Source organism: Anoplopoma fimbria, chromosome 3, assembly GCF_027596085.1.
Source record: "Anoplopoma fimbria isolate UVic2021 breed Golden Eagle Sablefish chromosome 3, Afim_UVic_2022, whole genome shotgun sequence".
Lineage (NCBI taxonomy): Eukaryota > Metazoa > Chordata > Actinopteri > Perciformes > Anoplopomatidae > Anoplopoma > Anoplopoma fimbria.
In genome coordinates this window covers 15,835,755-15,979,933 of record NC_072451.1, presented here as the reverse complement: position 1 = coordinate 15,979,933, position 144,179 = coordinate 15,835,755, and the positions used below count along the sequence as shown (strand labels likewise).

General features: G+C 40.1%; 4 protein-coding genes across 4 annotated transcripts; 1 reads left to right on the top strand and 3 right to left on the bottom strand.

Moving 5' to 3' along the window:
• Positions 1-75,608: 75,608 nt before the first annotated feature.
• Positions 75,609-84,473, bottom strand: dsc2l (desmocollin 2 like). Its single transcript, XM_054626799.1, has 16 exons — positions 84,191-84,473; positions 83,951-84,041; positions 83,597-83,805; positions 83,368-83,469; positions 82,630-82,785; positions 82,144-82,288; positions 81,897-82,051; positions 81,628-81,762; positions 81,304-81,489; positions 80,914-81,158; positions 80,567-80,709; positions 79,315-79,536; positions 78,065-78,286; positions 77,642-77,757; positions 77,175-77,495; positions 75,609-76,755 (listed from the first exon to the last, which is right to left on the bottom strand). Exons 1-16 carry the CDS (start codon positions 84,227-84,229, stop codon positions 76,558-76,560), a joined length of 2,685 nt encoding a protein of 894 aa, XP_054482774.1. The 5' UTR covers positions 84,230-84,473; the 3' UTR covers positions 75,609-76,557.
• A 3,864-nt stretch (positions 84,474-88,337) lies between these two features.
• Positions 88,338-97,276, top strand: LOC129113827 (desmoglein-2-like protein). The gene is made up of 14 exons (XM_054626304.1): positions 88,338-88,468; positions 89,358-89,480; positions 90,302-90,454; positions 90,543-90,684; positions 90,784-90,947; positions 91,283-91,438; positions 91,539-91,724; positions 91,852-92,129; positions 92,253-92,395; positions 92,482-92,703; positions 93,299-93,529; positions 93,832-93,959; positions 94,081-94,410; positions 94,524-97,276. Exons 1-14 carry the CDS (start codon positions 88,415-88,417, stop codon positions 95,637-95,639), a joined length of 3,426 nt encoding a protein of 1,141 aa, XP_054482279.1. The 5' UTR covers positions 88,338-88,414; the 3' UTR covers positions 95,640-97,276.
• Positions 97,277-99,993: 2,717 nt separating this feature from the next.
• On the bottom strand, positions 99,994-104,971 carry LOC129112756 (tubulin beta chain-like). Its single transcript, XM_054624979.1, has 5 exons — positions 104,864-104,971; positions 104,355-104,463; positions 104,041-104,049; positions 102,934-103,044; positions 99,994-101,078 (listed from the first exon to the last, which is right to left on the bottom strand). The coding sequence occupies exons 1-5, from the start codon at positions 104,918-104,920 to the stop codon at positions 99,994-99,996; spliced, it is 1,371 nt and encodes a 456-aa protein (XP_054480954.1). The 5' UTR covers positions 104,921-104,971.
• Positions 104,972-115,446: 10,475 nt separating this feature from the next.
• LOC129089013 (solute carrier family 22 member 23-like) lies at positions 115,447-143,608 on the bottom strand. Its single transcript, XM_054596326.1, has 9 exons — positions 143,110-143,608; positions 136,141-136,244; positions 135,873-136,027; positions 122,537-122,705; positions 120,928-121,055; positions 119,067-119,169; positions 118,082-118,317; positions 116,638-116,670; positions 115,447-115,574 (listed from the first exon to the last, which is right to left on the bottom strand). Exons 1-9 carry the CDS (start codon positions 143,545-143,547, stop codon positions 115,447-115,449), a joined length of 1,494 nt encoding a protein of 497 aa, XP_054452301.1. The 5' UTR covers positions 143,548-143,608.
• Between the last annotated feature and the right edge of the window lie 571 nt (positions 143,609-144,179).

The window sequence follows — 144,179 nt, the reverse complement described above, 5'->3', positions numbered from 1 at the left end:
GTAACCTTAGCGGGCTAACCGAGCATTAAGCACTACATTAAGACTGATTGCCCAGCCTTACACATGAAAAGGTTACATCAACCTTCAATTAAAAACCCTCTTCACATTTCACACCTTACCGAGAACAGCAATGTAAATGTTAGTATAATGGTGGCCGGGTCAAGAGCTGAAATGTTAATGATCTATTATTTTCTTTCTCCCATTGAGGATTAGAAATTCATTCTCACAATAGCTACACGTCACCTTGATTGGACGTTTCAGTGGCAAAGTTCCGGCTCCATAGGTCAGTAATGAATGCAGCAGGAATCAATATACAAGTGCATGTGTTGATGTGAATATTATGATTCCATAAGCACCAGCATTATGTGAAAGAAACACACAGTGCTTTCTTTTTTTTTTTCTTTTTCTCGTTTGTATATTTCAAAATAAACATTTTACTCAAGTTCAAACATAAAAATGATGAGGATATTAAGATATTTTGGTAATGATATCACCAGCTGACAGTCAGGCAGTGGGCACTTTTGACTAACTCGACGGTGTTGAACCTAAGGGACGCAGTTGGAGCATCTGTTGGCGAGAATGCCAGGGCTCAGACCCCTTTTTAAAACAAGACTGGAATCGATACTGACAGAGAAGCTCTTATGAATGTCACGGCCTCCTGAGTGCGATGACAAATCGTATTGTGGGCAGAGTTTAGGATTCCGGTGACAAAGTGTCATCTTGCATTAAATCGCTGTAGATTGGCGGATCGGGCCAAAACAAGGTGGCAGTGAGGTAGTCAGCACATGAGACGGCTCCCTCCTGACAGGCCCGCTGAATGTGCCGTTCAAGCGCTGAGAGGAAGAGCCAAGCGTTGCCAAGCGCTTTTCTCAGTCCTCTGGTTTCACACTGCTTACTGGGAACCGCATGCTTTCCCATTTCCCCGGTGCCATTTTTTTCCTTTAATTTTTGGGTAGACTCGCAAAGGAGTGCCATATGCTTTTCAAAATCTAAGAACACCTTTTTTTAAGCCAACTCAGAGTGCCTTTTATATCAATCAGATGAAATCTAAAAGCTCCTGGGCTTATCAAACCTCCCCATCCACAGTATCAACTTGGAACATGTCTAACATTCAGCCTCCCCACGGCATCGTGTTGGAATCACAAAATATGGTGGAGGAAAAGAGGAGGAGCCCAGCTGAGAGCTACCACTTCCCTTTATCTGAATTTGTATTTTTAGCTTTTCTTTGAGCAAATTCTGGAACTTTAAAGCAGATTAAGGTGACTTTCTTATTAATTCCCTCCTATGTGGAACCTGTGGTCTACATTTAATGCCAGCTTTTAGGAAACTTAGAAGAGAACCTCGATAAACTGTAACATCTGTGCTTTTTTTAAAAATCTCTCTTTGCCTCTCGTTCTGTGTTCTTCTTGCAGGCTCTCTCTCACTGTAGCAGTCCCCGACTCGACTGCAATTTAGATTCAGAATTTAATTAACAACAGTTAATAGAATTCTATTTTTAGCTTGTTTTATGCTATTCAGTTGCATATGTTTTAAGTGCTGTAATGCTGTAAATCACCTTGTTACAAACTGAATAATTACTACTTTCCTGATGCTTATTCCCCTAAATATATATATATATATATATATATATATATATTATGATATACTATTGACACTGATGAGATTATGTCTCTTAGTCACACAGGCCAAGAATCAACTTTGTGGCTTCCTGTCATCATCATCCGACTCCCACAAAAGCTTTGAGCTGAAAAGCTTTACATGTTCGTTGTCCTCTCCCAACCTTTGCCGGCAGTTAAAAAATGTGGCTGAACATGCTTTGGAACTCACTTTACTCTTTACCTATTCATCAGTTCTGCTGTGTCTCATCAGACATCTGGGATCCGTTCAGCCCGCTGATTATAAATAACGAATGCCATCAATAGGATGCTGAAAATTGTCCTTGCAATATTATGATGTTAATTCAATTTGTATTCCCACTTTGCAATTTGAAAGGACAATGGGGCATCTCCCTGAATGCAAAGTGTGTGTGTGTGTGTGTGTGTGGGGGGGGGGGGGGGGGGGGGGGGGGACGTGTTATCTTATAATAGCTAATTTGATTTCTTATGTGTACACTGACATGTTAAACAGGCTTCTCCTACCAGTGTCCTTCATGGGACGTACTCATGTTTGTGATTAGACCTATCATTAATCCTGCCAACGAGGTGGAAACATCTTGCTGCCTGTGTCTCACAAGGCTCCGAAATCATTTTTGTGTTAATGTTTTGTTGTTAAACATTTTGGCGGAAGTTATTTCCCAATGAGGACTGATTTACTTATACCACAAAGGTTTTTGCTAAACTAGTCGGACTAAACAGATATATTGATAAATATCCAGCGGTATCAACATCTGCAAATGTTGTTTGGTCAAAAATAAATAAAAGAAAGGCTAATTCTAGCAGTGTATACTTCCTTATTATGGTATTATGTTGGTAAATGCCACATCTTACTTATTTTAAAGTCTGCCTTTAATTGCATAGATGTGTGCAATTAAATCCTGCTTCTGATCTCCATTATCCAGCATTTCATCACAAAAAAAATCTTCCATAGCGACTACAGCCCCACGGCTGAGGACAGCACATATGAGGCAAAATGAGAAATAACTTGTCAGCATTATTGATTTGTCAACATCTCTGGAATAATCGACCCATGCACGCCCAAGTCCGAGCGCCTCCTCTATACATGCAGTATGAAATGAATGTTTTTCAATGCTGCAGTATACAGCAAGATAACAAAGGTTTCCACATTTTTTTGAAAAAGGAATGGATGCATCTTTGTGGCTGCGGTGCCATCAACACCATGCTGATCTGTTGATGATCGTGTCCGATCAGAGCATGCAACGGTCTGCGGTTGTTTACTGTTTCCACTCCTCCCTGCTGCTTTGTTAAATGGGATATCTCAAATGCTGGCACAATAACAAATTACCTGGTGCATTTGCATACTGTTTTATGCAGCTCAGATAATTGCTTCCAATAATCACCCCTGATTTGCTAATGGACCTCCATTATAGCATATCTGCATATTTGGCCAACTATATGTAGTCATCGAGCACAATCAAAAAGATGCACAAGCAATTTGGTTACTATTCATTTGATGAAAATGTGTCTTTCAGTTTTATGTAGCCTTTAATATTACTTTATCGGAACGTGACAAATAGCACAAATGTTTGCTTTTCAATGAGAGTGCTTAATCTCTGCTGGGTGAAACTCACCAGCTGACTTCTTTTAGGTATTTTTTCTGCAGCCTCTCTTGGTAGAACATGCCACAAATAGAGAAATGAGTTGTTCCACGTTTGGCCTCTTTTAGCCTGTAGGACTGCCCTGAGATGGAGCGTTGCAGTTAACTGCACTGCAAACTTTCAGGTGATTATTTCCCAGTTGGGAGAACAATAATAGTTGGACTCAGACTTCACTTTAGGCCTATCGGAAATCAAACAGTCCAACATTGCAACAATATAGCAACATTTTCCATTCACCTTTGTTTAGATGGAAAGTTGAAAAAAACGATTGGAAGCTCTATTGAAAATCCTATAAGTAGAAATACTGTAAGCGCATTCCTTTGGAGCACGTATTTACTTTTCTGTAGTTCTTCTACTCACAAGCTCCAGATGTCAATAGCTGATATCAGTCTCCAGTCCGTGAAATGGTAGAGCTTTTGGGAATATGCAATAAAAACTAAAAGGTCAGAAGTAATCTCAGTCAGATAGGCTGAGTAAATACTTAACACACTGAATAGCTTACCAGTTTTCATTCAAGTTCCGGCTGAAACTGTTCCAGTGATTGTGAGATTTTGCTGAAGTGCTGGCAGTAATTCAGTTTCACCCAGTGATAGCTTGAAAGTCCTTGGCCTAGGAGCTTTTCTTTTTTTTTCTAAAATGCCTTGGACCGGCAGTGACACATCCTGTCTGACCTGGCACTAACTCTGCTAACAGTCACATGTGTTTTAGCTCAGTGTGATGACAGGAGGGGAGGGCAAACAAGATAACTGGCAGTCAAAGTAAGTACAGTAATATGAAACAGAATTCAGTCTTTAGTGGAAAAGGGTGTCTCCTTTATTTTTAACAAGTGATGTTCTTTTGAACAATAATAAACTGAAAGTGACAGTTTATTTGAATAGCTTATACTCAAACAACTGATGAGGCTCAGAGTTTGTGACCCTGCCCCCACAAAAAAATAAAGGAAAATAAAAAAGTCAAACATCTACATAAAAGCACCAATTTAAAGTAAAAATTACTTGATTCAAAACTGTGATGCAGATGTAATCATAACATTATGACACGTATTCATTTCGGCATAAAAATGACAGAGCGGAACTTAAAATTGTGCGGATTTTAATGTTACGTAATTAATGTTACGTAATTTAGCTAGCACGAGCGAAAATTTTGTTAGCTAGCTAGCACAAAAAAAAGTAATTTCGTTGGGAAACCGGAGGAACTGCGGCAGCCGAGGAGTAAGTTGCCAAAGGAAGTGCAACAAGTCATAACTCATTTAAACAAATATTTTACACTGGATGACATTTGTTTTTACCGAATATTGACGTGCTTTACGTCACCTCACGCTGGGAAGCTGCCGCTAGTGGCCTAAAAGAGGACGTAGCTGGAAGATACCTTTACCCGCATGTGCACTAATGACCTGAAGGTACCTGCTGTTGGTACATTTGTGCTTCACATACCGTCGCACCACATCTCTCTGCTTGCTATTATTTTGTAATGTTTTGTCAACATGGTCCCTCTCTCGCTTCCTGTGATTTGTTGCTTTGAGTTTTGCTTTGTTGCCAGTATGGTTGGTTTTGATGGCATTGAAGGCTCCGACTATGTATTGATCACTTCTTTAAACGCTGAATCCTTTTTACAACATTATGTATCCAGTTGATAACACAGCATCAGCGTTGAACTGTTCAAATAAATGACAAAGACAGATCAAAAACACATGAAAAGATGTGCTTTTTACATGTTTAAAGACTCTTTGGATCCCGCTAATATCGTGGCAGCAATAATGAAAGCAATGCTCATAAAATTTCACCAAAGGCAGCTGTTATAAAGACTAAACAGCGGTTATATTTTGAAGCATTCTCCATTTAAGGATTATATGAAAATGCCTCACGTCTGTTCTCACACGGAACAGTATCCCCATTACACTCAAAAGACAACATAGACGTCTACAAGAAGCTAATTAACAAATCTGTAGAGTTTTGCATTTGATCCCTGGTTTTAATTTTTATTCTGCACTGGGAAGCATTCCCTCTCATTGCTCTTAGTGAAGATTATGTTTCAAATGCAGTTTTCACAAAGAGTTGACTAGGGTTAATAAAATGTCACAGTGCTTGAAAATGGATTTGATTTAAAAATGAAAAAGGATGGCCACAGTTGGATACAAGAGATATACTGTAGTGTAAACCTACCATACTTATTGCAGTTAATGGGTATATGTGGCTCATTCAAAGGAGCAGCAAAGCATTTTTGATGCCTAAATTTAGTTGAGCATGATCATCATCAAAGCCATTCTGAAATGGGAAACAAAATCAGGAGGCTTATTGTAGAAAAAGGACCTTTTTTGAATAGGAAAAAACCAAAGCATCTTTTGGTGTCAAACTGTCACAGAACAGCGCTGATTAAGGCTTTACAAAAAAACTGCGTTCTCAGACAAAGATGTGGGTACTGGTGCTGTTGTCACATGCAATGACAGTAGGGATCTAGAGTACGCTATCATGAAAAGAATATTGCTGTTCACCTGACATGGGAAATCTACTCACCTAATAAATGATATGATTAAATTTCCTCGAAGAAGACGCATTGAATAAGGGCTTGGATTTCTAGAAAAATAAAGGTTTCCACCTCTCTAAAACTATAAAGCAGTTTTTTGTCTCATCAAAAAAGATGGAGCAGCATTTTGATGGTATTTAACATTCACTTGACAGGGGATAAAGTTTTTTTTTTCTGGCCTCCTCTATTTTCTGGCAACAGAGTTAATTAATGGATGGCATGCATTTTGGCTTTTTTTATCCTATGAAACAAAAGAGCGGAAATTGTGCTTTGGATGCTATTGTTTTTGTGCTGATTGATTTTAAATAAATGTACCCTGAAATATAACATAATTAGCTCAGAATGTTTTTTTTTTGTGCAAATTCATTGCAGTAGTCAGGGCGTTCCTCTCTGTAGGGAGGCTAGCTCTGCATCATTTACCACTTACTGTACCTGCGTTTTAAGATCACTGTAATCAGATATTATAATGGTACTGCTGTTCAGGAGGCCGAGGATGTTTTTCAGACTGCTGCTGCAGAGTTAAGGAGGTAATTACGGAGACAAATCACCATAGCTTATCCCAACTGTTGGAAAAAGTTGGAAACCAATTTGTGAACATATTAAAGGAGTTTCAGTGAACACTTTGCATGTTGATATACGTATCAGCCAGATGAGATGCTGTTGGAGGATATACTGTTATTTATAGGACTGTTAGGGATGCAATGATCTGACTTTTTCTACCCGAATACCTGGGCTTTGGGTATCAGTTGATTCTGAGTACTGATCCGATACCAGTGTTTAATCAATAAGCTGTATGCCTCGCTGTGTGGAAGAGACTAGTAGCAGTTTTATATGTGTAAGGTATCATCAGAGACGACTTTAACACTGCTTTTCTAACTTTGTAAAACAAGATGTAACAAATGAATACATAGATGTAAATGTACTGGAGTGTTATTCTTTTAAATTAAGGGTATATCAATTCAATTCAGTTTATTTTGTATAGCCCAGAATCACAAATTACAAATTTGCCTCAGAGGGCTTTACAATCTGTGCACATGCGACATCCTCTGTCCTTCCCTATATCAGATCGGCCCATTGTCCCCGATCCAGCAATTTGAGTCTGTATTGTGCTGACATCAGTTAGGGTTGGGCGGTATACCATATTCATCACTGTCACTGGTGTCACGGTTGGCCACGACATGGATTTGAAATACCGTCTTAACCGTGATAAACAAACACACTTTTTGGTTTTAGCATACACACAAAAGAACGAGGTAGATGAGACACCCAATGAACATGCGTTGTCCCCTCAGAGCAAGAGCTCTCAGATTGAAGCAGTACATCATTCCCGTTGGCTCTGTAAACAACCACTCGGCAAGAAATAGATTTTGAACAATACCTTTTTACAATGTTTGGTTAAATCTCGAGCAATTTCATGGTAAATTTGCTGTAAAAAGACAGAAATCAAGGGTTAATCAGAGATGCAGGTTAGTGTAAATCTCAGTGCTCAAGGATACTCACAAGGCTGTACAGGCAAGCATGCCCCTTGAAACAGCGTTAGCCTAAATTATACTACTCAATCATTACTTATGGCTCCCTTGCACTGTGTCAGTTTGTGTATCTGCAGAGACTCTCCATTCTGCCTATATCCTTTCCTTGTTTTTCTCCTCACCAAGGACGTAATGTTTTCAGGCCAATTCCTTTGTCTCTTTGTTTGATTGTTTGCACCGTATCTCTAAAAAAATGTTTAAACAGATTCCATCGAGGTTTGTGAATTTTCTTTTAATAAATCCATTTTGTTCAGAGTTCTGCAGCCTTGAACAAGAAGGCAGTATTTGAGAGCATTTACGGGTAATAATTGCTGTTATTTCTAAAAGTACAGGACATTCAGTAGGAGTGTGAGTCTGCAACACTTGTTATCAATCCCACTGTTTGTGAAAGCATCATTCATTGTAACAGCCAGTCCCAGGAAGTAGTTTCTTTTATCTGTTAGTGTAAGCTTTTAACCTCTCACCTTATCAATTTTGGCTCCAAGCCTGTTTCAGTCAAAGTTAAAGATATGAGACAAGCTGAATAATTAATAGGTATAATAAACCTCAGAAAATATTTTTTTAACTGAAATTTGAAAAAAACATAACAAATCGATACACTGAATACTTAACCTAACATACAGAATGATTGTACAGGTTGTAAAACACATTGCAAAGCAGACAAAAAAATTGTGAAAACATAATCTAAAGGACAATTTCACTAAATATAAATGAGTTTGTGGTATTTTGCATTTCAGTTCACGTTCGGGAGGTGTAGACCTCAAATGCGCCAAAGTACAGAAGTCCAAATATGGTTAGAGCATCTCAAATGTGCCACCACGTTCAAATGAAAGCCACTGACAATTGAATTCTGCATTTTGGAGTGTAATAGTCTGTGTCTGGCAAGAATCTGTTAATGGAAACACCGGTGGCACAGTTTCCATTTGTTAGCAAAATGGTCGGGAGCCAAGGGGTAGATCGGGTATGTCATCAAGTAAGGTACTTACAAACACAACATGGCAGCGACTGTGTTTACCTTGTAGCAGCTGTGAACACAAACTATTTGTTAAGTGCATGCTAACACATGAACACTGCTGGAGAAACGAGCCCTTGAGGGAACATTGGGAAGAGTTGCATCGCTCACCTTTTCCAGCTACCTCACGTCTCATTCACACGTAAGAAAACAGCGAACATTATCATGATGAACGTAAACAACAACGTGGCTATTGTTATTAATCACAGCTGCCTCCTAATAATCATTTCATGCAGGCCTGATGAGATGATTGGACGGGCTTAGTGCAGACCTTTGACAAACACAGATCCAAATTTTTCTTTATTTTGATTTATTGATTGCTGTCGGGATATAAAGAGAATTTCCACAAATATAACAAAATGGCTATTAAAATAAATTCCCTACCCTAGCTTTAAAGGAACAGTGTATAGGATTTCAAGTGATTTATTTGCAGAAATGGACTGTAATATTTTATTTAAACTGTGTTTTCATTAGCTTAGAATGAGCTGTTTCTATCTTCATAGGGAGCGGGTCCTGTCATTTACTGTCTGCTGTGCTTGTTCCTCTCTTCTGGTCTCTGTGTCTCACCTGACTACTTGAATCAACTGATGAAAAAGCAGCCCTGTGCAGTAAGGCCAAGTAGGCCATTGAAGATTCACACCTCTAAATTGTACACTGTTGTATTGCAACTTTTACTTGAGGAAAAGATCTGAATACATCTGTCATCCCTGTAGTTCTGTTCATGGAGGCGTGTGGTCTGGGCACAAAGGGAATCTGGCAATATATTCCAAATAAGAAAAACAAGTATTTCCAAGGTCTTTACTAAATGCATTAAACTGAAACTTGTGAGGAATTTTGGACTTGATGCTCTATGAAGGGACCTCTTCAACAAATAAATAGTCTTGTAAATTTGAAATCAAATACAAAGACAAGAGATCATAGAATCTGTGTGGAAAGCAACTTAATAAGGTTTACTGAAAGGTTGTTATTGCAGTTCACAAAATGAAATACTTCCTCTGACTTTTGCTTAATTGACAGTGTGACAAGTTGGAGAAGGGAGTTAACTAGATGAAACAGCTGCATCTTGTATTATAAAATGCATCCTGGTCCTTGTAGAAATGTGTTGGTATGTTTTTAATATTTCCCACTGTAGTGCTGTAGATCTTGGCTCTTCACTGCACACTTACGGTCCAAGTTGATGATGGAACTTTCATATGCTCTGCCAACATGTCCTCGCTTTTCAAGAACCTCAGTTTATGGCGTGAAGTATGGCGCGCCATTAGTAAATACCTCACTGAAAATTCAAATGTGGTGAAATGCAGTTATCGTTTTTATGGGGATTTAGATGGAGCTGTTTGGAGAGGGGGCTTCCCATTCATTTATTCTGTCGCCATGGAGCCGCTCAGCTGTATTACTGATTTGATGCACTGTGACAGTCTTAAGCAATTTTTATCTTCTTTCTCCATCGTGTTGAGATATTACAGCTGATACACTGTAGAAAAGTCATGGATTTTCCAACCGAACTTGATAAAGCTCATAACACCATCTGAGCCCGGCATATTGAGTTCTGTTCCTCTGTGACCTGTAGATCAAAGTAATGGACTATCGGAGGCTGTACTCTCCAAACTAAAGAGGCTTGAGCTACTGAGTGGTTTAATGGTTTTGGGCAGGTTCTTAATTATCGGACAGTTTCCCCTGAGTGATTCCTCTCTCGTGGAGGAGCGAGGCAATTCTACATTTTCACCCGATCAATACAATGAGGACGTTTTAATAAGAGGTACATGAACAGGCTTCATCAAATCAATTAAGACAAAGTTATTCAGACTGGCAGCAATGCAATACATTAGCCTAATATGAAAGAGAGATAGTTCTAATAGCAGACAGTCTCTAATGAAACTACATCTGCAATGATGTTATTGTTATCACTTTGACAATACAATTGCCTTATATTTCAATATGTATTATCTTTGCAAGCACATTACCACTTGAAGTGACAAACAGTGCAACTTGCAACTTTTTCTTGACTTTTGAGTCTGCGTGCTCCACAAGCTGCTCTTCAAGGTCTGTCCTTGTTCTCCCCGCCGTCGTGAGCAACCTGCACGAATGCTCTGTTAATGGTCCGATGACTTTTTGTTCCAACAAGTTCAGCGGGTCAGACGAGTCATCCATTTTACTTTGGTCCGAGCTGGTATCGATCCCTCCTAAGCGTAGCTTCTTTTTCTCCCTTAGCAGGGATTTCTGTAGCAGCGAGAGAGAAAAAATACTCCTCTCCCCACTTATCTGGGCCACACTCGCCACACGTCTTACATCCAGACAAGCTGTAAACATTGATATGGTACAGCAGCACAGTGTTAAGCTGATGCATTGCAAGTAAATATTTTCCACAGCACGGCACCACTACAGTGAAAAAACATAACATGGACAATATTCGCCTGTGAATTGCTGAAGGGTACTGTGTTGGAATTGAATTGCAATGAGATTTAAATAGGTCAAGCCTTGTATAAATAAGTGGATGGTAAAATAAAAGTTTGATGTTGATAGAATCTTATATGTACTTGGTGGAAATGTACCTCATGGGGAATTAAATGCTTTTGAGGATTATACACACAGCTACATGAGCAATATGTTGAAATTTGATATACTGATATAGAATGTTGAAAGTAACAATTATGTTCAGTACGTGGTTTTGTATTCACTAGTTACATTTTATTTATTCCAAAATTGATTAAAGAAAAATCATTGCTCAATAAAGGAATGTACACAATTGAATTACATACAAAAACATTGCTACCCTAACTAGTCTTCACCGGAAATACTAGTCGGTTAAACTTATTATTATTATTGTAATAATGCACACATTTAGAAAACATATTGACATATGCTGACAGCATTTTTAACCTAAGAGATTAAATTGCTCAATTGCTACATGCTAATGATCAAAAACTTTGACCAATGCTTAGTATCGTAAATAATACAGAGGGAGGTTAAGGCCTGACTATGATGATTTCAATTGGTTTAGGACATTCAAACAACCCACAATGCTCAGTAAATAATAGAGGACTTTCACAGAACCTTTTTATCTGCGGGCATTTCTAAAAAGCAAAAATATCATATCTTTGGAGGATTCTGTAATACTGGTAGTCTGTTGCCATGTTTCAAAGGGATTGAGCATATACTCGAGTGTCACAAGGTTGCCAAGAAAAATGAACGTTTGTTCAGTAAAATTGTTCGGGAGTTCGACAATAAGAGATATACTTTTGTAGTGTAGGGAATCTCCGTGGGCAAAGAATCTCAACAACCAGGCGATTGTTCAGAGATCAGCTGCTACAACTCTTTGAAACTGCACTCTTAGCAAACATTTTCATCCAGAATGCTCGGCTATAATTGGTAATCCTGTACCCGTTCTTTAATCGTTATGGACACCATGTTTTGTGGCCTCTTTTTAAAGCCCAGTCCCGTCTCACACTTAAGACGGACATCTTTTTTTTTTTTCAAAACAGACTGAATAATTTAGTTTTTAAGTGGAGTTGCCCTGAAAGCAAAGAGCGAGCTTGTCTGTAGTGCAGTGAGGTGCCTTCTGTATGGCTATGTTAGAACTGCTTTCTGTCAACTCAGTGTAGTGTGCTTGAAAGTCATTTTGCAAGAGTTTCATCAGTCATGCATAATATTTCTTTGATGCGTATGGCCGGCGACGGTGAGTAATGTTAGCCTGTTTTTTTTTATGTGAGTGACAAGGTTGTCCTTAGCCTGCCGATACCTCAGGTAGATAGCCTTTTAGCATTCATATTGTTTTACACTGTACCTTGTCCTCCAGTTTGTCTTTTTTGAATTTGAACTGATTTCTTTTAATCACATGTGAAAGGGACGATGCAATTAAAAATAGTTGTAAGACAGGGCGTGAAACTGATGAGCTGCACAAGGGGATTAAAGATATTGCAAATTTTAGAGTCTATTTTGGCTTTTACAAGTACAATGTAATTAAAATATACAGCTTGCTATATCATACAACCACAAAACAATGAAAATATGGAAGTTAAATTACCACAATACTCCAAAACATAAGCACCAATGCACCTTGGGAATTAACTGTACAATGTTCTATAAATGTATACAGCTCTGGTTAGCTTTTAGCCATCACTTAACCTTTGGTGGAAAGGAACTTAATACCTGGAATAAATTTGATTTCAGTTGGGAGTGTATTCGAGTTGACAGCCATTTATGGGGAAAGCTGATTGTCCAAATTTAGTTCTACGATGTGGTATTCTACATTTGCCATTTACCACGCTGCTAGTTACTCAATAAATAATTGGATCGTATTTTTGACTGTGAGTAGGGATGAACTGACCCATTTTTTTCAGTCCCGAAAGCGATAACTGGGTTTTGAGTATCTGCCGATTCTGAGTGTTTAATTAATGAGCTGTGTGCCTTACTTTGTGGAGGTGACTGGGATCATCCTTTATGTATAAGGAAACATCAGGCTTGACTCAAACATTGCTTTCCTTGCTTTGTAAAAACAAAATGTAATGAATAAATGCATGGATAAATTAACTGAATTGTTATTTATTAAAATAATGGTATCCAATACCCATTGTCACAAATCCAGTCCAGCTATTTGAGTCCGCATTGTTTCGATATCTGTATCGGTATCTGTACATCTCTAACTTTGAGGTGAGGCATGGATGAGCTTAAAAAGACTCGCCTTTACATGAACATACCAAATTACTTGAAACCGTTTTTGCCCCTTGAATGTTATTGATATGTAAAATTCAAGCATAGCATTATGTTAAGCAGGAACTTCAAGCCATTTCAGAAACGCAAGAATAAAAGCCATGTTGCGGTCACCGTTTTCCAAAGTGAGCTAGTGGAGACAGTCGGCTCACTCGATGACTTTGAGAAGTTTCTACAAGACCTCATCCAGTCACGCTCTGGACTAAGCTGGATGTGAACGATCTGAGGCAGACAGAGATATCATCCATCAGCCACCTCACCTGGGCCTAATGGCTTGCCACAGACGGGCATGCTCGCCTGTGTGTTTGATGTGCGCATACCACATACCCACCTACTCTTTTTCATGGCAGAATATCAGCAGGCAGCACAGTGTCAGGGCTCACAAATGGATTTCCTAATCCACTTGTTTGCTGGAAGTTCTTTCAACCCCCAGTTTTTGAAGCGCAAGCCAAAAATGTACTTAAACACAAGCATTCCCTTAGACTCCTGTCTGTCTCACCCCGCAGCTGTCATTGTGTGTTCAAACATTTCTGTGGCAGAGAGAAGAAGATGCGGGCCAGGAGAGGCGAAGGACATCAGGAAAGCTCAAATAATGAGATGTCAAGCAGGGCAGACCATAATTGTTAATTACATTTATTTCAGTGCTTTTGGAATGCAGCCATGATGCTTTCAGGAATATAAAGTGGTGTCCTCAACATGTTCCAGGTTCAGCCTTTTAAATGGGTCTGAGCGATCAGTCCTGAAATTCAATAAGTGGTGCCCTATTCCAATCTACAGACACGACCATATAAGGAACAAAGACAGAGCGTTTAAAAGCAAGATAGATAAAGTCTCAACAGTGCTGAACTAAATGAAATACCGGCTTTGTTGGAATGTCTGCCGGCCTGCCAATGTTTTATTAGTCCACCCTTACATACACAAATATGTTTCTCCATTAGAGAAGTGTTCGAGTTGCATGGGTCAGCAGGACAGGGCTTAATAGTTTGACATAGTGTTCATCAAACTTCCGTCAACTGGAAATCCCTCCCAGGGCGTTTGCTTTGACTGGGCCGTGTTTGCTTGTTTTTCTCTTTAATTGACAGATTAATGATCTTTTTACCTCCGCTTGAACCGGTACGGGCTGCTTCCTCAGGCAGTGGTGCTCACTTTTTACAACATCTGAAGGCAATTAAAAATGTGCTGGACCAGTAAGGGAAGTCTGACGATGACGAGAGTCCCATCCTTGTCGGCGCTCTAATTCTGTAATGTCTACTCTCTCTTCTCCTATCCACTCCTATCCAAATAATGGAAAAGTATTTCTTGTTAGAGGTGTTCAGCAACCTGCCAACCCATTTGCCTTAATTGAATTCTGAAGGGAAACTGTCACTCATTCTACTTTTCTGTCCCTCCAACTGCATTGTTGCTGCAATATAAACTTAGACTCGGTCGAACTACAAGTAATGCTCTATTTGGTATCAAAATCTCTTGTTTTTACAAACATTCACAAGCAAATCCTTCCGAAATACAAACTCTTTTATTTGCCACCTCCAAACCATCTGCTGTCAGACATCGGTAATTAGTTTTATGGTGTTCTTGGCAGCCAGAGTATGGCTTCACGATAATTACCCTTTTATTGTTTGGTATTCTATTGTTAATGTTGTTGTTGCTTTCGTGGTTTGTCCTAATTAAAAGTTGGGAGCTTTGCGGAATTAACACAGGCTGCCCTTTTTTTTTTTTCTCTCCTAAATTGCTTATCCTGCAAAGCTAACATTAAAGGATATTAAGAATATGAGAGAGGAGAGGAGCAGATATGGTGTGGGACGGGTAAGTCTCTCAGTTATGGAATAGACTAAATCCCTCTGTTACCACAAGCTGTAATGAGAATGAGGTTAAGAGGTTGCTGGCACTTTTCATCACTATCATTGCTATTTTTCTCCAACAGTCCTGTCTTACAACCCAACTTGTGTCTCCCCTCTTCAGGTTTTCCCTCTCTCCGTCTGCTCAGCCATCCCCCTGGGTATAGCACTAGTCAATATTCTCGTTGCATCTCTCACCGTGCTGGTTGTTTTAATGGCTTTTAAGTTGAGCGGCAGTCAGGGCCGGCTTTCTCTGGCCTCAAATGTGTTGTCTGAAAGGTCTCTGGTGCCGATGCCTTTTGTCATCGTCGCAGCCAAATCCACTTTACACACAAACCAATAAGCTCCCCCACTCAACAGCACACATTAACCTGAAGTAAAAGCTCTCTAGATTAAATGGACGACTTGACCAATAGAGGGGAAAAAACTGACTCCAGCGTGTATTGACGGACACAACCCATCTTAATCCTTTCGATCTGTTATCATCTATATTTATATTTTGAGGTATGAAAAGTACATGGTGGTGGTTGTTAATTGTTATGGTGACAACAACCGTCAGTAGGGCTGTAAAGTGTTGTCGCAGGGAAGAGAACAATAGTGTGTTTTAACATTACCAAGAACGATTTTGCATTGTGAATGCAATGCGTCACTGAGAAGAATTTGTCAGCTCTGTATTTTTCTTTGATTATTGAACCATAAACACCAGGGAAATGTTATTCCCATTTAGCTTTCAGGCTCTCTTTTTGGACTTCTGCATGCCATCGGCAGTATGCTGTGAAGCAGGGAGGGGTTTGTGTGATGCAGCCTGACTGATTACTAGATCTCAAACTGCCTGTTTAACCAGAGTTTTGGGAAAGCAATCAAAACTCGCTTATTCTCTTACTATCTCTCTGAAATTATTATTATTACGTCTGTAAGAAAAAAAAGCACCATTCTCTGACGTAAAAATGACAGAGAGACTTATTCCCATGTGGCGCACAGGAAATATTAAAGCTGTATTTTCATTCCACATAACAAGTGGTCATTTAGGTCCATAACCTTTAAAAGTCATTGGTAAATATTTCACTATGAATTGGTTGGCATGCATGTTTTTAAAATACGACTTGGTGATCAAGGCGGTCTTACATCTGAATCTTAAGACTACCTTGGTGAGCCCGTAGTCATGAAACATGTTATCCTCTTAAAAAAGTTGCCTCACCATTTCACTAACATAATAAAAGAAGCACAGCACATTAGAAAAAGCCAGACGTACCTATACCAAGGTATCATTAGTAACCACATACAAACCTCTTTTCGCCTTTATAAATGGCAGTACAGTCGCCAGGAATAAATGTTTGCAATGTATGTTTCTGCAAACCACGGATATGTTGAGCGGGAGTTATTGACAGTTACATTGATTGATAATGAATATTAAGCGATAGAGCCCTCTAAAAACATGTGTGAGGATGTGGAGGAGCATTGGCATATGGGTAAAACAAACCATAATGTATGTTTCTAACATTAATCAAGTAGTTTTGTTGCCTATACCTAACCCATTATTGCACAATGATAACCACGTGGCATTGCGTGTTTCTGCAAACGTGATAGGCTGAGAGGCTGTTTATAAAACATATTTTTGATTAAGAAAAGTCAACAATCAACGTATTCCGTGATTTGCAGAAACATACAATGCCAAGATTTTTTTGACTGGGTTGTGAATTGCCACCAATTATCATCATGAAATGGTACCAAAGTAGGTGACAAATGATGAAAGATGTACAGTAGATATAATTAAATGATAACTGGACCGTTATCTGAGAAATTAAATACTTAGTGTGAATCTTATCTGGCCATGTGCGAATATTATAAAGACGGTGTCGCTAAAGGTCGGTTCTAAATTAGGTTTGGTTTCTTCTCTCTCTATTGAACAGGAAAAACATGAACTTATTTGATCATTTTCATTTAATTTTCCCACATTTGACTTTTTTCTAATAACCCCAGTTTAAGTTTGCTTTAACATTACACCCTATTTGTAAATCCGAAATGTCACATCATTACATATTTACTCTGGCTAATGGCCTGTGCTGACAAGAGTGCCATCTCTTTATTTAACACATGGAGGGTAATGATTTGCACTCAGAGGGGGATCCGGTGAGGGTCGCACATCTCAGCCTGTTTCCTTTAATAGGGCCTGTCTCCAGTGATTAGGGATTGTTGACAGCGGAAGTTGTACTGCCTAGCACCAGACGGAGCGATTCTTTTTCCCATTTATTAACGCCTTTCCAATCCATGCTTACAACGAACTAATAGCCTGCACACACATGCACAAATAAACACAGACACATACTTTTGCTCATTATGTCAAATATCAGATGGTGAAACAAACACTGTCAAGTCTTGGGGGGGGAGAGCTTGCCTGCCGTTCCTCCCACGCATTTTTGAAACTTCTGGGTCTCAGGGCCACACTGGCAGTCGCACTCCAGCGCTCTCATCATTACGCCGCGGTTTAACAGCCCAGCATCAGTACTCCCCATCCTGGACCAGGCCGGGACCAAACAAATTAGCTCTTCTATTCTCTTGTCTTTGAGGCTGCTGGATTTACTGTGATTAAGTTCTTCCATGTCATTTCTAAAATGGTTCAAAGGCTGCAAACTCTTTTCTGTCTAAATTAATCAACAGGGTCCTTTCTTCTTTTTGTAAGAAAAAGAAAAAGCCAGGCCTTGAGCAAATTGTAAAGGAAGGCTCTGCCATTAGACAAAGAGGCCTGATTCTCTTTATTGTATCGCGGCCATGACTGTGACAAATCAGCTCCTCTGTTCCTATCTTCACCCCCTCCTTCTAGAGATCAAACCCAGGTTCACTCAGGTCTTATAAAAATTTGGCGGTTGTAATTGACCCACACCTTTGACCTGTGCTTGTGCACAAACTGTACAATCATAATGTAACAGGCAATGCATAGTGAATAGCTTTTGTCTTCCTCTTGGCGCTGAGGGTTAAATTAATTTGTATGAAAGTCAAGGATAACTAATGGGCAGCCTGCACAAATAATGCAATTACACTCTACAGTATTTGAAAAACACACAAGGCGTATTTAATTATATATTCCTGCCAAACGCACACTCTTCCCCGTATGCAAAAGGCGACCTAATGGCATACTAATGCACAGTGTTAGCCATTATGCATGAACCGTTTCAGCCTAAGCCACCATGAAAGCCAATCAAACCATTAGCCTCCGAAATTCCACAGTGTGCCTTATTTTTCAGAACAGTTTATTCTTCTAAAATCAGCAATTAATTCCATAGAGTTAATTGCAGACTGAACTGCAGATGACCTCTGCTGCTCTGTTGCTGCAGTGTGGATACCCTGATAGTGGAGTGGGAGAGATGTACCAGGAAGAAAGGATGTGCTCTGAGGATTACGCTGGGCTCTCTCGTGGCATGTGAATTATTATTATTTTATTTTTTTTAGTAGATAACACTTGCCCAAAATAAAGAAAACTTTTGCAAAAATTGAAGTTGTTTCCATCAGTGTGGAGGAGAAGTTAAAGCCACAAAGCCTCACTCTTCAAAGGCATTCTAAGCTGTGGAAATTTGACCCACCCTTATCACTATCCATCATACATGGTCATTAACCCGTGACACATGACAACCATCTACCAGTCATCCATCGCCATAAATCACATTGTCCCGAGAAACAATACCATTTCTACACCTTACAATGCGATGCCACGGGGGAGTGAGGAAATCAGAGTAGGCTGCCACATCTCCCCGCTAAAGTAGCAAAGGAGCGTTTGCTCATCATGTGTGAGGTTTTTGCATAGCCAGCTCCAGTGCATGAGCCCATGTTATGCGATATGGATTTGGTGCATGCTAGCTCTGGCCTTAATTGGCTATGATTATAACTAATGGCTATAATGACGTGTATTTTCTCCCCAGCAGGACACTGCAATTAGGATCAAGCAAATCCAGTAACTCCTCGGGCAGTCCACAAACCCTCTGTCTCTGTCTCTCTCTCTCTCTCTCTCTCTCTCGCAGTCTATTAGCAAAGCCGGTGCGTGTGTGCAGATGTACAGTATGTTTGAGTGTGATGGAGATGGAGAGTCTATGCTCCCGTGTATATAGCATAACACGCTTGACGGTTATTTTGGTCAATTTTGACATCAACAGGATTACTTGTAGACTTTGAGAACATCATGCGTTTAGAAATAACTTTTCTTTTTCAATCTGGTCAACTTTGAGAACAAAATAAACAGGATAGATCTATGAAAAACTCTATAATCTCTTTAACCTATAACAAATTAATCATAAACCTGGTGGTTGTGTAGATAGTAATGGGGATGACATGGAAAAAACAGTGGAAAGAAGAATGTGTCAAGGGTTTTAAGAAGGCTCAAGTAATATTATTAAAAGTAATAATAACAATAAAACTCAATATTTTGTACCTAGGCGTCAAGGGGCCAGAGACACAGACCCTCCCAGTTTCCTGCTGGACTCAAATTCACTACATGTCTCAATTACACAGAAATACGCATTATTCAGCCGTCTCCGAACGTCTTCCCTAGGGTGAAGCCTCACTGCGGGTCTTATCTGTGTCGGGTGCAGCCAGAAAACTACCCCAGAAGAAACACTCGTGGGGGTTCTCAGAACACACACCACCGTCTTTGCATCCAAATCTACCAACCACTGTTGACAATAATGACAATAAAGTTTAGAATATTAAAGTCAGTACACATATTTGTACCATGCACATATACATCAGTATATAGAATGCAAAGAAATCAAGTGAAATAGAACATTTTAAAAGAATTGCACCTGTGCATAGCTGCGAAGCCAGTGTAAAAAAAAATGTTCAGGCCTAAATCAGGAAAATCATATGTAGTTAAATGTTAAAGTGAAGAGTTACGTCTTTAGCTTTCTTTTTAAAAAATATTCAGCAAGCTGGTTTCAGCTGGTTTGCATCCCTGATTTACAAATTCTTTCAATTGTTTTGAAGTCAGTGTAATGTCGAAAATTTAAAATCCTTTTACTTTGTTTTAGTTAAAAACGCAATATTCACACATAGTTTTTATTGATACAAAAATCTTGGCATTAGTAGTTTTAATAATGTATTATAAGTTACTCGAGATAGTGTTAGGAAGTTAAACAGGTCATAAATCTATCTCTAATATCTATTTTATATAGCTGAGAAAATATTTAAGTTTCTCACCAAAAAATACATCATATATTTGAACACATCATGATAATAACATTTTCCTCAATACCTCAATGCCAATACTCATTTTACTGAAAGGAGCTTGAACACATAATAATGTTATTGAATGGAACCTCCGTACATTAGCTGGGAGCTCCGGTGCTGCTAACAAGTTTTGTTGTTCACAAAGAAGCAGCCGATAATGATCGGCTGAAAAATGTTGTGTCAATAACGACTGTTAGACTGTGTAATTAAGATTAATTAGAAAATAAAGGACGGAAATGGGCCAGCTAGCATCGGGGAGGGTTCCCACGAGGGGATCCTCCCACACGGAGGGCTCATCATTGACCCGCCGAGCAGAGCAAAAGCCAACAGCTGTAAAGAAAAAGGGTGGGCTGGATTTATATCACAAAAGACAAAAAGACAGCAAAACATAGTGCAGTAAAATAATTTAATACAATAATTATCTTGTTTTTATAATCATTTGAAGCCAAAATCGCAACAGAATTTATTGTTTTAACAAATTGCACTGCCCTTCTCTTAGGTGTGTTAATTGAGCTTTCATTCGTGACAAAAAGGCCATTTGAATGTTTCTGAAAAACTACTTAAAAAGTAATTTGCCTCAACCAACACTAATATCACCTTTTCATCTGGTAACCATCATACAATGCAATATAATAAAACAGCTTAAATCCATCTTTAGTGAAACTGATAATAGTGTAATAAAGTGTTTTACTTTCTCGAGGCTGTAGGCTATTATGGTGCTACATTGGATATTTTTTCCGGTATTTTTCCCTTTGTGTGAAAACAACAATGTGCAACATTTTCGAGACGCTGTGGACCTAGCACTGCATATCAACAGCAGGTATGAGAAACATGTGCCAACATGTGCTGTAAGGATTGCTGCAACTTTGTTGATCACAGATGACTGCATTATTCATCAAACAAGACTCGCCTCTGGTAAAACTCTCCACCCTGCAGCTTTCAAAGTTGTTTTTTGCACTAAAACCCTCTATCATTTAAAATCACATCTGGCTGTGCAGACCCTGTATGTCGCCATGGGCCAGCTACACTGGGTGTCTGATTCATACTGTGTTTAGTTTCTATCAATTACTGTTTTTGGTAAGTAGTTGAACAAACGGCTGTTTTATTTTATAGTCGATATGCTGCCTTTTAATATTAAAGGCATATGGATTTCTACCTTATATGATTCTGGTTGCCGTGGTTACCAGGATCCTAAAGTGTTATAGTATGTGCATTTTAAAAAGAATTGCCGCCTACTTCCAGCTATATCTCTTTCGTAGTTCAAATTACACACACACACACACACACACACACACACACACACACACACACACACACACACACACACACACACACACACACACACACACACACACACACACACACACACATTGTGCTCGTCAAATCAAGCCATGTCTCCATGGAAACTAGAGTCGAATAAAGAGATTGCCTTAATCACTCGATAAGTAGTACAAACTCTGCTCTAGTCTGGCCAAAGACATTCACTTTCCAAGATTATTTCAATTGTGTGTGTGTAAAATACGTGAAGCCATTTCATTCTCTTAGCCAGAGTTTTACACGGTGACATCTGGGACAGCTCTCCGATATGTTGTACTACAGGTTAATTAAAAATGTAATGGTCAAGTCTGTATTTCTAATAGAGCCGAAAGGAGCTCATGATTCATTCAGATTGAGATGACTATGTGGAACAATTGTCACTGGATCAGTTGCTGCGGTTGGTACATGGATCGAAATCTAAATAAGCAACAAGAGCTTGTTGAATCTTTTACTCTTTCTCACTACTAATCATTGGAAAAAGTGACACAGGTACTACTTGAGAATCTACTTGAGAATCTTCATTTATATTTGAAATTATAATTACAAAATGCCCTGGCATTGACCTCATGATAGGATTTTATGAAGCAATTCACATTTGTTTGGATTGTTTGGAATTTAGAGCATTGTAAAAATAAATAAATAAAAAAATAAAATCTGCGGCCTTACTCACAAATATTCTGAGAATACTCTCAGAGCAATTCTGAGCAAGGAAGGGACAGAAACCTGTATCCGTGTGTGGTTTACCTTGTTGATACGTATGACGTATTATTTTTAAGAGGTGAGATGTTTGATCAAAAAGAAAGGTACTCTTAGTTATAATGAGCATAGAACTAAGAGTGAAATCCATATACCTAATCATATAGTTTAGTCTCTATTCAGACATTACTATTTTATCTAATGAACATCTCTGTTGAATAAACTGTAACCCTAGGTCTACTTTAAAAGTAACCAACAAAATGTTTGGAAACACAGGCCTACTTTCACATTAGCATGTTCACATGCTGATAGTTTTTCAATTCATTAAGTACGTTTACCATTACGCTGGTAATTTTAGCACTTAATCTATTTTTTATTTAGAGGGGTAAATGGCTGAGCTTTCATCAGTTTCTGTGATCGCTGGTCAGTCTACATGTTAATCTAAACCAAGGAACACACTGTTGCATTTTCCCAGTTGCAAAATTTCTTTTGTATTGCAATTACTTTCATTTCTGATGTTAGGAAGTCGTTGTGTTGGGTGAGGGAGATCATCTCTAATGAGATCCTCAAGAAACGTTGTCCCTCACTCACTGGAAATATTTCTCCCACCTCTTTTGTCTTTCCAAGGTTGTTTGTGAATAACTTTTAGAATTTTGTAATAACTTAAAGGGGAAATTCTCTGCATTTAGTCGACAAATAATACATTTCCGAATGCATACTATTTGAAGTCACCACTTATGAGACTCTCATGAGAAGGTGACATAAGTATGTGATTTACTGCTTAATACTGGGGCACCAAACACAAGCCATGATTGATTTGCAAGTTTCAGCTTCTCTGTCACTAAAAGAAGCACATAGGCTCTATCTGTGTTTCCCATCTCCGACTCCTGAGGCAGCGCTCTGATGTGGATGAAGGGAAGAATTATCACTGTGGGAGAGATGGGCACCTGCCTACTGTACCTAGATTTTATTGCATTTTTGTTTTATTCTGGTGGTATTTATCTGCATTAGAAGAGGAAAAACAACAGGAATAAAAAAGATAAAATGGAAGACTGAATTCTCCTTCTCAAATAAACCCCTTTTTTCAGAGCCTTGTTACATATGGATAATGAGGTGGATGTGAAACTAACACCAATCTAACAGACGCAAATAAGCTCATGCGTATGTTTTCACACGTTTATTAATTATATCCCCTTTGAAACATATATGCACAATGCAACAGTGCAAATATAGCCTTGCGTTATTATAGATAAATAGAACCAGGTGGCTCTGATGAGTGAATGAATGACTGAAACTTTAGAGGCTAATATTTCTTCTCAAGTAAATGCTAAGATTTATTTTCCTCTAGGCAAAAGAGAAAAGATCATTTGTTGCATGTGAACACTGCTAAACACATTTTCCGCTGTGTCACAATGATTTAGTCAAGGAGGCTGACACACCTGACCAGAGTGATTTCTTCTGGTGCTGAGTCATGACAAGCACATCCACAGTCAAATCTTATTTTGCTAAAAGCTATCATTTCCCTCTGTCAAGCCGTTCTCGCTCATGACGCATCCAATAATGCTGCTCGGTCAGTGCTAGGAGCTGTGCTAATCTCAGTCAACAGGACAAGAAAATGCAATCTCAAATCATAAGTTGCTAATCGGACTGTAAACAGTGAACAACAAACTGAAAAGGAGGTCTTGGTTCAGATACCCACTTGCTACACAGGAACCCAAGAAATATAGCCCCTCGCCCCAGAGGCTCATAGTCGACGAGTTCTGTGATTGTGCCGTGTGTATTATCACCAGAGCAACTGGCGTAGCGTAAAGAGCAAGTGGTCCATCAATGAGGTGGATAGCTCAATCAAACACGGGACTTTTGTCAAGAAGAACGCTGTTTGTCAGCTGTGCGAAACTAAAACTTAATTTGACGTTTTGTCACTTCAGTCATTAGTCATGTCAGCCTTTAGTGTTGTGTCCTGACTCACGTGAGTTGCTAGTCAAATGCCTCGTTTGACACTTGCTAGTCCAGTGAGTCATTTAAAATAACGTAAGTAAGTGGGTTTGTTGCTTAAAACTAAGATAGAAGTTTGTTTTGAAAATACACTATATTGTAACGAGCGTATATTGACTGAAACGTGCAAAACTGACACTATAATGTAACCCAGAGCCTCATAGTTTGAAGCTTAGTGCTCAATGACCAAGATGTGTTATTTGATGCATTTGTGTGAGAATGTGTTGCCTCTATCGAATCCCAGGAAACCAAGACAGAAGGAAAAAAATCACCTGAGATCCCTCGGATGAGCCCTGAGCGATTATTATGCAGATGAGACCTAACTGTAGCACCATGGCCGTTGAACTGGGAGCAGGGAAGCACCTAAAAATCAGGGCATGATTTTTCATAAATACTGGTAGAAGTGGACAAATGTGGTGACAGACCTGGTAATTTCACAGAAATTATAATAAAAGCTGTCATTCAATCAAGAAGTGAAACACATCTGTAGCACTTGAGCTGTAAGTGCTGATGTCTGGAGAAGATGGAGGAGGAAAATTTGCTGTATCCTTTGAATAACAAATTAATATAGGAAATAAATTATGCAAATAAATGAACCCGCCTGTCTTCATTTAGAGTGTGATTGGAACATAGGGGGGGGGGAATTAAGATCTGATTTAAAGCTGGAAAGCTTCAGAGGTGATACTTTTGGTTTGTGCAAAGTCCTAATGTAGTATATAAATGAGCAGGGATTATAGAATATTCTATCTTTTTCAACAATCTGCTCTGTGATGGATTTTTTGCCATAATGCACAACATTTAGCCCGTTTACTTCTCTGCTTTGTGGCCGTTTTTTTTTGTGGAAGTAAGGCATTTATTTGCTGCGTCCAGTGAAGTTAATGAAACATAAAATGCTCTTTTTATCAACATATTGTGAGTTTTAATGCTAAACTCAAGCAGACCAGGTTTATACATATTGATGAAGGAAGGTGAATTTGTGTTTTCTCATTATGTACAACATCTTGCAAATTTCTCCCAACCGTCTCCGACTAAATTGGATTAAACTTTAACAATCCCTGCAGGGAAATTAGGAACATGTTGTATAATGTGGCCTAAATACTTAAAATTTGTAAGGTGAATAACAAAACTGTGTAACAATGTAAGGATGTTTGCCTTTTGTCAGACAAGCAATGACTTTGTTATATAGAGTTTGGCAGGAAAAAGTTGTTATCTTGATTGAATGGATAAAATACATAAGCAACAACAAACATTCACACATATGTAAAGTCATAAATAATAATTTTGCCAGTTGACACAAAATCTTAGTAGACAGATGTCCTTCTGATACCGAGCTTGATTTTGAAGTGCGAATGAATTGAAAATATTTTAGGTGTGACTTAATTGTGTTTTGATCTGACAGAAGCCATTTTATCATCACACCATTAACATTATTACTTATAAAGGTTAATATTGAACCGTCGAGATATAACAACAGTCTGTTATGTAGTTTTTCCCACTTCAACCTGCTATTATTGTCCCTTGAAGGGAAATTTATCTTACAGCAGGCAGCAACAAAACATCAATAACACAAAAAAACACAGCAGTAAAACACATGGACCGACGTGGGGAGAGACCTGCTGCTGGTCACTACAAGAGCAGCACCAAGACGTGAGTCCTTAGATAACAAGTTGAAAAATATACGAGCCAACCAATGGTGTCTTTGAGATAATTTACCTTTTGTTGCTTCTCAGAATTGCCCCTAGAGAGAAAACATGTCTCATGTTACTAAAAATATAATCCACTCCCAGGGGCTTTTTCAAGGTCTGAAAGGCATTCTGAAGATTTTAGGCTGCTTTTTTGGCTATTTTTATACGTTTAAAAATACAGGCAAATGCAGTCAACTGACAAATCTAGCAAAACAGTTTGTGATGTGTAGGTCAGTGAGCCCAACCTTTTTTTAAAAGCACATGTTATATCTCCACATGATGCCCAATATTCTTTATGTCAATCACCAAAGTTTCTGGAATTTCTACTAAATGTTGTTGAAGAGGTGCCCCTGTAAAAGCTATACTATCATAATATAACATAACTTTAATCTAGAGCACACAGTTCTGGCTACTTTTAAACCAACCCATGATAAAGTACTGATACAGTAGTAGCAAAAGACACATAATGTAGGTGGTATTATGTGTCCATGTGGTCAGGTTTTACATTTATCAAATGTGTCATAAATAGAAATGTATGTATCATATGAAAGACATTTTATCTTCTCTTGTCTCTTGCCAGTGTGTGGTAGGCAGAATAATGGTTATGAAACACAATTCGGGGAATATTTTTAAAGAGATGGAAATTATGTAAGCCTCGAGGCACGCACACACGAGGAGCTTCAGTACTCCCCCTCGTTTCTTTTGTTTTCCCGCATATGTTTTCATACCCACCATGTCAAGATAATTACAATAAGTGCATGAAAAATTAAGATATTACACTGCCATTTGTGCAGTTTGCGCTGTATGGTAATGGACAGCAATCCTTGTAATCAAGAGTGTAACACATTCTGCATTAGTGTATAGGTTAGCAGACTCATTAAAGGCTCTCTAATGTGTTAAAAGAAGAAAATATCGTGTTCCTAGATAACTACGTTTCTTACACTATGTTCTGATGCCTTCTGGTTACTTTTATCTTTATAAAAATTTGAAATGCAATGAGGTCCCTTTAACCAATATGCATTCTAAACAAAATCAAATGGCGATGGGTTTGACATGTCCTTGAAATGCATTAAAATTATATATATATATATATATATATATATATATATATATATATATATATATATATATATATATATATATATATATATATATATATATATATATATATATATATATATATATATATATATATATCTATTGGCTTTAATTCCAGTGCATTCCAGATCCCTTAATACATCGCCCTGCACTAACCTTTGCAGAATGCGTGTAGTTCATCAACAAAAGACAAGCTGCTGCCAACAAGGGATGGAAAAAATAAATTTGAACTTTCTTGTCAAATATAAGGATATAAACCTGGCTGCTATTAACCTGCACGCCCTTGCAGCTGTGTCTAAATAGCTTTATTCTGTGGAAATTCTTTAAATTCTGTCTTAGCAGGCCGCTATACCGCCAGGAGACCAAGGTTATCCGTCGACTCAACAATGGATTGTTTTGATTGGTATTTGGGCCAAAAGCGCTGTCAGACTCAGGGATATAAAAGAGAATGAGGAATCATAATCCCACTTTTACAAGATTTTAAGTTGTTGAGAGTCCTGGTGATTCTTTTAACTTCCCTCACATGGAGACACCTCAGTTGATGCGGACTATGCTGGGCCTCTAGAGCGCTCATCACAGGGCTTTAACAGCCTGCGCTTTGATGTGTGGTTAGATGGGTAGACATAGAGAGAGAGAGAGAGAGAGAGAGAGAGAGAGAGAGAGAGAGAGAGAGAGAGAGAGCAAGCAAGGATAAAGTTTAAGGCCTAGTGAGTTTGAATTAACAGTTTCAAGCTCTAGAACAGCCTTTCAAAGTCGAGATCTGTATTAAAGAAAAGTCACTGGAGATCGCATCAGTATTGAGAGAGTCTTATCTCGCCAAAGGTCGTTTTCATGAACCTTTAATTATTGATGTTCAGCAACCAACACTGAACACAATGAAAACAAGAGCAGCCTAACAGTTTTTGCAAATGCAAAGCACACAGGGATGCATCAGACCATAAACCAAATGGTTCTTCTCCGTGCTTTGTTCAGAAGTTTTCTCTGTGATCACAGACAGTTTCATGTGGAAGAGGACTTCAGAAACCTGTGGTGTTTTCTTTTTGGGAATATATTCCATTAAGAAACGTCATGAGCAGGAATAAACTAAAAGTTTCTTTTATCTTCATAAAGCACATCAGTGGTAATAATAAATAAGCAATTTGTAGTTCTAGATATTCACAAATGCTTCCGCCAAAAATACATGGATCCACCTTAAAAAAAAAGCAGCCTGTTAGAAAGATAATAAAAAATGTGTTTTATTACTCTAGAAATATAAAGCACACTCGCTTAATATACATTGATCACAGTAACATTAAGAGATAATGCATAAGAAACATAAACAACAAGCAATGCCTTGCCTCCTCTGCGGGTGAGACATATGTTCCGCTCACTCACATTTGTAGCAATATGTCACCGCTAGCAGTAGGACAGGCCTTGCCAAGCTCCGCTGACAGGAAATATGAGAAGGGTGATTTTATTTAACAGCTCATTTAGCATTCATGTATAGTACCTTTAGCCCGGTTTCCTAATGGCCTGTTTCCCCCAGGATTTGTCAGAAGATGTATGAAAATGCAAATATATTAGCAGGATGTGCACCCAGCTGTCTTGGCATGGAGAGAGATTTAAAAGGATCGCAGTAAAAACTGTGCCTCAGAGTGGGGGGCCTTTAGCTTGTTTTATGCACCGAAATGTCGGGCAACACTTCATTTGAAGGGGCGTGCATACGGCTGCCACAACACTGTCAAATACTGACAAGAACATAAATGAAACTTTCTGAATGTTTAGAAAGTGTCATTTGGTAGTAAGGTCACATACAATGCAACGTTTACTCCTGGTTGTACCTGCTCTGTTATAACAATTCTTAATTAGTTTGGATAATCAGAATCATGGCAGGGTTTACTTACAAAGTGTTATTACACTGTCAAACATTATCATGATTGTGTCAGCAATAATTTCCCTTTATAGACAGATTATGATAGCTTTATGGATGTATAAAAAATGTAATTAGATAGTCAAATGCACTTACAGCGGCAAAACAGTGTAATAACAAAAATATTGTAATAACACTATCGAATGTTGTCACTTGTATAATGATTTGAATTCGGTCGTAATGTAATCCAGAAATACCCGAAATGAGGACTGATCACTGCAAACCTGGAGCCCATTTACTCTTCAGTGTTGCCTTAACTAGGCCAGACCTGCGTGGCACATCCTCAGGCTGCTTTCTGACCTACTGCACTGTAGTCACTCTTGGAAGTAGTAAAAATTACATGTGGGTCATATTTACAGCTTTTAAACATCAGGCTAGAATGTGTCTCGGACCACCTCAAGAGGTGGAATCCAATCCGTATGTAACACTTTTTTGATGGACGTATTAGTATTAATAGAGGATGTATCAACACACAGTGATTATTCAGTAAATGCATTTCTGTTGCTTTTTACAAACATACTTGTGTTACAATTGGCCATTCATGTCATAAAGGGCTGTCAAAATTGGCAGAAAATGGTCTATGTTGTGATGCACGGCATGCACTGTGGTAAGCAGCCAGTGCCCCGCTACTCTTTTTTGCGAGACAGTTAAACTGAACGGAATAATTAGTTTAACAGATGACTGAATTTATTGTGAATATTATTTGGATTTAGTGATTTATGTAGGTTAAAATACGGACTGGATTTGCTTTTCTGGAAGGCGTTTTCTGTGTTCCTGCAGTTGAATTATTAATACACCTTATTGAATTGAGATATATCTGTTGTTGTGTTTTATTGTTTAACTTGCTATACTTTAGATTTTGCCTTTAGTTATGTGTTTACCTGAGGGGGGACCAGAGGGTGGGGGTTATGCTTCTGACAGGAGGCCACTATCAATGATGGAGGATGAAGGATTCAGAAAAATGAATCTCATCCTCCGCCCTGGTTACGCTCCTCCCTGAAGGACCTTTTCCACTGAACTGATGTAAGTTAGGAATGTAAGTACGTAATGGAGAGAGGTGATGGAGGGAAAGTACAAGGAGACATTCCAGGGAGAGAAGAGTGCCGTGAAAGCCACCAACAGCATCATTGTAGCCACCGAAGGCTATCTCGGCATTACATTGGACATGATTGGAACAAGAAGTCAATCTGCCTCACCGCACCCAACGTTGCAGAGTGGTTGGAGGAGGCAGCAGCCAGGTTTGAAATTCCCCCTAGCAGATTTATCGCCATTGTGCATGACAATATTTCGACTGCGGGCAAAAACACTGGAGAAGCATGGGTGGTCCTTTTTTATTTTCCACTGCACTAGCCACACCTTGCAACTGTTGCACAGAGGGTTGAACAGTACCTTGACCTAAAAGCAGACCGGTGGAGTCTGTCTGAAGAGCTTTCCACTGCCCTTAAACCCTTTGAATGTTCCACTGTGGATATGACTGGGGAGAAATACATCACCGCTCGGGAAGTCAACCCAGAGTGCTGCCTTTGAGTCAGCAGCAGTTCAGGCTTTCCAAGTCACTGCTATGAAGCAGATTCAATAGCGATGGAAGAAGGAGGCCACTTTACCTGACACTGCACCGAACACTAGTATCCTCTTCTCTTCTCTGCACCGGTTCAGGAAACTTTGGTTTCTGACACATATAAGCCTTTAATGTGCAAACACAGGCATTCATGGTGAGGATGGAGGTGGATCAGCAGCAGCAGCATGACAGTTTGCATGACCAAACCGGTGCCACCTCCACCATCACCATAGCTCCTCCTGGACCTACTGTAGAATCGTACGTTGCTCCTCCATGTTTTGCATCAACAGAAACCTATTTAATTGCACGTCTCTCTCTCTCCAGAATCTCCCTCCAACTGGCCGTGTATTTGAGGGAGTTTTAGTCCATGGTTGTCCTCTGTCTGTGTAGTGTTGGCTGCACACATACAACTGCACCATCAGCCAATCCCATTAGGAGCGAACTCCTCCAGGGCATTGCCCCCCTGTCGGACAATTACTTACCAATGGCTCCTAATGGGTTTATGTCCATGTATTATCCCCGACTCTAGTTACCCACCCTGACTCTCACCAGTAGAAAAATACAAACCACAGCTGTTTCCTTTGGACAGCAAAAACTGAAGAGGGAAAAACTCCTGGGCATTTATCAGGTGCTGCAAAGGGCCATCAGTAAGTGTTGGTGTGAAATGTGTGGAAGTCCACTGTCAGCTCCGGTCTCTTTTGTCAGCAGATGTCAGCTGGATCACTGCCAGGCAGCCTCCTACTAGTGATTTTCCATTTCACTGCAACGTCACGGTACAGAGCAGCAACGCTGTAGGTGTGCTGCTCATTTTATACAAGAGAAGACTGCTCTTTTGACAGTCCTACAAATGCAATCACATTTGTCTCTGACCAGTTGGGCATATCACCACATTACAGTTGTTTGAATTGGTTTGCATTGCTTTCCAGGGGTTTATTATAGTTAACTTTCAGCATTGAAACAAAGCTGCAAAAATAACAATGGAATGACATTGAGTATTACAAATTTACACAGTAAGGTGCTTTTACACAGTAAGGTGCACTGTTCAAAAAGTCTCATATTTAATGTTTTTTCAAGAGTGGGTTTAAGGTAAGTTAACACAGTAAGAGTGAAAATAAACTAGTAAGAGCCCAGTACTTGACCTAATTGCAGAAGTTCCCACGGTTCTCACTAGCTGTCTTGTAAATGAGAACACACTGTGGGAGGTATATTAATCACTAAGGCTCAGTGTTGCTGTAGCAACACAGGGACACAAAATCCTCCTTTGCTTTTATACTGAGCCCACCTGGCTAGTTTTTTTATAGGACTATGGGTCAGTCTTGAGTAACACAAGGCAAGATTGTTTTTTTTATGGATACAGTGCTCAAAAGGATGAGTGCAGATGTGTGTGTGTGTGTGTGTGTGTGTGTGTGTGTGTGTGTGTGTGTGTGTGTGTGTGTGTGTGTGTGTGTGTGTGTGTGTGTGTGTGTGTGTGTGTGTGTGTGTGTGTGTTGTGCCTCAGGTTTGTGAGCTTAAGCCTTTTTTTTTACCTTTTTGTGCACATTCTGGCAAAATCCTTAGTAAGATAAACACTTTCCTTCCTGACAGATACCACACATTTTGCACCGCACCTGCACTTCTTAAAGGGAGAGATTCCGAGGAGCGATGGGCAGTGCGATAGTGTTTAACAGCTCATTTAGCATTCATAGAAAGGACAGTTCAGTCTGAAGTTCATCCACTCCGGGGACATAACAGCACCACCCATCCCTGGTTAATACTTTTACCTCTGAATACTCTGCTGGAAGTAATGATGTTAAAATGGCAGTTTAACTAATCTGTGTCCTGATCATCTTTCATGATTCCTCATATGGTTAAGAGTTCTCAGATGCTGATCTCAGTACAGTCAAAACAGACAACTTTTTGTTGCGTTATAAACTGTTCACAGCTGTAAAGGCCAATCTAAAAATAACCCCTTCTCTCTTTTTTTTTGCCTCCTCTTGATTTGTCAAGTGGGAGGACATTTTACTTTCTTTTTTTTTTTTCAATGCCCGAGCATGGCCTCTAAGTTGGGAGCTTGCTCAACTTGATCCGCTTTTTTTTATTTTTTATTCCCCCTGCTTGCCAATTTCCCTGACAACTGAAGCAGACTGAGAGAGAGAGAAAGGAGGTTTGGGGCCGGGTCAAAAGCATGACAGTCTGTCTCTGCCCTTTGTAATGGTTGTGCTCACCCTTTAAGAATCCCCCCCCCCCCCCACCCCCTCTTGTACTCCTCCCTCAAGCCTTACCAGAACAGGGTTTATCATCTGTGATAAAGTACCCATGGTCTGGGAGGAATCAGCCCTGGATGTTTATTACATTAGGTCAGCGCGTACTAATGGAGAACTCCTACAGACCATGTCATCGCCCCGGGGCAGCAGGGTAGTGGATACAAAACAGTATAACTCCTTCCTCCTCCCTCTCTCTCTCTCTCCCTCCCTCAGTTCCACTTTTCCTTTCTCACGCAGACAAAAACACACACCCACACAGGCGAGGTCATACTCAATTAGAAAGCTCATTACTGTCTTTAGCATATGTAATTTATTTGACTGTTATTTGAGAAAAAAATAAAATAAACAATTGTATATTTTGCCTCCCGCTCTCATACAGTGCTCTGTCAGATTCCATTTATTTCACAACAACAGGAAATTAGTTTACAAAATGGTTTAAAATGGTAGTCAGTGAATGATGTTTGTGTGTAACATGAGGATATACCTGCATATATTTGCTACCATATGCTTTTGGTGTGACTGATGAGAAGCCAGATTGAGTTTTGGCACACATTTTTCACAGTTTGCAGTCACATTTGTTATTGTAATGCTATAATGCTATTTCTAAGCTCTCGTTGTAAGATTGAAAATGAAACTACTACAGGTGTGACAATGGCAACAGTTTCTGCTTAAAGTCAATACGAACGGTCACATAAGCCATTCATATGATGTAGACTGATATATGTTTCCATCCAAAGCTGGTTTCGGAGTTCTACTCTAGCACTCCGATGATGACTTTACTTCGGCTTGCGTTGTTCAGATGTCTGAGACAGCATCAGTTGCCAACTCACCTGAGGCCCACAATTAGCATCGAGCAGCTGCCAAGCTTTCTGTGCCATAACAATTCACACTCTGTGGACACAGACAGCCAGCCTCACAGGATCAGCCGTCTTTCCTTCCCAGTCTCAGTCTTTCCCACTTTGTCCTGGATTTGTGAATACATGCAAAGAGGCGATACACCTACTCTCACCACTGTACACCAAACGGCCGCTCATCTTTCCGGAAGCAAGCCAGCTATTTTAGTGACTCTCATTTATATTCATCATCAGTGTGCCATTGGAAGGAAGCGGGACTTCATTTTCAACTGCTTGTTGTTCCCCCGCAGTAAACAGGCAGGCGCTGGCCTAAAGGTAACCTAGGCCAGTGCCACGTCAGTAGCCGCAGTGGCACCATTAACACACTAGCTTGCGTGTGATGCGAATCATAGAGGGGGCTGGAGCGTTCCCATGCCGCTCAAGGCACGCTGAGTTTTTAATGATTCTTAGGGAAAGCCAGAAAAAAAAAGCCTGGACAGATGGTTTCTCTTGAGGCATTCCCTGTTAGGAGCAACTGTCACAGGTGAAACCGTTTTACTTTAAATAATCGCCCCAAAAAATCGTCATAATTTTAAAAATGCACAGAATGGCAGATTGGGAGATAAATTCAGCTATAACGTTTATGAAATCTGTCGTTCTTCTGAGAAATGTGAATCCATTTAGAAAGCAGACAGACTGAGTTAATGCATGATCTGTCCAATCCTGTGGCCTCGCTGTCTCCAGGGTCTCTACATCTCTGGGTTAAGGCTTGTCCATATTTTCAGCCAATTATATCCTTCTTAAAGCTAGTCTCTGTAATATTGATATAATTCAATAAATCAATTATTATATATATATTTTAACAGTTTAAAAGCTAATTCATTGTGGTTTGAAATGTTTGTTGAGAAATTTGAATCCGCTTGTTGGGTTGCACTCGAACAGGCTGATAATATAGTCCGCTCAGAACAGCAAGTACAATGAAAGTGACACCTTTCATACCACATTTGTTTTCTCCTGCATCAAAATAAGCTGCATGAGCACAGTAATATCACGCTTTGCTAGCTGGTGCGTTTTTTTTCCTTTTATTTATTTATTATTTACTGATTTTAATAAACAGAAGGCTTCCACACAACCATCAACAACGAGCGAGGCTGAACAATTCAAACACTGTTTTAATCACCTGTCGCCACTGGAGAAGGTGACAGGCATAACACTATGGATTCACGCTTTAACGGATCGTCCTTCTTAAACCAGTGCGTATAGTGCAAAAAAAATATTTTGCAATGACATTCTGTGAACATGAATGAACATTGGGGACAAGCACCAATACAGTCGTACACTCACATGCATGTACAGCATATTCGGTCACAACTTGTAAGTATGTGTGAATATCCCTGAGACACACTCTGAATCACACCCGCACACAACACAAATACACACTGACGCATAACAACATAATAACTTTCGGTGGCAGCGTCTTACCTGCGATCCCTGGGCAGGATTTATATGTGCAGGAGCATTTTGTGCTTGTGCTGTATAATCGTACAGCAGGTGTTACTGTGTGAATCAGTGTTCACATAAATAAAGGTGTGGAAGCGCCTTCAAAGCAGAGCAGATAAAGGAACACCTAATGTGTTATGTACTGTATCTGCTGGTGAAAAATCCTTCATGGAAGCAGCGCGGCTACCCGTCTCGGTGCTTCTCTTCTTCTCCTCCTGTGAAAATGTTGTTTTTCTTTCGAGGGAGCGAAGGTGCATATCTGCACAGAAAGAGAAACATGTTGCTACTGTACCAAAACAAACAGGATACATCTTAGCAGCAGAGGCAGTGGAGCAGAGACAAGACTGACAACAGCCGCAGGGCCCAGCGACTACTGCACTCTGCCTAATCAAGCAGCCTTTTGAAAACGTTGTCACTTTTATCCCGGCAATATGAGGAAGGTGAGAGCGGGGTTTAATGTGGCATCCGAAACAATAGGAAGACAAAAAGAGAGTCAGATTTTTTTTTTTGGGAGGTGCCTCTCTTCAGGTGTTGTGCAATAGGATGGAGCAATGGAACAAAATAGGAATCTGAATCTGTAAAGTAGCCAAACAAGTAGCAACAGTAGTAATAGTGTTTGATACATTTAGTACAATATTTCCCATACAACATAAAATGAAAATCCCCTCATGACAAGTACCTAAAAAATGTACTTAAGTACATAACTTAGCCTAAATATACTTAGTGGCATTCCACCACTGCAAGAACAGAAAGTCCCTTATAGATCTAGCCTTATAGTTTTGCTCTCAAAGTGGCCCAGATTAATGCATTTAACTTTAAAATGTATAAATTTGGCATGAACCAGGTACTATCCACCCAAAGCAGGTGGGTTTTATCCACTGCATTTTCCACTACCATGCAGTGGAAATGCAGCATAAGTGATCCCATGTCAACATAGGCTGTTTTCATTTAATCAGAGCCTTTATTTAGATTTCATTAATGTTTTCTCCTGAATATTGTCATGTGAGCACTGAATAGCAGGTAATCAACCGTGTCTCTGTCTGACTTTGACAAGGAAAACACTCCTGAGTAGCTCAGTTTGGATGGACTTACCATCCGTTAACATACTGTATAAAATCCAAGTAGTGAGAATTCAGAAGCAAGTACTGAGAGTGGATAAAATTCAAAATAATTGTTTCTTATTTTCAAGGCTACATCACAATCCATAACATCTACTGTAACTATTCTCTGCTATTTAGATTAAGTTCTCTAATCAGACCTTCATTCATGCAAAACATTTATTCCAACTGTGTTTTTGATGGCAGTGAGGCAGAGAGAGTGAATGACCTTCTACTCTTATTCTCCCTTTTTTTTTTTAGCTATTCAGTTAAGAGCCCCGTAATTACTGGTCTTAACTGCTGCTGCATTTCAATGACTCTCTTTCAAATCTAAATAATTTCAGGTTCAAGGTTAAGAATTTATTATAAATAATTACATTAAAACCCTTTCCATGAAAAGTGTTCCTCTTGATTATATTAAAACGGAGGAAATTTGTTTAAAGTATTCAAACAGAAATGCTGTCAAAATACATGCTTTACGATATATATTCATTTTATGTTACAATTAAGTGTCCCATACCATAGTTTTTCTGTCCAACATATAAAATAACATCCTAACAAACAACGTCTGTCTTTTCCCACCGGGTTGTGCCAATGTTTCTGTATATGGAAAATATTGAGGGCACTGTACCTCAAACCACATGTTGCTTCATTTCAAAAGAAATCTTTGTAAGTTTTGAATCAAGATGTCATTCCCCTCTTTATAACGTTAGTAACCAAAGTCTCGCATCATAACATAAACCATCAGCTCTGTGAAGCTTTGCAAAATATGAGCAGGCAGCATGCAATCTTTTAGAAGAGAATAACACCAAATTCAAGGGTAATCTACTCCACATTTTATTTATAGGCTCATTGGTCATCGCTAAGTATTTTACTGAAGATATACAGTATTTTAGGCTTTTTTCTATTACTCTTTTCTCTTAGAAAGAAATTGTGATTTAAAGCAGAACATACTCAAGGTTGGGTCCACTTCCTTTTTTCGAATTAAGTCCTTGTGCTAAATGAAAAGAAAATGACTTTAAATAGCTATTAACAGTCATCAGCAATCAGCAAGTGAAGGAAACACCTCTGTTAGAATAACAGGGACTTTGAGAGAAAGTCTGACATGTGTAAATGAGTTCGCCAAAGCTGAGGACTTAATGGAGGATGTTTATAGGCCCCAGCTTCTAGTCTGTGTGGTATCAATGTCTTCATCAGTTCAGGGAGGCTGAAGGAGAAACCTTTTCTGCCTCTACAGCCAAATCCTTCAATCTCAGCAAGCTTTCTAAGGCAAACGAAACAATGTTCAAATTTAGCCTCTCCTCCCTCAAGCAGGAGAAAGTTGACTTTCCTTCTTTCTCATCGGTGCAAAATGTAGAGTAACAAACTGGCTTTAAAAAAATAAATAAAAATAAGGTTCGTGTGAGGAGATGAAAGAAAAACTTTGGAACATCTGGCAAGCAGATGCTGGCAGGTTAAGGTAAACAGAATGTCCTTTTATGGTAGTACTCCTACCCTCCACAGAATCAGAGGTATGATGTGGAACACCTTCAAAGGAGCGGGGGGCCAGCACATCTTGTTTCAATTTATCCTCTCACTGGCAGACATGCTCTTTGGCCACAATATACTCCCACAAAGAGGATACTAGGCATATGCTCGCACAATCGCGTCTTATTAGTGAGCCATGCTTGGAAATGGGCGCATTCTCAGACACAAAAGCTTTTGCTAAAAATATGCATATCATACCAGACTCATACACACACATACTCAGACATTCAGATATTCACAAGCTCACGTATTTTTAGTGTGACCTTCTGTGAAACCAGGGCGGGAGTAGATTAATTAGTTCATGGCCGGCCCTGAAAAGTAGCCGCGTGCCAGACCTGCATGTCAGCCTGTACAACATCTGGCAGCGGGCATCTGGTGCCATACATCAAACTAGCTCCTCCACGTTCCACGCCCCGCACACTGAATGTTGGCCTGATCAAGCTAACTTCTAAAACTAACATTTGCTTTACAGGGGGAAAAAGGGACTCTGAGGTCCACTGGCAGAACAGGTTCTTGTACGTGTTTTTCAAAGGTCGCTGCCAGTCCAAGAAGTGGAAGTGTGCTAGGTGATCAGATCGTATGAAACCTAAGATGGAAGAGGTTTTTTCCTACACCAACATGAAGGGTATTTTAACTAATTTACTATTAGAACTAAAATGTTATGAAAATAATGTGTAGAATCTGCATGCCACTGTGCATTTAGAGATGTTTCTAGTGGAGCGGCATGTCCCCCCATTTAGCCCCGTTAACTGGCGAGTAATTTCAGATCTAGTTTGCTGTCTCTCTTCAATGGATATGACAAAACGAATCTCCGTTTTCTATATGCCCTGCCTAACAAAACTTTGCTCTGTGCTCTAAAAAGCATTGTATCGAATGTAATTTATTTTACATTCGAAGCTTTGATTGAGGTTTTCAAATGAAGTTTCAAATGACTGGGGGAAAGTTTTTGAAAGCCTAAACGCTATCAAACATGAATTGAAGCACAATATTTCGTTAGATTTTGGAAATGGGGAAAAGAGGGTGGACTATTGCACGCTATGTTTGTGACAGTAAATGTTTGGATTGAAGCTTCAGCCATATTGTTATGATTATGATAATTAAGTTGATGATGATGGCCCAATGTAAAACGAACATCATGCTGCGAAATTGTCCCATCAAGCGCAGACACACAGACTTCTAAACTGAGCCGTTATTTGAATAGAAGATCTTTCCGAGACATTGTTTGTTTTTTTATGTTTTAGATATTCCCAAAAAATGTTCAGTCTTTATTAAATGTTTATTCATGAATTTTCACTGTATTTCTTGCAAAAGTCATAAATGTTCTATTATTTCAAAGCTACATCAGATGTTAAACCACTCTTACGCCCCCTGGCGAGTGGATTGCCTCTCTGTGAATCTTGAGGAACAACGATTGGGCAATATAAAAATAGAAACTAGCTCCTAACCCTCATTTTTATTTCAATTTTTATGCTTTTATGGAAGATATAGTAAGAGGGGAAAAGAGTGGGTAGAAATGCTTGTTCATCCATTTTTTTTGTGTGGGTATGCAACCAGTTCCGACCTTAGGCTCACAGCCCTCATACCCCCAGCTGCTCCACGCATCGCCGCATGCCAGAGCCTTTGATGTGACTAGCTGAAATGTCACAAACCTACAAGCACTCGAACCGCTTAGAGAGCTCTAATGAACAGAATAAAAATGCAACCCCCAATTCAATGAGCAGGCAGCAGTCACCCTGTAGCTGTCACACTGATATCAGAGCAGGTCTGCCCTCAATGCTGAAGCTGCAGGAGAAAAAACTGTCTCCCCCTGTGATAATAGGTAGCAGGCTTTAGGCTGTTAAACTGGGTCACTTAGTGGTGCATGTATCTGTGGAGCTCTCTAAATTCTTCCTCCTCTACTCCTACATCCTTTGTCTCTTTTCTTCTCTCTTTCTCACTCCTCATATAGACATTTTTTTTTTTTTTTTTAATCGTTACCCTCCAACAGAGCGCAGACGCCCCCAGTACTCCTCTCTAGAACTACCACCCACTATTCCCATTCCCTGATAACGGTGACTACATTCCTCTCCAGTGATACCACCAAGTATTACTGCTGTTGGTTATGTAGCACATTGTCGGACTGGCATGTTTTCATGGTCATAAAGCAGCATGGCAGGATTTGAACAGAGCTGCCTGTCTTCCTGCTCGTGTGTGGTATTTTTATTATCATGTTTCTTTGACTCCCTGCTCTCTCTCTCTTGTTCCATAATGACAGAAAGAGATTGTTACCTTTAGTACCTCTCCCTCTGTGCTTGGTGCCACACTCAGTGGTGGAGTATAATTGAATGATTTTGTGAGGGATCAATGAGATTAGGGATTGTGTTTATTCCTCTGTCGGTCTGGATTAGTGGTCCTTTTTAAATCTGCCTCGAGGAATAGCGCATACTGTACACACCCTTAACACAAACTAACACCTTAACACAAACTAACACACACACCATGGCTGGTACACAGATAAACATGCTGACAGCATGGCAGGATGGTAAGAATGTAATAGTGGAATGTTGAAGCTCTAAATGCGCTTAACAAACAGCAGGCTGTTCTGTTTTAAAGGGAATTGCTGTGAATTGAGTCATCTTCATGTTTATGTAAAAACATATATATATACATACATATATATATATATATATATATATATATATATATATATATATATATATATATATATATATATCAGTATGGAGCTCACACACCTGCCTTTTATTTATGTATACTTTTGTGATAAAACATGTGTGTTAGCCTTCACTCTGGTTAGCGAAGAAGCCTCAGAGCTTTTTCTCATGGACGGTATTCCAAAAGTGGGGGTAGACTCAGACGCTTGTAATGTAGAGAGAGCCTGCAGGCCTGCCTATCTGCTGGTATGCAGGTAAAACAAGAGTTTGCTATTATTAACCTTGCTATGAATCCCGTCCTTCCACCAATCCACCAGTAATCCTAATAATCCAAGTTTGCACTCCCATCCCTCTATAATAAGTGCCAGATGCTGATAGTACAGATAAACAGCAAACCTGTGTTTTTATCCAAGAAAAATAAAGCAGAGAGGCCCCACTGGAATCCACATGCTGTGATGAAAGAATGTGAAAACAGTGGTGCACATGAGCAGAGAAAATCTCTCAACTAGAGAGACAATGGACCTCATGCAAAAAACCACTCATCCGAACAGATTTGTTTTGGAGTGGCACGCAGAAGTGATTTAAGATAATTTGTGGCAATTTTCTCATACAGTACTTGTAAATTCCATTAAACAAAGAGGAAATTTGTAAGTGGTCCAGACCTGTCGAAGGAGCCATGTGCAGATTGTCTGCCTCTCTCTCAAAATACAAGCAATAAGAACCCATCCATGTTTTTGCCATTTATATATTAGACAAATTACCTACTTGAACAAAGCCAAACTATTTTGAACATATCAAAATGCTTTTGAAGGGAAAGTAAAGGCAACACAAAAAGAAGACAAATAGCCCACATACAGCGATGATACACTGTACATTTCTGACAGTTCAAACGAACTGCCTGTGGGCGGCTGTATAACATGAAGTGTTGAACATCCACACCCAAAGCTCTCTAGGCCTCACAGAGAGCAGTGGGTTATTGTTCAGACCGGTCTCCCCAGGTCTTTTATGGGCTGCATGGATTGCTTCCACCATTCCCTCAGAGGCAGGACAGTGGTGCTGGGAGTCTGAAGAGAAGAGATAATGAGCAGGGGGGTTACACAAAAATGTAAAGGGATTTATCTGTCCATGTAACCCGCCGAGAGCCAGTGAATCATCCCGACACCCACTATTCGATGCACAACTCCCAGAAGATAATGAAAAAGGAGAGGTGGCGCTTGAACACCGAAGCAAAGTAATTATTTCACTTTTGATTGAGGCAATAATGAAAGATAGCAGAGGGTAGTGTAACGTTTTGGCGCTTTTGTAAGGGGCCCGCGGTCAGGTGACGCTATTCAAGTCACCAGGCTAATTCAATCTCAGTCGATCCAGTTAAAGTTAGCGTTAGCAGCCAGTGGGCAGGCAGCACAGTTGTAGGAATGCTTTGTCTTCCATTTTTTTTTCTTTCAGCCGAACAACATACCGCCCTTGACTGATACTCCCTCACATTACCTTGCCTCGAAGGCTTTTTGCATGGTCCTTGGCACCATTCAATGCTGTATTGGTATCCGTGAGACACACCAACAATAAGTATCTGCAGCTTTTATCCTTCACGAATGTGCTTATTTCTTCTTCTTTTTTTTCAGCTGTTGAAAGTATAGCACAATATGGTGTGATCAGCATAAAAAAAATCTATGTTAACCTATGATATTTCAGGATGAGCTGCCGACGACTTTGATGGTAATGATGAAGAGGTTGACAATGACGACAGCACTGATGTGGATGAAGATTAAACGAGGACGCCAGAATAGTGCTGTTCTCATAGCAAATGTATCTTTTACACGCTAAGTGCTAGGCAGCGGCCCTCAGGTAGCGACTTTGTTCACCTTGTCCCAGCCAATCAGCGGCCTTCTTTCGGCGACTGGAAAATTAAGAGCATCAAAACCAAGGAGGAATCGATCACTGTAATGTTTTTTCCCCTGTGGAAAGGGAAGCCAGGGCAGGGGACATACATCCACCCCCCATCATACACAGCACAGCACTCCATCACCTCTGTCAGCCTGGACTGCAGACTCCTCATCCTATCCAATCTAGTGGTCCTTTAGCTTATCTCCCAAACCAATCGCTTTGCTCCCGATCCTGTCCCCTCAACCAATTTAAGTTCTGGAGCCTCACTAACCAGTCAAAGTCCTCTGGCCTTTCATCATCCCAACCGGTCAAATGAATAGCCACTACCTTTTACACGTTACATCAGAGGGATCGGCAAGGCAAGAGGGACCAAGACGTGCCTCCCGCTGCTCTGCTTTGATACCGTTATGCAAACTAGCTACGCCACTTGACTTCCTGTCAGCCGCAGAGTGAAAAATGGAAAAAATTGCATTTTCTCTGTAGACCTAAGCTTCACATTATGTTCATCAAAACTCTTAAGTGCTTACCCATCCCTTTTTTTACACATGCCTGATGCTGCTCACTTGTGCTAACAGGCTGTAATGAACTAAATAAGAATTCATAAGCCGTTGTACAATTAAGTTGAATTTGCTCCTCTCTGTCGAATAAAGAAATTAAAAATAGACTAGATTTTCTTACTTCCTGTCATTGTATTATTTTCTTGATATTTTGGAATCAAGTAACTAAGACAAATCTTAAGGGAATAGGAAAAAAATGTGTTTTCTCATGCACCTTAAACATCCACACTCTTTTAGAGGCACAACACACCCAAAACCCTTACGGTTCACATTTTAACCTTTTTGTCAGTGTCACACTTTTGACTCACACTGAGTCAAAAGTGTTTTTTTTCTCATGAATGAAAATAAAGAAGTGTTGTGTTAGAGGATGACGGTAAGGGTGACTTGTTCAAATGGTATCTCAAAAGCCAACACTGGCTCTTATGTCTCACCCTCCTTTCATGTCAAATAATGGAGGCCCCCATTAGGCAGAGAAGGGTAATTGCATGAGTCAGATGCGCTAAACAGCTTCTTTTTGTCAGCCTGCACGTCACCCTGCTGAATACAGGTCAGGGCAGGCTGCCAGCTCCAACTCCTATGTCCGGATTTTCTTTATCCGGTTCCTGTGTGTGCGTGTGTGTGTGTCACCCTAATTGTGTGTGTATGTGCTCATTTCATGCCCCTTTCTTATTTATTGATTTCTCTGTCTTATTATTTGGCTATTTGTCTTCAGTCCATTACAGCATTATTGCCATGATTGCCCTTTGGAATAAATCGTGCAGAAGGCTGCTCAGCAGTCAACCCACATACTGTACAATAAGGAATATCCCCGATACTTAATGACTAAATTGTGATGGTTTATTAACGCAATAAACATAATTGTTATCGGTAATTGACCAAATAGAAACAACTAAATAGTTTCATATAGCTTCACACAGACTGGAGGCATGCTAAGATTATATCTATGAGCAGCGGTTTTAGTGACAAATGAGCTCATTTGTACTTGAAAGCCTCTCTCCGATATTACAAATTGCTGGAGTAAAAATAGCATTTATTCATACATTTACCCCTCATCGAGAGGCAGTTTACTTTCACAAACCTTTCCCCAACAGCAGAGTGGGTAAGGGGATGAGATGTGCCGCATGCTGTTTTTTCCAATTTAAATGATTTTGCATTTAATTATAATACAAAATGTAATCAGCCACCATATAGTGGAAACAATTAATATGACTATCATTAGCTGTTTGTATATAGTCATATTATGGAATTTTGCATTGCAAATGATATTGTGCGCCATTAAGTTCAGATCTTTGCCATTTGCCGAACATCATTACTTATTTGTCAGTTTTTTTCTCCAAACATAACTCTCAAAAGTTAACCTTCACTTTGTCTAAATTTGAATAGTAATCAATGTCAGCTAAAGATCATTTTTTATTTTTTTCCACCATTATTAATCACAAATGAACTGATCAAGAAGCCTGCCCACCTGCCTGGGGGCTCAGCAGTTCCCTACCAATCCGACACTCAACAAAGCGGGATCAAACATGGTCAACATTAATATTCTCTTTCAAAAAATCTCTTGTAGTCTTCAGTATATCACGTTACGTAATTGTCTGTCTTTACTGTCAGCAGGTTATAAAATGGCCCATGTTTTAGGAACCCAGACAGTCATTGAGAGACAGTGTAATATTGAGGGAAAGCCATTACCCCCTAACACGCCAAATCACTTTCTCCTGTGATGTTCTGTTCTCACCTCCCTCTCCCTCCATTAATATACTGAATGCCACCATTACGCCATAACCCTCCACCAGGCAAACCTCACAGCGAGGACAGGTCTGACAGAAGTCCCATGCAGTTGGGAAACGACTCTGAAAAAAATGACATTTCTCTGTTGTTGCTTATGATTTATTCATGTGACAGCAATCCTCACATTTTTTTTCTTGTTTCTCTTCTTTTTTTGTGGCATAATTAAAATCTCAGGAGCCCTCTGACTGTGCGGGGGATTATTCTCCCATGGCACATCTCCATCTGCAGCCTGGATCATCAGCAACCCCTCTCGGCATCAGCCCCCAGCTGTGCGACTGTCTAACCAGCCCAGGCCCTAGCACGTCATGCAGGGGCACACTTGGGAAAGGACTTGGAGAAGAGAGAGAGAGAGAGAGAGAGAGAGAGAGAGAGAGAGAGAGAGAGAGAGAGAGAGAGAGAGAGAGAGAGATCGTAACGAGAAAGCGACAGGGTGAAGGAGGTGTGTGTGTGTTTGAGGGTGGGGCCGGGGCATTAAGAGCAGCAATAAATCCAGATATTTGAATGGTTTGAGGCTCATTTTCTCAGAAATGGCCTTCTCCTCTGAGATCTGATCTGAGATTGATGCTAATAGCTTCTCCATCGGTTACATTTAGGGAGGGTAAGAGTCTTTTTTATTGGTGCAGACAGTTGTTAGTGCGGCACCAAGTAAGGTTGTAAATTTGTCTCTCGTTCATGTACGTAATGCGACTCTTAAGGGTGGTTTGCCTGAGCGCTTTTGATACACCAGCCCTGTGGCTGTCCAATACTAATGAGATGAGTCATTTTTTAAATCTCAAAAACAGACACAAGATTTTGCTAATTTTGCTGATGTGTGGAACTGTTTGTTCGACAAGTTGCCAAAATACAGTCATTTAAAATATAGCCTATTTTTCATTCTTCTAAATTATGATGCAGTGTAAATTAGTTTTTTGCCGTTATAAGAGTTAGACACACCAAATGTTGTCGTTTGATGACAGTCACAATCATATCAAACAATGACAATGGGCTACATACCCAGTCCTTGAAGTGTAACCTGCAAATAAGCGATGTGATTTGACAGCAGTCAGTCCCAGAGAGCCATGGGTTTATAACTCTCTCGGGCGTTTGGGTTGGAGGCTGTCCCATCAACTAAACAGCCAGGTATTTGGCCGCCTTACAGTCCAGGCGATTTGACGGGGCCCCGGGTTCCAACACGCAAGATATAGTTGATCCAATTTAGGCCATGCTCGATCTACCTAATTCTACAGGGGACACGGAGGCTGGGTACTGCAGTGCGTGCAAGAATGGATTGCTCAACAAAGCAGCTTTTAAAGGTCATGTTTTTGCTGCCTCCATGCCTGCAAGATCCATATAGAGAGCACCGTTTGCAAACAGTGTATGTAAATTCATCACAAACCTCCAACTTAACAGTGATTTATGCTGTGAACCTGAGGGGCCTCAGTACTGGCTCAACATCGGAGTGTGCAGCGTGGCCTCTCTAAGGCCCTGTTTCTGCACTCTTAAGAAGCTGAGAGATCTCTTTACACCGACAGTACAAGTATCAGAAATGTTTTGGAATAATTGAGTACAACCTGCAAACTCTTGTTTCGCTGTTTGCTCTTGCTTCTTTTTAGTTGTAGCTGCGGAGTAATTACTTGCCAACGCTTTAACTTGTCACAAACGTATGCAAGTGTGCACGTCAACAAGGTTTTGCTACTCCCTCTCAATTGCCCCGTCTTTCTCATGGGGAGCACGGTGTCATGCTTTTGCTTCTGCCATACAAGGAGCCAATTATATTATCAGCATGGGACCCCCTCTTGACATAGCATGTCCTAATGGCATAATGAAATAAAAGAGGTTTCACACACGTGCTCCCACTGTGTCCTTGACATGGGAGAATGTCTACTTTGCAATTCCTGTAATTTGGGTGAGAGGTATATTTTCAAAGATACCACGGTGTTGAACGTTCTCCACAGGGGGATAGGCAACAACGTCTTCCATTTCAACGGGTGACTCTTTCAAGGGAAACAGTGTTACAATAGGTTGTTCTACAATGTCAAAGTTGCTTTTGGGTTTACCGAAATAAATGAAATCTCCATTTGGACGTATTTGATTTTGCGTATCGAAAGAATCGCAGCAATGTGAGAGAAATACTAATACTGGTGATCCCACATGTTATGGGTCTTATTTTCTGAGATTTGTTAATCAATCCTATTGTTAATAATAACAATTTACTCCCGCTTAATGAATCTGGAAACATGGCAACATCGCTAAAAAGAATATTTGAAGAATTATTTGAAATTTTTAGAGAATGAAGGTGGAAATCAAAATGATTATCTGATCATAAACATCCATCACTGTTTACAAACCAGCTTCCCTAGTTCAACTTTGACCTATACTCAGCGTATGTTGTGTGCTCACAGCTTTCCCATGCAGTGAAGGATTTTTACCAATTTGAAGAACGCCCACCTTCTGTTGTATTACCAAAAAATGTTTTCTTATAAACTACTTTTCACCTATGTGTTCCCACAAAGCAGCAGTACTGCCATGTTGTTGTAACAAACCAGCGTTGATCTTAAGTAACCTGCAGCTCATTGTTCTGGTTCTGTGCTCTGTATGACGTTACATGTGGCTGACATTGAAGAACCTTCTGCACATTTTTAGTTGTAATTGCTTGACAAAACAAGTTGCAGTTTCTAACATACCACAATGCATTGGCATAGTTGTACTATAGACTGTTTAATGTTTAATGGCAGCTTTATTTGGGAGCTGAAATTATTGGTGGATAATACATTTATTAATTATAATTGATTAATTGTTAGCCATTTGTCAAGCAAAACTGCCAGATTGTTGTTCCAGCTGGTCCAATTTGAGAATTTGGAGAAAATTGATTTTAAAAACTAAACAATAAATCAGCAACAAATTATCCAAAATGAAAATTTGAATAGTTGCATAACAAGTTTGTATCGACGCATAGTTGGATTTCAGCCTCATATGTTTCACACAAAAGAACAAATAAATTGTGTACCATTGTGACCCTTTATGACTGAGTGATACAACATGGAGGAAAGGTCGACATGGAAACTGTCAACCGTAAAGGGCGGCCATGAGGAGAATTTAACTGACTGTTGGAAGCCATCAAGTCTTACATACAAACCTTTACAGCAGTCAGACATGTTTTGTTGTAAATGCTCAACATGCTGCAATAAAATGTGCCAAGCGGTGCTTGATGCTGGGGTTTAAAAGAGGCTTGTTATAATGAGATCTCCCACCAACAAACAGATGTGGTGAACCAGCATTCTGTGAAGTTAACATCTGCAGATAATTGGATGGTGTAGCTATTGTGGAAAACACGTTGTGGGCCCCTGTTTCTCAGTGAGAAGTCATTATCAGTGTTTATGTTAATAGCTTTTGCCATACCAAGGCTGCGTGTGTTTTTGGACTTAAGGGGCTTTGGCAGGCGGTTCCTGCTTTCCACTTCTTGGTCATGAGCATTTCTGCTCTGATTTTCAGAAGTCTTGAATATCTGAACAATCTGTTGTGAATTTCCAAACTTAGTGCTGCAGTTTAAGGAGACCGAGGCGCTTGTCACCCGTGGGTTGAACTCTCATTAATCTTGCCGTGTGCCTGCCTCCAGGTTTAATTTTAAAGAAACTCATTTTGTAATTCTCAATTCTGTAAACCTATGCCAACGACATTAGAACAAAAGGTCTTTGTGCATATTTTTTGTCCAACTTGTACCTTTTTGTTTGCTTGCAAAGAGAGATATTTTAGAAGAACACTCTTCATCTGTCAATATAACTAGGAAACTATTTGTGTTTCAGGGTTTCTTCTGTGGAGAACTGCTTGATGAAACATGGATGATTTGGTGAGATAAGGTGTTCTTTTAACATTGTATACCCACAGATGCCCTGCTCCTATTTAGTATTCTCAGAAAACAGTTGAATAATTGGATACCTACTCTGAATGTGCTCTGTGTGTGTGTGTGTGTGTGTGTGTGTGTGTGTGTGTGTGTGTGTGTGTGTGTGTGTGTGTGTGTGTGTGTGTGTGTGTGTGTGTGGCAAGGTTTTTACTTGATTGCAATATCATCACATTTGTTATTCACATTCAGTCTTGTGACAAATCCAATAGATCATTTATTCATCTCAGAAAATAAGAATATCCAAGGACACAACATGAGATGGTAAATGCCTCATGATGGGCAATTGAAAATATTTGTGTTCACTGGCTTTGGATGGAGTGTAATTTAATGTCTTAAGCAATGAAAATGATTTGAAGTGATGAAGGTTTGCTACCATTTGGTTTTATTCTCCTCTCAACACAAGAGGCTCCCTCCTCCAGTCAGCCAGTTCCTTATGAATAAAGTATAAAGCTCGCAGACAGGTTTGACCAGTGCATTTATTGCTTGACTAAATGTTAAAATAGGCAAGATGTGATCCACTGTAAGTGATACGAACTTGGCATGTTGACTGGCGCCTGATACGCCTCCAGCATCTCAGAAACCCTGTGACCACAAGCGCCCCTGGGATTTTCAGGCCTTATGCTTCTAGGAGTTTACAGAGAAACAATCCAGTCAGCAGCGGCCCTGCTTTGCTGTAAGAGAGGTCAGAAGGAGAACAGCAAGAGTCATTCAAGCTAAATGTAGGCCACCAGTAAAGAGCAGACAGCAACTGAATGCAACAGGGATGTTCAGAGGTCTGAAACCAGGCTATAACCGTCAAGCATCATTTGACAGACCGACCAATCAGCGTCCTGTGAGCAGCTGCTGGCAGCTATGGGCCTGGCTTTGGTGTATTTGAGACGACTCAGAGAAGCAACTGTGCATTCAAAACAACAATGGCGTCTCCCAAAGAGGTTAGCTTATATTCTGCAAAAGTATCAGTAGTAGCCGAACTAGCGGGTATTTCTACATTGAAAGTAGAGCAAAGAACGGCAATGAAGACTTTTCTCCATGGAAAATATGTTTTTGCTCTTCTTCTGACCGCCTTCGGCAAGAGTTTGATTGACAATTGACAGAGAGGGTCTATCCATTGTCACACGGATACCATCTTTGAAAAACTGCTTTGGCATGAAAAAGACGTCATTTAAACACATGCAGGACCGCTGCAGTGACTCCCATGGCCTCCACAGCGCACAATCTCAAGCCAACAGAGAAACTCTAGATGTTTGCAGTATATCTTGTGAAATGAATGCCAGGAAGGATTCAGGCTGTTTTGTACAGTAGACAAAGGCGGGTATTAATAAGTACTAGATAAGAATACCATTTTAAAATGAAGCTCTTACTGATCTACATATTTCAATTTGTGCCAGCCATCAAACCAGCTGGCCAGTTAAATTGAAATTCAGACCTTAAGAGGAGCTACATTGCAGCCTGTGTACATTAGTACACATAATACTCTAGACTCTAGGCGTATGTTCGATTTAATATGGGCTAGTGTTCAACGAGACGCGCCTTTAACCACATCTAGAGGTGCACTAGGAAATATATAGGGCCGATGATGGATTCATGATCAAATAATATGACACCAAAAACACTAAATTCACACCTAGCAGGTTTACAAAGGATATCACTAGAAAGAAGTTGCAAGTAGAAAAAAATGTAACACTTAGGTGCACCTCAATGTCACAAGTGACAAAACTTGATGAAATAAATCTATGAGAGATGTAGCGTTTGCATCACAATTCATTAGTGTGCCGCACATTCAACACGTTCTCCGGCACATCAGCGACAGGCTCATGTTCAGGTGACGAGATGTGATTTGGCCGGGCTTCAAGTAAAATGTTTTACTGCTTTGACATCCTCTTTATTACTTTTTGAGGAGAGGTGATATTGAGTTGGCTCGGCAGGTCCAGACACTCTGCGAGATAACAAATTGATCATGAATTAATAAGGTCACTACTAATCAAAAAGTCTTATGCTCAGGTCTGAATGTATTAGCAGGATCAGACAACATGTGTTCAGCATCAGGAGAGTTAGCGACGGCTCTCGACGCGGAGGAAGGAATACCAGAGAGACAGCGGGTCAGAAGGTCAAAGGTTAAGTAAGAGAAAGACCAGATATGTCTGGTACGTTACAATCATTTATTATTTTTTACTCAAATCAATCTTTAGTTTTGGGTCTCTGAAGCACACATTCTCATCTATATCTGTCTGCATAGATATTCATAGATTTATAAATAGAGAGATTCATATTTACCTATTAATACACTGTTAAATTACATTAAAAATGTTCCTGGTGCCACCAGAAACCCATCAACTAATTAGAAATTAATATTAAGACATACCACTGTGTTTTCATTAAACAGTTTGGAATGAATAGTGTTTCCACCTGCTGTAACACCCATGAAGCTCTCCCTATTTTCTTAATAGGCAAATTATTTATCGATCTTCATATAACTGATATTGATAGAACTACCAGAAGAAGTGTTTTGTGCAGGCAATAGACAGTCATGGCATGTAATTATCTCCTACTGGCTTATGTTTATAAGGAAAACAAATGCAACGTCTTAAATGAGTTAATCCGGGTATTAGACAATAGGAAAGATGCTTGTCTGGGAATGATTTTTCAAATGCTTTCATTCGAGCCCTACAACTGAAACAATTTCTTTGGCTGAAAAAGTTTTGCTCGATTTTCTCTTTGCTTTAATAACAAATGACTTGAAAGTGTTTGTACTGTAAGTGCTCAGTGGCTGAAAATTGTTCAGACTGCAAATGGTAAGTGCGCCCTTTTAAAATATGAACAGGCCTTGGTGATCATTGGAATATCCGTGTAAATCTGGCTGTTAAAGCTATTGTCCAAATGCAAAATGTGATGGTCAAATGGAACTGGAGGCACTAATCCACGGATTTATATTTTTCAAAATAAAGCCTTATCACTGTTAATCATTTTTTACAGTAATTTGAAGAAGCTGAATGAGGCAACACAAAGCGCTTCGCCTAACAAAGAAATAAAACACTGACAAAGCTAAAGTGCAGGAAAGCGCTCACCATGCAGGAACTAAATTCTATTTGCCTGAAAACCACTTAATTCCCTCTCTACGCAGTTCTTCCTATACGTGCACCTGTATTTGACCTGTGGTTGACTATACTTCTGTGAAAAGGTGTATTTTTTTAATGGTTTTCCTGGTCTTGTGATGGTTGACAAAATTTCGACAAACCTTGTATGACTGCCAAGCTAAAATCAGGATGTATTACAATATGTTATTTCTATAAGCTAGGAAAGTTCAACTACTGCTGTGTTCTCAGTTCTGAAACAGAAAATGAACCCAAATACTCCGACCATTCCCCTGGATGCTCTCGGTGTCATCTATAACATATTTTACAATTCATCATTTTGCATTTCATACTTGATGACATCACACATTTTAGCTTTAACACTCTAATTTGTATTCTTCTATGCAAGCGACAGAGGCCTTTTGTTTTCAGGTTGTGCGTCCGTCCATTCGTCCGTATGACCAGTTCATTCTTGTGAACACCATATCTCAAGAAAGCCTTGGGGGAATTTCTTTACATTTGGCACAAATGTCAACCTGGACTCAATGATGAACTGATTCGAATTTTGAGGGTCAAAAGTCACTCTTACCTTAAGTCCGTCCCTTTCTCGTAATATCTTCGGAACACCTCGAGCAAATTTCTTAAAATTTGGCAAAAACATCCACCTGGAAGGTTGAAATGATTTGGTGGTCAAAGGTCACTGTGACCTCACAAACAAATGTTTTTGGGGTTTTTTGCCACAATTTATTTACGTTTTTTATATAATAAAATGAGGAGGTGATGACATTTTTGACAAATGTGGATGTAAAATACCACATCACTTGTTGGAAGAGGCATACAACCACAGGGTGGTACCTCCAGTTGGATTTATGAGAGGGTTGTTCATGCTTACTAATATATTTTTGGACTCTCTTAGACCATAGGAATAACAATTTTGAAAAAGGTCGCAGTTCCCCTTTAAGCTTTGGTTCCATCACAAAGTGACACAGCAAAACTCAAAATTGGTTTTAGAAACTCACTGCAGCTGGTGAGCTAATTGCTAACGTATGCTAGCCACGTACATGGCTAGCATGTCAAAAAAGCTCAATTTTGCCTGTACTGGTCTGTTTACTCGCACTGGCATTTTGCTGTCATGATTGTGTGACATTTACACCCTGCACAAGCAAATACCGGCCTATCTGGTCAGGACTTGACCCACTAACCCAGCAGTGAAGCTTTGACCCCTTGACTCCCTCTGTGCACAGCACCCTGGGCTTCTCTTGAACTTGTTAACAGCCTTCCCATGTCTCCGGGCTGGGCAGCAGTGATTTATTCTCAGTGTCCTCACTACAAGGAGCACCGCAGGGTTGAAAGATGATTGTCCTCCTGAGCAGGGGGAATAAACCGGGGCATGATGGTGTCGGGAACCCCAGCTGGAGCCCAGAGCAAACTCGTATCACAGGCACAAAGGAGTGATGACCTTAAATTAAATCAAAGCCATACATATCACAGCTGTCATATGAACACCTTGTAACTCCAATTCTGGTGATTTTCATTTTGTGCTTTCACTTTTTTTCCCTTTGTTGACAGTTTACAAATGTTGGGGGGCATACCATTTTGTTCTAACATTATAAATGGTAAACAATGGTTAACCTAATGACATACCTACCTCTTCAAGAAACTCTTGCAGTAATTGGGTTGTATTTACTGATGAGGCAAGGTAACTTTATTTGCATAACAACCACAAAAGGTAATGTAAAGTGCTTTACATAAGGCATAAAAAATATTTAATGCATTTCAGGGAAATTAGATAAAGAATAAATATGGACCAAAATAATGCACAAGGAATAAAAGTCACGTTATAGTTTCCCTTTACATGTACAGTCTGACAAATAACAACAAAATAGGATAATTATAACTATAACTAAAGCCCTGCTAGTGACTCCTAGAGGCTGCAATGACCATTACAACTCACATTGTTGTCTACCATGGATTAATATGAGATATCCTGTGTGTACACAGTTATTTTGTCCTGAGGGATTCTGGGAATTCTTACTCTTCTCTTGGTAACAAAAAAGCTGACATTTACACAAAAGAACATCAATATCTCTGTAATAGCAAACACAGGAAACTGAGAAAAAAATATATAAATTTGTGCCATTATCAAGAAGAACAGACAAAGAAGAACGATGGCGCTATAAACCCCTTTTTTTATTTCTTTTTAAAGAATCAAAAAGTCATGAAGAGCTGCAGTGTACTAAATAACAGCATTCCAAATGCAAGAATAAAGACTAGTTGAGGATGGAGAGCTATAATCTTACACTGACTTTAACTAGACCTAAACAGTTTTGTACCACCAACAGTGCCATGGTGTCTCACTACGGTTAGCTTCAGTGTGTATTAAATCATGTCCGCCCACGCGCACTACATCTACTTACCCACGCACACCGCCCACTGACGAATCTGTCACGACCGCTGTCAGCGACAATCCCTTCGCCATGGCAGAGGAGAAGTTGTGTGTGTGTGTGTGTGTGTGTGTGTGTGTGTGTGTGCGTGTGTGTTGGTGTGTGTGTGATAAAGGCAATAAGCTTGTATCTATCTGAGTGTGTGTGTGTGTGTGTGTAAGAGAGGCCGAAAGAGCAATGCATCTGTGTTAGCATGACACAATAAATCCTCTTTGCTATTTTGATTGCCTGAATTGAATGTAATTTTTTAAAATACGGGACATTTGATGAAAGGAAAAGGACTGAATGAAGCATGTGTTTGCCAATAAGGTCCATCACACTTCCATGTACTGTGGATTTAGACCCATTGGGGGGCCACAAACAGCTGTACACTTAGTGAAGATGAGAGGGGTCATTATCATATGAAGTCATTATCTACTGATGTCTCTTTTTAATGCTTCTGTCCTACTGATGTGTGTGCCCCCCCCCTTCCGCTGCCACCACTTCTCTCTACCTCTTCCTTATTTGACTTAATGCTGATAAATTAGCCCGTACTTATCTGTAGCATTCCTCATTCTGAGTGGTCCGCTTGGATTTTCTGGTGCTTACTTCACATTATAGTTCTCCGTTTTGCTTCTTTTGTGGAATTGGTCACGAGGACAAAACGCTTCTGGCAGTGCAATTTTAGTGAAGGTCATTCACCCTGGAACTAACATTTAAGTCTGCAAATCCAATGGTGGTACTTTAAGTTGTGTTTTTACTCACACCCAATAGGAAATTCAGAAATGTTGTGTGTATTTCATATGCTGGTGGTATTTCGTTTCATGTAAACTGTGTGCTGTTTGCAGAAAACCTTCTAAAATGTTCAAAGGAAAAATCCTGGAGGTGTTTATTGCATTTAGTGAGGAACGCTAGAGCTGCTCATTTTTACCTAGGAGACTTAAACTCTTTAGCGCAGTGCCATTGATGTAAATGAACATTATTATACTCCCACTGGTTTTCCCCCAAACATTACTATAATAGCCATAATTATGTATACCCTAATAAACAAAATTTGCTGAACTGGAGCAATATCTCCACTGCCTCACTGTTTAGTGTACTCTTGCACATTTTTCTTCAGACGTCTTTTAGCAAACCTCTCGTACTTGGACCCCTGGAGTTCTTTTCTATGTCTAAATAGAAAAATATATGTATTTTAGAGGGAAAATGGGTAGGAGAAATGGGAAAAGAAAGACTCATGTGCAAGCGTGAGAGAGGTGTCAAGCTTTGCTGATATCGCTGGCTGCTATGTGTGTAACGCTGGGATGCCATATCTGGGTCAGACCTCGCAGCCCGATTCAGACGCCATGTGAGATTCTCCAGGTAGTGCTCTTTAACACCAACATGGGCGAGGAGGAGATGGATTTTGAGAATATCTTGTTCCACGGGGTGTGGTGTGGTAGATAAAACACTTCACGGCAAGACAGCTGAGCAGAGATTCATCAGCAGCACAGTGGGTCTAAAACATTCACATGCCAGCTGGTACAGCTCTTGCAGCTCTGATGCCACAGTATTCCACTTGAGATCTCACCACTTGTCCCTACCTGCTTGTGTATTTTTTAAACCAGCAGTGAAAAGTGATGGCAAAATGCAGCAGTGTACACCCCTTTACCCACTCCATCGAGCCATGCCCTTCTGTTACCCTGGGCCTCTGGGGTGCTGGCCCGTTGATGTAGATAGTTTAATCAAACTGGCAGGTCCTGCTCTGACAGTGTGTGCTGTTTGAGCACATTGCTCTCTGTGGCTGGCCGTCCCACATCTCTGCTCCCCTTAACATGGGAGTCGGTGATCAGCGCTACGGAGAGGGAACGATTGTTTCATGCTATGCTGGTGCATCAATACCAGCTAGCACACCACTCCTGTGCTCCCACAGTCTTGGAGACCACAAAGACCCGGGTGATCTTGAATTAATTGATCATCTGTTCATTACTAGATTATTTCATCTGATTCATCGGTTTGGGTGTGTTGACATTTGCAAGATCGTAGCTGCCAATACCATTTTGTCATACGGATAGAAATATTGAAACTACATAATTCCTGCTGGCGTTACCTTCAGCTTCTCGTGCGTTCCAACGGAAACATTCTCCCGTGTTTGCGGTTGGGCGTCCTTGATGTTGCACTTGGTGCCTGTACAGCGTGGACTGGCGTTAACACCTCTCACGTGTTAACGCCCTCCTGGTGAAGCTCATCGCTGGCATGAGGCGGCCGGCAACACCATGTGTCACGGAGTCAGCTCTGCCTAGGCCAATAGCAGGGACAACTTCTGCAGTGCATAGGAGATTGGACATGCCAAAGTGGGAGAAAAAATCTCAAGAATGCAAAGAATTAAGAAAAAATCTATATTCTTCACCTGCAGTTTCAGTACATCCTGTATTATTTCATGCCTCGTTCACTAATTGCAGATCTCCGTGTTTGACCTTGTCAAACATGAAAGAACCTACAAAATAAAAAAAATATCTCAGAATGTGAGAGAATACAGTGTTTTTGTCCTTTGTAACTGAGGAATGTGTGTGGGAATATTTTCCTTTTAAGTTATGTAGCCTTACTATGTGACTTCACTTTTGAATTCAGCAGTAGTCTGTGTGGTAAACTAGACAGGTAGTAGGATGAGACTTGGCTCAGTGTAACCATGCTGGTTTGTTAGCGGATGTAGATGTACATACATGTTTTGCTCTTCCTTTCAACAATGTCCAGCAAACTGCACAATTAAAGGGACGCTGCTGTCCTTCACAGTAAATGAAAACAAATAATTCAAAATTGGTACTTCAATAATAAGAAATGTAATCAAAATGAATGCTGTTGACATTAGTTTGACCTTTTGAACAATCTTTGGAGAAAAAAACTAATTTAGATTTTGAAAGATGGGCTCTTGGCGTCACTTTCTAATGTTCTGAGTAGCCAAGTGCATGGTCGCAGTAAAAATGAGGTTAATGGTGGTGAAATCAAACAAAAACACTTAATTAGTTTTAGAAAAAAATACATTGTGATTGGGCTTGAAATAAGTATTTCAACTAAATAAAGTGTAAACAACGGAAAAGACATCACAAACTTCATTAACCTAACTTCAAAATAATTCAAAAAACCTCCTGGTTGAAAGTCTTGAGTATTGCTTTCAACATGGCGGCCAGGTCACAACATTTTTCACTTTACAGCAGAACAGAACACTGGAATATATTTCAGAAAACATTTGAGCAGAGAAACAGGCAATGCAGTGACAGAATCTTGATTCATAATGGATCAGCGCTGCCTAGTTTGACAGTTTGATGGGCGTTAACAAGCTCACAAGCAGTGATTGACAGCTGTTAGGGGAGCCTCATCTGCTCTGATTGGTTGTTTTTCTTCGGGCACCTTTGATTCTTTCAAATGCCATAAGGAGCGCTAGGAACCTGATGTTTTCCACAGATTATGTGTCTCATGCACTGCTGTCAGGATTTAGTGACAGTTTGAGCAAATATGACTAAATGTAGCTTAAAGCGAACCGTTAACTGTTGTGCAGTTTGGTGGTCTCTGACAGTTTTCTTTCGCCGGACTTTTAGTTCTGCAATGAGCTTTAAGTGGGATTTAACTTATTTCTTCCTGTTTAGATCATGAGTCACAAGGACGGATCAATGAAACCTCATACGGGGTGGAACACAATCATTCCAATCAGAGTCAGAGGCTGGTGAGTTGAGTACAAAGAAAGGAAATCACAGCGCCACCACCCACCATGGTCTCCCTGCCTAGATATCCTCTGGACGCTGCTAAATGGGCATGAGCGTGGTCATCCACATCGTGAGCCAGTCCAATAAGCTTTGTAAGTGAGTAGGCAGGAGTCAGGTCGTCTCAGCAGGATCTCACTTCTTTGGCTCTACAATCCGGCACCTTTTATCCATGTGTCTTTGTGGGGACACTGAAAGAACAGTGCCATCTGAAGGTTTCGTTAGTGCAAACTGTGAGAGATTATTTCTGGCTAACAATAAAGGCAGGTGAGAGGTGTATATCATGAACTTAAAAAAGACAGGAAAACATTTATTGGTTTTTTTGCATTGTTTTGCTCATCTGGTCAGCTAAATCAGCTTTGAATAAAAAAGGGTAAATCAATCGTCAAGAGACTTTGTCTTGAGTTGTCCAATATTTTCAAGATGATACACGGGAATCAATACAAAACATAATCACTCCATAGCAAGTGCCTCCTTATTGCAATCTTCCCCTGCTCTTTTCTCTCTCTGCTTCTCTCCCTAACTTATTCTGCCTGCCAACATGTAGAGAAATGCACACATGCATGCTTGCTTGCTCATCCCTGTTCTCCAGGACTAATTACTTTAAGCGAAAAAAAAGCTCTCCTTTGGGGCACCTATTTCACCCGGTGTCTGTTGAGGAGAAATTACATGTCTAATGGAATGGAATAGTTGTGCAAATTGAAGAAATGAAACACACTAAATTTTTCTTTCTTTTTTTTTTTTTTTCCTTGGTGCTACCTTAAATGAGATTTTAATTTGGATCACACCCACACATAATGGAGTGCAGTAAGCCTTCTCTGGCACCTCTCCTAATTGCCTGTGGCTTTCTTATTTCTGCAGGTCGCCTGCTGTATTCATTATCAACTCCACTGACCACCATTTTAAGTGAGATTGCTTGTGAGGCAGGAACGTGATGTCAAGACAGCTACAGTAGTTGTCAAAGCGGAACCACTTTTTCAGCCCAATTTTTTTTATAGAACTTCAACTAGAACTGTAAAAGAATCAGCCTTCGTGCCCTGTTGCTCTGCCTCTGGAAGAATGACCTGCTGACAGGACAAGGTTGCCTTGCATGGCATAAATATTCCCTACCTTTGGAAAAACAGCGTGCCAACCAGGCAGAATCCCCCATCATGGTAGAAATATGGACCTTCTTCTGGTTTACCAATCTGCCTACCAGGTAGCATTGCCCTGCATGTCAAGAATATAGCCCTGTCTCTTTGTAAAGTGATCTGCCAACCAGGGCAATGCGGCCCTGCCACTGGCTAAACCATTTGGCAAACCGATCTTTTCTCTATTGTTCTTCCCAAGTAGGCATTTCTGGGTGGTGTGAAATTTCAGCCATGCAGGGTGATTCAGACCTGTTCAATAGGTTGCTCTGATGGTTTCTTCTGCCAGACTGGGCTTTTGACCTGGACAGCATGGTTAATACTCTGGATTGCACGACAATTTTTGCCATTCGTAAATTTGACTCAGGCAGTTTCCCACTTTATTTTAGTGTTACAACTTGATAACAATGATGGAGACACATTGTGACATGTGGCAACACTTCCCTTGAATGAGTCACAGTGCGACCATGAGGTCATTAAAAAGGCTTTTGTTATTTAGTAACTTCATGCAAACCACACCATATGACAAACAATGACATTACAAAACAAACAACGCTGTTGAATTACATACAAATAAGATGAACTCCTAGCAGCTCATGTGTGTCAGAAAGAATTAGCTTTTTTTTTTTTTTTTTTTTAATATACTCTCCATACCCAGACTGTATACTATAGGGGAATATGTTGGTGTAAGTGTAGGTTTGTAGTCATTATTTCATCTATTGTTTCACTAATTGTTTGCTTTATAGTTTAACTTTTAAGTATGTTCATCTTCCGGTGTGATGAAGTAAAACCTAGGTGGCAACCAACAGGTGAAGCCACTATGCAAGTGCCTTAAACATTGTAAACATGACTTTATTGTCTCAATCGCTCGTTTCAAGAATTCTTCAATACAGCATGATGTTCTTTTAATAAATTATGGTCCGATTTACATTAAAATGGACAATAAAGAAGGGTATATTTTAGGGTTACCATGTAATTGTCTGGTTGCTATCACGGCGTTGTCCAGTATGGATGTTGTGTTGTGATGTTTTCAACTTTAACCCTTTCACAGTGAGTTATCAGTTCAAGATAATTGTAACCTTTTTTGGTTGCCTTGAAATGTCTTACTGAAAATGCATGTTCAGTTGTACTTAGATCAACCTTCTCCTGTCACTTCTGGTTGCGAAAAAACCAAGATGGAGATGGCCAAAAACCAAGACGGCGAAAGCCAAATGCCGAACTCGAGGCTTCAAAATGCCAGTTTATAAACCAATGGGTGGCATCAACGTGACTACATCCACTTCTTAAATACAGTATATGGTGAAACCATGACTCCACACCATGCATAATAGTTTTTCTACAGTCCACAGAACTATTGGTCATTTTTGTAACTCATAAGTCTCTAGATAAGCCGCAGACAACTCCCCTACTGTGTAGAAATAATTGGTAGTCACATAAGACACAATGCTTTTATTGTAAATAACAACCTGCACCTCCACCACCAGTACACAAACACAAGGCCTTTTACAGCATTTTTTTTCTTTGCTCTTTCGGAGGAGGAGTGCATTACGCTGAGGAATGTTTGCTTTGCCTCCTCCATCAGAGCCCATCTGAACACAGGCCCAAGTTTGAAAAAAAAAAAAGCAAAGGAAAAGACAAGATGCAGCTGCTTGAGTTAAAAATAAACAGAAACTGCACTTAGAGGAAGAGAGTTTGTGAGAGTTTAAGAGACAGCTTCGAGAGGCCGACCTCATGGCCCGGAGGTGACAGTACTGTGTGTCAGAGAGGAAGAGAAAGATACACATAGGGAGAGTTGATTTGGAAAGTCTCCCCGAAAATTGTGCAAGTCCTGAACAAACTTTTTTAATACAAAAGACAACTGAAGATATAAGAGAATGAAAAAGACGATGTAATATAATTAAATTTGGCCCAAAATGTGCTGACTTAGTCAAAAATAAACACTCTCCACCATTAACCAAATTACATTAATCCAATTTACATGAAATTGTATGTGTTTCTGATAAATGGTGAAAGCAGAGATTAGGCTTCTTAAAAAAAAGAGCAGCATTCATTCATTCTTACATTTATTCATTCTCATCCCCATTCAGGATTGTAAGGGTCCAGTCCCAGCATACCAACTAAGATTCAATGATAAAGGAAATGTCTTTATCGAGTCTTATTAAGATTGTGCTGAAGCCCACTACAAGCTGATGTAAAAGAAAAAAAAAAAAAAAAAAAAAAAAGCTTTCATATCATACATGAGGGACTTCTGGCAGCTGTCAAGATACTCCTCTGGTAATGTAAGCCAGGGAGACAAAGCAGATATGTTGAAAGAATTGCAGTAAGAACAGTCACTTCAGCCAAGGCTTTCACAGCACACAGCTCAGGCTATGTCCAGGCGTCCCTTTGCTCCGTACCTCTTCCAGGTTAAGAAACCTGAATTTATCCGGTATCCAGTTTTATATTCTTGTAAACTGTAATAATTCAAGTTTCCCTAGGAAAACTACATTTCAATAGATTGCATTTGAACACATCCTGATAGCTTTTGTTTATAATTTGCCTTCGACAAATACTTGAATTGTATAGGGCTTGAACACAACATGTAACTCAATGCAACCTCTCTATGTTAGCCGTTAGCTCCGTTATTTATCCAAGCAGGACTGTTCTGCCCAGCAGCTGTTAACAGCTAAAGTTAGCTAGCTCTCCTCTTTACAGTAGGGATTTGTTGTTCACATTGTAGCATTATCTGTAAGAAAATATGGTGCACGAGATTGTTTAACCACAGGTGTGCAGTACTAGTTTGCACATGTGCACCACTGATTGCGCATGAGGTACATCCGGTCGCGAGTGACTCGTTTTTTTTTTGTTGTTCCTGCGTATGTAAAATGAGCTGGTAAATTATGTGATAACGTGATATCATATCGAGGCATAAAAATGTCTTCATGATTTTTTTCACCTCATCTTTATCTCCTTTCAAATCCGATGTGTGTAGTATAGAACCAACCAGATAAAAACAGTTTTAATATTGATGGACAGCTCTATACATGTGAAGTGAATAAAGAGGAAAAACTGAATAAAAGCAGCCTGCTCTTTCTAGGTACCAATGGTAGCTTAACCGCTGAAAAAATGACATAAAATTGTTGATGTTAGACTCATGAGTGGCAGCTCAACTGGAGCAAAGGTTAACTCTTTTCTATTACGTCCTATAGACCTCTATTCTTCATTCATATTTCCCAGTAAATGACAGAACTGTCTGAGTCCAATATTACCTCTTCACCCCACAACAAACTACTTTGTGCGTGATAATATTCAAAGCTTAACCCTCAAAATAATTCACCATCACAGACGAATTTCTCCTGTAATAAGGGATTATACCGCAGCTTACTCTACAGGATTTTTAAAGCCATAAACTGAAATGGCACAAAGTTCCCTGAGAAGAAGAATTACGATGCTGTAATGAAAACATTGATAGATAGATATTTTACTACTCCACTACCAGCAATGATTTAAATGTGGTACGGGCTTAGACGAGCAAAGAGGGGCACTGAAATATTGCTTTGTTTCAGTTTTACATAAGTACTCCCAACAGAGTTTTGACAGTAAAACTGGTTCTTTAAAAAAACTTTGACTTCAGCTGCTGAAGATTATTTCTATGTGGGCTTTAACCAGAGACTTTTATTTCTCAATTTGCCAACGGTACCTGTTAGGCCAATTAACCCGTACCCCCTCTGCACAATTTCCTCAGCACATTGAGAAACCGCTGGCATTTTTAGAGACACAATGTTTGCAGAATGAATACCGATGCTACTCTAAACTAGGCGGTCAAGGGACAAAAGAGGAAATGCATTACATTTACCGATATAGCGTGGAGTGTGTTGCATGGAGAATTACCTGCAATAAATGAAAGCAAGCAGGAGAGGGAGAGATAAAGTGAGCGGGTAAAAATAGAGGAATGTGCCCACTGTTTGCAGATTTGTTGTGTGAAATAGCCGGCCATTATCTGGGCAGCCAGGAAGGTTTAGCACAGTGTGAGGAATGCTAAGGTGTGTCCTGGTGTGTAATTAACAGATAAAACTGTTGGTTCATTAAATGCATTTGCAGTGTCATGCATTCACTATGCTAGTATTGATCGTCCGGACATCTCCACGCACCTCCCTGCTCACCAGACTTCTGACACACTACATCCATCACGCCACCTACCTCCACCGTATTTATAGAATTTTAATTAGCTCTGAGCTCAAGCCAACATCATTAGCTTTTTCTCTCTCTTTTTTTTCAGCAAACAGCCATGCATGGTAATAATGGTGTTCTCAGACAGAAGCAGTGGGTACTTATATCAAGGACACAGCAAGAGAGAGAGAAAGACAGAGAGTGCAGGACAAAAGGTTGACAGTTTAAAATGACAATGAAAAATGGAAGCAGTGGAAGAAAAAAACAGCATAACATGTGGAATGCAGACAGTAATGTCACCTTGGAATAATTTCAGTATGATTAAATGAGTAGCGCCAGCCATTCTTCTGTGATGACAGTATCTGAAAAGTGTCAATACAACTGAATTCCAAGTAGGTGGGTGTGAAGTTTTAGTCCCTCCAACATGCAAGACAAGTCTATAAAGTTTAGCCCTCAGACATGGCCAGACTTGTGTAAACATTGTGTTGGAAACCAGAACCATCAGAATAAATTTCAATCAGGAGAGACAAGTGAATGAAGAAAAAGAGCATTGTTTATCATAATCGCAATCACAGATATGTGAATGCGATTAGCCTCCAAGTGGAGATTTGAAATCAAGGGGTGTGTTACCGCCTGGCTCAAGGCTGGTAACAAAAAGGGTGGCAACGCAAAGATGTTTCCGTCAAAAGGTAATTTATTAAACTTCAATTAGCTAACATCATCTAACTGGTGGGTTAGGAAGTAAGAGAGTCATCAGTCACGTTAGAAGCGTGTTGATGAGTGAAAATATGGAGTTGCAAACCAAACCGAGGAAGAACACTGAGGTGGATGCAGTAGGCCCGACTTAGAGAGAGAGTGAGACTAACATGAAGGACAGTCCTTTATGCCTTTTTAGAAGCCCAGCCCAGATAAGCAGGTACGAGCAGACGACCCTCCAAGCTCCACCTATCAGACACTCCCTGTATCTGCAAAAGCTGCAGCGAACAGGCAGGCTGCCAGGCAGGCATCCTGGGACGGGCCGTAACAGTCGACTGCCCTGAGCAGCAGCAAGATAAATCGCTTGTAGTGGTGGTGGCTGTTGATTCTTCTTAGACTGGTAGGCTGATGGCAAACACGCAATGACCACACCCACTTACAGGGGGAGACAGGAAGTGTATGTAATTTCGAACCATTGCCGGAGGTGGTAATGCGTCATCGTTATTTAGCATCTTTGACTAGAGGTAGAGAGACAACCATATTTTTTATAAAAAATAGACAGCCACAAGATAATAGGTTTACAATGTGGGGTGACGCTGTGCTATTGGTCAGTTGTGACCAGCTGCGAAAAAAGCTAATAGCAGGATTGACAGTCCCAAACAATGACAACAAGGATATTTGAGTGAGCATGTGTGAGAGGAGTGAATAGGGACAAGGTGTCATTTTCTGAAAAACACGCCATTGGAGGGGAAAACGATCGACACCACAATACGCAACCAAGGACTAAAACACTAACAAAATGCCTGTAACAAGCTAAAAGCGTAAAATTTGGGTATGTAAACGGGTTATTTTAGCAACCTATGTCAACCAGGGTTGCAGTTGATAACTAAATTAATGATTGGATGGGACAAGTTAGCTGTTAGCAAGCTCATGTTAGCTAACAGTTATTGTAGTTAGCAAAGGCACTTGCTAACATAATAATGCTTAGCTTACTGATTTTTCTGGATTCCATTTAAACACAAGTTGCAGACTTTCAAAATGCTTTAACTTAACTTACAGATATGAAGTTAGCCTAAAACTGACATTTGAACAACATGCTTGCTCCACATGTAACTTTACGCATACTGAGCTTCAATTCCCGCTGTTATTCCATTTGTCCTGCTTATGCCTCACTTTTTTCCTATTAAATGCTTTGTTTTTTGGTCGGCAGCTTACAAAAATGTAGTTTTGGATTCTTCAGAGTTATATTCTATTAGAAGTGCATCCCACCACACAGCAGCTTTTAGGCATTTTTCTGTTGTTCACTAGCAGACGAAAGTGACAAGAGACACTTTCACGCAATACAAAGTCAATGGAGATTGACTGTTTGGGAGGGCAGGATACATGAGAAAAACCAATAAACTAAGCATGTAAAAGTACTTCCTCACTGAACTTACTCTAGAGCTTTATTTTGGCACACCTGCAAGAAGTCGTTGCCATAGATGCAGAAGACTGTTTACAGAAACCTGGATAAGCACTTGCAGAAACTAGTGAGCTGGACTATTATAAAAGAAACCACGATACTCTAGCTGGTAAACTTTTATTCAGGTATCTGATCGCCGTCTGTTATCTGAACGAGTTTCTTCTTTACTGGAGTCACAGAGGAGTTTGTCAGAAAAACAAACAGTATGACGCTAAGCTCTAATCTTCCATTCCTAGCGATAAGATGGAAAAAGTCAAATCCAAAACTCTGCATTGTGATGAATGCAGCAGCGGCTCGGCAGCCGTAAACTAGAGTGGCTTCATGCTCTGCTGTTGAGATAATGTTATAACAAGGCCTATGGAAGTAACCGAGACTGACTGTCAACTACACTCCTGCGCCAACAACAAACAATCAAAAACCTGCATTATCATGAATACGGGCCTATAAATAACCTCTATGTTCCATGTAAACATCAAATCCCAAAAACTGTATTTAACTCATTACCAGGAGTGCGCATAAAAACACACTTATAGCACAAGTATGTTTTACCAAAAGCTCTTAACTGAGTCAAGAGCACTTTTCAGAGGCCAACTGTATGCGGACGTGAACCCCCTGGTTTGTTTGGAGACAGCATTCACACACACACAATGACTCTCGGGCGAACACACACGCACGCTATCACACAATACTCACTTAAGGGTGACCTAATTAAGCCTGAGGGTAGGTGTAATTACATGCAACCTTCATCTGCCCTATTCGCTATTGTTATGGCTACTTGCTGCCTATGGACTGAGTCACTGTGTGCCTATGCTGCTGTCGCCCAGGGACTTTTCAATCCATTAGCTGGATAATTCCACAGAGGCACAAACATAATTCATAAAGTTCTAAAGAGATACATGTGCAGGCTGGCATGCTGCCTTCATTTTTCCTTTTATTACTATTTCATGGAATTGTGTATAAGCTCACATTAAGGCCTCTTCACTTGGCTTGATAATGGCAAGTTATAAAATAATTATTCAGATGAATTATTAAGGTTGTCTTGTGTTTTTTAGATGAGCAACATTTCCGAGTCTGGCTATCCAGAGAATGAGGTTGTGCATTATGTGTTCTTCAAATTAAATACACTAGAATGTTGTATTCAGGTATATAATGTAGGTTTGATCTTTAAAACATGCATGCTATGTGAGGGCTGAAAGCATGGGAGCTATGGGAGCTTTATCTGTTTTTCTGCTGGCTACAGCCGTGGCCATTAGTCTCCACGTTATTAATGGAAAATGTTTTACCTCATAAATATACTGTCCACAGCTGGGAATACTTTGTTGTGTTTTTCACCATATAACCCTCAAGCCGTATTAATAGAAGCAGCTCCATTGTAATGTTGGTGATAAGCAAGCTTTACCTCTTTGGTTTGTCAGCCTGTGATTGACATGACGACTTTACAAAAGGATTTTCTGGATGCTTTAAGATGCTCATTTGTATAGATTTTTAACCATTGGATTACACATATATATAAAGCCATGTTTAGTTTCAATTATGTTGGAAATAACAGTTCAAATTAGATGGAAAATGATTCGGATTTGTATATAGATTTTTGTGATCATGATTTGTTGTCTGCATTATCTCACCCTCTTCATCTCAACGGAACTGCCTCTGGCTCTGTTATTCTCAATTCATGTTGTGTGGACAAACTTTGCTCAAACCTGCAGAACAGCATTTTAAATTCTAGTGTGCAGAGATACTCCATATGAACATTTGAGACTGTCCTCCCCAGAATACAACCGTAGAGTTAAATATGGTTTGAAATTACCCATGTTTGTAATCCAAAGTAGTAGTAGTGTTGAGTTTAGGATGGATGGATGAGCGGATAAAGCATTTTACTTCAAAACTTTTTCTTTCAACTTGAGGCAAATTTTTCCATAAACTTCTTTTAGTTGCCTAACCTTTACCTGAACATAACATTATTTTGTCAGGGCCACAATCTTTTCCTAATCTCAAACAAGTGGGCCTACTAATATTTGCCAAAACACCATAATTTAGGGCAGCACATAAGTAAAAACCCTTAATGGTTGTTTTATAATGCAGAAAGAATTGTCCTTTTTGCCGTTTAAGTATAAGGACATGAGATATCTTCCATTTGATTTAATGATGCACAAAAGCATCTTGGGTTTTCCCATAATATTTGATCTTTGAAGCAATTTTAAGTGAAATATAGAATCAACACTCAAATTATATCCTTTATATTTGTATCTATCCTCTACCTTTACCTGTTTAATATGCACTCAAAATAAAGGTTGCAATTCTTCCCATGGATTCAATCATTTAGCAGCAATGGCTCCATCAATGCCTCCCTTGAAAAAAAGGTCTAAATCAGGGCTGTGTGATCTGTATGAGTTATGGAAGGGGTGATGGAGGTGGCTGATAAGAAATGTTATCACACAAGCTGTCATCTGTGGCGGCAATTTGCTGTGGGCCCTGTTAGTAATTAATCACAGGCGGCTGGTAATGCATTCATTTGATCTTGGAGGGATTCATCGCACCGGACAGTGACCCCTGAAAGGTCAAACCCCCCTAGTGTTGGTCATTCCGGTATCTGCAGGAGGCTGCAAATAGAAGGCTCTTCCAGTCAATACCAGTCCATCACTATGCACATAATAAATGAGTCAGTGTCAAGCTTTAATTTAAATCTTGTCCCTTAACAATATATGTAAGTAAATAGCAATTAATAAGATAACACTATATGTCAAATATAAATTTCAATGTTTTAATGAGACATTACAGCAATACAGATACAATTGCAAGAAGATTGTCATTATTGGATAACTGGAAATGCAGGAAGACCTCCTCAAGAAAGGAACGTCTGTTTTTATTTGTATTCTTAAAAAAGGCCACATACAGAGATCCTGTATATTGTCTAGACACATTTCACTCTATTGAGTGGATTTTTTTATTTTTTTCCCAAATCATGCAACAATTCATTCCACATCGTTGGAATGGCTGATGAAGGGGCTTTGATTTGACCTCTTGGTGGAGAGGATGAAAGGTTAGAGAAAAGGAATGACTGCCAAATGTACTTGCATCGATTTATCTTCCTATGTCATTCCTTTTCCTGTCACTCACAATAGATGGAGTGATTTCTGGAATGTCGGGGTGGCAATCAAAGAGAGAAGAAGAAGAGGATGTTTTGGTGGGTGGAAGAGGGGAAAAGAAAGGTACCCTTCTCTTGTTTAAAGGGACAGATGATCCTACATGTAGAGCAAATAGCCCGGGTCAAGGTTGCCTGTTTGCTGAACGAGATGTGTGTTGTGAGCAGGTGGTAAAAATGGGCAGTGTTCCGACTGATAATAGCACTGCGACAAACACACAGCACTTCAGTCCATTTCAATGACAACCAATGATGAGTTTGATTCCACCCTTGCCCCACAATGCAACATTTTGTGACAATGCACTGCATCGACCAATCAAGTAATTACAAGAGCACTTATCTGGTAGATTACTTTGTAACATGAGCCGTCTTGATGTCAAAATCATTAAAACTAAGGATGAGATGACTAACCTGGTCTTCCTGGGTAGTATTTTATCTTTTTACCAGTACCTATAAATACAAGCACACAACAATGCATTACCCAATTTTTTGGGGGGTATTTTTTCACAATTTTGGGTATACCCTTATTCCCTTAGAGTTAGATGAGAAGATTGATACCACTCTCATATCTGTCGGATAACAAAGGGTACAGCAAGTAGCAAGTTAGCTTAACTTAGCACAAAAACGGGGGCCAACAGCTAGTCTGCTCAGTCAAACAGTTACAAAACCTGCCTAAAAGCTAAAGACCTTATATCTTTGTGTTTGTTTAATCATTTTAATTATAATTAGTTATCTTTCGTTTTACAGAAGGTCAAGTAACGATATATCTCCTTTAACTATTTCTTGACTCCAGGAAGTTACTGCTCCTAGCCAAGAAATAGTCACAGTACGTGTGCTGGGCTATTTCAATTTTGGGGCACTGGCTGTAGCTTCATATTTAGCATACAGACATTAGAGTGTTATCAATCTTCTCATTTACCTCTCCGCAAAGAAACTAAATAAGCATATTTCCCAAAGTGCGGAACGATATTTGTAATGTCAATTTTGGCTGCCTGCTAAGATTTTCTAAATCTGCAGCGTTACCAAATGGACAAATCTGTAAAAGTACAGTGTTCTGCTGGAATTCATTATTTTTGTATTGATTATTTGATTTACTAACTCTAAAATGATATCTATCACCCGGCTGCCAATTGTCTGGGAATACAAGCAAACTCACCAGAGCACAGCAGAATTGTGTGATGCCATTTCTTTTGAGCCGGCTGCATGAGATATGGGGTCAACCCTGTGTTTTCCCTGGTCCACATCATCATTTGCTGGTCTATTTGTGCTCAGCTCGCCGTCCACCGGCTGTGTTGTTATGTACCGAGCCTCCTGATAGGACCGTGTTGATCCAAGTCTGACGGCAAATCAATAAATTGTATTCCCTCAGCATCAGTGTTGGTGGATATAAAACATGTCTTATGAGCTCAGTCTAAGAACACGAAAGGGATCGACATGAGAGGAGTGTCAGTGTGGTTTAACTTCTCCAGACTTTGGTATAAATAAACAATAAAGTGGTCACAGGGCTTAGTAGGAGATTTTCTCCTGTGCAGTATTGGATTTTTGTTGCTACCACCGTGTTTACATTTATTCAAAGATAATGAAGTCGTATTCTTATGTGCCCTCTTATACATGCAGTGTGTGCATGTTTCATGTGTTTTCTCTCACTTGCTGACGCAGATCCTCTGTGACTGATATACAGCTCTGCTTTGCCATATCACATGCAGAAAAATATGCAATGAGCACATATTTGCTCCAAAAATACAGCAGAAAAAAGTACTCTCCCAAAAATGATGATCTTTACGTTAAATCCAATAATCCCTGTTTTTTTATTTTGAATTTGAATGTTTACTCGTGGCTTAAAAACTTTGCAAGTATCCTCATCAATATGCAAATATGTTGTTATGGCCATTGAGCTCAGAGGACTGAGGGGGCAGAGATTTGGTTGCACGCTTTATATCTGCAGCTTCAACCTTTAGCTCATGTTGTTTTGACACCTACAGTGTCAAAACACTCCCTGAAGTCAAATGTGCAGCGGGCCAATTAAATTCCTCGCTAAGACCGTGTGGTTATCAGGGCATAACCCCTGTGTGAGACTGCGTTTTGTAGTCTGCTGAAGTCTCTCCCTGCGCCATGCCGCGAGACTGGCAGTGAGGAGAGAGCAGCAGCTCCCACAGAAGGTGATCAGCCCTATAGATCTTCACCACAGGGGTGATACACTAAGAGCCGGAGTGAGCCTCCTGTCTTAATGCTCAATCAGTCCCCCAAAATCAACTCACAAACACCCACCTGAAAGTTGTCTCATCTCTTTATGTGTGCATGTCAGCCACTCTGCCTCTCTTCTTTATGCTCTTAATCTACCTGTTTACCACCCCCCCCCCCCTCCTCCTCCTCCTCCTGTCTAACCCCGTCTATCTCTTTCTTTCTACTCAGGCAACTCTCACTCTGCTGATCCTTGCGTGTTCAGCTGTTAAACTCTAGCAGTTTGTGAAACATGACAGTAAGATTCTTTCAGAGGGCTCACTTTGATTACGACTCCTACAGAGGAAAACACTTTGTCAGGTCTCCTTTTTTTTTTTTTTTTTTTTTTTGGTTTCCGTCAGATGAATGTAACAAGGCCCCTGTGCTAATATGTTACGCCTCTGACGAGCAGCAACGTCACACTGAGGCTCTTAGTCAGACAGAAACTCTCGTAACAAATGTTCCTCTGAAGGTTTTCTGGCACCAGCGCCGCCCTTTTGAGATTGCAGATATTGTCTGTAATCATTTTTTGTTTGCGGCTGTTCTTTTATTCCTCTGTTTTATAAGAGTGTATTCATTAAACAGATTATGCTGTGCGGCGCTTGACATACAGTAGTTGCAGACGCCATTTCAACCTCACACCAGCAGCCATCCGAGACGAGCTGTGAATGTGTCTTAGAACATTATTTCAAAGCCTAACCACCTCACCCAGAGTGCCATCTATATTGTAAGCCTCAGCTGGATGAACAGTAATGAACGGGGGCCGTCCTTTAGAATTTTTTTGCATGTACTGTGTCTGCTGCTGCACCCTGGCCTCCAGTTCATTGCACTTCAATACTTCCGTTCAATAGAGACAGACACAAGCAGATATCTCGAACACACAACTAAACAGTCTTTTGATGTGGTTCAGAGGTGTGACTGTAGAGATGAATGGACTCAATAGTGGTCAACCTCAGCCATTCATTCGATCCAGTAATGAGTCTGAGGTCTGTAACTGTGGTGTACACGTGAAACACAAGTTTGATGAATGCATCAGCCTGGTCCTCCTCCAATTTTACATTCTCAATAGGAGAAATAAGATGAAAGATAAGTTAAGCTTTTATCTTGCAATGTTTGTTACTTTACTGCCATTAACTGAAGGAAAATGGGTCAAATAAAAAAATTGTTTTTTTCGTTTATACTCTCATTTCACCGTCTAAGCTTTTACCGTGTGCGTCACTCACGTCCTTGTGTTCATTGATTACTACTCTGAAAATATCTCTTTTCGGTAATATCCACATGGGCACATCATTTAAATCAAGGGAGAATAATGAAATATTTAGCAGACAGCATTTAAAAGGGTCAGACCACTCATTAGCCTTTTGAAGATGCAATTATATCTCTGATCAATGAGATAGCGATCAGATGTCCATGTTAGAAAAAAACACCACAAAATCATGATTTTAGAAAGCAGTTAATAAAATAAAAGCTGTATCTGCATCTCACAAAACGAATGGAAGAGAAATTGGAAATGAATGGCAAATTCATATTTAGACTGTATGAAGGTATCATGGATGAGTTAATTTAGCATTTATACACATATTCTTTAGGCTGTTTATCACTTGAATCCTTTTGACTAATTAAGAACCAGATGTATCACTGAGGCTTTCCGCTGCCAAACAGATTTATCTAATTAATATGTGAGCTGCACATTTCAATTGAGTGTGATAGATACGGAGAGCAACCCTCGGGAGAAGCACAATACCTCAGACAAACGATGTAACAAGTCTTTTAAGCTCTTGCATAGTTAATGTAAAGCACATCCTGCCAAATGGTATGTTAAGAGTAGGTGTTAGGATGAAAGTACATTAAGAATGAGTAAAATCAGTCTCTTTATTACATTCTATCTTTTGTAAGAATTGATATGGTTAGCAGAAATACCTTTTATAATAATAATAATAAAAATAATAACTTCATTTAAGAGCACTTTTCTTACAAGGAGCTCAAGGTGCTAAAAAATAAAATAAAATGCAACACCTTCAAACAATGGCAAATAGACTATACAATTAGACAAGAAAAGACCGTGAATGCTAAGACATATAAGTGAAATTGAAAAATTTGAAATAAAATTTTACTCTTGTTTACTGTAAATAAATCACTATGCGATTTAAATGACAAAAGCATAACAAAATCCTCCTCCATAGACGGGTAAATATTTAAATTTACTGTAAATAATACACTATGCGATTTAAATGACAAAAGCATAACAAAATCCTCCTCCATAGACGGGTAAATATTTAAATCATTAAAAGTGTGACTTTTAAATGAACTATCGCCACTTTTTTTCAGTTTCTGCCCCATAAATCAGCACCTTATCTTTGAGAGGTGGTGGCAGGCTCCAATCTTACTTCACTTCTAATGAGCAAGGAGGTGCAATGAGAAGCCTTGTTAGATAAGTGACACCAAATATCAGTGAAGGTGACTAAGAGCACATGATAACTGCAAAGTCTGGCATATGCCACGACGGAGCACGGGAAGGCACCCGCCACAAATTGTCTCATCACTTCACTTTAACTGGGCTGCCGTGACTTCACTGCTTAATTGAGGTGATATCAGGTGTTTGGTTACACATGAGACAGACCGAAGAAGTGTTTTGACAGGAATCAGCCACCTTCTAGGAGAAATATTACCCCAGAGCCATCTCCACAGCCTGTGTTAAAACTCAGATAAGATGTAAGTGTGACACCTAGTGGCACTGACAGTCATAACGTTTGTATTCATAAATGCAAATGAATCGTAAGCGATCAGTGACACTTAAATCATTTTAAACAATACATCCGTCGCTGCCATGAATACATCACAATAATCCTAATTTGAATAAGGCCTGTTGCATGCAGGAATACACTCATTCAGTGTCTTAATTAATCTCAAACTAACCTAAATTCCATATATACATGACCTGGTTTGTGCTTTCCCAAGGCACATAGTGAAGAAATTACTTTGTCATGTGCATTCATAGCAATATCTTGCACATGTCATTTAAAGCCATAAATCCTGAGGCCAAATTCAGCAGGGGGTTAAGAAGTTGCTGTGCTCCGCGTTCTTGGCAGCTGAAGGCTCCACTCCATATTGAACTCAGATGGAGCCAAGTGTCCTCAGACTCTCTGGTGGAGGGTGAAAACACCCTATCTGGAGAGATTGTTTTCACAGTATGCCGAAAACTAATTACAAGCAATAAATTAATTTCACGCTACTGCTTTAGAATTAATTGCATCTTTAAAGAAGTGACTGAAAGTGATGGCTCAAGCAGCTCTGATAACGGTGGACACACACAAAGTTGTCTATTGAATTACGTGGCTTATCAGTGCCATTGCTTAACATAAGGGTGCACTTGATAACGCTGAAATAAAACGATCTTAAGCTCTCGTTGGTTGTTGCTTTAATTGCTGCAAAGATATTTTTGTCATACAGCTCCCATGGCGCACGCACCACCATATGTTAGGACAGCTGAGCATGTTGTTTCGAGCAGTTTACGGGAATGTTTCTTTTGTGCTAACTATGTCATGTGTGAAAATGAAGGCCGTGTACAGCAGTGAAAGTGTGAGGTGAGGCAGCTTATCGTGTAAGATCTGCTACCAGCATGTCAAACTCTTTCCTTCCTCGTTCTCAGTTTGGACTTCCACGATACATTTCACACCAGTTCAATGGTATTCGTCTATTAAAAAAGTGTCAATGATTTTTGCTGTCCCAAGTAACTCTGAGGTCCTAATGCTGTGTCATCACTGTGCCCAGTTTGTTAGTAACAAACCCAACAGAGAGTATGAACTCAGGGTAACCATGCTGAATACATTGCGTGGATCTCTTCAGAAATGTGTCTCCAAAAATTCCTAGGAATTTGAATCACCGCAGCAGATTCATAGCAGATTTCTGGAATACCAGTTCTACACAAAAGCTTTTTATTTCTGCAGACGATGGTAATTAAAAAGAAATAAAGACTGTTTATTGGTAAAATAGGGGTAATAGAGCTGCCGTCTGTGCTTGGAGTGCCTTCTTTAGATATTTGGGTTAACTGCTTATTTCCATTATTTTTGAGTTAAGTGACTTTTCAAGATTCTCCTAATTGGCCCCTGTGGGATTTTGAGCAAAAACCCCTTGATGTTCCCATCTCGTTCACATCCTCCCATAACTTTGACAGTGTTATTGTAATCTGTGCAGATAATATTGTTGTATTATTAAACGAGATTCCAGTGTTTGATCTTAGCGAGAGACCAGTTTCGTTACAAGATTTAATTTCCCTTATTTCTTTTTTTTCCTGCTCTCTGCTGTCATCTTTGATAACTCATCACCACAATCACATGACAGATGGTCCTTTCTGGACCCTCTAATTATATTTCCAGCTTGTAATTCATCACACTGATCCATGATCTGCATGTCATCGAAACAACAGTTTGTGAGTTGTTTACGAGAACCGATGCTTTAAAAATATATATATATATATTATATGTACATTAATAATCTGTAATCGGCAAAAGCGCGATAACATCAAGAACTAATGGGGGATTTCAATTTGGGTTCCAATACATTTGCTATACTGTATTATTTATTCATGGATCTCTGTGCATAATGTAGCTAAGCTTGTTATCCACAGAATGTCGCCCTTTTTTAACAAGTTATCAATAATGGATTAAAAGCAACATTGATTGGACCCTACAGTGAATTTGAAACTGGAAAATCTTTCTCAAAGATGACGGTATTTTTCTGTTTATAAAGTAGATCATTTGTGGTGCAGCTAAACTTTTGGGCAATCGGTACAGCACCGTTAGCGTGGAGGAAACTACAGAAAAGGCACAACGATACTGTTTAAATGCACCAACTTTATCTGCAGAAGACTAGAGGTTTTAATATTAGCCAGGAGGTCAGGAGCTTGGCAGTAACACCGGGCCCTTCATATTGTGCAAGCTCGGAGTGCCACACCCAGTAAATCATTCACCACAGTACACAAAGAGACTGGGCACAATGTACAACCGTCTTTGCTCTCACATTCTGTTCTATCGTTCTTCCAAAGTACACAGTTACAGTACAAGGGAGGCGTTGTATTTTTGTAAGTTGATGTTATTAGAATCATACTGTAACATGGGATCCAAGATGTGGGCAAAAATGGCGGTGTTTATAGAGTTTCAGTTAACTTTAAAATACTTCTAACCTGTCCAATAATAATAATAACCTTTTTTTCATAAATCTTATTCCATTACATTTAAGTAAGACACAAAAACTCTTATATGACACGCTGGCGCAAGTTCACCAAGAGAAACAATCTTTAATGACCATGCAAAAATTACAACAACAAAAAAAAAAACCTCAATATACACAAATAGGAATGACACGGTTCCCTTTAATTAGCAGGTTCAAGGACACTTTTTTAGCCTTTCTTAAGTCTGGTCAGTCTGGTATTCAAACATTTGCAGGCAGTGTCAGTAACACCTCACTCGTCACATTCACGCCCTTGCGATGACTTTCACAGGGCTACTGTCAGTATGTCACAACGACCTCAATGGCACAAAGGGGCTGAAACAACGCCCATTCAACAGTCAGGAGCTGCGGAGGAATGTGTTAGCACAGATAATTACTGCATGATTTAGAAAACCAGTGGAAGACAATCAACAAATCCATAAATAATTCCAAACTAGTTATTTGAAATGAAGTATGTTCCTGTGAAATAGTAAAGAAGGCAGTTGTATTGTCTTATTTCATTTAGGTATTTCTTTTTCTTTAAAAAATATATCAAAACTATAAAATTCAGCAAGCAATTTAAACTCAGCAACACAAATGCAAAATTCTATCTTTTACTTTGAACACTGATTATTAACAATAACCAAAATACCCCTAATCGTCACTAATACAGTAGACAGAAAAGTCCCGCAACCCTTCACCGGATATATCGTTCTACATAGAGAAGCAGGTGTAGCTAAAGGATGGATGACTCTAAAGGCAAACAACACGTAAAACAAGACACAAAGTATGTACAACTGACTGCATATAGATAGTTTTCAGTGCAAAAGACTTTTGCTAAAAATAACTAATGACTAATAAGCAACAGCAGAGTGGTGCAAACACACTGACGCCCCCTGCTTGTTCTTTTTCTCATTCATGTTCAAGGGCACACCAAACATTTAGATCCCAGGCCCACTCTCTACATCCAGCACAGTGAGGATTAAACACTGTTATTTTTTTAGCTCCGTCGTTCATGTCTTTCTGCAGACGGATCCCAGAGTTTTGAACTTTGGTCCGAGCGTGTTTAGGAAGTCAAGGTTATCGTTGTCGCCAATGTTGCTGCAGCATCCCACGGAGCCAGCAGCAGAGCCCTTCCCCTCAAACCCGTAGGCGTGGACCACGTCGTCCGCGTACCGCCCGTCCTCCTCCGTTCCGAAGTAGGCCAGCTTCTGCAAGACGAAGCGGAAGGGGAGAGGAAGAGGGTTATTATGCGGTGTGGACCAAGCGTGAGCGATAGGAGTGGAGATGCTACACCATGTGATAACACGAGGCTGCTCAGGATATGACTGGCAGTCAGATATTACACAGAGAAATAATATCTCTCACCAAGAAGTTGAGAAATAATAACGTTTACAGGGAATACTATCACGGCTTAGAGAACACGATTATATTACACAGGAGAGTTACCTAAGCCCTAACCGATAACAGAAGTTATTAAACCTCAGAGAATGAGAGGTGTACACATCTGGACACATTTAATTCAGCCACTTTTTGTGCTTCCTCCCACTCTCGGCCCCCCTTTTTTTTGTTATACTATAAATACATATATTAAAGATCTTAACTTTTTGTTACTACAAAAGTAAATTACCTTGTTTATATAGCGGCCATTTGTTTGCCAGTTGTGAAGAAGAGTTGAGTCCTGGACGAGGAATCTGTTGTCAAAGCCTTCAACGCTACCCACATGATTAGCTGCGAACTGTGGAGCACCATACTGGTTATACTGGTCAGAATAGTACTGTTCTATATCGGATGTGACAACATCTGAATTATAGATCCCATTCTCGTGGATGCCTTTGGCGCCCAGTGTGCCATTGTTTGCCATCCATCCTGCACCCGACATAGAACCCTTAACTGAGCCTTTCATTGCTGATTCAACAAATGTAGCGGGAACTTTGATGAGACTTGAATCCTGCGGAGAAAAAAAAAAGAACAGGCAATCAAGAAACAATTAAATAAATAAAACAAATGCAAGAGAGAGAAAAAAAGGGAAGATAAAAATAAGGTTTCTTTACAAGGGTGTGGGCCCAGGCAATGCTTTCATTATCATGTCCTTACCACTTCTTCCCCCGGGGACTCTGTGTTTGATTTGAGCAGGATTCCACCACTGTTTCCCATATCGTCAATTTGTTTCGTCTCTCTCTTTGTCGCGCAGAAAAATGCAAGCAGTAGCCCTGAAATAACAAGGCAAATATGTTAGCAATGAATGCACAAACAGTGCATTTTGGAACAGTGTTCCATGCACAAGTGGAAGGCATCACAAGAGTGCACATTATGGCATCATACACTGTGTAATGATCCTACCACATATCATTGCTCTGTGCCTAATATACAGTGCATAATTCAGTGACAGAACTTCAAACTTTTGTATCACTCCTCTTGCGCTTTTACACAAGCGTGAGCACAAAATTCCTGTTTCATTATCTGCACACTGTGTAGCCTCACAATTCTACTGGCAAGAGTATAGCAGCGGGGACTCACCGAGCAGTAGGAGGAGGAGCAGAGGCAACAGCAAAGTCAGTATACCCATTGGCCCTAATGACGTAGAGGTTGGCTTGGTAAGGCAGACTCCATTCTTGCAGTTGCAGATCCTCACTGTTGCTGTCTGTGTTTGACCAGAGCCCTGCAGATCTTTAATGTCCAAGGAAACATGGTATATCCCTGTAGGAAGATCTTTGAGCTGCTGCAACGTAGCTACTGTGTCTGAGGAGGGAACACGTGTATAAAAAAATTAATAAAAAAAAGGTTACTTGAAGAAATAGCACACCACTGTGCAGAACACTTTAAAGTTAGAAAAAGTTAATTTTTCAGGACAGATTCAAGCAGATGTTTGTTGTGATTTTTAAATACTTCCCAAAGCCGTGTTTGACCCTCTATAACATAGAGGGTCAAACACGGTTTACAAAACTGGTTACCATCCCACACTAAAACAGCAAAACAATATCGAAACAGTAAGTATGCAAAGTCCTATTTTTAGTATTCATGCATTGCCCATGCATCAACTTCTTTGTCTCAAGAATGAACACGTATACCCCCCAAGTGATAAACCAGCTGGTAAATATTACTGTCTAATGTATGCAGATGTATGTAGATATACAGTTATGTATTAGAACATATGTCGCCTAATGAGAAATTGAAGGACAAAAGATGTTTGCTGCACTTTTGAACAGTGTCGGCATTACCTTGTTTGTCCACCAGTCAGCAGAGGTTTATTTTTTGCACACAATGGATGCAATTATGTAAAAAAACTAATCTACAGGATTTTGTTACAAAATGTTGAACGGTAAAAAATATCTTGGCTAATACATCTTTTATATATTTTTGTATTGTTCCAGTGCTGGAAAGTAACTAGTTACATTTACAGAAGAACTGTACTTGAGTATTTTCATTTTCTGCAATTATGAAGGTTCCACTCCACTTCTTGTATTTAACAGCTAATTAGCTTTAATTAAAAATCTGCACTTAAACTTTTGAAACTTTAAGTCTATTTGGTGATGTGACTTCTGTACTTTTACTTACTAAAAGTACAGAAGTCAAGACTTTTAATGCAGGTCTGAAGCCTCAATAATTGATTATCAATAGAGCTGTAAGCAATCAACCTGACCCTGGCTCATTCACTGTGTTACTGATTTATTTTGATAATGCATTGTTGTTATTAAGCATGTTTATTTTGTCTAAAAGACCCTCTCTAACAGATATAGACTTAAAAAAAACAAAATACAACCACCTACCATTCAATTTTTTGACAGACCATTTGCCATCAGCATCATCTGCCAACCTAAAGCTGAACGGGGAAGAATTCGGGTACTGGTCGTTGTCTACAGCAGTAACCAGCACTGAGCCGAGCTGTCCTTGCTTCTCACACAACAACAACTCGCTGGTAGGGATCGTTGGCATTTCGTCGTTTTCATCATCCAACACAATGATGACTGTTCCTGTTCCGGTTTTGGAGCCTAAAACACATGAGAATTACATTAGTATTTTTTACATGATAAAACAAATTCAAAGACAAGCAGCTTGGATGTGAGCCCAATTTTCAGCATCAGATCAGAGAACCGTGAGTCATTGTAAGTGACTTGTCACAACACACTGTGTCAACAGTTTCTCTCAGCCGAGACAGAGACATGCTGTTTGTTCAGACAGATACCGGTGAGGGTGGAGCTGGTGTTTAATAACTTTCGTATGGTGTAACAATACCGCCAAGAGGCATGGCGCTGACGCCTGTGTTGATTTGACATGCAGACTACACACTTTCACAAAGCACAGCTCTTGGTTTTGATATTTACCAAACCCAACGGAGACAGAGTGAGTTTATAAAACAGGTCATGCGACATGATTAACGAACGTTAAGTGTCTATATGGTTCAGCAGAATTATGGAAGAACAGGAGATATACTGGAGCGTATGTAATTATCTGAGCAGTAGAACGCTGCACAAATGAGTCCTAAGACCATGAAATGAGTTCCCATTTTTGCACTTCCGGTTCCTTGTGGGTTTTTTGAACGTACAATTTTCGATTAAATGCAAGAAATAAGGTCTGTGCTTAACACAAGCTCAAGACAGGTTAAGGTTTTGTTCTACCATATTGAATACGTGAATTCCCCTCTCGTGACTTTTGAAGCTTTAGCGTGTCTTTGTCCCGTTGTGTATACAAACTCTCATTTGACCGTGTTATAATTCATTTCTCGCGTAATATGATAGCTGTTGACTTCTTCCGATTGAATTCACGCTTTAATAATCATAAGAGTGGTGTTCCTTCGTGAAAGAATTGTGTAAGTATCATAAAGCAATAATCCAAAATCCAATAAAAAAAATCCACAGTGCTACACTAACTTCTGGGGTTGTCCTACAAAAATGCGTCGTCCCTGCACCAACTCTGTACCAGCATGTTTTTGCCGTCAAAACAACAGCTTGGTTCTGTATGGAGTGCCTGGCTTACACAAGTCATGGGAAAGGAAATGTACAGCATTTACAAGGGACTTACTAGCATCAACAGCCCTCATGGTGATGTTGTAAATCCCATCCTGGACAAAATGTGACTCTCTGTCAAGTGTGTTTGCCACCCTCAGCTGCCCAGTGTTTCTGTCCACATTGATCCAGGAGGCTGGGTCTGTGACCTTGTAATACCTAAGAGAGGATGGGAAACATACTGGTGTATTAGGAACCCATTCTTCAGTTCAGCAGTGAAAGTCTGCCCTCCAGTGTTAAAGATAAGTAAAATAAACTTGAGTTGGGGTCTTGAGCATTAGATGCAATTGTTTCTGCCATCAGCTTTGCTGTACCAGGGGAAAGCCAATTGCTTCGAGACAACCATAAAGGAAGATGGCTTACTTGATGCCGTTGATGCTCCTGGTCTCAGGATCCAGAGCTGTGTAAGTTCCTATAACCGTGTCGTTGGGTGTGTTCTCTTTGACATTGAGGCGGATGGTAGGGGCTGAGAATTCTGGACCCTCATCTTCATCGATAACATTGACATCCACAGGGATGGTCAGCCATTGGGCGTTGGTGGTCAGGTCGGCTTCATTACGTGCCATAATTTCAAGCTTTACATTTTGGTTATGCTCACAATCTAAAGGCTGGAAAAAACAGGGAGGGAGTGTATTGAAAATAGAGATCGATTTTACTGCTGGGTTATAGGCCTCGACCTTCCATAATTTTCAAGTCTCTTTATCATACTAAAAAGCTACTAGTTTATTAATTATATTATGAAATCTCACTCACCTTTGCGATATACAGAAGCCCATCGTTGGTTTCGGGGTCAGTGGCCATTCTGAAATTTCCATTTTCATTTCCTTTAGTGATGATAAATTGGGAAATCCAGTTTGGTGTGTTTATTAAATCCTTATCTTTAACGGGAATTCGAAGGATAAGTTTTTCATTTTCGTTTTCTTTGGCACTGGTTGAAAACTAAAGGACAAAAAGAAGTGTGTTACTTAAATCAAGCTCAAAACACTTATAACAAATACTTGATTGTCAAAAAACATTAAGACATTGTTTGGCGATGTGAAATCTTTTTTATTTTTTTATTAACCACTTATGACTTACAGATGTTTCTGTGAAAGTCGGTGGGTTGTCGTTTATATCACCCAACGTAATGGTTGCAGTTGCTGTGTTGAACAGACCGTTAGATGCACCGTCCAAATCTCTGATTTCTACTGTCACCATTTGCTTGTCATTTACCTAAAGAAGAAATGTGACAAAGGGAAATTATAAAAAAGGGTTAATATGAAGCAAGAGACTAAGATAAAGCATTTGTATGATCTAAATTTCATAATTGAGAGTAACTCATTAATACAGTGGTGCTGGTTAGTCACCTCTCTGTCCAGGGTTGAGGTTTTCGTGGTGATGACACCTGTTACTGGGTCGATGGCAAACAGGTCTGACTCTGGCTTGAGAAAATACCTGATCTTGACGTGGAGGCTTCCTGCTAGGTCTCTGTCTGTAGCATTCACCTTCCCCACCACTGTCCCTGAGGTGTAAAACATGACCAACAAGTTTATTATCACCCAAACTGACGATTTAATACCGCAGGATTACTGGTGTGTATTTCATGCTTCTCACCTGGGATGCTCTGTTCGGGCACAGTAAACTGCAGTGGTTCTCGGAATATCGGAGCGTTGTCATTCACATCATCCACTTCTATTATAATGTTCAAAGGTAAGTCTGTCTCCTCGTTGTTCATTTTCTTGAAAACTCTGGCTTTTAACTGTGACGAAGAAAGTCAATATTACAATTTAATTTCAATGACAGATTAGTCATTTAAAGGGCCTTTAAGCTGATGTGCAGCAATGTCAAATATGAATTATTCCACTTAAGGGTCAAATCAACATAATAAACATGTTGGCTTGACACTAGAGCCAAAACTGTTATTGAATGTATTGTTCAAATCGTTTTTAAGGCAAAACAATCCCAAACATTGCTGTACCCAAGGCATTTTTTCCCTTTTACATGACATTTCACAGACCAAGATCACTTATTTGAGATAAGAATCATCAGATCAATTGATAAAGAAAATAATCATTAGTTCTAATGGTGTTTCACACTCACTGTAAACTTTGGGTACTGCTCGCGATCAATTGTGCTATGCATAGTCAACACCGCAGTGTCTTGGTTAAGACTGAACAGCCCTTTCGGCTCCTCATCGACGCCAGGTCCAGAGATGGTGTAGTACACTGGAAAGTTGATTGAAGAGTCCGATACAATCTACAACAGAAACCGACATATTCAAACATATTCAAGCAAACACAGATTCCAATAGACAATCTGGTAGTGCAGGTATTTTAAAAAAGGAATTAATCATTGCATAAAGTCATTGGGAAGCAATGTGTTTAAAAGGGTGTGTCTGGGTGTGTATCACATAATCTGTGTGGGAAAAAGACAAAATGCAGCAAGAGGAAAATTAAGAAAATGTGTGGATTTGTATTGCAAATGCTGCGGTAAAGATGAGATAAAATAAGATAATCCTTTATTAGTCCCACAGTGGGGAGAAATTTGCAGGATTACAGCAGCAGAGTGGATAGTAAAAACAAGAGACATAAGAAAAAAACAAGTTCAAAACAAGTATAGTAAAAAAAAAAAAGTAATCACACAGAACAGAATAATAAATAAGTAAAAAACGTTAAAATGAACAATAACTAAAATATTATTATATAAACAGACAGAATACTTGTTGGTATTGCACAGTGGATTGCACAGATTATTTAAAGATCAAATGTAAAAAAAATATATATAAATATACACCACAATGTTAAAGTAGTTTTTATTTTCAGGATCAGCAAACGTTACCATGTCAATGTCCTTTGGAAAAGGTCCCGGATAGTTCTCCAAGATGTTGAAGGGTGGGATACCCCATCGTCTCTTGGAGCGTTTCAGAGAGTCTGTGGGTATCTGAGACATGCAAACAGATCAGGGTGTTAAAGACAACAACAACAAAAAAAACAACAACATGTACTTTGAAATGTATAAATGTATAATAACCCTGCTATAAAAGGCATACAGCCACGCATAACCTCACCTGTCTTTTCGTTTCTGTGCTGTGAACAAGGTGAACCACCATCTCACTTTCCGGTCCACTGCTGTCCCGAGCCCTCACAGAAAATGTCCGCCCCGCCGCAGCCACCGAAACACTCGTTACGGCTTCGATCACCCCGTTGCTCGTGATCGAAAAACTCGGATCGCTCGACATTAAGCGGATCGATTCGGTGTCGCAGTCGGAAACTTCAACTGAGAAACCGAGAGAGGGAAATGTTTGAAAGAGGCACATAAAGGAAAAACAATAGCCCATGCGTGAAACAATCCAAACTGTAATGGAGACAAACTGTAGGATAAATCATTAATGAACGAGTGGCTGCTGGGTGAAGTAGCCCACCTGTTGTTATTGGGGATCCAGGTAGAATTGTTTTTGGCACAATTATGTACACAGAGTTCGGGATCAAACACGACTCCACACGGGACAGGATCTGAAGAAGAAAGTCGGTCTCAAAGTGAGAATGAAATTGGCTTTTACGGGGAATGTTCAAATGTGCACCTTTAATAAACAGTACTATTCTTTAAGCTTAGTAAAAAAAAGAAAAAGAAAAAAAAAAAATATATATAAAACAAAACTTACCAACGCCAAGCAGATGTGGGAAATTAAAACATTCGCCATTGTTGAAAATACTTTTTGGTGAACTTCTGTTCCGTAAGAGGAAACTGAACTCCGCCGACGGCGTGTCGTCCAAAAGAGCGACTGGTTGGATGTGTGCCTGCGTTAAAAGGCTGCGTGAAGAAAGACAGTGGTTTGGGCAGACGTTACTCTGAGCCCCGCGGTATCTGTCGCTACTGGCAGTGAGTCAACAGACAGACACACCTATGCTGCCACACCCAGACTCACTGAGCCTCCCTGTTGAGATCCGCGGGTGACACCCTAGGGGCAGTGTCTTGGTATTGTGTTGAACACGTCACCTCGTATAAATGCATTTTAATGTATTTTCTTAATCCAGCAGGGGGAAATATAGCTTCAATTTTGCCATTTTATGTAGTTTTGTAAGATTTAAAAAAAAAAAAAAAAAATAAAATGCTGCGAGACATTAAATCAAAGCAAAACACTATAAGTTCCTATGGGATTGTATTTTTGTTGTGCCATATGATATATAAATGCCTATAAAAGCACTATAATGTCTAGCAGGAGTATTACATTGATTTATATTAATGGCAAGCAGGTGCTTTTAGTTGTGTAAGCTACACAACTAAGCTTTCATTTTTTCATTATCTTTGGTATAATGACTTGTTTGTGTATCAGCTTGTTTTTCTGGTTTGAGAAAGCTCTCCGAAGATTACACAGAAATTGACCCCTGTGTCCTCCCTCCTCTCTACTCTGCAGCTCCACTGAAGCATTCTGGTAGGAGGAACAGAATTGGGCTCCTCACTTAACACCACAGGAATGTGTACCGAACGAATGCCTGGTGTGGGGGAGGCTCTCTGCTCCCACAGCGAAAGTGCTCACTATCTCTATAAACTGCTGATAAAAGTGAGAGTGGTTGGAGCTGGCTACACTGGGCCCCCTGTCCTTCACAACATGTCCCATGGATGCACTGTAATGGGTCGGAGCATTGTCTCAAAGTGCATAGGGAAGTCAAACCGCGTGGGGCTGCAACAGGAAAGGTGAGAAAAATGTCAGGAAGACTGCGCTGCTGTGAGTCATGGGCGTGGACATAATGAAAGGGCTGAGTTGGCTGGGAGTCTTCAGAATAAATTTGAAACTGACTCAAGCAAACACCCTTCTGTGTCTCTCCCAAGCTAAAATGAAAGTGAGTTATGGTTGTACTCAGGCGTTAGTGAGTCTGGAATACACAGAATAATGCTTGATTAGATAAAGTCATTATTTTTATGATTATTCTACTGGTACGACACGGTGACTGGCCTCTAACTCCCACATACATTACATTACAGTCATTTTATACACATAGTGACCTACTGTGGTCAGATCAGTCACAAGGTGTTTCATGTTCTCTCCAAAGCATTACTTAATGACTTTTCTGCTGATTAGTGAATCATTTCTCAGGAAAAGTCTGTTTTGGCCTTCAGATGACGCAAAGACACTAAATGTCTTTGCGTCATCGTAGTGCCACATACAAGTCATCATCTGTAGCAAGGTGTGGTTATTCTCATGAACACATCTGTTTGGTATTGTTATTATCTCCCCAGGTAACATGATGTTGCGAAATCTAGTTTGGAGCAGGCCGCTTGCATGACGACAACAAATTGCGTGTGCCACCAGGATGCAACATAAATGCCAGAGGGCTCGTACATGATGTATTCTGATTACGTATTTAAAAGGTATAATGATTAAGACCGTTCAGATCGTTCCGTTTATGGTAGTAACATATGCCTAAAGAAAATAAAGTTTTTCACCTAATGCAGCTTCACTCTTCTTTCCACTCCAGTTGTGTGAGTGCCAGCGGGAGGCAGGGTCAACTCATAGGCGATGGCTAGCATTTGGGTGAGACAAAGATGCTTAATGGTGTTCCTAGACTAGAGAACGATGTGACTAATAGATGGCTGATTATTAGGGCGTCATTTGTGATGCAGGTCACATGTGATCGTATGTAATTAATCACAAAATATGCCCTTGCTAGTTACCAGTACAGTTACCAGTTGATCCCAGCCAGGCACACCTATCTGAAACCGCTACTATGACAGCCCTGCAATATATATTAACCAATTGAAGGTTGTGTGTTCAGGCTATGTCGAAACTAAACTGTTTTTAGAGAGGCGTTGACTTCCTGGGTATTTTAGCTATGGAATGGTGCGGCAGGTGATCCATCAAGGAGGCTGTGGGTCAAGCTGTTTGATCCGTGGACAAAACAAGGCAAAGGTGTCTGATGTTCCGAAGAGCCGAAACACATCACTAGTGGAGCTATAGATACACTAAGAGGTGTTGCTAATATGCAGTTTGCCCTCGTTGATATAAATGGAGTGGACAGGATATTAGACAGTAAACTCTCAGTAAAAAAACAATACGATTTCTATCATAAAGTTTAATGAACACCTCCTTAAAAGAGCTTCTACAAAAACTGACTGTTCAGCCGTATTAGTTTTAGGGAGGTGTACTTAATAAACTGGCAAATTAATCCAAAGCATATATAAATCTGGATGGTCTCCTTTATAATATCTTAATTCAGCTCTGTAGATGTACATGTGTCCTCTGAAAAGTTGTCATACCATACTGTTTTAATATTGACTTATCGATTGCATGATTGCAACTAATGCCGAAGATAATATCCGTACTAATATACATCACCTATACATTGGCAGGTACAATTATTGGTCTGTCAAAATGGCACTTACACACACACACACACACCAATAGTGAGATGGTTTTGGAGGGCAGTGTTAGAATGTGTGTTTCTTGGGACACTGAAATGTGGTGTGGTCACTCTAACTCGACAAACACAACACAAGGGCTCATGTGACACGACTCACTCTGCTGCATTTCCCCAAACAAATCTAAATAATTAACATAAAGGGTTCAATTCCCGGGCTGGGCGGGCCTTCTGTGTGGAGTTTGCATGTTCTCCCCGTGTCAGCGTAGGTTCTCCTCGGGTTCTGCGACTTCCTCCTACAGACATGCAGCAGAGGTTAATACATTTTTTACTCGTAGGCGTGGATGTGAGAGTGAACGGTTGTTTGTCTATATATGTGTCAGCCCTGGATAATCTGGAGACCTGTTTAGGATGTACCCCGCCTTGGCCCATTGTCAGCTGGGACCAGCTCCAGCCCCCCCTCAACCCAGGATAAGCGGTTACAAATAATGAAATGGATTTGAAAAGCAATAAAATGATGACTGAAAAGTCTTTGTCCTGTTACTATTTCAATAACTGCTCTCAAATATGTGTTGTGACCATGATTAATAAAGTAGGTAGATCACACAGCAAGCGAAAAGCATTTATTTTTATGAGGGGCGGTACCGTCGAAAACGCCCTTTTACCTTTGTGCTCATGTTGGGTTTTTCTTTTTGTTAGACGCTGATTGAGTAAGCCAATGAACAATAAATGATTGCTCAAGAAGTAGTCACTCTCACCGTGAGCAAGAAATAACAGTTGTTGCAGAATCAAACATGATAAAGCTGATACGAGACTTTCCTCTCCCAGACACACCTTTGACCATTGGGAGTAAAACATTCACGTATCCAGGCAACGCAAACTTTCTTGTTTCTTTGTTAAACAAACTCACCCATGCATACATGCACTGTCACTCCCATAGTCCAGTGTCCAGCTGGATGTTGGTGCACTCTTTGGGAATTTCACAGGCACAGGTGAAGTTTAACAGATGACTGTGAAAGTTGGCCCTAAAAGAACTCCAGTACTTTAACTGAAAATCAAAATCATAAAATAAATTTGAAAAAAAACCCAGATTTGATCACATACTGCAAAGTCAAGACGGAAAGATGTTGTTAAGCATTGTTTTTTTTTTTAATCCACTATTAAACTGCTGATTCATAATGAAAGCATGTCTGTCTGTCTGACTGTCTGTCTTGGACACATGTTGTTGCCTATTCTGGATTTCCCCTCAGTCCAGGTTGCTTTTAAAAAAGAAAAAAAAAAGGAAAAAATGTTTATCGAAGACAATAGGCCTCACACAAATATGCAGCTTTGCACACAAAGGACATAGCCACCTCCCTTTTTCCGCCTGTTATCAGCAGATTGACTGAGAGAGGAACCGCCTACCGCTGTAAAAAGTTCCTCCTAATTTCCTCCTAGGGTCAGAGTCTGTACGAAACCAGCGTCAGACTGCGGACGAAGTCAAGTATTCGCTTTTTCTCGCTTCAAGGGGAGGATTAACAAATTAGCCGATGGCTCCACTGATGGAATGCAGCCCGTTTACTCTGCTGGTGGTGTTTCTAACTGTAAGTAACGGTTTAATATACCGCTTCACTTCGTTACATTGTTACAGGGTTTGTATCATGAGTAAGCGAGTACAACGGGGATTAACACAGGTGTGGCTTTTTTCCCGCAGGGCCATGGAACTCCCTGGATTAATTTGTGCGCGTAGCTCAAGTGAATAATAATTATAATAATAATATAATAATAATAATAATAAAGCCTCAGTTCTCTGCATTTGACCCATCCCGGAGGAGCAGTGGGCTGCAATGAAGCGCCCGGGGAGCAATTTTGGGGTTAGGTGTCTCGCTCAAGGACACCTCGGCATGTTGCCTGTAGAGGGGTTCGAACCACCGACCTTGTGGTTGTGGGTCAAGCGCTCTACCTCATGTGGCACATTTGGGAAAATATGGGGTTTTGCAGCTAAAGATGCGAAAGGAACAATAAATGCGTGTTCCGTTTGTAATCCATGTTTACGTTGACCCTATGAGCTGCCACGGAACCGTTTTTACTTGTTCTCCCCTTTAGCAAAGAAGCTTTCCATCTGTATCTCCTTTTAATACTGAATGTGAAGATCCAATTAAGCCATTATCACATGTCGATTTCCCCTGATGAATATTTTTACGTCAAATAATAGGTTTCACTGATGTTGTGTAAAGTTATAGACTACTTTGCGAAGTAGAAGAGAGGGTGACAGTTTTAACATTTGTTTAAATTAACAGTTCAATGTTTATTGACAATTTTTAAAAAATCCATGTGGTGTGTTTGCACATTTCCTAAGTTATTTATATATATATATATATATATATATATATATATATATATATATATATATATATATATATATATAAATGAGGCTATTACACATTCATAATGATGATCACGTTTCTTTCCTTCCTGATTGTTTACCTGCAGTTTGTTCCTGTTGGGGCAGAAGGAAAAGGGCAAATGTTACAAAGACGGAAAAGAGAATGGATCATAGCTCCCAGACAGTTGTATGAGAACAATGATTACACCGGCTTGGATTATATTGCTAAAGTGTGTACTTGCTTTCTTTCTTTCTTTCTGAAGAATCCTATTAATACTGAATATTCTCACTCTTTTTTTTATATTGTAGTCACATCAATATTTCATTCCTAACAATAATAAGCGCATTAAGTGACAATGAACGCATCTTTTGTCTGATGTTTAGACAGACACTCACCTGTCTGATGATTATTTAGTTTCCCATCTCAGATGTTGTTTTATGTTTAAAGAAACCGAGCATTGCTGCGATGGTTGGACAACATTTAATGAACTATGTTTTGTGGTTGTTCTCATCAGAGAAAAAACAGTTTGGATGCCATATTGTAAAAGAAGCAGGATCACAGTATACAAATATTCAATTTCAAGTTAAAGTCCTGCATCCAGAATTTCCTTTAAGTAAAAGCACAAAGGTATCAAAATGATTAGTAGTCAATGAAGAGTGGCTCCTGTCAGTTTAATAGTATTATATTATTTTTAGTTTATTTTCAGTTTAATCCATAACAATGGATCATATTTTATAAACTGATCATATGTTTTATGTAAAATCTTAACTTGAAAAGTAACTATAGCTCTTGAATAAAAAGAGTAAGGTGAAATGCAGAGAGGTAAAAGTAGTTAAGTTAATGTTTTTAATTACTTTCCAACACTGAATATCATCGTACATGCTTACATTCACATAAACTGAATGCATAATAGAATAAAGTTTTTAAAAAATCATTTTATATTAAAAATATACAGTAAATAAGCTATCTTTACACTTTTCCTTGTAATTGGAAGATGTTATATTTCCAGATCAAGTGTATTCATTTTCTGTTTGTTTATTTATTTTTCAGATTCTTTCAGATAAGAACTATACAAAGATATTTTATTATCTAACAGGGCCTGGTGTTGACCAGCCCCCTGTAGGTATATTTGATATCAACCATGAAACTGGCTTTGTGAAAGTCCTTTCAATTCTGGACCGAGAGAATATCCCCTTCTATCACGTAAGAGCACTTAAACATTAATTACAGTCAAGCCCTCAAGTTGTGCAGTGAGGAAATGGTTAAGTAGTTCTGATATCTCTTTTTGTAGTTAAAAGGTATTGCAAAGTTTGCAAACGGGGCCAGAGCTGAAAAGGATATAAACCTTAACATCACTGTTTTGGATGTGAATGACTGCACACCAGTCATTAAAGCACAACAAGTCGGATTTGTCAATGAATCAAGTGCAACAGGTACTTCAAGACATCTACAATACAATTGTGAAGGCAGTATTTTTTTTACCTGTAATCAATAAACTGATATATTATTAAATTCCCTTTGGTGATTCCTAGGTACTGTTGTGATGAAAGTTATAGCTACTGATGATGATGAACCGAACACTCCTAACTCCCAGATCTACTACAGCATTGTGGAGCAGAGTAGCACAGCTGGGATGTTCTACATCAACTCTCAGACTGGGGAGGTCCAGGTTCGACGGAACACTCTCGATAGGGAGGTGAGGCATTTAACTGACCTGAAATTCTTCTCTTTTACAACCAATTATTTTTATTGGAAGAACTCTGAAGTCGTAACACAGTAGTCGGATCAGTATACCACAGTGAGTCCATTGAGGATCATCAAACTATGCAAATATGTTTTTTTCCATCATAAACATATTCCCGGTTACCTGTTGAGTCACAGTCAATGTAAAAGAAGCAATCTTTGTATTTCTAGCCATTTTTAACCAAATATTAAGACACAATCATTTTCATATGAGTCAACAGGTTTTGCTGGAATCTTAAAAACTACAATGTATTAATCAGTGCATTGTATATCTTATCTATTCTTTAGAGACAAGATACATACACGTTGACCATACAAGCCACAGACATGAATGGACAGGCCTCAGACTTGACTGGAGAGTTCACAAGAAACACAGGAACCGGACAAATTGTAATCAAAATTCAGGACATAAATGACAACATTCCAACCCTGGAGAAAGAATCGGTAGGTGTGACACAATTACCACAACCAACACATCTATTCCTTTTTTAAATTGGCTTTTATAATAATTCTGTTCTAAAGCAACTGTGGGTTTTATTTGCAGTATGAAGGGAGTGTGAAGGAGAACACTATCAATATGGAAGTGATGAGGATCAAAGCCATTGACATGGATCTGATTCACACTGACAACTGGCTGGCTATGTTCAAAATTATCTCAGGGAATGAGGCCGGCTATTTCAGCATCACTACTGATTCTAAGACCAATGAAGGAGTTATCATGATTCACAAGGTAAAAAAGTGTAGTTTCATTTTGACCGACTGAAATTGTAAACAGTGTGATTCAACGAGCAGAGTAAACGTTTCTTCGAAAGCTAATGTTAACATCATATCCTATGCATTATCCTTGAAAACTGCAGGCTTTGGACTATGAGGAACAAAAGATGGTCAACTTGCAAGTGGCTGTTTCAAACAAAGCGGCGTACAGTTTTGGCAGCGGGTCTATGCCGGCGCCCACAACCCCAAAAGCCTACAGTGTCAATATCAATGTGATCAATGAGAAGGAAGGCCCCCGATTCCAACCAAGTGTCAAAGTGGTGGCTCTCTCTGAGGACCACAGTACCGTCTCCATCAATAAGGTCATCGGCAACTACGCTGCCATTGACAGTGACACGCTAATGAAAGCCACCAACGTGAGGTACGGCCACATAGTGATAAACAGCAGTTGTATAGCTGGCTCTCTTTGCGGCTTTGAATTTATTTATTTTAAATAAATAGCTTGTTTTTTCGTCCTAACATGTATGTATTTTCATATGTATAGGTATGCTAAAATCAAAGATGATGACAACTGGTTGATTATTGATGAAAATACAGCAGATATCAAGCTGAATAAACTACCTGACAGAGAGTCCAAGTTCTTGATCAATGGAACATATTATGCCAAAATGATATGCATCACCAAGGGTGAGTTCTGTAAAAATGATCATTCTTCTCCAGTGGACTGATATGGTGGAGGTTTAACATTAATCTCTCTTTCGGTTGGCTTTCAGATCATCCATCAAAAACTGCCACAGGGACCATTGCCATCCAGGTGGAGGACTTCAATGACCACTGTCCGGAACTGACCTCTACAACTCAGACCATGTGCTTCGAGGATCACGTGATCTACGTCACAGCCGTAGACAAAGACGAGTACCCCAACGCTGCACCGTTTGAGTTCACTGTGATTCAGGGGAGCAAAAAGGAGCAATGGACAGTGGAGCATCTTAATGGTAAGATATCTAATTACGCCTTGGCAAATTTCCTGCACATCAGCGTTAAATGAGCATTCGGCTTTAGTACTTTTCAAGGATTACATTTAAAAGGCATTCTAAGACTAATCCAGCATTCAGCTCTAGTTTTTAACTACAAAACATTTGATTTCTTAAGACTTTTAAGCTGATTGTGATAATTTTAGTGCTGTATAGTTTTTTTTATTTGTCATTTCATTAGCTTCAGATGGTACAAATTTGTGTAAATAACACAAACAAGTTATTTTGCTACTAATTCATTAGATTTTAAGATCCAAAATCCCCTAGCCAGCGGTGTTTTCCTCACAGAATAATTGCAGAAATAATTGGAAAGCTTCATTGAATATTTTGCTGTTTTAACACTGGCATGGATTACTGAGACAATAAACGTACCATCGTTAATTTTAGTAGCCTCATCTCTGATTTTCCTGCCATGACAAGTAAATGTTTGTCGTGTAAAAGGTAATTTCTGTAGAAAGAAAGTAAGCATCGCCATATATAACAATACACAAACAAAAAAAAATTCCAAATACAATTGTGCACCACAATTTAAGGTGTGGTTCTTCTCTTTCTTCAGAAACCACAGCCATTCTGCGAGACCAAGCCAGTTTGTGGGCAGGCACATACAAAGTGGCAATTGAGGTGAAAGACCAGCAAGGAAAGTCGTGTGATGATGTTCAGATGATGGACATAACTGTGTGTAATTGTGATGCCAGAACTAAAGACTGTAGGCCGCGCACTGCAAAGACTGCAGCATTTGGAGCTTCAGGTATCCTGCTTCTGCTCCTGGGACTGCTGCTTATGCTATGTGAGTAGAGTACAACCTGGTTGGTTATTGTGATAAAAAACAATCATCAACTTTCCCATACAAGGTTGCCTAACTGGACATGTTGTGGCGTGCTGGGTGAGGTTTAAAGAATGGGCATGTTCATCGGTACTTTTTGCCAAGAGGCAGATTATGACTCTTGCATGAATTACACAATTAACTATAATGAGTATCCATGAATTTGAGCCCTCTTTTACAAGGAAGTAATTCACTGATTAATGTTTTGACTTTATTTGTCTGGACCGGTAGAGTTTAATAACAACTTCTGTTGACGTATTTTTCAGTGCTGCCCCTGCTGTTGCTGTTCTGTCTGTGTGGAGGTACAGCAGCTATTGGAGATTTCAAGTCGATTCCATTTGATACAAAACAACAGCTCATCTCATATCACACCGAGGGACAGGGAGAAGACAGGGTACGTTGATTAGTGTACAATAATTAAACATTTTTTAGATATATTTAGTTTTAAAAACATTTGTCAACCAAATTTGCCTAAAATGCTGCTTCTCTGAAGGGATCTCACATTTCTCTTACAGGACGTTCCTCTTCTACATGTGCCAGCGGAACTTGATCTTGGCACAATAAATGTTAAAAACAACAACACCTACATGGGAAAGGGGTACTCAGGAGGACTGATTGAATTAGGAGGTGCAGCAGGTGGAGCCGGTGCCCTAAACACTTCCATCTTGACAGGCGAGAACATGGACCTGTACAACCAATATCACCATTCCAGTGGGCAGGTGGGGATGGACTACATGGATGCTGGGATGATGACAGGACAAGGACAGCAGTTCTCCCATTACAGGTCTGGTGCCTTTGATGGGATGGCTCTATCTGATCATTACCTGGGGGATTATTATTCAAGTGTGAGTACATAAAACACCCAAGTCTCAAGTATTTTTTTAACAAAATCTTAGAATTTTTTTATTTTAAGTTTGTTTTAATAACAAAAATATATTCTGGTTCTATGTATTTGCAGAAATCCAACCATGCTACTCAACAGTCCCAGCAGAAGGACAGTTTTCTGGTCTATGACTATGAAGGTCAGGAGTCCCTGGCAGGTTCTGTCGGCTGCTGCAGCCTTCTTGAGAATGAGAATGACCTTGCCTTCCTCAATGACCTTGGGCCTAAATTTAAAACCTTGGCTGAGATTTGTCAGGGGTCAACCTTGGCGACTGAGTCGGTGGATGCACATGTTTCATTCACTCAACCCAGACCAGTGTCTCCTGTCTGGCCCTCCACCTCCACCCACACACATGTCAGCTCTCACACAGAGACAATCAGGGACAGGGACCACGTGAACATCAACACCTCCAATGTGGCGTCTGGTTCCTCCACCATCATGCAGGAGGAGCGAATCACTGAGAGAACCCAGGGTTCAGCCACTGCTCCCATGGTACACGTCCAAGACAACCTTGTGATTCCCAGTCAGACGCTGCTCGTACAGCAGCCCACTATGTACTATGCTGCCGCTCCCATGTATGTAGTCGAGCAAAATCCCCAAATGGTGCTTGTGGCAGGGGGGACCCAGCAGGCGGTAGGTCAAGGGGGCCAAGTTGGAGTTAGTCAGGGGCTGGTGCAGGTTGGTGGACTGCAAGGAACTCAGGGGCTGGTGCAGGTTGGTGGACTGCAAGGAACTCAGGGGCTGGTGCAGGTTGGTGGACTGCAAGGAACTCAGGGGCTGGTGCAGGTTGGTGGACTGCAAGGAACTCAGGGGCTGGTGCAGGTTGGTGGCATGCAAGGTAGTCAGGGTGTGGTCCTTGTAGAAAGGCAAGTAGGAATGGGTGGAGTGACGGGGCAGGTAGCTCAAGGCATTTCACAAGGAACCCTCTCCAGGTCTAGGCAAGTGTTTGTGGTGGAGAATGGGTCCTCAGGTGGGCAGCAAGGTGCAAGTTTAGCACAAGGCTTTGTTCAGACAGGACATGGGAATGCAGAGCAGGGTTTTTCATTGGCTTCTCAAGATTCTACAGGATCAGATGAGTTTGACGTTGGTCTGAGAGCCACACCCAAATTACAAGGAAGCCAGAGAGTGGTTGTGCAACGTAAGAAGGTCTCAGTCACTGAGAGAAATATTGAATCTAGTACGAGAGCATAAAACAGCCCTTTTGTTTAGCATATTCACTAATGTCACACTTGATTCGATATATACTGAAATATATTTCAGTATAGTAAAATGTAATACTGTATATGAATACATGATCGTTCATACAGATGGACAGATTGTGATAAATTGTGGTAAAACTGGTAAAAGGATAGTTTAGTCTGCAGGACCAATTCTGCATGTCCTCATATAGTCATAACACCACTCCCTAAAGTAGTTAACACGTGGTATTGACTATGTGACTATCGTGGCTACGGAAAGCATTGGATTTCCATACTAATGCTGTTATTTCAGGCACAAAACTAGAAGGGCTTTGGGGTGGGAGCAGTTAAAGTAAACATAAGTAGTATTTTGGAAAACAAAAAATACAAACCTCTGACCTTATCTCCTAACCAATGGGAAAGTGAAAAAAAGCAGACTACAAACAGAAAGATTACCCGCCCCTACAGCTCTAATTGTCAGTGTCAGCTAGATTATGATCCACTTATGTACTCCTAAAGTCCCACAAGGTTATTATAATGGATGTGAAAAAATAAATATCCCAGCACCAGGCAAATAGTCATGTCATTGGTACGGATTCAAATCTTACTTTTTGCTCCTGAAGATTAGAACAACACATAATCCTTATCTTAAATCACTTGCACAAAGCTCCGTTAAAACGACTATAATTATAGCGTAAATCGTTAGTCTTGACACATTGAATTATTTTGAAAGTCGCTATAGTAGAGGTAGCGACTATAATGTTGCATTAATCCATAAAGGCTGAACACCAGATTCAGTGCTCTGAGTAGAACATTTTCATAGTGTGTTGTTTTTCTTAAAGTTGGCTTCGGCTGTTTTTTTGTAATATTCTAGCTTTAGCCATGCCATTAGCCTTTATGCAACCTTTTAGATTGTTGAGCCTAGTTATACTGTAACTAATCAAGAGATGATATATGAATGACTACTGCTTGGAACATATGTAAATGCTGTTTAGAGACGAGAAGTGTTTGAAGGAGATAGTGTACCAAGAAGGGAGATTACTGTTTTTATCAATAGATAACATAGTCACCACAGATTGTAAGCCACCGAAGAGAACACAAAAAAATATATATTTGTTATTGTTGCACTCTTTTTCTTTGTAATATTTCTACTGAATGTGTGTTTTTAAATTGTGCTTTTCTAATAAGACAAGTGTTAACTCCAAAAGTGCCAATTCTCTAAAACAGATGTACATTATAGCTGACGAGCCTATTTTTATGAATATATATGTTCTGTAACTATCAGATTGGCTTTTAATATGTAATTGTTATTTTGTGTCTGTGTGTCTGTGTGTCTGTGTGTGTGTGTGTGTGTGTGTGTGTGTGTGTGTGTGTGTGTGTGTGTGTGTGTGTGTGTAACATGAGTTGAGTATGTGGAAAGGCAGAGTATAAGGATGAGCTTGCCAAGCACTGAAAACACAGTAGAATGTTTGTTATCGCTCTGCTTGCTATAGATGTGTTTGTATTCCCATCTTTAGTTTCTAATATGCTGTATGATTATTGCATACTGTATATTGCTTAAGAGCAGGGCTGGGCTTAAACATTGTAGGATTTGATAATGAGGATGTCTCATTGTTCAAAGTTTCGCATCTTCTGTCGTAATAAAATCAAATGGAAAAAAGCTTTTGTATTGACCCTTTTTGTCTGGTTTCCAGTATTATAACAAGTGCATGGAAAGGGCAAAGGCAAACATGTTTGGATGACACTCCACATAGTGCTTTAGTTTAAAGAGATTTTTACTGATGCAATGTTTCGGTCATCTAGCTGTCAACAGAAATGGTATCAATCGAATAAACTTGTATTCGTGTTTTGATATACTAGATTTGAAATTGCAAATTTCCCCGCTGCGGGACTAATAAAGGATTATCTTATCTTATCTTATCTTAAATTGTTTATCATACTGAATATGTAATGTTTCACCCATTCGCTGGCAATTGTTCTACTACAACTACAGCGAATTCTGTAAATGCCGCGTTGACATGCTAAGAGTACTGCGGTAAATAGACTTTGATGTGTAAAATCATTCGAGTGTATTTGAAAATGTGTTTGGTGCCAACTCTCAACAGACACAAGTGCTGACTGGGGAGTTTGACAGGGGACAAAAACATAAAATCTATTCCTGACATATAAACCGTCAGCATATTGCTTTGTCTGTTTAGACATGCCTCATTTAGAAGAATTCAGACATGCAAAAACAAAGAAGAGAATGCAGAATATCAGGTTTCCCTCATGGATTAGTTAACAGGTCATTTACTATGCAGGTGAAGTTGGAAAATGGCCAAAGGGTGATTTTAAATTAGATGTGGATGTCCAAAAGCTAAGTTTTTATCTTTCCAACCAGAGCTGAGAAGTAGCTAATTCTTTGAAATTCATCCAAAATGTATCCAAAAAGAGAGGAGACGTGTTAGGAACATGATTTACTGCTAACTCACCTCAAAAGACATATCGAAAAGCCTGCATTTTCCTGGGTCACTACTAAAAATTGCTGCTCCACGACTCTGTCTGTTTTTTTGCTCTTTTGGCCGCTATTCATGTCAATTCATGCTGTTTCTCATCAGCTGTCTAATGGAAAATTCTTGGTTTGACAGCCGTTACTGTTAATGAGTGATGGCCTATTAGTGCCACTGCCATGGATAAACATACCTGTTATCTTGCATACCATACTGAACTATTAAAATAATGGACAGATTCATGTTTTGTTTTTTTAAACATACATGTAGGGGGACAGTTTTTTTAGCCAGGAATATCTTGCAAAAATGATTGCACAAGGATTCGTGGGTGAAGTAAATGTCGTATTTTTTTTTTTACATTTACATTTTCTTTTCAAATAATATTGCAGCGCGCGTCCTTGTGTCTGGGATCTTAGTCAGCTGGGGACTGAATAGACTCTCGGTCAATCAAAGGGAACCTGACAGAGCCAGCATGTGACATGCGGCCTAGTGATTGGCTCAGCAGCGATAGGGGCGGGGCCTCCTCTTTGAGGGACAGGTCCAGGCTAGTCTCACTGTGAGTGAACCGGTGCCCAGCTGGAGAGAGCTGCTGTGTCTGAATGTGTGCATTTCTGACTGAAACATAACATCTTCTGCCTCCATTTATCCATTCGCTACAATATGTTGGATCCATGTTAATGTGTATTTAAAGAATTTAAATTTGTGGAAAAAAATTTGGGAAAGAAATATGAAAAATGTATTTGGTCTAATCAACCAAACATTTCACGACCCCCCTGCAGTACCTCCGCGGACCCCCTAGGGGTCACGGACCCCCTGTTGAAGACCTCTGCCTCCCTGGCTGCTTGTAAGTTTCACAATCCGTCAGCCTATTTGCATAAAAAGGCTATAGATCAAAATTTCACAGTGACTGCCTCACTTTTACAAAATTCAAACCAAACAGACTCTTTTAAGTCAAGCTGTAAATCTTTTGGTTACTCAACTCTATATTGCAAAAAGGTTTCTGATAAGTTGTTGTTTTGTCATCTTAAGGGAACTGCATTAATTAAAAGTACGTTTGTCCTTACACTACAGGATTAGGCTGGGGAATTGTTTATTTTTATAACATCAACAAATCCCATGAAATGCAGTTGTCTGGAATTTATTACTTTCCTATTGAAAATGAAAATCTTGATGAAGAATATATTCTTCAATCACAAAAAATTGCTAGACAATTGCCTAAAACAGCTGTGCTTTTCAGTATGTACTGCACTAGGACTACCAAAGACTCAAAATAGACTACAATGCTCATGTTTATTTTAATGAAGGAGCAATGCAGAAAGTGCAGCTGTGCACTTCAAAGATGTGTTTATTACAGTTTCTGGTCAACAATGGAGGTCTATGTCACATAGCTATGTAAGGCTTTGGCTACACATATAGAGCAAGATAGTACAGGTAGCGTCACTTTTGTGTTGGTTGTCGGTGTTCGTCGGATTTGTTGACAATTAGAAAAATACAGATTATCACCGTGCCTTAACAAAAGGATTTCTCATTCATGCTATATAGAATGAATGTGTGACACCTGTGTAATGACCAAATAAAAACATGACATGAAGTATTGACAGGACTGGATCTTTTATTGTAGACTTGAGACAGTGAACGCATGTTGAAGAAAATTTTACAAAACTGTGTTTAGAACAAGACTGTACTTATTTTTGACACTGGCAAAGCATGACTTGGAAAACCAATTACTCTACTTGCATATCTTTAGGTTGTAACACCCGTCCTGATCTTTGTCAGTATTAGCTATATCTATATGCAAAATAAGCTTAGCTAAACAGCTATGTTTACAACAATGAATGTTTTGAGGGACTGATTCAGTGTCATGTCAGTGTTTTACAATCAGTGGCGAACATCGTGACGGACCTCCTCCTCATCCTCTATTTCATCTTCGTCATATTCGCCCATCTCATCAACTGTGGCATCCTGGTACTGCTGGTACTCAGACACCAGGTCATTCATGTTGCTCTCAGCCTCAGTGAACTCCATTTCATCCATTCCCTCACCTGTGTACCAGTGGAGGAAGGCCTTTCGGCGGAACATGGCCGTGAACTGCTCAGAGATCCTTCTGAACAGCTCCTGGATGGCCGTGCTGTTGCCAATGAAGGTGGCGGACATTTTGAGGCCACGGGGAGGGATGTCACAAACGGCGGTCTTGACATTGTTGGGGATCCATTCAACAAAGTAGCTGCTGTTCTTGTTCTGCACATTCAACATCTGCTCATCCACTTCCTTCATTGACATTCGGCCGCGGAAGATGGCCGCCACGGTGAGGTAGCGTCCATGGCGGGGGTCACAGGCAGCCATCATGTTCTTGGCATCGAACATTTGCTGTGTGAGCTCTGGCACGGAGAGGGCACGATACTGCTGACTGCCCCTGCTTGTGAGGGGCGCAAAGCCCGGCATGAAGAAATGCAAGCGGGGGAAGGGCACCATGTTGACAGCCAGTTTACGGAGGTCAGCGTTGAGTTGGCCAGGGAAGCGGAGACAGGTGGTCACCCCACTCATGGTGGCCGAAACCAGGTGGTTGAGGTCTCCGTAGGTAGGTGTGGTCAGCTTCAGGGTGCGGAAGCAAATATCGTACAGGGCCTCATTGTCAATGCTGAAGGTCTCATCTGTGTTCTCCACTAGCTGGTGGACAGAGAGAGTGGCGTTGTAAGGCTCCACCACAGTGTCTGACACCTTTGGGGAAGGCATGACACTGAAGGTGTTCATGATGCGGTCGGGGTACTCCTCGCGGATCTTGCTGATGAGCAGTGTACCCATTCCTGAACCTGTGCCTCCACCCAGTGAGTGGGTGAGCTGAAAGCCCTGGAGGCAGTCGCAGTTCTCAGACTCTTTCCTCACCACGTCCATTACCGAGTCCACCAGCTCAGCTCCCTCAGTGTAGTGACCCTTGGCCCAGTTATTTCCTGCTCCACTTTGACCTGTATGATACATATATTGTTTAAAGACAAATAATGTTGGACATATAATGGTGCTACTTTCTGCTAAGGCATACTTTACAGGTGAATTGTAACAAATGTCTTCATTGATGGATTGCCATAATATTTTGTACGGACATTCATGGTCCCCAGAGGGTGATCCTAATTAATTTGGTGATCTCATAACTTTCCCTCTAATGCCACCATGAAATTAACATTTGTGGTTTTGAGTGAAATGTCTCAAAAACTTTTCAATAATTTACCATGAATTTTGGTATGTCTATTCATTTCCCCTTTAAGATTATTCCGAATAACTCATAAGGTAAAATTTTCAATTTCCCATCAAGCCCAGCTATACTTTGTATTAAGTGCTTATTATTGTAGGAAATGTTACAATGTTAAAATGCTTAACTAAATGGTGAACATGGTAAACATCTACTAAACATCATCATTGTTATTGATAACATGTTGGAAAGCTGACGTTAGCATTTAGCTCAAAGCTAAATTGAGCTAAATTACTGTAGCTCAACAACTACTGTTCCTAGGAACTGCCTGACAGAGCCGCTATTAAGGCTGTAACAAACTTGCAACCCTAATGTTTTTCTTCTAGTAGTAACTTCCCACTTAAACGTGATTTTTGAGCTATAAACTTATTGACATGACCCTACTTTGGCGAAACACCTCATTGCTGATGTTAATATTGACATTTCTTAATCAATTCATGGTTGAAAATGCTTTAGAACACTATCTACTTTTTCGTAATTCTTGTTTAATTTGTGGCCTGATAAACAGTAAATTCATGAAATGAATTTTCAAAGCTTTCAATAGCTGTCATATTTGTCGAAGCTGCATCAAGGCTTTCATCATCCGTAGGTTCGCACAGTTTCATCTCCCAGCCGCATGCCCATTTTTTCAACACATTGTTACTCCTAACACGTCATATACCAATGCTTGTTGGAAGCCTATGCTTCATACTTTGACCCTGTAGGGTACTCCTATAACATTAGTTTTGGATGCGGCAGGGACAGTGTGTATATTTCTACTCCTTACACACATACTGCGTCTCAAAATAAACTTCTGTGTTTACAGAAAGTTAGGTTTAGGCAACAAAACCACTTAGTTGGGTAAAGAAAAAGGGTGTGGTTGACATTAACTTGACTGACTAGAGACACATCTGACTAAAAACTGACAGATTCCTGGACGAAGGTCCTGTGTTTGTTTGACCCTTCCAGCAAATTTTTCAAAAATATGCATTGGGTGGGCTGTGGCTCAAACATCGGGGTGAAGTTACACTTAAATGAATTATTACTGATTTCTTTATTAAATCATGTATCAGCCATTAATGCAGCCATTTGTTACAACATATTCATGACAACCTTTGTAAAGTTCTCACTGAAATACCTAAAGTTATTTATCAGAAATAAAATCAGAAATTCTGAAAATTAAATATATGTTATTTTTAGTAAATGTACATTAGTTCTTTAGCTCTTTGAAAATCCAGACGTGTAAATGATATCCCTGGTAAACGATTATTCTATAATGGAGAGTCATCCTGTGGTAGAGTTGAATTCTCTTTTGTGAGCAGCACTGCAGCATCATCTCCTTGTAGATTTTTTTTTTTGCTGAGTCACCACGAGAGCTGTCTCAGACTGACTCAGCTGCACATGGACAATGCATCACACTACTGGCACATCGCTGAGAGGCTGCAGAAGCTTCATGCTGGAAATACGCAGTGCTGTCAAGCACTCTCAGGTGAACCTAAGCGCAGCTCTACAGGATATGACAGCAGCTGCTGACACAAAACTTACATTGTATGTGAAGTGGTGAGTGGTGACATTGTGATTTATTGTCCACTCACCAAAGACAAAGTTGTCAGGCCTGAACAGTTGTCCGAATGGGCCAGAGCGTACCGAATCCATGGTTCCTGGCTCCAGGTCGACCAGAATGGCACGAGGGACATATTTGCTGCCTTTGGACGAAAAAAGAGCAGAAGATAGAGGGACAGAGAGGGGTAATGGATGGAAGGGTGGAGTAAGATATCGACAGTCTAAGTGTGCATGGTGTCAGACCATCTGCAGTCAACCACAGACAAAATGTTTTTCAAAATATTTTTTGTTACTGATAAATGGGTTTTATTAGAGCAGTGCTGTTTGCTAATGTAATCTTTTAGGTAAACAGTCCTTTGTTTAAAGGATACTACAGCCGGACCATCAAGCCGGAAATTTAAAGACCAAATGGTGCCTTCTATTGTTTTTTTCTTGCACTTTTCATTGTTCCTCTTTTCTTGTCTGTAACCATTCCTGTAGGCAATCTGCTGCAGCATGCTGCACAGCTTATTTTAGACCAGTGGGGCTTTTAAAAAATTGAGAGCTCTGCAGATTGCATTCAAACAAAGCATTAAACCCACACCTCTTTTTCCCTTATCTTGCCTGGGTAAGTCTTAATGTTGCTTCCCTCTGTAAACATCTGCCATTCTATTCTCTTAGCTTTTAAGGTAGAAATTAATTTATTGGATGCTCAGTCGATACACATTCAGTAGTGACCCATAAGGTGACACTGATGTCAGCATGCAACATGGAAACAAAGGATCAATAATGCTCGCTGCTAGGAAATAGGTTAGTGGTAGACATTAATAGTCCATGCTGTTTAGGCCTATAAGCGACTCCTGCACAGGCATTTCATTTAGGCAAAGTGGATGAGTGATCTCAAACCTGTCTACACATGGATTGGGATCTGCACTGACTTGTCCTTCTCTGACAGCATCAGTTCAAAGATTGAATTGCTAAAAACGGAGCTGCATAATAGCTGAACATCATAGTTTGTTAATGCGTGGCAGCTGTGAGGAATGACAGGCATTGCATTTGGAATGACCTTCAAGATGCCACGGCAATATTATCAGATACTGAAATAAATCAAAGGGACAATGGTCAGGGAAATGGGTCAGTTATACAGAGACTGCAGATACCTGTGCTCCCTATAGAGAGACAGAGAGAGGGAGGGATACAGAGGGGGACAGATAGAGAGAGAAAGAAAGAGAGATATTTTAGCAGATTCACTGTCCTAATTTTTCCCTGCACTCATAGTGGGACCTACTTTTCCCTTGCAGCTAAATTAGTGACATGTGCAAACTGTGGCATTCAAATGAGATCTGCGTAGCTTAAGGTCATGCAAAAACAATGAGCAATGGAAACAAAGCTTAATGTGGTGGTACATTATTGAGATGCAAAACATCTGATTTTAAACAAACCTTAACACTTTTTATTTTTTATTTTATTTTACCTGATGCCTCATTGTAGTAGACATTTATCCTCTCCAGTTGCAGGTCACTGTCACCTTGGTAACTACCGGTGGGATCGATGCCATGCTCATCACTTATCACCTCCCAGAACTAATATGGGACAAACATGATCATATGAGCTTCAGTTGTAGGGCTCGTTAAGCGACATAACACGGTGTGAAAACGAGTTAGGAGCGCGCATCGGGCCTTTTAGTAAGTGCGCATCTGTTTGGGGACAAAATGACACGCAGCAAAGGGGGGCAACGTCACTGCGCAGCCCAGCTGAACCGCACCCTGCAGATATATAAACAATGCAGAATCTATATCAAACTTTAAAAAAAATATATATATAAAAAAAAAAAAAAAAATATGAACATAATTATGCCCAGGAAACGCCAATCTTAATATTAAATTCACTCGAGTCTATAAATTATTTAAAACCATAACAAATGGTATTAAAATCCAGTTACGTGATTTCTCCCCTTCCTAAATTGAGCTATAATAGTCATACCTTCGCCCCAATCTGGTTTCCACACTGTCCAGCCTGCAGATGAACAATTTCCCTCATGGTGTGCTGCGGATGCGGTCAGAGAGCGTTCAGTCTTGAGTTCACCGGCGTCCAGTCTTCGGTCTCTTGCCGTTGTGTTCCTCAAAATCTGCACTGCCTCATTTCTAGGGCGAGTTTTGAGCCGGCGAGATAGATAAACGTGCTGCTGGTCAGATGACGTGACACGCAGCGCAGCATCTCAATACCCCCGTCAGCCAATAGGAACGCGCCAGTTTGATGCAGTGGGCTAGAGGATCATGCTGCATCATCCCCCTGACATCACCCTGTACCGTGCAGGGCCATGTTGCCTTGCTTTGCAGGTGTGACGTTGGGTTTTTTTCTGCCAGGAAATGTCAAACTTTATGAAACTGAAGGCTGCATTTCACATGTGCGGATTTAGTTAAGACTGTGTGAATACAATGTTCAGGAGCAGCTGTAAGATGCCTGTATTAAAAAAAAGGCTGTTGTTTCAGATTTCAGGTTGAAACATTTAATTAGATATTCTTATCCTGACCATAAAACTTGAAAAAACATGAACAACATAGATTTTTATGTTGTGGTATGAAAAATGCAGAGTATGCAACAGCCAGGGGGCCAAGGGGCAAGATGAGCTGTGGGCCTCGGAGTCGGAGAAACCAAACTATTTTTATGCTACTTGACTTGATATATGTCTGTGGTGAAAATTTGATCGACCAGGTTAGCAAATTATCAATTTAAATATAAATTATATTTAAACTGCATTCTCCCATAAGGTCCCTCTATAACACAGGTCCTCAAGTTTGGGTAAAAAGCAGGAGCAACCTTGGGTAGGGCCCTTGCTTTGCAGATAGAGTGGCCTTAGGGAAGGCAGTTTTGACTTGGGTTGGTCCACCATTTTGATACAGAATGAAACGTTACAACGGTTTTCAAATGCATTGTCATGATTTTCTTTTTCAATATGTTTTCCATGTGAATTAATTAAGTCGAGATGGGCATTTTGCACCTTGTATGGTAGCGCTTACCATCAGTGATGAATTAGTGTGAATGGGTGAATGCTGACCACTTTGAGTGGTCGGAAGACTAGGAAGACGCTATACAAATGCAAGTCCATTTAAAATTCATCAGTTCTTACCCTTGACCGTAGTTGAACGTCTCCTCTCTGCGTGCCTCACTCCCACCATTGCGGTGGCTCTAGTCCTCATTAGAGTCCATGTTTGCATCATTGCGTAAACTAATGGAGACGCTCTAGCTCATTTTTCTGCTTGTTCATAGTTTAAACCGTTAGTGAGGTGTCTGTTACATTTCCAGAGACCAGCTGCTTTTTCCTACTGTACCACACGATTGGCCCCCTCACTTCTCACATGAATATGGAGCCCTTTGATTTGTGGACATACATTCATCGTTCCTACAGTTGGTCATTAACTGGAATAATTTAATCCTGGAATAATTCTCTGGTTTATATTACACAACAACATGCCATGTTTGTGGTCATAAACAATAAGTGCGAGCTATGAGGAGGGGTTTGGGTGTGTGCAGATGCCAAAGACAAAAAAAATCAAAAAAATCTATCAAAACAAATTCACATCCACTCATCTTGAATAAGATCTTCTACCGGTAGTGGGATGACATGTTTCATGACTGTTTATTAATAGATTGATAAATACATCTGATAAACTCTCAGATTAGGATGTTCATTTCATGAAAAAGAGCAGGAAATGAATAACATAGTTAGTATATACCATAAGGTTTATTTTCAGACACCTTCAGGCCAGTATAATAAAGTTTTTGTACAGTAGTGCTTCACATGCAATAATAATAATAATTAATAATTAAGCCTGTATTAGTCCCACAATGGGGAAATTACAATTCTCTGCATTCAACCCATCCCGGAGGAGCAGTGGGCTGCTAATAAGCGGAGCAATTGTACAATCTACAATGGTGTAGATTGTAATGATGCCAGCAGCTTTAAAAATGTGTGGCAACACGTAGCGATGGCCGTTCACCCCCATGGGCTCTCTAGTTTACCAAACACAAGTTCTCATCATGTTACAGTTTTATTATAACCACATACATCTGCAACTACCCAGTGCTGTTGTCACTCGTGTGTTGGCAACTGACAGCATATCTGGAGAAAGGTGAGCATAATAGGCTACAAATAAAACATGCAAGCGCGCTAAAGTTACATTATTAATTTACCATGGATTGTCTTAGATTTTTTCGCTTTGGATGGAGATATAAAGTGGTGGACTGGATGGACGTGTCAGCACCAACAGGTATTTCTCCCTGGCTGCTCAAACATTAATCTCTGTTAAGACTGCAGGCAAAACAGGCCCTGATTTGTTTTTGTATATATGTCAATGAGATCTGTTCTTTTCATAACACTGTGAAAAATACAGGATCACATGCACACATAGAATCTGATCTTTTCAATTCTGATTTGGGCCACTTTCATATGTGGTCCTAAATTAGACATAATCTGATTTTTTTCAATGACATTAAACTTTAGACCACTAAAACTAGTTCTCAAAATCTGTTTCAGTGAAGCCATTCATGTCACAACCCCACCACTCCTGGCTCTGACTCAGCAAGCTCACACACCTCCTAACAGAAGTAGCAGCCATTGCTCCACAGAAATCCATAATACATAATGTTGCTCTCTTTCTCAACAAATTGCTGGCTTCCACTGAACATCAACTTATAAATGAAACTGTAAATACTGGCTTCAGTGCCTCCATTTTTACATCCATATAAAAGCTTGCTGGCTGTCACGTCTTTGTTATTCTTATTTTGCACATGCAGTTCAGTTCAGGACTGTGACCAGTTTACACTGATATCTGATATTAGCCATGTTTCAAAAATTATGTGAACAGCAAAAGCCCAAATCAGATCTGAACAATAAATTATATTTGAGCACTTAGGCTTGTAGTGTGAACGTAGCCATTGTTTCTTTGTGGTTTTTTTGTGGATCTATTGAATGACAGCATAGCGTTACCCTGACTCTTTTAGTCCAGGCGGATGATCAGGTCTGAAAACAGCGAATGGACCACATTAGGTTTTGTTTCTATACTTTTCTAGCCCTTTGACTTACAATACCTTCACTTTTTTATGACTTTTTAAAAACATATTAATCTATGGCTTTTTAATGGCTTTTTACGACATACTGTACTAAAACCTTTTATGGGTTTTGTTCTACATACAATACTTTTACTTTTATATGACTTTCAAAAAACTTTTTTCGACTTTCTAAAGTATGACTTTTTATTACCTTTTTCCGACATACTAGACTTTGACTAATCTATGACTTTTTTAAACATGAAAACTAAATCATCATCCAACATTCTATGCCAGAGGTCTTCAACAGGGGGTACTGCAGGGGGTCGTGAAATGTTTGGTTGATTAGACAATGTTCCATATTTTTTCCCCATATTTTTTTCCACAAATTTAAATTCTTTAAATACACATTAACATGAATCCAACATATTGTAGCGAATGGATAAATGGAGGCAGAAGATGTTATCTTTCAGTCAGAAATGCACACATTCAGACACAGCAGCTCTCTCCAGCTGGGCACCGGTTCACTCACAGTGAGACTAGCCTGGACCTGTCCCTCAAAGAGGAGGCCCCGCCCCTATCGCTGCTGAGCCAATCACTAGGCCGCATGTCACATGCTGGCTCTGTCAGGTTCCCTTTGATTGACCGAGAGTCTATTCAGTCCCCAGCTGACTAAGATCCCAGACACAAGGACGCGCGCTGCAATATTATTTGAAAAGAAAATGTAAATGTAAAAAAAAAAATACGACATTTACTTCACCCACGAATCCTTGTGCAATCATTTTTGCAAGATATAAAAAAACTGTCCCCCTACATGTATGTTTAAAAAAACATGAATCTGTCCATTATTTTAATAGTTCAGTATGGTATGCAAGATAACAGGTATGTTTATGCATGGCAGTGGCACTAATAGGCCATCACTCATTTTCGTTTCCACATTTATGTTGAAAATAAAAACGTCAATTTAAATAGCTTGTATGCATGATTATCATGCAATTGACAAACAATGTTGATATTAGCATTGGTATCAGTTGACAAGGTGTGTTTATAAATGGCAGTGGCACAGCCACCCTACTCACTGTACCTCCACATGTTTAAAATAAAAACATGAATATATGAACCTGTGTATTATTTGAATAACTTAGTATTGAATGCACAATAACAAGGTATGTTTATACATGGCGCTCTGCCCAGTTTAATATAAAACACAATTTTATACAATATATATAGTAGGGGGTCCCTGCTCCATCTCTCTATCAGTTTGGGGGTCCTTGGCCTGAAAAACGTTGAAGACCCCTGTTCTATGCAAACATAAATGTATACATTCTTATTTCCAGGGTCTTGTCCAAGGACTGGCAGCTGCAGGAACTGAACTAGCATTTTTCAACATACCATAATATGACCTTTTTTTGACATACCAAACAAATAATTATTATGTCTTTTTTAGGACATACTGTACTATGACTTTTTTCAACATACAATATAACTACTTTTTTATGATTTTTTTCAACATACTATAGTACAACTTTTAAAAGCATACTATACTATGACTTTACTCTACAATGACTTTGTACAACTTTTTATTTTATTTACTGTTAAGACTATTAAGACTTTTAAATGATTTATTCATTACTTTTTAAACACAAAAAACTAATCATAATCCAACATTCTATACAATGAGCTTTTTCTTTCCAGGATCTCGCCTAAGGACTGGAGGTTCTTTAGATAATACCATACTTTAACTTTTCATAACTTGTTTAACATAGTATATATATATGACTTTTTTTAACTAGCTATAGTATACATTTTCTCAACATACTTTACAAGGTTTTATTAAGGTTCTATAAAGAACATTTAGGGGCTCATTCCCTAAAGAACAGTCATTGAAGGTTCTATAGATAACCTTTAGGGAACGTTCCCTGAATGTTCTTTAGATAACCTCTGGGGAACGTTCCCTGAATGTTCTTTAGATAACCTCTGGGGAACATTGCCTTAACGTTCCCTGAAGGTTCTTTAGATAACCTCTGGGGAACATTGCCTGAACGTTTTTTAGATGACCTCCAGGGAACTTTCCCTGAAGGTTCTTCAGATAACCTCTAGGGAACGTTCCCTGCAGGTTCTTTGGATAACCTCTAGGAAACGTTCCCTGCAGGGGAATAAAATCCATGAAATATTATTATATAAAATAAAGCACTGACCATCATGATCCATAGTTGATCAATAAATAGTGGTTTATTTTAACAACAGGTATGGCTTATATACAAGTGCATTTATGTCTGTTAAAACAAAAAACAAAATGAAACCAAACAATCAGAAATTATAAATGTTACAATCCATGGTTTTTACATTCATTCAAAATTCCCATCAGGAGATTCTGAGTCGCACGGTTGAGAGAAGCAAAACCTGAACTGTGTACACTGGGGACTTCATGTCTTTCACCTAAAATGATTCATCAGTCCATGTTATGATCTATGATCCTTCATCTTAGCGACACTGGGCGTTTCCACACATTAACTATTTACAAAGGCATAACCCATTCTTCTTTTTTTGCTTTTCCAGCGGGGCGATTACTGTCTCCTAGTCCACCATATCGCTGGTGCCAACGTTGCTTTCGATTGCTTTTACTGATTTTTACCTTAATTTTACTCCAAGAAAATTCTTCCATCAGCACCGTGAAATAGCTGCATGGGAGTTGTGAAAATGGAAGCAACTGATCTTAGCGAAGACACTGGTCTGTGCTGTGTCAATGTCTTTACACTGGTGTTGCATGGGGTATTGGCAATACACAGATTCATTTCTGCAATACACACACTGAGACACAGAGACGAACACTCACAGACAACGAGGACTTGGAGTAATGTAATGACCACTGCAGTCAACCCACACTTTACTGCAGACGTCAAGAATTCATGATGAAAACAAGGGTCAACACCCTCTTTCACAGAGTAGATTACACGTGGGTCTATTGCAAAGGTGAATTTGTTATTTGTATTTCTGTATTCAAAATGCCACTCCATTTCCCTTTTTTTTTTTTTTTTTTTTAACTGACAAGAAGCAGAGCTCCACCAAATTTGACATCACATGATTTCAGGGCATTGTGCTTTGAGGCTTAGCAGCATGGTATGTTAGGTTTTAAAAGTTCATGTGAATCTTTCACTAAATGGAAGTTTGTTGACTTGATGATCTATTAAAAGATCAATTGAAAAAATTAGCTTCCATTTGTTGCTTCAAGCTGCATTTGTGGAAAATAAAATAAAAAAGACTTAGATTTGACTTAGATGAAAGCAAAAGAGGATATTGGTGGGTAAAGTACCTCTAGGGTTCTTCATAAGTGTACCACAAGATTATGTAAATAACACAAGTCATGTACTCCTGAATGACACCTTAATAGATCACGAAAACTCCCTGGATAAATGTTCTTGAGTGTTTTATCACATTTGAAATGACTAGACATCATTCAGTTGGCTCTAAAGTTTTGCAGTAAAGTGTAATTATTATTATTATTATTATTATTGTTATTGTAAACAGTGATCTATCCATAATCATACTCTGACAAATTTTAAAACCTCAAAAGCATGAAGTGTGTAGCTAGAACTGTCAAGTTACACACAAGTCAAGTATAATGCTATCCACAGCGGGACAGAGTTTGCCATGTTAATATTATTAGGTTTATCTACCTATAAATAAAGATTTGACCTGCATTGAATAATTTTGCATTTAAAAAAAAAAGTAAACTTAGTTGTGCATGTGAATATATGAACACATTGACATACATTAACTATGTAAATGCCTGATCATGATTTGGAAATCACACTGATAGTTAGCGTTGCTATGACAGTCGGCAATCACGTCAAACATTTTGTCATCTGTCAGTTTTATTTCAAAAATAGCTTTTGTGTCTTTTTAAGGTTTGCTTTTAAGGTTTGTTTTGCTGACACGTTAATTATTTTCATGCTTTATCCAAACTGCAAAGAATAAGGTGGCACTACAATGATGCACCACAAATACTGTAAGAATGTAGTATAGCTTTGTACAATAAGGGCACGCCTTGGGAGATTATTCAAAATAATACTTTGAATTAAAATAAAAACTGAATCAAGCTCAACAACTAATTATGCATTTACTTACAATATCACATATACAAATAAAAGCATTTGCATCCCCTAAATTCCATCACGATTGGAAAAATAAAAGTTTCTTCAGGCCGACAAAATATGGGTCACTCTTTTCTCTAATATCGCTGTTCATACAATGAACCACAGGTTGATGAAAGCTGTTTCTCAATCTCAATCTCATCTCTAAATTCTAATTTATCAAATAATGATATAGCTTTCAGTCTTTTATTAATTTGATAAACAATGATCTTCTTTTATATTTTCAGAACTTTGAGAAAGGGTTCATCTGATTCATTTAATCCACATACAGTCTATGGCAGGGGACTGCACTTAAAAGTATTACCCCAAGCAGGCAAATACTGTATTTATACTAATCTTTTGGCACTATGTCTACATTTAATTTTGGTCAGAGTAGTTTTTGGCGTTTTATTCGTAAAAATCCCTCCAATTTCAATTTTACCTCTGTAACTGCAAAAAAAACATTCAGATTTTTTTGTCCATACAAGTAAGGCAATATTTTTATACAAATATGTTAGACGGACATTTCATTTCAGCAAAAGTACCAGTGATTTTTTTTTTGTTTTGTTTGTTTGTTTTTAGCATCATTGTATGTCTAACCAGTCCTCTTAGTGATTGTGGTTGTGGTTGTAAGACTCTTGAAAATGACTGACAGTGATTTTCCATTAATTTACATTAAAGTAGTTTGAAGGCTGGTGATTTCCAGTGACATTCAAAAAAGAGTGGAGGATACTGCCACATTGTCACAAAACAGCCTCTGGCACTCTCTCACTTGCGTGGTCTCATTTATTGGCTAAATACAGGAAGAGTGGGGGGGGGGACATTGAGAAACATATGGTATCTCTGTAAGACATGTCTACTCAACTCCAGGTGGGGACAATCTTCAGTAAGTGCCCTCAGTCGAAGTAGGACAGTTTGTGCCCCCTTCCTTGCCCCCTTCTTGGTTATTTATGTGGCATAAATGGGCTGCTTCCTCATGCAACCATAAAGCTTCTTCTCCTAGCTGCAACTCTGGATCATAACGATGCCACGCCATTGACAGTGTTGTTTTCTGTGATGGCACTGTCCCTGATTGAGAGGACACCAGAGTCTATGGGGGAGGAGACAGTGCAGTCCATTAGCGAGGAGGGAGTTGCTTCTGTAGAGCCTGAATCCGTGGTGGAAGTTGGTGCTGAATCTATGGCAAGGGAAGCAGCTGATTCCTGTGTGGGCTCAACAGTCAGAGTGGTAGATTCTGGAGTGGAGGTGGGCACAATGTCTGTGACTGGGAGAGTGGTAGGATTAAGTGCAGGTATGTTGACAGTATCTATGTCGGGGGGAGTGGAAGAGGCCTCTGAGGACGCATGGCCTGAGTCAACGGGTGGAGGAGGAGTGGGTGAAGGGGGAACAGTGACTGGGCTGGGGGGAATAGGGGAAGGAGGAGCTATATCGTTAACACAGGGCGAGGAAGGGTCCATTTGTGGCGGTTGAGGCTCTATGACAGGAGGTATGGGGGAGTCTCTAGTGGGAGGAGTAGGTGTAGATTCGTCTACTATTTCTAACTGGGTGGGGCTGTCCGAGTGTACGCTAATGGAGGGTGGTGGATCAGTGGAAATGTTGTCATCAGTCATGGGAACAGGAGAGGGGCTTGGGGATGGAGGGAGGCTGTCATGCACAGATGGAGTAGGGGAGTCTGCTAAAGTGGTATTTGTGACCTCTGGCAAAGGCGGGTCGAATTTCAGGGCAATATCGTCGATATCGTTTCCTTCCAGGTTGGGGGATTCTAACGTGGAGCTAGGCGGGGGTTCGATGATGGGTGTGGTGCAGATCAATAAGGAGGCAGGCACAGTTTGAGGGATGGGGGAGTGGAGCGGTCTAATGAGGGGGAAGGGGAAGCGGCTGACTCTTCAATAGTGGAAGGACCAACGTCATTCATCTCAGGAACGGCAGAATCCGCAAGTGGATCAGCAGAATCCAGGACTATTGCTGGACGTTCATCGGCACCCAAAAGTGGGTCAGTGATGCATGGGAGTTTGTGTAGAGGAGTGGAAGACAGCAGGTGCTCCTTACTGACATGTATGGCGCCACCTTTACCCAGGGCTGTGATGGGGGTTGTGGACAGAGATGAAACTGAGTGGCCGTTGGGGTCTTTTGGCTGAGGCTTGCCAGGGCGCACCTCCATGAACATGGGAGCGGACACATCCCCGACAGACGGAGCAGTCAAATCAACAGCCGACGAGGCGGTGGAGTCCATGGTGGACACCGCGGTGGCGGCTGCTTGATGGAGCGGCGTGTCATGCACCCTGGTGTAGTCCCTGCTGCTCTCAGACTGAGGCAGCAAGTGGCGTTGTTCTCCAGGTTTCCTCGGTGGAAGGAGAGGCTGACGGGTGTAGCTCTCGCCATCAGCAAGGGTCTCGGGGAGGGGCTGATAGCGCGTCTCTGGCAGCAGGAGTATGCAAATGATGCAGATGAGGGTGCAGCAGGCAAAGATAATGTGATGGAGGAAATAGCCCTTCTGATTGTGGAGCTCCATGATGGGTGCAGTCAGCATGCCGAAGCCAGCGCTGGCTAGGACCAGGCCCAGCCCACCACCCCTGTGATGAGATGGAAAAATGTTATCACATGGTAGGATTTATGATCACACATATCTAAAAACCTCAGAAACATTGTATAAGCCACCTAAATGGGAAGAACGTTGACGACAATTAAAGTAAATCATTATCTACGGAACTGTAACCTAATACATTTACATAAAAGTGAGGATCTTTTTTTCCTTCCTTCTTCTGTTGACACATCAATGCCATTTTAGTAAACAGCAGCAGAGAGAGCTGCAGTACCACCAAACGCCCTCTTCCACATGCAGTGCCTTTCCTCTTCTGAAACTGCCTAACTTCACCACCAGAGGTCGCCTGTGGAGCACCGTCAGCAAAACACCCCTTACATAACCCCAGATAATGAACATCCAGTGCTGTGTCATATATCCTCAAAGGGGATGGCTAATTTGTACAAGATGTGGATTACATTTGAGCCTGAACCGTGAGAGTGTGTTCGATGATTTCATATCCTCCTTTAACAGGAGGTGGAGCAGCTAATCCATCTGCAGGAACATGTGATGTTATGGACACCAGCCACTGTGTGAACTGAATTATAAACTAATCAGGATATTAAAATAGGCGTAGAACGTACACTTAAAATTTCTACTACACTTGTCAACCCGATGGATTAACAATGCACAAATAAGAGCAAACATGAACCCACTGTGGAATAATCACCTACCTGTTTAATGACAAACAATATCCTATACATTAAAAAAATACAGTTGTTTTACTCCTCAAGAGTAAAAGCATATTTTCCACATTTCGTCATCCACCTCTAAATAGTACAAGTCCCTGTGTTTCAGTGGGCCTACCTGATCACAGTGGGTGTGATCTCAGCACAGAAGAAGATGCTCAGGTTGCTGACTGCGTGGGAGGAGAACATGCCGATGATGGAGAAGGCGATGGAGAAGTTCTTATTCAGCGTACTTGAGTTCTCTGCAGACAAAGCAGGAAACACACGCGTATGGCAATTTATACCCAGTACCCTGTGTAATCTGTTAAAGGTGTAAGTAAATAAGGTGCTTTTACATTTGAAAAAAAGACAACATAAAGTATTTTCCAATATTAAAGTAAATTAGTCTGTGTTTAAAAGACGATACTGAAGTATTTCAACATTATGTCGAATTGTGAAAATTGAGGATATTTGCAAGCAAAGAAAGGCGATTATAATTATCATTTATTTTTATTAGCAACCTAGTTGTGACATTTAACCACTACCAAACATTTCATTAGTACCCTACTGTGTAGCCCCTTTGGTGTGTTTCACTTAGATGTAATTTGGTAGGTATATGTATTATGTTGAGAAGTAAAAAGAAAGCTTCTTAAGTTAAACCATTCATTAAGAATTGTATGTTTTTTTAATTATTTCTTTGCTTCCTACAACAAACTGTATGACATCAGTTAAAGAGAACATTCAAACACCTGATTTACTAAAACTGACCACAGCATTTTAGAATGTATCATTACAAAGATTTTCAAACAGTGCATTTAGAAAACCTAGAGAAAAGGTGTCAATAAAATGTTACGGCTTCCCCAATGCTTAGGTTTATTTTGATGAGTTATTGAGGAATTGGCTTGCATACAAAGACCGCATTTAGACGAAAGATGGTTTGAGACATGTTGAAGATGGCATAAAGAGGATCAGTGGAGACTGCTTTGTGATCAGCTCTTGCATACCACAAAGGGGTTTAGTGAGGAGAGAATAAAGAGATTGATTAACAGAGGGTAACAGTGAAGGAAGGCTTGATGTGAGATACACAGCTCTATTACAGAGAGGCTCACCCTCTTCAACACAAAGGGGATAAATAAGTGAAAAGCTAGCCATAATTACATCTTGGACTTCATTACGTGTCTCTGCAGGGCTTGTATGCAGCACATTCTCTAAAACCTCATCACGATAATGCAGCAACCTAAGTGATGAGGGGATTGAATCCACACTTTGAAAGAATGCAAAGCTGAAAAAAATTGTAGAAGAATATAAATGAAGAGATTCTCCTACCTATATTCAGATGGCCACTGTACTTGCCCAGCACTAGAGGAGAATGAGAGAGATTAACAGATATGTATCAGCGAGAGGCACAAAGCAGAGCAATCATAAAATGTGGGTCAAACATTAAAAACAGAAACATTCAAACATGTTGAGCAAAGCTTGTCCACTTGCAATGTTACAACACAAACAGTTCAAAGGAGAACATGACACAAGAGCATAACCTTGATGTGTTGACTCGGGTTAAACATTAAGGCTCACTCATTTGTAACTGAATAAACGGACTTGTGCATGGTTTTGATCACCTGGAGCAATTTTTGGATACACATTGACAAAATTGTTTGTAATCATGTTTGACTACTCCATTAGAGCCAACTACAGAAAACCAAGCTCTTGTATAGGGCACCCACCACACTGACAGTCAGTATTTACAGCATGTGTATAGGAGACAAAAGCAAGACAGTTGACAACAAAATTATGAAATTAAAATGAATATTTTTACCCACTCAACATACATTGGTAAACAGAAAATGTGATATAAAAGAGTGTCATATTGTTATTTAATGCAACGAATGGTTTTCCACTGGACAAACGTGTTTACATATGTGGAATACATTTGCAATAACTTATTCCATTCATTTTTAATTTACTTTTTTTTTAATTTACATTTTGCTGGATGTGATGCAATATGATAATATCATCATAAAATGATTGCAATGAAAGTCAATTACCAATACTAATGAATTATATCCGCTATGATGGAGGCTCTGACATAAGCTTATTCAAAACTTTATACCAAAAAAATGTAGCTATTCATTTTTCAAATTTATGTTTTAATTACATTTTTTAGACAATTCAAGTATTTTCAATACTTTCCAACTTCCCTAGATATATGATATATACATTTATAAAAATGTGTCACATTATTGTTTCATTTAACAAAAAAGTTTTAAGAATCCCTTTAATGTTGGGGATTTTTTTCTGCCATGAATGAACAAACATTTGGGGCCCTAGTGAGCATTTCAAGCAGCAGGACTCATATGTGGACCCAAAACATCAGAGCCCACGAAGGAAGGTGCAAACAAATGAAAAACTGTGGCTCATTGATATTTCTTTTATAGTTTTTAGACAACAATGGAGCTCTATGGCACAGCGGACTGAGATATATGTGGCTTTGGGTACACAGACAGTATTTGATAGTAGGATCAGTTCATTGTTTGTTTTGCTCTCTTTGTGGGATTTGTTGGCAATAAGAATAATAAAGACTAGAACCAGCCTTATAGTTTTACTCTTCCTCAAAGGCTAATGTAACCAAGAACCCTAAAAATGTATGTCATATTATTTAAAGCCTGCAAATGAGTTCATGTCAAAGACGCTTCAGATACTTAAAGTCAACAAACATCATTATTGTGGTATCATTATAGATTGAAATGTGTTCATCATTCCTCATACTCACAATTGAGCAGGCCCAGCTGCAGCAGCGATGCCAGGGCAGTGACGATCATAAACATGAGAAGGCCACCCCTCCGGCCCATCAGGCCCACCGCCGGGCAAAGCGCCATGCAGGACGCCACCGCAATGCCCGCCATGGTGTAATAATCTGCATAGAAGTTATGGAACATGGTCGTCTCCTGAGCCTCGGGGTCCATCATGCTGCGAGCAAAGCAGTGGTGGATCCCATAGCCTGTTAGCCTGGGGAAGCAACATACACAGGGCTTAGTTAGGGGATACTAGGAGCGACAGTTTACAGTAGGACAGAAATAAATGAATGATGAAAAGAAGGGAAAAGAGGGGATAGATACAGGGAAAATAGATCCAAGTAAATCTAAAAGATGAAGAGGTTGGGAGGAGACGGAAGAGGAAGAGGGATAATTCAAGGTTTATCACATTTTCTTTCATCTCAATTTATCTCAACGAAACTGCCCACATGTAAACACGGACTTACTGACACACAAGCACCACCACACACCCTCTCTCCTGTTGTCTAATGTTTCATAAGGACACAGCTCATTTAAAATTTATGCTGACTTGGGGAGTTCGGGATATCGTGCTCTGAAGCAGAGCTAAAGCTGGGTCAGCCCAGCTAGAGATGAGGTCTCAGATGGAGAAGAGAGGAGAGGAGAGGAGAGGAGGGATCCCACCGGAGATGAGAAGAGAGAGCAGCACAAATATGGAAAGGGCAAAAGCATTGAGGACTACTGATCAATGCCGTATCGAGCCTCCAGGTTAATCCAGTGCCTATCCGACTGCACAAAATGTCTGACTGGCATTGCCTCGCCCTACACAGATATACAAGCACACACATGCATTCCTCTTTCTTTCTCTCACACTCTCTCTCGCTGTATCTCTCTCTGATTTCAGATCCTCCAACACACATAAGCACCTTGACAAATACATGTTCAAACCGTTTCTAAGTACCACAATGAAAGACAAACACTTACGAGTTGACGCAGAGCACAACAATATTCTTCCACAGGTTTCTCGTCCCGACCATTTTCACGATGCACGTCTTCTTGGGTTTCTTTTGAAGAGCTCTCTGCAGTTCTGGAAACAAGCAAACAAGTTGTTCTTAGAGCCTTATACAATATCTGACTTTTGGGCATAAATGTTATTTTAAGTTATTGCAAAAGATGGTCGTTTTAAATAGTCTTAAGTGCAACAGTCTGCCTACATTTAAGCTTAGTTTTTCTTGGACAATCCATATAATTATTTCTGTAAACCAAAACAAGGTTTTTTTCCCACAACACATATCTTACACATGTATTTAGAACATGAAGTATAAAGTATCAATGTACTCTGATATCTGTTTGCATTTGGGCCAACACTAATTCCAATATATCTGAGCCAATATTATCTGCCTGTTACTATATCCATCAGGCTTTAATTATTATCATCATGTCAAAGTGAGTTTTCAGGTCAAAGAAAAGGTTCATCAGCAGTCTGGTTTCTCTAAAGGGTCAAACAAGGGCGCCCCCGATTCATTGCAACCACAGAAACTTCCACATGTATTTTTAATGAGCACGTTTCAACCCACGCGACTATTCTCCCGCTGCTTTGTGAGACAGGTATGACAATGCTCAGCTGAACAGGAACAGTTTGTGAGAGGGCAACACCCCTAACCCGCAGGTGATCTGTGACATGGCAGTGTAACAGTGGATGTTTTCATATCAGACTCGCAGGTTGCCAGGGAAACACGCCTCTGCTGTGCAGTGCTGTACGCCTATGTCGACTCAGGCATGCGACAGCATTCCACACCAACGCTTCAAGGTTATCTCGGGCTTTACCACTCAGACTTTCCACTGATCCCCTGGCCAGGCTACAAAACTCTGAGTAAGACCATCCATACTAAGATCTAGACGCAAATCCTTCTGCTCACTTTCCAAAGATGATGTAATCAGTATAGTTACACATGCATCTGCAGCCGACGTGTCTGAATGCTTGAAATAGTTGCTCAACTGCTCCACTATTGCGGCAGTTAATATATTCAGTGCTCAACATTGTATTTAGTGCTATAACTATATAGCAGTTAAAAGTGGGAAATATTACTTTAAGGGATAGGGATAGCAGGATACTATAAAAACAACAGTGGATAATGTAATATCAATGGCAACATACTTGTATCAATGCTGCATCAGCACACAGTCTCAGAGTTAAAAAAGAAAAGTGCAGTCAATTTCGCACTGAGTGGTTCCTCTTTGAACATATTCCCAGCAGTGGCACATTTTTTCTAAATGGATGGATAAATACAGTACTGTGAGCAACAGTAGGACAAAAATGGAAAAGTATACCACATCAAACATTGCCGTTAAAGGTTAATACAAATGTAATCTGTTGGACATTCAACAAACAACATAGGTCGCTCAGCTCTTTGCCTCTGGAGTGTACAAACACAGTTAACTCGGGGTCAAAGTGCATGACCAGCGTCCATCTGCCATCTGTACACCATTGCTTCCATCAACCCAGGCTATAATGAAATAAATGAACATTCTAGAGTGTCTTAATGTAATGTTGAACGCTGACTACTACCTATGAAGTGGTCTGTTACTATGGTAACGCAACAGGGAGCAGGGATATAACCTTGTCAATCTGTCTTATTTAGAAAAGCACAGCTGGGGATACTACCACACACCAACTGCTCTTTAAAAAGAGAAAAAAAAAGGTTGGAAGATGACACTTCAGAAAATATATAAAAGACACAATGATACTAAAAGCTATTGATATGACATACTGTAATCACAACATCAAAATATAAAGAGCAGTCTTTTGATGCAAACTTTTTCAAAATGCCAATGTATTTATTACCTGTGAGGATGTTATCGGTGTCGAGCTCCATGTTCACTCGATTTTTCTTTGCTATGTGTCCCATGATCCATTTGGAGCGGCAGTACTGCTGAGTTGCCAGCAGCCAACGCAGTGACTCAGGAAAGATCCTGTCAGAAAGACGGGGGATGTCCTTGTTAATAAAATGAAATGAATCCAGCTTCCAAAAGGCTGACAGAAATCTCTATAAATCAGGGTTAGTAGGTGTCAAATCTTGTTTTTTGTTAGCCACTGTGCCATTTTAACACATTTCAAATTAAATACAGAAAAGAAAACTGTAATGCTAAACTATTATCCTGAACAGGAAATCCACCTTCAAGCGCAAACACTCGCATACCATATACAGGTTGCAAAAATAACCAGATTTCTTTACAGTGTAATACACACACAGCTGCCAGCTATTGTTGCAACCGTCCCTGCTTTGATTTGTTATGCTTGATTATCTGGTAGTTGAAATGAGTTATGTGGCAGCAGTGCACATGTTCCTGTGAGCGATGAGGTTTCTTCTTGCAGATGTATGTTGATTTGAAGATGATTTACCTCAGTTGGTTGCATTTCTATGGAACATATGTCCACAAGAGTAAGAGAGCAGGATTAATGATCTTGCACTGACGGATGTGTATTTTCCCAAATCATTAAACTTACATAACCTGCATTGTTGAACTTTTTGTCTACATTTATGCATGTTAGTGGCTCTATTACATGTGTAGAAAGAGGCTACAGTGTTGGCTGGTTTGCCAATAAAAGCTTGCCCTACACTTTGCAGGTTAAGTTCACTATCCAACGTCCTTTAATATCAGCAAGAAATATCAGTTAACAACCCGCTTCATGTCCTTGAGTCTTTTTCAGTCAGTGAGGCCATGATCACATCAAATTTGACAACTCTACAGTGTAGCCACCTGGCTGCTGAGCTATTGCTTGTTTTCACTCATTCATCAGGATAACAGTGACTACCCTGCTGTATGCCTAAGATTACTGACTCCTGCCTTTATTATTGTGGAAACCTCGTCTATGGGTTCTGCTCTCTGCGTTCTAAACTGATTGAAGTGCATCATATCACCAGCATTGATTCTTCAGACACACCATTGAAGAAAGCCAAGGCCTTTGATACTCTGTGATATATATATATATATATATATATATATATATATATATATGCTTCGATTTTCTTCTACTGGCTTTGTACATATCAGCAGTGTTGTGTAGCCCTGTACATCACAGCAGAATAAAAGGAGGTGATTGCAAAGGTATTTATTGCCCGAGCTTCAGCAAGAGATACTGCAGTCACTGCAGAGGTCATTACAAATGAGTTAACGAAAAGACATTACATTTAATTCAGCTGGGAATTCACTGGTAAAGAATTGTCCTTGAAGGGAACACTTTCTCCTTCTTTGTTTGAACCATTTAAATCTGCTAAATCATCTTTGACTTGATAAGGTTTAATTTACACTATTAAAAGAGTTGCTTGGAATCTAACACTGAATTTGACTGTTAATGGCAACACATATTTCAGTCTCATGTACAACTTAAACAGAATAACAAAAGATGTGTTGGAGCCAAAGTGCAGCAGATGCTCAGGTATTTTCCTTACCAGATGTAGGACAGCATCAGCAGCAAGGGGCAGATGATGACAACTTGGAGTACCTGCCAGTCACGACAGAGGTATGCCACCGCTGGCATCAGCAGCTGACCGCCCAAAACCACAAAACTGGCCACCATGGTCATGGAAAAGCGCCATCCTGGCAGACACAGCTCGATCCCTGGCAGAGAAAACAAAGAGGGGAAAAAGAAAGAGAGGGCTCCAGTGTTATTAGGTTTTCGGCGACAGTGAAAGACACAAAATGGGCATCTACAGCAACAAGGCAATTACCCAATTTTCAAGATTTCTTTTTGATATGACACTGGCTTTTTGCAAGTTCAAACTAAGCCTAGTTATAATAAGACTTAAGCATCCCTGTATTAAAACTGATTGCACCATATAAAAAAGTTCTTAGCTTGAGATTGGTTTTTTTTCTAGTTCAGTATTATAAAAATAATAAATAATAGTATATTACTTTTTACATCCAGTAACTGTCTGGTGGAACTGTTGCGTGCATATGGAAAATGGAAAATGTTTGGCATATCTGACTTGATCATATAAACCAGGAATATTTTAAAATTTCACAAAACAAACGACATACAAATTCCAAAATGTAATGCCAAAGATATTTGGCTATGATATAAAACATCAGTTTGGTTAGCACAATTGTGTATTGCCGACGCCCTCTAAATGGCATGAATACTACAAAATCTGAAACAATCAATACATTGACTATTACATCGGGGGGAAAAAGTAATAAGTGCATTTACAAAGAATTGGCAGTTAACTTTATTGACTTGATTGATGTCTCCTAGCAACCTGTATAGACTTTACCAGCTAAGGCATGTTTGAGCCCATTGAGTAAATCACTAGTTTGAAACTTAGATAAGACTTTACACCAAAACTTTGTGATTGATTCACAAATAAGTGTTGTAACCCAATCCAATATTAATGTAAAAAAAAAAAAAAAAAAAAAAAGAACATGGGATTTGAACATAAGCCATTGATGCTGACAGAAACAGTCCAGAGTTGATGAATCAATAATCAAAACAGAACAGCACCTCTGACTAGGTGAGGCTGCAGGCCAGAACATGGATCCTGACAGTCATGATGACGCTCAAGAAGAGAGGTTTACGTTGTTCTTATGCAAAGAAGACACATTTCCCATTTAACATTATGACTACTATTTTATTAATACTGTGGCTTTTAAACACAAAGAAACTCCTAATACCAGTTTGCACTTTCACTAAACAAGCACTGGAGCCAGTTAGCATACAGGTAAGGTGTGTGTCAAAAAGTGCTGAAATATTATTTAATCGAAATAAATTTGTGATGAAAAACCCTCACTTTTTTAAGTCACTTAACTTGCAATAAATGCCTAACCATGCCGATTTCAAAATCTCAAATGTGATGGTGTTTTCGTTTTTATACAAGTATAAATTTAATCTCTTTGGACTTTCGAAAAGGCAGTTCACCCTGGCCTCTGAGAAAGCTATCAATATGTCTGACATTTTATAGACTACATGATTAACTGATTATTCGGGGAAAAAATCATCAGTGTCTCAACAAATATTTTCACTTTTCCAGCTACAGTGCATGATATATGTTGTGACATTAAATAAAGGTTAAAAATCCCCATGTACAGTTGTTGTGGAGAGACAGTAGACAGACCAAGACAGTAGGCTGCTGTGAGAGTGAACTAACCAGAAAGAGGTTCCTTGTACTCAATTCTCCTCTATCAGAATGGCACTGATTCATTCAGCCAGCCATTAGCATGCACACCACACTGGCAGCCAGCAACCACGGACAGTCCAGCCCTTTAGTTACTGCAGTGTAGAGGGTGGCTTCACATCAAACCATAGCACAGTGAGCAGTGCTGTAATGCTGCTGTTCTCGTAATGCCCAAATATTTTGTCCTGCTTCATTCATCCCTTTTTGTTATACTTCATGCTTTTCTTTTTCCTAATGGCTCTTTTCATGCTGTGCAAGGTTGTGAACAGTCTCCAGATGGGCCTTTCAAGGTGACAGAGCCAGCATAATACAGTGGGTGTCGCGGCCCCTCTCTTCATTCCAGTGGAAGAGACCGGAATTTCAATTAGGACTTGCCCCCTTCTGAGGACATGAATAATGCTCTCTGTTCACAGACACTATCGCAGCTGGAATGACAAAGCCAGTGAGCTGAGAGCAGGGCGATGGGTGCAAGGCTTGCTGAGTTTGAACCAACTAACCTCAAGACCCCTTCTCTGTGCACTGCTGGGAGAAAAGTGACGGTTCACTGGTTACAGACTGCATGGGATTTGAATTCTTCGGTTACGTACAAGGCGTCCTGCGCACTGAGCAGGCCACTGCAATATGCCAGGAAAAGTACATCCTGCAGTGAGCTATGGAAAAGTGCTCACACGCACAGACCTATGACAGTAACACCTATATCGATAATATGAAGATATTAAACTAAGATTAAATATATACAAAAATATGGCACATGATTTGTAGGTGGAGCTGCAGAATGAGGACCAGAGTGCTGAGCTACTTACAACTGCTGACCTTAATCCTCCACAACCCACTACATCAGCATTCCCACAATGCCCTTCTGCAGCCTGTGTTCTAGTGACATAAATCTACCACTAACTAATCTGATGACACGTAGAAGAAACTCAACTAAGATGCTAACTGAGGATCTCTGGTGAGACGAAAGAAGTCGGACATGCAAGCTATTGAAAAATAGACCCCCTATGCATTTGGACACATACTGTACAAAGTGGAAATGACATCATCAATGATCAAACCTATAGCCAATTAATAAGGATGATAATCCCCTAAGAGGCTTTGGCTGGTTTGCTGACTTTGGCAATAAAAGAAAAATGAATCATACTCTCTAGTACACGCCACAGCAGCTCACTAGCCTTCTGTAAAGTACGCAGCTCAGTGAAGGAGAGCCATTGTTTTACAAGTGAAAGAGATTGCTTGACCACTAAATGTGAGTGCAGCCACTCCCTGTACCCACAGGCTAATGTCATGACCTTTTACTGGTCACATGAGGTCCATATGGCCCAGTGCCAGGATTTTACTGCTTAATCCTGGCCACTCAATCTGTTAAGTATAACTTAATGATAAGGAGACTCTGAGTAATTTCTCTGGACTGAAAGATAACAGGGGTTTGTTTGCTCTGGTGAATTTCTATGGCATAGTTATGACTTATTCTCAAGCCTAGAGCTGCAATCCTTCTTCCAGGTGTCACAGGTGAAAAGCAGACTGCAGCTGTATTGCAGTTCCCCCCCTTGCAGTTGTGTAACAGTAAATACTCACGCCTCAGGGCGAATGATACCAGACGGTTCCAGACCTCTGAATCACAATCATAAGTCTGGTTTTGTGCTCATCAACCGCTGTTACCTCGGTTGGACAAGCCTACTGAAAGAAGACTGGGACACAGTCTTGAGCTATGGGGCATGATGACGCATGTGACTGGAGCTGCCATGTTGGAGGGTTACAGCAGACAGCGTTCAAAATAAAGGGATGGTGTCCCCTCAGGTGCTATCTGGGATCGCTTGACCGGATCGCTCAAATTGATGGCTGCCTGTATACAGACGAATGTTTTAAAATAGGAAGCATTTGTTTATGGTAGTTTATTTAAGGTTTTTTCAATAATTGCAGAGTTGTAATTCTCTTCCATGCATTAGGTTATTATGACACCCTCCCTGCTGAAGCTTCAGTGGAAAAAAAATCTATTATCCTAATGATCTATGATTGTGCGCCAGCTAGTGAGCCAAGTCCAGATCAGATTTTACTGCTTATGTGTTAAACCCCAATGATATGACTCAATGTGGCTTTGTGACATCTCCTCTTTTTAGCCTCCTTGCAGCTGGAGAAACAGTCGACCATCATCTTCCTACATATTTATCTACCTAAACACAACCATTTAAAATAGTGACGAAAAAAATGACCACGAAAATAGACGCCTGCCATACACAGTATCCCATGGGTCTGTAATTGTAAGCCAATGATCCACATCCTTTTCAGACTCATAAAACCAAGGCCTTCTTGTGCCCTGTATATAGGAGCCTCTGCATTTGTTAGGTTTCCCCGCAAACATATTCAGGGCAATAATTTGTCAACCATTTCCAAAAGATGCTAACGGCTTCTTAAGTCTTTCTGCCACTTAATAATATACTCAGTGAGCTCATATGCCTGAGTTTGCTGCATGGGGCTCATCCAGACCTTACTGGGTTTGTGTGCAGCTTTATCTGTACATTGCTAAAGCTCCAAAACCTTCAAAGCTGTGGTAAAAGATGGAAAATGCTTGGCTAGAGCAAACTCAATTCAGGCATTTGCAAAGATGCTGATGAGTTTTTTGGAGTGCCTCCTGTGAGTGACAGGCCAGTGCAGCATTGTCAGCAAACGGTACTTCCCTGATTAGGGCCCAATGATCCTTGGTCTGGAGTTACTGCAGATCGAAGAGATTTTTGTGGGAAAGGCAAATTGCATCCTCAGTGAAACTTAGCGAGCACACAGGAGAAGAAATCAAACAGTGTGGGGGCGAGAGCACGGCACTGTTTAATCCACAGGAAACCGGGGCAGTCTCTAAGAATAGGACACCTTTGTCTTAAGGTACCCTTCACATTTTACAATAACAAAATCATCCAAAAAGTTATTGCAGAAAGCCCGCCCTAAAGATGGTAGATCATCGAGAGTCTTGATACATATGGGTAAACTGCAGTTTATTTACATTAAATAACTTCCAAAGAGTGCTCCAAGTGAGATTACTCAGTATTTTTTCTCACTTATATAAGGCAATTGTGTTAGCACACAAATATCCTGAGGTCTCCTCTTTTCTTTCAAGCACTGTAAATGGGCTATTGACTAAGAATAAGGCCAACCCCATTGATTAGTGCCTTATCTAGAAGTGCAAAGAATACCAACTATCCACAACTAGCCACAGGCAAATCCCTTTGATCTGTCTGTGGTGAAAATCTCAGCAATCAGACCATAAGTAAATCACCACCAGGAGATTATTTTCCTTTGATAATGTTTGTGCCTGCGTGGTACTGCATGTACCAACTATCCCACCACCTCACCACCGCCTCCCCCCTTCCTCCCACACACAGACAGATCAACACAAAAACCAAGCTATTGGCTGCCAAAGAGATACAGGACAGAGTGGCTGATATACAGCTTGCACTCTGACACAAATATAAGACTAAGTCCCGAGTTGCCCTAACACAACAGAATCGTCAGCCAGACCAAAACTGAAACATCATGCATTTCACGCTCATCAAAGAAAAGTGCAAAGGTTGCCCATGCTGATTTTGACAATCACTGGACTTCACTCAGGAATTTGCAACATGAGATAGCTTGAGGTTGTCATGCAATGTCTCTCACAAAAAAACAAGGGGTAAGTACTAGAACACAAGCATTAGGGTCAACCAGTGTGCCTTTAAAAACAGGGAAGCAGTCTCCTTAAACAAAGACCAAAAGAAAGAAAACATATGTAGGATATTCATGTAGCCTAATATGTCAAGGGAGGAAGTCTGTTAAGCAACCCAAAAAAAGCAAACTCTGCACGAAAGGGAACTTTAACCCTGCTTACGGGGAAAAAACAGAGTCTGCACCTTAACCCATTTATCAGAGGACAGCTAGAGCTGAGCGTGTGGAAGGATGAGGACAGTGTATCATGGAAAATACCTTTCTTTGGCTAAAATGTATTTGCTGTCTGTACACAGTCCACATCTATGCCCCACCCTACCTCTCTGCATGACCTTTATTATCTTTTCCAGGCATCTCTTAACATCCAAAAAAAGGTCAATCGGATGGCAGCACAGTATCTCTGCAGTGGTGTGAGGCGGACCTGGCTGCTGTCCTCAGGGAGGCATAGCCATATGATGGGTAATGAAAAGCTCCTCTCTTCAGAGTCCAGATCTGGCACGCACTGCTCGGGTCAGGCCAGTTTGAGCGATATCCATCGATGGCATACGCATAAGCAGTTTAAACACGGAGAGCAAGACAGGTGAGGAGAGGAAGGTGGGCAAACAAAGCCTGCGGTCTGTCAGACTGTATCAACAAACTGGACTCAGACATTGCCACAAAGGAAGCCATTTACACAAATAAATAGACACAGAGCCTCCATCTTTCTGTGCTGCCCGCTGAGCCTTGTCTGTTTGCAGAGAGAACACGAGGGCACGGCAAAATAAAAAAATTCTGCATAAAAGGCAACACAGGAACAGTGAGGAAGACAAGGCTAGTCTGGCCTTGGCTTGGCTAGTCAGACATAATGCAGCATAGCACTGCATCAGGAAGCTTGCATCACAGAGCATCCTGTCTGAATAGAGGAGCATTAGTCCACTGTCATAAGGAAGAAAATATGCACACAGATAGGTGGGGCTAACACGTGACCATATAAAATCTCACAGTGGACAGATCAGATCAAAGAACACATATGAGTGTTGTCACATTACCATTTATCTGCACTTGTATGCTTCTTAAAAAGAGGAAATGTTCAAATGCCCTTACTGTGCTCTATTTCTCTAACATTATCTCTTACACGCACATTCTAAAAAAAAGTAGACACAATTTTAAAAGTATTGGTGTGTATGGCATAGAAGTCCATTTATAGTGGCATGCTTTATATACCGTATCATATATGACCGCGACTTGTTCCTACATGGTCCACATACACATCACTTCTCATCTCAGGCTGTGCCGGAGGGGTCGCAGGCTCAGGGACAGTCCGCGTCAAGCTAAATCAGATTCGTTCTGAAGCATCACATGAGCAGAGCAAAACCGGCAGACTGCAATGCATATCATGGTTGCAATAAGTGATTAAAGCCTTGAAGAGACTGTCCTTACTGAACTAAGGTAACTGCTAACACATGTACACTTAGGGTGGACAAATGATAACTTTAACACACTTTACAAAATCATGAATACAAACCATCATGGAAAAGTGTATGAAATAGTGCCTGAATGCTATTCATCTTCATATCACATGTACTTCCCCTGTGTTTCTGGTAAAATGCTATCTTTCATATGCACGCGTGATCACCACTCATACTCGTCCTGTTCATGTACAAAAGGAGTGTCAGCAAACACTAACTTCACAGTCAATAAAGTATGGGTGTCTGGTTGTGTCAGAAGCAATATTATCGTACTGACATGAATGGAATAAAAGGAATGAATAAAGCTTAGAAATTACACTTATTAAAATGAGGTTATATAACATTCATGGACTAGACGTAAATGTGATACATTTAACAATCTGACAAACAGTCTGTCTCTCTCATGCTTATGTATGCTTATGCATTTCTCTCTCCTTGTCTTATATCTTCTCTCCAAAACGTGACAAGTTTCCATAAGCAAATTCATTTTAAATTGATGTGTAAACTATATTTTTTGAATGTTGAATTATCTTGATGACCTGAAACCAATCTGGAAGACCAAAACATCAAATACTACTGGGAAATATCCCTTGGCTAGAATGTGTGAGAAAGGGAGTCAAACCTCAAAAGAATAAACCATTACTCACCAAAATATAGTAAGTGACTATTTGAGCTGGCCATTTCTCTAAACCTTAACTATCATCTTGAGTTTGTCCCAGGACATCCTCCATTAAAAACAGCATTTTCCTTATAGATCATTACACAAAGAGCAGTCATAAGTATCTATGTCAAAGGGTACTGACAGGGAAGTTATAAAGCTTTTTATGATGCATGAAAGAGTCATGAGGTCTTTCTGTAGTCTTTCTGCATCTGTATCTCACTCTACAAGGCCTCACTCACACACCCATGACATGTAGAGGCTTGCTTTGTCTAATTCAGGCTGGAAAGTGAGGAAGAACTCTACTCAAAATGAATTTGCTCTTTACCGTAAGGCCATTATACAGGCTTCTCAAAGTCAACATCCTGCCTCTTATTAACATTTAATAGTGGCTCTCAGGAAATTTTAAGGTGTGAGATGAAAACCACTACACACACACACACACACACACACACACACACACACACACACACACACACACACACACACACACACACACACACACACACACACACACACACACACACACAACACAACACAACACAACACAACACAATCACCTCGTCTCAAGCTTATCACTAAATTCCCTCACAATCACCCAGTGTAGCCAGCTAGCATGACTCAGCTAGCTGATGTGCAGCGTGTGTTTGTGTATACGCGATGGTCGGGGGTGGGAAAGTGAGGGCGTTTACTGCAATAATCTTTCAATGTTCAAATCTGAAATCAAAACTCACCTCTTCAAAACTGCTTTTAATGTCCGACTAATGCTGTGTGCTGTCCGACTAAAGTTTTTAGTGTGTAGCTTTTAAATGCTGTTTTTAAATGTCTGTAAAGCGTCTTTGAGTACTCTGAAAAGCGCTCTATGAATAGAATGTATTATTATTATTATTATTACTGTAAAAACACATTAGTGAGCTGCACCACGATGCTAAAACTGGGGTATAAATAGCAGTGCTGCATCAGATGACTTTCTATAGCTATCGGCTTTGCTATTCTGCTGTTATACTTTGCCTACATATTATAGATCAATGTACTAAGCATTAGCCTAGTTTATGAAAAAGCTCAATGTTAACATACAGTAAACACTTCAGAGGTGATAACTCTTGCTTTCTCCATCCCTTGTGGAGTTTCAAAAGTCCTCACAGTCTTTAACTTACCCTTTTATCTACTCATATTAGTTGCGGGTTGCTATTCTCTAGTTTTGTCTGAAACCACCCGGCCGCCAATTATCGTTTCCCTTTCTCTTCCGTCTCTTTGTGGCAGTTAGCGTATAAGTGTCACATCATATCAGCCATGTTGGGCCCTGCAGTGGACCTGACTTCGACAGGCCATCCTGGCGGAATGGATGGTAGCCGCACAAATTGCTATACACTCATAAAAGAGGCTCGCCCATGAAAACTCAATGGATTTTCTCAAAGATAGCTCCAGGGCACAAAGAGGTCATATACACAGGGGGCAGGAATCTGTTGTGGTGTTATTACTGTATAACTATACATTCACAAGGAGACAATTCTTTCAGCCAAACACAATGTTTGCCGTCATTGGTTGCTTTTTTCTAGATTGTAAATTGCAGCATTCAGTGGCACCAGGCCTTCAAGATCCATGAACTTCAACTTAATTGCAATGGATTGATGAGAAAGAGGGGATTAGTGTAATGTCTCCAGTGCAAACACAGCCGAAGCTGGGATTTGGCTCCGACTTTCCTTTGTAAGCAGACTCAAACAAAGTACGGCCCCAAAAGGACGGTCACGTGGTTCACTATGTTACATGCAAAAATGTCATATGACTGACACAGTGTCGGGACTATGATGAATATTAGCTTTTCATACACTCTTAGCATAAGGCCAACTGATATGTGAATGCAAAACACATCCCAAAGAGAACACCTAAAAACCAAGCTTCTCTTCAGTAATGTGTTATTATTGAACGATTGTGCTCCTCCTCCTGGAACTGCTCCTGTGGCGTTTTGTCAATACAGAGAGGCTGCAGGGTAAATATCATGTGACGGAGGCCACACATAAGCAGTAATAAGGGCGGCGGTATAGCAACACAAAACGTATACAAATATGCAAAGCTCAAACAAACATCTGTCTAACTAAGCTGTGCACAAGCTGAGCACTTGCCACTGTTTAATACTTGATCATGAAGCTCATAGACAGAAGTATAATTCATTTCTAAAGAAGCATAAGGACATGGTTGATTAGTAAAAAATAATGAAACTTAAATTAGTCTGATTATTAATAATGAATTAGTACCCAAATATTATAGAGAAACCTGCAAAAACTGTGATGACTAATTAGATGTCTGTGGCTCATTTTATGCTTGTTAAATGAGGAACCTGTCACCTGAATGGATCCTTCACTAAGACTCCAGACTCCACAATCCTGGTGGTAGATTCTGCACTTGTCAGAGAGAACACAGTTGGATAAATACTAACACTAGAGTTACTTTCCTTTGAAGCTACAGAAACTTTGTACCTACCATTTTAGATATTCTTGGCAACTTCTAAGCCATTGTGCAACAGCACAGGTACCTGAATATTATAGCACAGGGTAAGGTCTTGCATTTAACCTGAATAAAGAAAAGAATGTCTATAAAATTACAACAGATTATTCATGACCACTTGATTTGTCAAATTACAAATGCATAAAATAGGGTATAGAATGGAGCAAAAGAGGGAGGCAAGTAAGCGTAACAAAATAAGAAGGGAGGAAAAAACAGGTCTTTACTCTGACTCTCTAGACACAAATGTATCTTATTTGGAATGCAGCCTTGCTAAACCATCAGATATATTCAAATAGTGTTTTCTTTTTATTAGTCAAAATGGTCAGATACTGTTCAGCTGGTATATATAATATAATATATAACAGCAAGTTTAATTGCTCACTGAACCACAGAACAGATGTCAGATGAATCTTATCTTTTATTATGGCCAACACATTAAAACTGACGACTATTTGTATATGACAAGATGAAAAAATACAGAATAAGAACTGCAGTGTCAAGTCTGAATAGTACAATTTTGCTGTGGAGCTTTTAAATGAGGCTATGCCTATTAACAATTTACTAATTCAACCAATTAATACATTTTCTCTATGATTTGTGTGTATATTTCACAAGATGAATGCAAAAATAACACAAAAATTGGGCCTTACAGTATATAAGCTTCTATAGTAGAGATGTAGAGGATTACTCCCCCCGAACAACTCCTATTATGTTCCAACCACAAGGTTGAGAACCTCTGATTTACTGGACCATAAACTGTAGGCTGATGTGAAAACAATGGATGCAGATGTCAAGTTCATTTAAAATTGATAGGACACCATACTGTACAGCTTAACTCCACCATTTTGCCTCCCTCTCTCCCACCCTCTCTCCTTTGTCCCGGGAGCAGACTAAACGGTCCTTCTATTTTGGGAGTGGGGGCGAAGCTTTTCAAGGTATACATTGTGGAGTAAATTAGAATGACAAGGACACTAAGGGCCCCTTCCTTCATCATCTTGCCCTTGCTCCCTCTCTCCCTCTCATCCTTTCCCTTCCCTCCACTTTTGCCACCCCCCTCTGCACTGGTCAATTACTGCGGCCGAAGAGGCTTTTAAGGATCCATTGCTGAGACCAGAGAGTGGGATCTGCTTGGTCAATTATCAGGACGCTATCTAAAAACTAGCGACAAAATAAGAGGACATTTAAATCTCCTCCTGCAGTGATGGGTGAAACTATAGTGAAGACAAGTTACCACACCAACCCCTTCTGCCTGAAGATTTACGAGTTCACTTCAAGGGTAAGGAGGCTGGTATTGGTTGTTGTTCTGTAATGAGAATTTATTCCGACAATGGCATTCAATTTAATAAATGTGAGGAGGTCACTGCAACACAATTACTCTTCTTTCAGCTGAACACTACCCTTAGCTAGAGACAAGAATAAAAGTAGAGTAGGCTTTTGATGAGGCGTATCTGGTCGGAAACAGAACAGCACCAGTGGGAGGATAATAAGTAGTAAGAGTGGGGCAGTATGGGTTTAATTAATATTGCAAAAATTATCACAGCATTATCACAACACTAAATGTTACAGTACTTAAGGGTGTTTATCCCATTCATCTTTACTTTTCTTTTAGTGGGCCAGAATCTGAAATTTAAACAAGAATTTCAAGCATTGTTGTCCGAGACCAAGCTATGACGAAGACCAGAGTGTATCGATACTGAGACAAGACCAAGATTTTCAGGGGCTGAGACTTAGTCAAGACCAAGACGGAGGCAGAGCAAGACTGAGTCCAGACCAAGACCGGAATCCCGCCCTGCATGACACATTTACGATAAAATATGGAACATGCAAACCGTAGGCATTCATCAAATTGATCTGGAAGATACACATTCCCATAAAAACACTCATGGAGATTCCTCTTCATTCACATCTTGTATTGCCATATATACTGTTTGTGTGTATGTATGTGTGCCATGAGGAATGTCTTGATAAAACAATCAAAATGCATTGCAGAGGTGAATTTTAGGTGGCAAATTTACTTTTCCAGGAAAACAAATAAATAAGACAATGCACAGGCAATAGATATATATATATATATCCGCCGCAGCGTTCTTGCTAGGTCTTAAAATAAAAAACTGAATCCTCTGTGTCTGAGACCAAGAAAGAGGCCATGTAAAAATACGGTCGATTCCGAGACAAAACAGAGACCTTCAAAAGGGGACTTGAGATCAGTCTTGGTCTCCAGACTGATCTCAAGACCACTTTAAAAAGGTCTCTGTCTTGTCTGGTCCCAAGTTCTACAACACTGACTTAAAGTGTGTCAAATTAATGCCAGATAATTGTTTTAAAATGAAAATATTTTTCCTTTAGCAGTTATGAGATATTTGGTATGATGAGATATTCTTTCAGTCATGTCGAAATATTTACTCCGCTCCAACAAGTAAAACTGCTGCTTAAAACTTGCAGTGCAACAACAAAAGCTACTATTAGTTTCTTAACATAGAGCCACGTTCCAAACAAACCAGTTTGGCCAACAGGTAAATGTCAAGTTTCAAAGGAAAAGGCCTGCATCTTGTTAGGTATTACTGCTGAATTACCGCTGCTATTCTTCCTCTTTGCTTTTGTTTAGTCCAAAACTGAAATGCAAGGATTTTCTACAGCTGTCAATCAACTAGGTTTGGGCAGGCCTTCCTCACTACACGTAACGCCTCCTGAGATAACTTCTGTGATGATTCACATACGTATATTAGTCCAAACCGTTAGATATTATATATTCAATAAAAAAATACAAAAACTATATATACAGAAATAAATGAACAAATAAATGTGAAAATAATGAAAATGGTTATAAGCGTTCTTTTATATTTCGCTATTTATCTTTAAAATTCCATATTTTTTTATTTTCTTATATATACACTTTAATTTATTCCTTTTTATATTTCCACATTCATTTTCTTATTCTTTTGCAGGGGTGTCCTTTATTATGGCACTCCTATGACCCCTTACCTAAAAAGGCCTCAAGCTAAATGTGTCAGCAAAAATAATCACTGTAAACACATTGTACTCACATTTAAACTGACTCTTTGCCAAACCTCCCTCCCAGGAACAGTGATTGCACAATAATAGCTTGCAACCATAACCAGTTCTGTCAATATCTGTATATTTCAAATTGCTAATATTGTGTGCATGGGACTCCGGAGAAATATTTCGGGTGGTAACTTTGTTAAACTGCATTTCTGCTGTTCTAGCTCGACAGGCTTAGCAATAATAACATAATAGGGACAAGGCTTGGCAATAGGTAAATTAGCAGCAAGCTTTTAGTTGAGAGACAAAGACTTACTGAGGACGTAGAGAGATAGTGTGATCCCTGCCAGGCAGAAGCCCTCAAAGAAGCGCAGGGTGCTGAACATGGGCACGTTGACAGAGAAGGCCACAGCTAGACCAAAAACCAGCATGAACAGCACCGATATGATCAGCACCGGGTGGCGGCCAAACCTAGGGAGCAAGGTAAAAATTACCTTCAACGTGAATATGTTTTTACACACCTGTAATATATGAATGAATATAAACTTTATGTTGTGCAAGAACTTTGTTTGTAAAAATCTTACCAGTCAGCGAGGATACCAAACGTCAGGTATCCAAAGATGGATCCCACCAGGAGAGAAAACTTGGCGATGTGGACTTTCCATGCTGAGTCACACACCAGACTCCACTGTAGAAACAAATAAATACCGGCATTAGTTACAAGAAATTTATGTTGGGGCCTGCAAAATGGAATTTAAGTGAATGTAACAACTATATTTTTTTGAGCATGAGAAATTTTGATGTGTTGACTCTGACCCTACACTAAGTCTGTCTGATTTATGTGGCATTACCACCACTCAAAATACACTGAAATGTGAGAAGGGTACACTCTGTAACAGGGCTTCCTTATATCTCATCTCATATGGATATTGACATAATATTTGAACTTGCGCCCTGGCTTTTCCTTTTTTTTTTAACAATGTTCTGATATCTTAATGACCAAACAGAAATAATTCTGTGTTTTAAATGAAAGATTACTTAAAAGCAAGACAATGTTGTACTTTTGTGCTAGCCAGAATCCCATTCTACAGTCAAGTTTCATTAAAGAGCTAGATGTTAAAATCATCATCACAAACTTTAGTGCAAGCACTTTAAAAATAAAAAGTCATGTTATTGTTTTACTTTTAATCTGTAGGCTCAATTGTACCTAAAAAATAGCACATCTCTAGACAGACCTGTAATAATTACTCTAATGTAATGACTCACTTACTTATTAGCCTATTTATGAAAAAACTGGTTTTGAAAATTGTCGACAAGTAAATGAATGTCAACCAAAGCCCACTTCCAGTATTTGCCATAAAAGGCCACCAGAGATTAACATCAGGGATTAAATCATCTGTATTTATGCCGATAATTTCCTCTGACCACACCTAAGAGGACATTTCTTAATTTTACTTTTTATTTAGGACTCCTTCGTCTCAAAATGTACATTATTACAGTCAACTATGCGCCTCCTCATTTCCTTCGCAGACTAAAACTCTCAGCAGACGCATACCTGTAGTGCAAACAATGCATTGAGCCTGCTTTTGCATAAATCAAGCACGCCCTGATTTTTTTCTCTCCCGCAGTAGCGACAAGTTGTGACAAACAGACTTTGCACACAACACAAGTAATGATCGTAAAGCGGTGCAGCAGCAAAATGTGAAGCCCAGTGGAGTATATGCATGTGACCACCAAAACAAATCTATCCAAACCTGCAATTTAACTACCGCTGACATCACTATTTAATGATCCTAGTAGAGTCGTTGATCCTGAGAGGAACAGGAGATGAATTTCAGAGAGGAGGTGGACATTAGGGGTCTTTTTGGCAACATATGCCACGCAGCTGTCTGTGCCCACAGAAGCGGCGTGGAAGAACCAGTCAGGGGCGTGGTGGCCACAGCAGGTGCTATTCTGCCTCACCAAAACACTACTACAAAAACTATGGGAACATATATTGCCATGTCACAGAAAAAATATATTTATAAATGTAGCTGCTCAACCTCGTCTTAAAATAGGTGTAGTTTGTTCTTACATTTTTCTCTAAGGGGCTCTAACCTCTCATAACCTCCACCATAGTGACCTGCTCCGATTGGAACGCTCCAGGATTACCCAGCCGGACATCACATGATCCAGGCATGCCACTCATTCATGGTTTCAGTATCGATGTCAGCAGAGAAGAAGACAGAGGGAGGCTAACAAGTTCCTGTTGCGCAATCACTGCTCAACCAAGTGTGATTTAAAATACTTGAGCCAGCACATACTGTTCATGAAACTCAGAGTCCGCAATCACGAAGTAACTGGATGACTGCACTGCAGGATATACAAGTTTGATGACTGAGAACCCACATCTGCAGATGACCACAGACAGATGACCAACTTTGAAAAATACCAACATATCCCAGGTCACATGCTGGAGACAAAGCAGCAAGTGTTAAGTGATGTTGAAATTTGTAGCAAAAATGGGCAGAGCATGGTGGATTTTGATGACGAACGCATCATTGTGTGAGTGTTTTATTTCAGCATCTACCAATTCGTACCTTTTGTTAACCAGGATTCTCTCCAGGCCAACACTCTGATCGAGCTCATGCACGATCATTAATGGGCATCCACACTGTTGGTACCACAAGTGGAAAAAGAAATATGGACAGACTTTCAGCTTAAGCAAACAAATTCTATAAAACTGCGATTCCAGTCTGAGCATGAGTCAAATCCTTGCAGCTTGTCTGCTCTGCCGTTATTATCTCTGTCAGTTGCTCCCCTGCTATTGCCTTGCTCATTAGGGAGTAATGACAAAAGGTCAGTGTATAGAGTGGGGTTATGTGCTTATAAATCTGACAGAAAATGCAGAACAATGAAGGTCCCAGAGCCGATCAGTTAAAATCCCCAGGGTGTCTTTCGACCTCTCTCAAATGACCGGCCACCAGCGATCAGCCTACACCAGCGAGTCTCATTAGCTCAGATGAAGACGCTCTCAACTACAGCTGCACAATTCTGCCCTCGTTGAACTAAAGAGCAGTGGGTGGGGGGGCTAGTGAAAGGAGGGAGAGCAGGCAAGGGAGGGAGGGATGGGAGGGAGATGGGGAAAAGCACAGGAGGAGGGAGGAATGAAGATTATACAATGTGGAAGCAGAACATATAAAGAGAAGGAGAGAAAGATAGCGAGTAAAGGGAGGTATGGGTGAGGATAACAGGCTCAAGAGAGAGGGATAGAGATGCTTTAACGCAGCTGTGAGGAGAAACACACGGAGAGACTGCTGCATAGTTACTGCCTAGCAACAGACCATCAGCTTTGCTTATCAGACTCTTTCTGCCTCCAAGTTTTAGCACCACTGCTGCACTAAAGGGTTGAAATCCTGTAATAGGTTGGTAGAGAAAAACAAAAGGTAGAGCAAGAGGACCAATCTAAAATCTCTTTTCATGGCAGTGTTGTGTTTAAAAGAAGTGAACAAGGAAACATATATCTGATATTGGTGATATAGCTGAGGGACTTACAGTCTGGGACCTTATAAAAGGTGTAGCCACATTTCAAATAGCCTACATTACACTGTAGCATCCGGACAAATGAAAAAAAACTAGCACGTTTTGCAAGTTAGCTGATGGCAGTTATGTTTTACTGCAGCCAACAGTGACAGGTGGCGTTACTGCCAACCTTTTTTCGTCATCTATCATTCAACGCCTCCTCTTGTTGACAGTTAAGAACCAAAAGTACACATCTCTGTCACCAAAGAGACCTTTTAACTGATCAACACTCCTACAACCTGAATTCCATCACACGCCCCTCAAAACAAACTTGCACAACAGCCGAGGGGGTCAGACACCCCACAATGTTCCCCCCTGTCCTTTTAGAAAACTTATCAGAAACAAGTCAGCAGCACACACTCTTGTCCCTCTCACACACACATACACATACACACATACACACACACATAGAGCCTCAACAGAGCTTTATCTTTGGTTCACACCAGCGTCTTTCCTCCCAGCTGACGCTGTGAGTGGCTGTCATTGTGCGCTGACTGTGTATCTGTAGTGGGGTCATTGCCTTTCGACAGCTGAGACCGTTTCAAAGTGTCCCACACTGATCTGGGGTCTGTGGAAGGAGCCAACCAGCTGGGTAAATAGTATGAAGGGACACGGAGCAGAGAGGCCTGTTTGGGTGTTCAGCTACGGTATCATCTTCCAGATCTATGGGTGTGCAACCTCCAGCACAGAGATACCGGGTCTGGGTGTATCCACCAATGTACTGTTACAACAGATGTTCCTTATCACTCTGAAACAAATCCCTAACCTACAAGAAAAATTATATAAACCTAGCACTGACATATTGAAGTATTGAAACAATTGCTCGATTAATCACTCAGATTACTATTTGTCCTGATTATTAAATAACTTATTTGGTCTATATAATGTAAGAAAATACTTAAAGATGTACATCACTGATTTCAAAGTTTCTCTTTGTTTTGTCCAACCAAAGGTCCAAAAATCAAAAAGTTTACGATCACATATGACAAAGAGAAGTGGCAGATCTTCACAATGTCAAAGCTGAAACCACAAAATGGCACTTTTGGTTCAAAATGAATCAATTCTAAAATATTTTTCTGTCGATCAACTTATAGGTTAATCGTTTCGACACCAACAACCAACAGAAAATCCATTGGTAACCACTCTGATAATGGATAACTAATTTTTGGTCATTTATTAAGCAAAAATGCCAAATACTGGCTGCTAAAATATGAGGCTTTTTTCTCAGCGTAATCATCATCATTAATTAATTAATGTAATATCGTGTGGTTTTAGACTGTTGATCAAAATACACAATCTGTAGACATCAACTTGCAGAACTTTTGCCTCGCTTTTTTATTACCAATTTCTGAAATCTTTTTGCCTAAACAGAAATAATTCTGTGTTTTAGATAAAAAACATTGCTTAAATGCACAACAGTGTCGCCGTTTTGTACCGGCCAGAGCTGTATTCTGATTTACACACAAGAACCGAGCTTAAACAGGGAATCATTGAGAGGCTGCTCTTTGCTTTGAAGCTGTTCTTAGACCACTATTTCGGGCAGACGCATGCAGCTGCTGCCCAACAGAATGGGAGCCGGGCAGGATAGGTTGCAGAGAGACTCCATCTGTCTCAGAGTAATGATACATTCTCATTTCAAAGGCTCGGTCCAATTAAGACGCACCCTGAGGAGAGCTTTGACTCAATTAGTATAGGTCTCCACATTAACCACTTTGGCTCGTTCACCACCACCTCAACCTCCTCCGCCTCTATCGAAGCCTTCTTTCTCTGACGCTCTTAGAAAAGGAATGAACGGTTATGTGCTCCGGATTGTGGCACGAGGTGAAAACATTAGGTACCTGTTTTCCTCGCAAGATATGATATGATAAGATATGTTTAACAAAGTAACAAGGGGTTAGAATGTGTTTGTACATTTTGACAGAAACGCTACCGCATTTCGATGCCGTTTGCACCGTGCACTGCTTCCCAGGGATCAAGTGTCACAGATAGCTGAGCCTAGTCATGTGCAGTTATGCCTATGTAATGCAAACACAGGGAGAAATGCCAAGTCACCACTTCCTGCTGTGGTGTCACATCCTAGTTTCTGTGCTGCTGATGGCGAAAAGAGGCCTTGGAAGGGCCAGGGACAGGTTGTCAAAAGAGACAGGGCTGATAAGAAGTAGTGGTTGTCGAATCCGCTTCAATTTTGGCTCCACTTTGGGGTTGGTCCTGGTGCCATCTGGTCGAATTTCTCCTGACGTTGACTTTGTCTGAGAGAGGACTACATGGGTTAGGGAAGACGAGACACTTTGACCAACTGCTCAGTCCCGTCACTGATCTGCCGTGGTGGTAGTGTCAACATGACATTATCCGTATGCTTGCAAAGGCAATACAAATATTAGTACCTACAGGTTAGCACCAGCATGAGAGGAGAGACAAAGAACATGAAAAACAAACACTTCTCTTCGGTTTTCTTACCCATGAGAGAACTGACATTTTTTGATTGTTACTAACTCTGTTCCACCCAATCTCTTTTCCCCCACATGTGACTTCATATTCAGCTGCAGGATGAAAGTATTTCGACCGCCTCCGTCCCAAAAAAATGGTTTATCCGCCTGGCTTTAGTTCATGCAACCCCACCCCCCAAATTACCCAGAGGACAGTAAATGAAATCAAGATACAAACTGTCCCCCTGACTGAATAAGAATGCCAAAGTTGCATTTTATTTGCTTTATGCAAACGGGGACATTATCAGTGATAAACAGATGGGGCTGTTGGCATCAGAGTGGACACAAGCTCAGGGTGCCACAACCCCCTGCAGCAAAGAGACGCTTTGGAAGCCCGGCCTCAGATCAAACTCTTCCTGATAAGCCTTTTGATTATGGCATGCGTGCCAAACTCTTCCGAGGTGACGATATTACAGATTAAAATGCAATTTACTGTTCCCTAAAAAGCTGTGTATCAGTATTTTAGTCTATTTTGATTGTGATAAGAGTCTTTGTTCGGAAGATGTAATCACATCATCCCATCAATACTGATGCCAAGTTAACTCAGAGAGCCCTGTGGATCAGGTTTCATGCTTTTCCAAAAAATAAAAACATGATATCTTGATATAAGCTTGCATGCAGCATCCACAATGGTAAAAGAGCTGATATGCATAATGGGATCAAACAAAAACCTTCCTCCTCCTCCTCCTGCTAGAAGACCCAGTATGAAGACTGCGGGCCTGCTGCATGCTGTCTCCTCAGCCTGGCCCCGCGCAGATAGGAACATATTACGACACAATGGCGGTGTTCGGAGGTAAAGGCATCACATTAACGCTCAAAATGCCCAGGATGAAATCTACAAGCACGTGTCACCGATGTTTGGTTAGGGCAGCGATAGGGCGGGTGATGTTTGGCCAGGGATGGGGTTGCATTATTCTAGAGAGAGCACTAATGACCTTTGCTCCAAATCAAAAAAAGGGCTCCGCGTCTATTATGTCCATTACGACAACGGGCAGAATTCCACCAGCCCTGGCAGTTGTTTTTTTTGCCCAATGTGCCAGTGCCATGGGTCACACTTTGTGTCAGCTGCTGCGATGACTCACTCACTCACTCACTCACTCACTGTCAGCACGATGCACGATCACAAATAAACAATCCTACTACACTCCCAGGTCCAATGAGATCCCAATCTGCGTATCTGTACAGGATAGACCCAGCGCCAGACGGACCACTGTGTAGAAATGCACGGTTTAATGGAGGCAGCAACTACAACCACTATCCAGAAGCTGTCACATTTTTGCATCATTTTTTTTATGCAGACTGATGATGCTGCTGCTGCTGCTGGTGCTTTAAAGTTAGATTATATTTAAGTAAGGCTTTCGTGTTGATAAGTGCCCTCATTACTCCATCTCACCACCGTAAATCGATCCCAACCGGATCAGGGCGGGTGTATGGGGTATCACACATGCATAACACGTACAAATGATGGGGAAGGATGTCCACCACCCCTCGAGAGGGACAGCTTACCTGGGTAACCACGTTCTGTGCCAGTCCTGTGTGCAGCTCGAATGTCCACTCGCTGCAATGGCACTGCATGCCTTCCGTGCCATTGTGCGCGCCGTTACTTCCATTGTTATAAATGTGAGCCGGCCGCGCGCTGATGTTTTTGGAACTGTCTGACAGCGAGAAATGGCTCGCGGTGTAATTAGTCAGGTTCGCCAACGGCTTGATGCATGTGTTGTTCGGCGTGGCGAGGAGGAAATTGTTCGAGTACTGGCTGAATCCGATGAATAACGCCGGGATCCATGTCAGCACGATCAGCTGTTTCTGGTACTTCCCGAAACCCCCGAGGAACGGCAGCACGGAGCCGTCGATGCGTGTCAGCAGCTCCTGCGACGTGGTTTCGGGGGACACGAAGCCGTTCTCGGGTTGATGGTCCTCCGTGTCGAGCTGCACCACGGCCATCGCGGTTCCACCGAGAGATGCCTCCGTTGTGTGTGTTTGCGAAGCCGGGCTTTGCAGTGCTACACACACCCCTCTCCCCTAACCCCCCTTGTCGACTCCACAATGCGTCAATACCCCCCTAGCTCCGGCGGTGAAAGCCGTGCGCAGTCAATCACTGGAGTGGAAATAAGACGCACCTCTTTATTATCAGGAAGCACTTCCCCTCCGTCTGCCACCAATAGGAAAATAATTTTTTAAAAAAAGGAAAAAAAAAAAAAAAAAAACCCCGTGCGAGACTCCGAAACAGTGGCGGACCGCAGTGAATTTAAAGCGAGGGCGAGGAAAACTATCTGGTGGTCTTTTCCTCCCGTCGTCTCGGTCGCCGGTGTCTCTGTCGGTCAGCGCCCTGGCAGAAGAGCCCTAAGCCTCGGAAGTGGTTCCCGAAGGAGCCGCAGGTAGACACACCTGCCCATAAGGCTGCGTGCTGTTGACTCTACCCCAACATGGCCACCTGTAACCACTGGAGACCACTTTGAAAGCAAAATGCTCACTCTTAAGTAAGAGCAAGTCAGATACTGAAAGAAAACAAGATGATAGTTCCTTATGATATGATTTAAATTTTATTCAGTAAAAAAGACACACCAGTAACATAC

Coding starts and splice junctions, on each gene's coding strand:
- dsc2l (XM_054626799.1), bottom strand. CDS start 84,229: ATGGCGAATGTTTTAATTTCCCACATCTGCTTGGCGTTG. Junction 80,710..80,913: donor AGGAGCATCAACGGCATCAA/GTAAGCCATCTT, acceptor ATCCTCTCTTAG/GTATTACAAGGTCACAGACC. Junction 79,537..80,566: donor CATGAGGGCTGTTGATGCTA/GTAAGTCCCTTG, acceptor CATGTGTTTTAG/GCTCCAAAACCGGAACAGGA.
- LOC129113827 (XM_054626304.1), top strand. CDS start 88,415: ATGGCTCCACTGATGGAATGCAGCCCGTTTACTCTGCTGGTGGTGTTT. Junction 90,455..90,542: donor AGAATATCCCCTTCTATCAC/GTAAGAGCACTT, acceptor CTCTTTTTGTAG/TTAAAAGGTATTGCAAAGTT. Junction 91,439..91,538: donor CAACCCTGGAGAAAGAATCG/GTAGGTGTGACA, acceptor TTTTATTTGCAG/TATGAAGGGAGTGTGAAGGA.
- LOC129112756 (XM_054624979.1), bottom strand. CDS start 104,920: ATGAGGGAAATTGTTCATCTGCAGGCTGGACAGTGTGGAAACCAGATT. Junction 104,464..104,863: donor GAAACCAGATTGGGGCGAAG/GTATGACTATTA, acceptor GTCCCATATTAG/TTCTGGGAGGTGATAAGTGA. Junction 101,079..102,933: donor GCCTGACAACTTTGTCTTTG/GTGAGTGGACAA, acceptor TGTATCATACAG/GTCAAAGTGGAGCAGGAAAT.
- LOC129089013 (XM_054596326.1), bottom strand. CDS start 143,547: ATGGCCGTGGTGCAGCTCGACACGGAGGACCATCAACCCGAGAACGGC. Junction 121,056..122,536: donor CTGATGCTGTCCTACATCTG/GTAAGGAAAATA, acceptor TCTTTCTGACAG/GATCTTTCCTGAGTCACTGC. Junction 119,170..120,927: donor CACCGATAACATCCTCACAG/GTAATAAATACA, acceptor GCTTGTTTCCAG/AACTGCAGAGAGCTCTTCAA.